This window comes from Callithrix jacchus, chromosome 2, assembly GCF_049354715.1.
Source record: "Callithrix jacchus isolate 240 chromosome 2, calJac240_pri, whole genome shotgun sequence".
Classification (NCBI taxonomy): Eukaryota; Metazoa; Chordata; class Mammalia; order Primates; family Cebidae; genus Callithrix; species Callithrix jacchus.
In genome coordinates, this window is record NC_133503.1 from 186,550,128 (window position 1) to 186,694,306 (window position 144,179).

At 35.9% G+C, this 144,179-nt stretch overlaps 1 long non-coding RNA gene, 1 other non-coding gene and 1 pseudogene across 8 annotated transcripts; 1 reads left to right on the top strand and 2 right to left on the bottom strand.

The window, feature by feature from the left end:
- Positions 1–52,116: 52,116 nt before the first annotated feature.
- On the bottom strand, positions 52,117–86,148 carry LOC118151586 (uncharacterized). 6 transcript variants are annotated; one of them, XR_004739976.3, is made up of 5 exons: positions 86,048–86,148; positions 85,627–85,674; positions 69,119–69,163; positions 59,810–59,882; positions 52,117–54,009 (listed from the first exon to the last, which is right to left on the bottom strand). It is a non-coding gene; the product is annotated as an uncharacterized LOC118151586 (long non-coding RNA). The 6 variants fall into 6 exon arrangements; XR_013532680.1 differs by having other exon boundaries at positions 68,129–69,163; XR_013532682.1 differs by lacking the exon at positions 52,117–54,009 and adding an exon at positions 54,304–54,626.
- Positions 86,149–86,741: 593 nt separating this feature from the next.
- On the top strand, positions 86,742–86,848 carry LOC118151788 (U6 spliceosomal RNA). The gene has a single exon (XR_004740197.2). It is a non-coding gene; the product is annotated as a U6 spliceosomal RNA (small nuclear RNA).
- Positions 86,849–87,533: 685 nt separating this feature from the next.
- On the bottom strand, positions 87,534–88,863 carry LOC100389134 (protein arginine N-methyltransferase 1 pseudogene; annotated as a pseudogene). Its single transcript, XR_013532678.1, has one exon. The product of XR_013532678.1 is annotated as a protein arginine N-methyltransferase 1 pseudogene (transcript).
- Between the last annotated feature and the right edge of the window lie 55,316 nt (positions 88,864–144,179).

A 144,179-nucleotide genomic window follows, 5' to 3' on the forward strand; every position in this document is an offset into this window, starting at 1 on the left:
CCATATTTCCAAGAATGCTTCTTCCAATTCCCTGACCATCCAGCCAAACCATTGGCTAAATCAATATATAATTGCACATCTGGCTATTTCTCCTTCCATGTAAAGTGCACAACTAGGTGCACTGCTTGAAGTTTTGCCCACCTTGCCTTTGATGGTTGAGTGCGGCCACTTGGCCCCTTCCACCTTGGGATCCAATTATTCTCAATGTATTTAGGTTTTGTAGTTGAGTGACTGTGGTTTCCACTTTTGGTCTGACATACAGAGAAGAGCAATTATATGGCTCTTCAAAGATACAAGTGATGCCCTCACAAATCTATTTCACAAGGCATTAGTCAAGGATATATCTTCCAGACTCTAGTTGGGATGAATAGGTCTAAAGTGACTAATCCACTCCATCATCCCAAACTCTCTAAGCCTTTAGATCCTTTCCTCTATATTGAACTAAAGGGGAACAGGCATTTCCAGCTCACTCATAGTGAACCATCTTTTAATCCATATTTCAGCTAACCATGAAATAAACTATTAGATCATTTTTAACTCCCCAAGTTGAAACATTAAATGCACAGTCTCCACTTAGTGGGCCCAAATCAATAAATTCAGCGTGATCCAACTCTGTTCCTTCTGCCATTACCCCACACCCTTAATATTCATTCTCATGCCTGTTCTCCAGATTTCTGTTCACAGAAATTAGAAAACTCAAACAGCTCTTTTCTGTGGTAGTGCACCTCCTCATGGGTCACACTTTCAACCTCACCTCCAGGGGCCCACAAGGACTTCAGTCTCATTATAGGTCTAGAAGCAAAAGGTGTGGGGATGCCCCCTGAGAAGAATCAACATTATCTTGCCTGGCAACTGCCTCAGGGGAGGCCCTCACTGTTGCATCAGGCAGCATAGGGTTTATCTCCTGAGACAAAGGTGGAAAAGCTGATGGGAGCATGGATTTGGGAGGGAATGTTGACACTACTGGGGATGAGAAACTGTTTCTCATGGCAAAAAAGGTTCAACAAAGTTTACAAACTCAGTGTCCCCAGCTTCATCAGGGTCCTCTCACACATCCCTAATCCAAATTGCAGGATCCCATTCTTTTTCAATTAAAGTCCTTACTTTAACAGTAGACACCTGGCGAAGCTGTGCAGACACATTTTGTTGCAGGTCAGCCACTCGCATGATGAGAGCTTATGTTTGTTTTTCTACAATTTCAGCTTTTTCTCTACAGGAGATAAGACTCTCACTCTGGTCAATCTTAGATTTGAGGCTCAGTATCTGCTTCTGAAGCCAGGAGTTAGAGTCTGAGTTCATTATTTTATTTCATCACTTTGCCTGGTGAACTTGGGAGCAACCAACCAGCTTCATTTTATTCCTTAGTTCTCCATATATAGTCAAAGGTATTACGAATAGTCACTAAACTCCTTGCCTTTCATGAGCAGTGAATCAGGAATGTCAAATGCATTTATTTTGTATAACTCTCTAAACAGTTCACACCAAGGACTATCAGTATTTTCTAAACAATCAGCAGTAGAGTCCTTAGCAATTTTGGGTCCAATCATATTAAACAGCCAACTCCAGAAACCCAAAAACAATGAAAGAACTCCATTCTTAATATTCTGTTCCTCTAGAACCACTTCTGGTACTGAAATTTGCATTAGTAATGGTTCCCTAGAGGGACAGAATTAATAGGGGCTATATATATATTCTATTATGTATTTATTGAATTTTATTAACTAGTATTAACTCACAAGATCTCAAGGTCCTACAATAGGCCATCTGCAAGCTGAGGAGCAAGGAAGCCAGTCTAAGTTCCAAAGCTGAAGGACTTGCAGTCTGATGTTTGAGGGCAGGAACCATTCAGCATAGGAGAAACATAGATATAGGCTGGGAGGCAAAGCCAGCCTAGCTTTTTCATGTTTTTCTGTCTCCTTTATATTCTGGCCATGCTGGCAGCTGATTAGATGGTGCCCAACCATATCAAGGGTGGGTCCGCCTTTCCCAGCCCACTGACTCAAATGTTAATCTGCTTCAGCAACACCCTCACATACACATACCCAGGATCAATACTTTGCATCTTTCAATCCAATCAAGTCGACAGTTAAGTTTTTTTCTTTTTTAAAAAATTTGAGATGGAGTGTCGCTCCGTCACCCATGCTGGAGTGTAGTGACTCAGTCTTGGCTCACTGCAACCTCTGCCTCCTGGGTTCTAGCAATTCTCCTGCCTCAGCCTCCGAGGCAGCTGAAATTATAAGCATGTGCCACACCTGAAATTATAAGCGTGTGCCACCATGCCTGGCTAATTTTTGCATTTTTGGTAGAGACAGGCTTTCACCATGCTGGCTAGGCTAGTCTCAAACTCTTGATCTCAAGTGATCCACCTGCCTCGGCCTCCCAAAGTGTTAGAATTACAGGCGTGAGCCACCATGCCCAGCATAGACTGTTAAAGGATACAAAATTACAGCTAGATAAGTCAAATAACCTTTAATGTTCTAGACCACTGTAGGATGACTATCGTGTATCATTTTTTTATCTTTTAAATATGTACTTTTTCTATGTTTAGATATATTTTGATACACAAATATTTACCATTATGTTACAGTCACACTTGGTATTTAGTACAGTAACACGCTATATAGATTTGTAGCTCAGGAGCTATAAGCTATACCATATAGCCTAAGTGTGTAGTAGGTTATACCATGTAGGTTTGGGTAAGTACACTTTATAGCATTTGCTCAATAATAAAATCACCTAATGAGACACTTCTCAGGACATATACCAAAGGTTAAGCAACACATGACTGTATAATCAAAATCACAGGTTTTTGTCTCTGCTAATTTAAAATGTTAATATTGAATTTTGTCCTTGACTCTACAAATGTCTCAACTATTTAGTTCCTTGTGAATTTGAATTCACCAAGAGTAGGCAGAAGAATTATATTCAAGTATAAACAAATTTGGACTCTCTTATGATAGAAATATTAATATAAAATTTAAACCGTCAAAAAAAAATCTTTAAAATATATCAGATTTCATATAGCATGTCGACAGTTTTCAAATGTGACAACCCATATGCTACTGAGGATGTGCTTCCACTGTAGTCTTTAAGGAAAAATATGAAGTGCGGGAGTTATATGTGCCAGCATCATTTAATGATAGCTTTTTGGGGATTGTCTCAACTATCAGAGAAGACTCAGCAACCTGAAGTTTATGGCAATTTCAGAGCTTTAGCTTGAGTTGGAGCAATTCTGACCTGGGAATAGGGAGCTAGATCTTACTGCTTACCAATAAATATGCCATAGTTAATGTTCCTTTGGCAATTCAGAGTTTGACAACCTAAGATCCAGGTATCATTTTTAGGAATATCTTATTATTGATCTCTATTATACCCAAATTATGCAAATGTAAAGATTTTCAAAGATTTTTCCCTAAATCACATGGATCCTATAACTCATTTGTAGAAGAAATGAGACATCTGAGGGGAACGAGCTTAGACCCATCAAGAGTCATTTCAGGGTGTTTACACTGGAGTCTTTTTTTTTTTTTTTTGCAGTTTTTACAGTTGTATTTAAACATAAAACGTGCACATAAGCTGCCTACTCATTTTCTTTGCTTTGCAGCCTGGCATTGGGGTTGGTGACTCTGATGGCCAGCTAGGAAGCTCTTTCCACAATGGCTTTGCGGTTCTTGGAGGAAACATTGTGAGCAATCTCAGCACAGTAAGATTTGTTGCACGTCAGCAGCACTTCCAGCTCCTTAACGTTTTAGACCAGGAACTTCCAGAAGCTACTGGGCAGCACGTGCTTTGTTTTCTTGTTGCTCCTGTAACCAGTGTTAGGCAGCAAGATCTGGCCCTTGAACTTTCTACGAACCCTGCTGTCAATACCTCTGGGTTTCTGCTCGTTATGCTTAATTTTGACATATTGGTCTAACGGGTGCCAGATGAACTTCTTGGTTTACTTTTTGATGATCTTGGGTTTCACAAGGGGTCTAAGGGAGGCCATAATGCTGAGGAGGAGATGGCTGCCACCTCCGTAGGCAACGCCCATACACTGGAGTCTTATTTGAAGGGGAATCTGGATGACAGCAGAGCTCTAGTCTAAGAAAACCGTTCTCATAAAGCACCTCTGAGATAGCTGCATGGCTTCTATCGACTTTTTGATGGCTTTTATTTGTCTGCTTAAAACAAAATTTTGCTGTAATAAAAATGAATCCATTAAAGGTTACCATTGGTGACATTTTAAGCTCAGGTGTTCAAGAACCACAACATCAGGCAAACTGAACTTGTTTCTTCAAGCCTCAGTTAAACACACACCAGTTATTTACAGGTGTTCTGGTAGAATGGTAGGACTTGAAATTTCTGAATTTAGTAGGCTACTCCTGCTTTGGAAAAATCTTGCTGTTATCAACTTGGTAATTTTTTCGGCTCCTTCAGAGTGTGCTCCAAATTCACCAGTTAGCCACGGCCTTCCTGATCATCATTTTAAATGGAAAACTTCCTCACTCTTTCAAAATTCTTGATTCTCACTTCTCTGCTTTAGTTTTTCCATTGTTCCTTAGCATCTATCATAAGTATAACTGCTAACTTAACATGTTCACTGTCTGTCTCTACAATGAAACTGAAAGCGCTAAAGGATTTTGGTAAGCTTTTTGTTTGTATGTTTGACTTTTATACTGAAAACAGAATAGCATTTGGCACATAATAAACAGTGAATCAATTTTTGTTACAGAAATCAATGATAATGCTCTTCTAATAAATAGAATTGCAAAAAGAAATGCTTATTGAAATTACAAATGCTGAAATAAGACATTTACATACAATTATTCTAGATATTTCTTTCATCTGCATTATATTTTAACAGTTCCTTGGCCAGGACATCATCAATATACTATAGGAAATATTTGCAAGGCAATTTGATATGTCTTAATTGCTTTTAAGCTCTTTAAGATATGGGCATTCTTACTAATATTTCTGGATCCTGGCATAGTATGTACATAGTGTGGAGTACAGAGTAGGGTTTAATGAGCATTTTTCTGATCTTATTGCAATGACTAACTTTCAGGTATTTTCCTTTCCATGAATATCAAAACCTGCATCTACATAGTCAGGAGATTGTAATCAGTTAATTCCTACAGCACTAATCTACCCAACATTGTTTGATATATCCAGCGGATTCTCCATGATATCTAAAAATCATTTATTATTGTGTCAGTGAGACTTACCTCAGGTTATTCCGTATATATATTTATTTTTGCAAGAGTAAATAAGACAGTGTTTTAGTGGGGCTCAACTGGGGTTTTTGATAACTTATAACTGTATATGAATATGTATTTATGTTTACTTACTGGGCAGTTATTTGATAATTTAAAATTTATGTATATAATACATGCATTATATATGGAATATATATTTATATATATATATATGTGTGTGTGTGTGTGTGTTCTTTAAAGTTGCATAGGCCAGGCACTGTGATTCATGTCTATAATCTCAGGGCTTTGGAAGGCCAAGGCAGGAGGATTGATCAAGGCTAGGAGATTGAGATGAGCCTTGAGATTGATCAAGGCTAGAAGTTTGAGACGGGCAACATACTGAGACCCCATCTCTACAAAAAACTTAAAAATTAGCTAGGCATAGTGGCATGAACCTGTAGTCCTAGCTACCTACCCACGGGGCTGAGGCAGGAAAATTGCTTGTACCCAGGAATTTGAGTCTACAGTGAGCTAGGATTGTGCCACTGCACTCCAACCTGAGCAACAGATAGAGACCCTGACTCTAAAAAATAATAAACAAATAAAAAGAAAGTTGCACAATGCCTATTCTATGGAATGGAAAACTTTTTTCTACTTCACAATGCTAAACATAAAATTTATATTTTGCCTCTTCTTACTGAGAATAGATATTTTAGAGCTTCCCATTAATGTTGATGTTTTATAGCATCTGCCTACACACTTTGCAGTTGTGTGTAAAACACAAATGGGATCAATTCATTTCTATACCCTTTATTAAGTACTAGCCTGGGGAAAGCACTCGGCTGGCTTGTCTAGTGATTGCTCGGTGACAAAGCGTTGAATCACTTCACTCCATCTTAAAGGAGCCATATTCATTCTCATAATTTGCCTCATTTGGTCCTGTCAAGTCAACTGTGCTACTTCTCAGGACTTCTTAACCCTCATAAAGACCAATTTTCTATTATTTAACCTCCTACGTCTCCTAACACAAAAATCATGCTACACCTTCAAATCGACTTTAATTACAACCACAGAATTATAATGTGTACTATTTCTCAATGTAAATCAAAATAGATTGCCCAATATTTTATTCAAAACTTTACTTTCACTATTTTATATTAATATTAATTTAACCAGAAAATGACAACATTCATGTGCTATTATCTCAAAAAGGGTAAGTTGTTGAATGCTACAACTAAAATGGAGTTCTGAGAGATTCATTGTTTGATTAAATCAGTCAAATCTTACCGTTGGACAGAGGAGACAATCGAAATTGCAACCTACTGTGATAAGCCCCAAAAAGTCTAAAGCATAAAATATTCAAAAAAAATACAAAGGACAGACACATTATCTGGATAGAAGAAAACACAGAGGGTCTCCAGATGCAAGTGAGGAGACACACTTTAACTGAATCCTGCAAGGTCAGCAGAAATTAGCTTGGTGAGAACACTTTACTCACAAGGAGAGTCTATTCAACGTTCAGAGATTAGAAACTGCCTGCCAAGGTTGCTTAGAGAACTGCAAAAAGTTCAGTGTGATTGCAGAAAATTATGTGGCTGGAGATGAATGGGAGATGCCTGCATGAAATATATGTAGTCAGAGATTTTGAGAAAAGTCTAATTATCAGTTACCCATATCGTCATGCCAAAGAGTTTGGATTTATTATGAAGGCCTTGGAAATACATGATACAATTAAAACTGAGTGACCCTTTCAATAAGCAAATGAACATAAAGATCTGAAGTGTCAGAAGGAAATCTGGGCATATGATAGATTTTCAGGAGTCATCAGCATATGGATGGCAAATGAGTCCATGGTACGTAGAAAAACATGGAAAAGGGCCAAGAGAACATTGCCAGCCCTTTAGAAATTTTAGGCCGAAGAGTCAAAGAAATGAAGAATACCATGAATGGCTGGGCGTGGTGGCTCATGCATGTAATTCCAGCACTTTGGGAGGCTGAGGCAGGTGGAGCACGAGGTCAAGAGATCAAGACCATCCTGGCCAACATGGTAAAATCCCGTTTCTACTAAAAATACATAAATTAGCTGTGTATGGTGGTGTGTGCCTTAACTACTCAGGAGGCTGAGGCAGGAGAATCACTTGAACCTGGGAAGTGAAAGTTGCAGTGAGCTGAGATCATGCCACTGCACTCCAGGCTGGCAATGAAGCAAGACTCTGCCTAAAAAAAAAAAAAAAAAAGCATGAATGAGGATTGTCAGAGAATGCAAGATACATTTCTAAAAGTGCTGCAGCAAGCAGTTCTCACTACATCCTTATTCTTTCTTTTCAACCAAACCTACCCTTTTGTTTAGGTGTCAAAATGGCACAAATTCTGAGTTTCCTCTCCTGGCTCCAGAAAATTATCTGGATTCACTGGGTGTCAGCCAGAATTTGTCATGCTGATTGAAGTTGTGAGACGTTGTCTGGAAGTGAGCCACAACCAAAGCTAGCTCTTCCAAGACCTGCTTGCTACAAAACATTTGCCCTTATAAAAATGGAGGGCTGCACAAAAGAAGAGTGTCACTGCTTCTGTCTTTCTGTTTTAGAGGCTCTTGTTTTAGGAGGCCAGCATCCATAGTCTTTCTGCAAGCAAAGGATGCACAAAGAAATTTTCTTAGTGTCTAGACCTTGTCAACAACTGAAGTCCATTCTACAGTATTCCTCCATTTATTTTTACATAACACAAGTAAATGCCTATGCTGTGTAAGCTCTATCAATGTGCATATATGTTCATTTCTGTATGTGTGTGTTTGTGTGTATGTGTGTGAGAGAGAGACAGAGAACTAGTTTCTAGCTTGAATCTTAATAAACTATCTGATGTAGGTGAAGTTCCTTAATGTCTTGATCTTACAAAGAAATAAAGTGGCCAGTCATGGTGGCTCATGCCTGTAATCCTAGTACTATGGGAGGCTGAGGCAGGTGGGTCACCTGAGGTCAGGAATTGGAGACCAGCCTGGCCAATATGGCGAAACTCATCTCTACTGAAAATACAGAAATTAGCTGGATATGGTGTCTCATGCCTTTAATCCCAGCTACTCAGGAGGTTGAGGCATGAGAATCACTTGAACCCAGGAAGCGGGGGTTCCAGTTAGCAAGGATTGCACCACACTGCATTGCAGCCTGGGAAACAGAGTGAGACTCTGTCTCAAAAAAAAAGAAAAGAAAGAAAATAATGGTTGAAATAAAACATAAAATCCAGGTGCATAATGACTGTTGGAGAAACACAATTAAAAACAAAATATTCTCCCCAATGGTAGCAGATGAAGACAACTGCTTTACTACTGAATAGGCATTAAACTAGATTACGATAAACATCACACGGGATCTGCTAAGAGATTATGTAGACAGAAGGAAATCTGCCCTTTTATGCAGCCAAGAAGATACAACCTACTATGTGCATGATTTTAAGGTAAGTGATAGCTCACCCTCAAGTAAGAGAATTTAAAGTACATCCTAGGTTTGCTTAGTAATTAGGGTGATCATCTGTGTTTAGTTGGCTTTAATGAGAGAAGAAACAAACTTCTCATATCTTTATGATGTCATACTTTTTTGCAACATAAAGCAACAATTAGGCTTCTGCACTCCTATAAAAACTGTGAGATTCAAAGGATGTGTCTTGTTTACATTTCAAAGATGTGGCTTCTAGGTTCTGGGAAAGATTCTCGGGTCATAAAGATGACAAAGGCCAATCTAGCTTTCAACAGAATTTATATGCATTTCTAAAAGAGGAGAAAGTTCTTGCAAGTACAAGTTTTCTAAAGCAAATGTTCAAGAAAAAGAAAGAATGGGAAATGCTTTCCTTTATTTTCTTTTTCTATTTTATCTTATTTTTTTGGAGTCAGAGTCTCGCTCTGTCACCCAGGCTGGAGTGCAGTGGCATGATCTCGGCTCACTGCAACTTCTGCTTCCCGTGTTCAAGCAATTCTTGTGCCTCAGCCTCCCAAGCAGCTGGGACTAAAGGCACGCACCACCACGCCTGGCTAATTTTAATTTTTGTATTTTTAGTAGAGATGGGGTTTTGCCATGTTGGCCAGGCTGGATTCAAGCTCCCAGACTCAAGTGATCTGCCTTGGTCTCCCAAAGTGGTGGGATTACAGCTGTGAACCACTGTGCCTGGCCTTCCCTTATTTTCAAAAGGGAGAATTAAGCATCTCATATTTTATTTATATTTGTTTTTCTATGAAGCAGCTTCAAGAAGACCAAAAATGAGGCCTGGATCTTAAACTTACTGAGCGTCAGGTCCTGATTCTACAAATATTTTTAAAATTTCTGTTCAAAAGGTAAGATATTTACAAATGCCTTTTGCTGTAAGAATTTGTCACTTGAACCAACGTGTTCCCATAGCATTTGCTTCATAAATGATTATACTCAGTAAATTTTATCGCAAATAGAATAGTAAATCTATTTTGCTGGGTATCATAGCTTATATGTCTTTGCAGCCCTAATGTCTTTCACAGTTCCTGATACAAGTAAAGTGATGAATAAACACTTACTCAACACAAATTTTTTGTGTCTATTTAAACAACAAGGAAAATGTCTTTTTTAGAAAGAAACAGAATTCTACCGAAAGCATTACTATAAGGTCCTTTAAACTAACTGCACCATGGGCTGTATTGTTCCTGCCTTAACTGATAACCCAGCCTTGTGACACTGGACCTTGTGACACACTCCACCCGCCAGCAACATTTCCCCTCGCTTACAAAAAACCACCCTGAACTGGAACTTCTCACTGCATACCCCAAATATATAAAACCAACTCCTATCCCATCGCCGTCTGCTGACTTACTTTTCAGACTCAGCCCACTCACACCTGGGTGATTAAACAGCCTTGTTGCTCATGCAAAGCCTGTTTAGTCTCTTCATTCAGAGCGCACCTACCAATTACTATTTATGTACAATTTCAGAAAGCCTAGATTAAACCTATCTAATATCAATTAAAAGGGTAATTTTTATTATAAGTTAATATGGATTCTTGACCTAAAATATTCAAATTTCTGTGTTAAAAATCTATCATGACTCTTTAGAAAGGAACAAGTAGCTTATTAACAAACTTCAATGTGCTTCTATTTGGAGCTTAGTATAAAAATGTTTTTGAAATTGTGTCTTTATTTAAAGTCTCAATGTTAATCATTTCGCCTGACGTGTTTATTGTTCAATAAGATCAGAGTCACATTAATTATTTCCCCTCACAGGAATGCACTTAAATAATTATACCAATCTTGTCATGGCTGCTGCTTTGAAGAACAAAGATGGTAGAAATATCTTACATTCTGGAATATTTATGTACTCTCATTTGTCATACTTATTTATGAGCCTGAATACATAGAAGAAGATTATACTAAGAAATTGAAGGGTATTTCAAATTACGACCACTATATATCTTTTCTTCCCATGAGGCTAATATTTCTATTATCTTCACTATGTCCTCATTAACTGAACTGAAAGTGACTTTTAGTTTGGTTCTAAATTAGTTGCCACAAACTGAGATATTTTATTTCAAAAAAATATTGTTATGTAGCTTTGAGATGTTTGGAAATGAAAGATTAATTTTCAGGCTTAAGACTATTCCAAAGATTGCTGAATGAAAATTAATATTATAACCCAACTTACTAGCTCAAATTTTTCAGTAAAAGTCATAGTCTTCCTACTAGTAAATTCCAGTTACTCTAAATGTAACTGAAGACAATTCACTTAATAACTTTCTTCTCCAGCTATTATGCTCAATTTCACTTTGTTCAAGGTGGGTCTTTACCCATGGTCTGCTTTGGAGAAAAAGTGATGTTTCTCTCCCATCTTTGTGATTAGTTAACGTCTTGTTTGGTTTGTTTTTAATATGAAGATTCACACAGATTACTAAGGCAACCTCCCATAAAGAATGGCATTGCATTTTTCTGAATAGTGTGGACCGGCAGATGTTGTGTATAAGTGTTTGCTGAGTCACCTGACTGAGGCTTTTCTTCTTAATCATATGTGAGGGGAACAAGACCAACAGTAAGATGTGTCATGAGATTCTCCTTCAAGTTCAGCTCTTCAGAGTCTGCTTCAGTGCACAAAGGCTTTACCTGAAGTCTCTTCATCTTCTTCAGACCAGCATATAGCAACTGAGCAGGGGAGGAGTATAAAGGGCAGTTCATCTGAGCCTGACATGGGGCACTGAGATAGGCAATACCAGCTTTAGAGCCATTCTGAGTAGCATGATGAAACCTCATACCATCCCATTCTGTCCTCTCTGAGACATGAATCATCCCTTTGCCCAGCACATATATAAGCATGTTGTTCACACTGCTATAATTAGTCACTTAGTAGCTGCCTTGGTTATCAGAATGACTATGGAGGCATCAAAGTGCTTGTGCTTAAGTAAACCTTATTTTACCTGACAATAATCCCAAATCTCAAGATGAATAACACTGGCATACTGTCGTAATTGTTTCATTGTATTGTTATTGTTATTGCTACTGTTCCTAATTTATAAGTTTTATGATAGATGTGTATATACAGGAAGAAACATACTATATAGGATATGGTACTACCTGCAATTCCATGCACCCATGGTTGTGCGGGGTCTTGGAATATATCCACCGAGGATAAGGGGGAACTACTATATTAATTAATGGGGCTGCTCCTCTTTGCATGCTTTATATTCCTCATGCTGACAGCTTCTGGGTGGGGTCAGTACATCATCTCATGGTCATGGGCCCACTTGCTTTTCTTTGCTATAAAGTAGGTCTTGGTCTAATGGAATAATAATGTGTTTTCATCCCAGTGGAACTAAAACTCTGCAAGTCCACATATAGCAATGTTTGCTATTGCCCTGCAAATAAGAACAGTATCCCCATGCTAAGAATGTATGTATGGGAGGTAAATATTGAGCACACATGGATATAAACATAGGAATAACAGACACTGCAGACTACTAGGAAAAGGGTGGAAAGAGGGCGATATGGGTGAAAAACTACCTACTGGGTGCTATGCTCACTACACAGGTCTAATATACCATGTAACAATCCTACTCATGTGCCCCTGTATCTAAAATAAAAGCTGATTTTTAAAAAAAAATTTCTGTAAATAATGGAGAGAAAATATCAGGGCTCATATTTTGGGAATCTTAGAAAAGAATTATATTAAAATTATATAAGAAGAAAGATAGGAATTATTATTGTAGTCTGTTTTGTGCTTCTACAAAAAAACAACAAACCTGAAATTGGGTAATTTATAAAGAACAGAATGTTTTTTCTCACAGTTCTGGGGGCAGAGAAGTTTAAGATCAAGGCACCAGCAAGTTTGGGGTCCGATAAGGACCCCATCTCTGCCTCCAAGATGTAACCTCCAGAGGGAAGGAACACTGTTCCCCACATGACAGAACAGAGGAGCTGAAACTCAGTTCTAAATGTCCTTTTAAATTTTTTATTTTACTTTATTATTATTATATTTATTTGTTTATTATACTTTGAGTTCTGGGGTATATGTACATAATGTGCAGGTTTGTTACATAATATACATATGCTATAGTGGTTTGCTGTACCCATCACCCCGTTACCTACTTTAGGTATTTCTCCTAATGCTATTCCTCATCAATCCTCCCACCCCTTGCTATCCCTCCCCTAGCCTCCCACCCCCTGACAGGCCCTGGTGTGTGATGTTCCTCTTTCTGTGTCCATGTCTTCTCATTGTTCAACACCCACTTATGAGTGAGAACATGCGGTGTTTGGTTTTCTGTTCTCTTGTCAGTTTGAATGGTTTCCAGCTTTATCCATGTCCCTGCAAAGTACGTGAACTCATCCTTTTTTAAGGCTGCATAGTATTACATGGTGCATATGTGACACATTTTCTTTATCTACTCTATCATTGATGGGCTGAATGCCCTTTTAAAAAGTGATTTAACCCACCCATGTGGGCAGATCCCTCCTCGCCTAATCATCTCATAAAGACCCCAATTCCCAATATCATTACACTGATATTACATTTCAACATTAAGTTTTCAGATAAATATTTAAACCATGGCCATTGTATATTTGAATTTTACCTTCAAAAACTGTTTACTTATACTATCATGTGGAACACCATACTTCTTTGAGTTTGCTTCTTTCTTTCTCTCTCTCTCTCTCCCTCTCTGGATGTTTCTTCTCAGTTTCTCTTCATTTAATTAATTCTGCCTGTTCTGTACATGTGTCTATGATTGATAAATCAATGAGTTCAAATTGCTGCTTATTTTCAATGCTTTTATATCTCATGTTCATGCCTTTAATTATTATTGACGGACTGATAATTCCCATGGGGTCTTTTGCCAGCTCAGATATCCCTAATCACAGCTGGGTTTATATATACACTGCTTATGAGACATCATTCAAATCATGCTGCTCAAAAGATAATCCAAGATCTTTTATTCTTAATTGCTTTGTGTGTGTATGGGTGTGTGTGTACATCTTTCTATATATGGCACTCTACAATTCACCCACACCCTAAGTCAGAGACAAGTTCATTGACATTGTCACAGGCCATAGTCCATCATGTCACAGCAGCTCTTAGTGAAATTGTACACTTTTGAGGTCTGAGCTCAGAATCTGAAGCCAGAATCATGCCTTTTTAAAGTAATGCATGATCTTGGGCAATTTGTGCAATCACTCTATGGCTTAATTCCCAAATCTACCAAATTGAAATTAAAGTAGAACTCAACACAAGCTGAACAAGCTGTGTCTCAACACAATCTCCTATTAGGGCAACATTCAAATAACAGAAAGATATTGAGATTATATAGCATTTTGTGCTGACTGGCCATGAATTTCAGAGGACACAATAAAAAGATTTGCTGAGTCAGAGGAATTGGAAGATAAGGCTGTCTGGACAGCCATATCGTGACAGACATAGCTGAGAACAAATAATTGTCTGGAATAGCACATGCAAATTCTTCCTTTGGGTGTAGTAAAGGGACTCCTTTATTCACATGCTGCTCCTGTCACAACTCTGCATAGATTCTTTTGACTTGACAAAAATGCCACAGATTCATTTTTATTTTAATGAAGCCCAGTGACAGGAGATCCACCAGTAAACTGGAGGTAGCAGGTAGCTATTGAAAGTCAAGACGTTTGTGAAATTATTAGAAAATGCTTCACTGAAACTTTCCATTACCCATCTCCTAGTATTCAATATCCACCCTCATCAAACTCCATTAGTAAATTTAATAATCACCTTCTACACAATCAAATTTTTATCATGTTGACTGTTAAGTGGGCCATACACCATGGCTCTAAATTTTCTATATTGTAAAATGCATTTTCTTCATTTATATTTCATACCATTCTACCGATTTTCCTAATTGGTGGAATTCAATGCTTCAATTTCTGATTAATTTCTCATATTACATAATCCTTGAGATAAAATATGTCCTTCACACTCAAATTGTTTCCAGTGCCATTAGTTAAATTTTTTTTTTCAGCGTGTATTTCAACTTTCCTTGTCAATCCATAAATCACTGTCCTTTCTTCTCATCACAATTGGTAAATATTTTATTCTGCAAACAGGATAGTCTAATTAATTTAGTAAATATAATCGTTGTATGTAGGAAATACATTCAGATTATAAAGATGTATTCAAGATGACATATAAAAAAAAACATTTTTTCCTTATCAATGGTATAACCAGTGTTGAAAAAAATGATGTTACCCAAAGACTATCCATATGTCATGCTGCTTAAAGTCACAGTTTCCAAGAACTTGCCAACAATATCAAGCAAGGACTTATTGTACTTAATATATAAGAAGTTTTTTTTAAAAAATACCAAAATGTCTCTTTCCTCTGCTGAACACTGAATGCATTCATTAAATACCCAGTTGCTCGATGAATGCATATTCTTTTTAAAAGCAAGCTGTCATAACCTATTATAAGAGTATAGCAATATTAGCAATATACTTTTATCTCCTTTGTTACAGATAAGGGAAGCAAGTTTTGAAACCAGGTTAGTAATTTTGAATTTAAATTCACAATTTAACTATTTTAAAATACTGAAATTTTATATAATTTTTTCAAAGGTCTTTAGTGTAACAAATTAGTGAGATGACATGGTAAAATGTGCCAATTAGCTTCCTACCATAGTTCACTTAAGTATTACCTGTATTTTAATAAAAAACCTTACTGATTTCTGGAAAGACCATTATCCTTAACAAACTAACACAAAAACAGAAAACCAATACCACATGTTCTCATTTTTAAGTGGGTGGTAAATGAGGACAACATATAGACAAATAGAGGGAAACAGCACACACGGAGTCCTTTCAGACAATGGAGAGTACGAGGAGGGAGAGGATCAGAAAACAATAACTAATGGGTACTAGGCTTAATATCTGGGTGATGAAACAATCCATAAAACAAGCCTCCATGACACTAGTTTACCTATGGAACAAACCTGGACATGTACCTCTAAACTTTAAATAAAAGTTAAAAAAAAAAAAACAAGAAAATAAGTTTAAAAGGAATATTATGTGGTTCTGAACACTTATTTCTGTTAATCAAATTTTCTTTGTTATCATATAATAATTTAGTACCACCCACTTGTACAACATTTAATGCATACATCAGGGTTTATAACCATTTTTAACAATTAAATAAACATGCTTTATTATACATTGGGCAGAGTTTTATATGTATGATTATAATGTAATAAATTGCATCATATATACATACATAAGATGCAATATATGAAATTGAAATAACCAGAGCTTTTCTGCCTGAATTAATTGTGGAGATCATGGTATCCTAGATCCTCAACTTCCAATTATATCTGTTTACCTCTCATTAGCCACCAGTGTAAAAGGAACAAAATTTATGAACCACTTGATGACTTTCTATTCTAGAGAATAGTGACTGCATTATTAAAATGCATATGCCATATCATTTGGAAGAATAACCTGGTATAGAAGACAATTTCCAATACTCAGATGAAAAGAAATGAAATGCTTGCCTATTGTTTCAAAAATCAGTGGTGATCTGTCGGCAATTCACTTAAACTCTTTTATGACAATGTAACCATACAACTATGAATGCATTATCAAGCAGAGTTCACATTATTTTCCGAATTGTCACTATATTATTTTATGAGACTCTATGTTTTGGATATCTAGTTTGTAGCTACCTGCTATACTAAATTGTGAGAAAGAAAATGACACCTAACATCCTGGACTGGTCTAAAGCTCACAGGTAGGGTTATGTGTTATTACAAGCTTGCTTGATGCTCACAGCTAGAGAACACTGTTCTCCCGGTGAACATAAACAATCTCACAGAGCATAACAGCATCAGATCATTCTGAGAAAATGATAAAGTGAGACAAAACAAGGTCACCATACACCACATGAAGTACCCAAACATGCCCCTCTCTCTGTTAAAATGAATTATGGCTGCTTCTTTACCTAGTCTACCCTTCCTGTAGATAAGATTTGTTGAGGTTCTCAATTACAAACTTGTCTGGCTTCCTGACAGCATCCAATCATGATGAAAGCCTGACTTCCTTGGACCCTCCCCTGAGTTACCCAACCAAAGCTCAAATCCTGTAATTGGTTTTTCTCTTCCTGAGAGAGGCACTATGGCTTTCTTTGCTGTCTGTTTTCTTTCACCCAAAGAGTCATAAATTCAACTTGTTCAACTATTGGTGTGTTCTTGGTGGCCTTTGTCTGGAGATCTTTGACAATTGAAATTTGTTCAATTTAAACAACCCAGATGCTTTGCAATGAATGCTATTTGAAATTGGTATTAGTGGTTATATAACTTCTGCTCCAGCACTCTAGGTATTTATTTCTAAAATTAATAATGTTCTGAAATGTTTATAATATTCTAAACTTACATGTATCTCTCTAAAGATTTTAAATTGTTATGTTTCATATTTGTTTTAGTAATGTATTTATGTGATAGTTATTATATACTTTAAATCATATCTTAATTGAGGTTTTCAACCATAGGCCACATTAATCATTTTAATAAGCCATGTAGATTATATCAATTCATTTTAATAAATAATGTGATTTAATAATTTAACCTTATAAGTATAAACCTAATTTTATTGATCTTGAAATGTTTAAAATGAGATTTTTTTTTGTCTTTTTCTTAAAGTTATTATAAATAAGAAATTATATTGTTTTAATTCTGAATGAGTATTTGGAAACTATTTCAATTTTGAGACAGTAAAATATGTTATTTTTGTGGTTGCATAATTATATTATACAGAATTAACTGACCATATAGTATAGTTTCTATCTAATATACTCCAGTATCTCTTTTACGCTAAGCATGTAAAGTGATAGAAAATATATTTTACTCACATTGACAGAATTACATTTGACAAATCTTCTCTTTGCTGATGTTTAACTGAAGATAACTGGTGCATCCCCAATAGAGGTCATTGATGTATTCTTAAAATTTAATCTATAATTCTTATCAAAAGATTGCAATATTTGCTTTCCTTAAATATTCAGTCTTGCAATTATTTAATCACATTAATAACAAGCATTTTCTAGGAATAATGGCATAAAGATTACAGAATTACTAGTTTTATAACTAAAACATATCTGAGATGTAAGTACTATATTAGGTCATATTTATTTCCTTTTGACCTGAAAATTTATTGAGTCTCCCTGAAGTTCTTATTTTAGATAAAAATGGGACAAAACAAAACAATGACAAGCAAATGCCATTCTAAAAAGTTTTTGAAGTGGTACAAAAATTACTCAGCTAGTAACTTACATCTTTGAGATTACATGATTATACACCCATGTTCATGGCAGCATTTTTCATAATGCAAGATGGTGGAAGAAGCCATGTGTCCATCCATGGATGAATGAAAAATAAAATGTGTTATAAATATACAACAGAACCTTTTAAGACTCAAAAGGGGAGGAAATTCTGATACATGCTATGACATAAATGAATTTTATGTGTATTATGCAAAGTAAATTAAGAGAGTCACGGAAAGACAAATATTGTGTGACTCCACTGATAGGGGGGTACCGAGAGTTGTCCATTTCATAGACATATAAACTAAAAAGGTGACCAGGTGCCCAGGGAAGGGAAGATTGGGTAGTTATGATGTAATGAGTATGGAGCTTCAATTTGTCAAGACGAAAAGAGTTAGGAAGATGATGCTGATGATGGTATAACATGTGAATGTATTTAATGCTACTTGACTGTATACCTAAAAATTGTTCAAATGGTAAATTTTGTGTTATATTTACTTTACCAAAATTTGAAACAAACAAAATCTTCTCACATATGTTCATAAAAATAAAAGCATAACTCAGCCAAGCTATTTAATAACTTTGATAAATCTACACAATTCTACACAGAACTACTATCTTTAGAGATTTGAAGAAAATAAAAATATCTCGCCCATTTTGCAACCTACCTTTAGTCATAGCCAAAAGCAAACTTCATATAATAGTTCCTACTCATATGGTTAAGAATTTTCATAAGAAAAGTTAGCATAAGACATTGTTGTAAACATTTTCAAAATATATCTTAGAAACTTGGGGGCATAAAAAATAAGATATTAAGATGAAAGGGAATTTTGGTATTATTCTATTCAAACATGCTGTACTTACAATGTTTGTTGACTATAGATGAAATATTGTAAGTCGGTGAAAATTTTTAACCTTCCTTGGTAGTCATCCATTCTATCTTTGGACCATTTCTAGGTTCATTTCCTAGAACATTATTTTATTGTCTTAAAATTTACCAACTAGTCATTAACTACATTTCTAAATTAACCAAATGGGATATCAAAAAGGAGTGACAATACATTTTATGTCTCTTGTTTGCACATACCTGTTTTATAATTTCCCTCTTATCCCTTTTGGCCAGTCAATCATGTCTATGTGTTTTAGACATTCCAAGATAATTATTGTAAATCATTTTGGCCATGCTTTTTTACTTTTCAGTGATTTTTTTTTGAGGCGGAGTCTTGCTGTGTCACTATGCCAGAGTGCAGTGCCACAATCTCAGCTAACTGCAACCTCAACCTCTGCCTCCTGGGTTCAAGCAATGCTTCTGCTTCAGCCTCCCCAGTAGCTGGGACTACAGGCATGTGCCACCATGCCCAGCTAATTTTTGTATATTTAGTAGAGACGGGGTTTCACCATGTTGGACAGGATGGTCAACATGTGATCTGCCTGCTTCGGCCTCCCAAAGCACTGGGATTACAGGTGTAATCTACCCGCCCAGCTTTTCAGTGATTTTACATATGTCATATCCCTGATCTGAAAGATTTACCCTCTCTTACTATTCCAGCTAACACTCTCCAAACTCTCTTTCAGAACCTATTGTTTACTTTATTTTTATCTTTGTCTTTTCATAAATTAGCATATTACACCAATATCATTCTTTATGCATACTTATCTTCACCATTGAATTTAAGGTTTCTTAATTTAGGGACTTGTTATATTCACTTTTGCAGTCTCACTTCTAAGCAACCTTTTAAGTAATCAAAGATCCCATTGAATAAATAAATCAGGCTAGTTCTGCACTCAGGAACTTCCAATTATTACATTTGCTGTCTCTGAAATATTACAGGTATTATTTTCTTCTTCCTTCTTTATCTATTCAGCAATTAACAAATACTTATTGGGTATCTGCTACATACTGAATAGGTATACAGCACAGGTATACTGAACAGGTGTACAGCAAAGATCCAGAAAAAAATATGTTGCCTGTCACATGGAAACTTTTTGCACTCAGTTAAACATACCATGTTCTCTTTATCCTAAAGCACTGTTATGAAATTTGATGCACTTAATAAACTTAATAAACAATCACATCTATGTACAGGTATATCCCATTTCATTGTGCTTTGCTTTACTGCCCTTTGTAGATACTACATTTTTTTTTTTAGAAATTGAAGGTTTGTGGCAACCCTGGTTCCAGCAAGGTATAAGCACCATTTTTCCAACATTATGACCTCACCTCATGTGTTTGTGGCATATTTTGCTAATTCTCACAGCACTTCCAACATTTTAATTATTATCATATATATTATGATTATTTGGCTTAGTGATCTTTGATGTTACTATTACAATTGTTCTTGTTTTTGATTTGTTACCACAAACCACAGCTGTATAAAATGACGAACTTAATCAGTAAAAGTTGTGTGTATTCTGACTGCTCTACCAAGTGGCCATTCTTCTGGCTCTCTCCCTCTCCTTAGGCCTCCACTTCCATGAGACACAAAAATAACAATTAATAATACTCTAAGTGTTCAAGTGAAAAGAAGAGTCACACAACTCTCATTTTAAATCAGAAGCTAGAAATGATTAAAGAGGAAGGTATATTGAAAGCCAAGATAACCTGAAAGCTAGGCCTTTCACATCAGTGAGCCAAGTTGTAACTACAAAGGAAACGTTCTTGGAGGAAATTAAAATTGTTACTCCAGTGAAAATACAAATGACAATAAATTAAAACAGTCTTATTGCTGATATAGATACATTTTTTGTGGTCTGGACAGAATATCAAACAAGCTGCAACATTACCTGAAGCCAAAGCCTAATACAGAACAAAGCCCTAAGTTGTCTCAATTGTTTGAAGGCTGATAGATATGAGGAAGCTGCAGAAGAAAAGTTTGAAGCTAGCAGAGGCTGGTTGGTGAGGTTTAAGGAAAGAAGTCATCTTAATGACATAAAACTGTAACACGATGTAGCAGCTGCAGGATGTTATCTAGAAAATCCAGCTAAGATAATTTATGAAGGCAGCCACACTAAACACTGGATTTTAGTGTAGATAAAATAGCTTTATATTGGAAGAAGATCCATCTTGGATATTCCTGATGTGTTAGTCCATTCCCACGCTGCTGTGAAGAAATACCCAAGATTGGGTAATTTATAAAGGAAAAGGTTTAATTGACTCATAGTTGTGCATGGCTGGGGAAGCCTCAAGAAATTTACATTCAGGGCATAAGAAAAAGGGGAAGCAAGGCATCTTTTATACAAGGCATCAAGAAAAAGAAGCGCAAAGTGAAGGGGGAAAAGCCCCTTATAAAACCATCAGCTCTCGTGAGAACTCACTCACTATGATAAGAACAGCATGGGACACCATGCCCATGATCTAATCACCTCTCCAGAGGTCCTTCCCCAACATGTGGGGATTACAATTCAAGATAATATTTGGGTGGGGAAACAGAGTCAGACCATATCACATACCTAGAAAGGAAGTCATGCTTGGCTTCAAAGATTCAAAGACAGTCTGACTCTATTGCTAATGACTAATGCAGCTGGTTGGTTACTTTAAGTTGAAGCCAATGCTCATTTCTGATTCCAAAAATCCTAGGGCCCTTAAGAATTATGCTAAATCGACTTTGCCTGTGTTCTATAAATAAAACAACAAATCCTGGATGACATCATATCTGTTTACAGAATGAGTTACTGAATATTTTAAGCCCAATATTGAGACCTACCTCTCAGAACAAAATATTCCTTTCAAAATGGTACTGCTGATTAACAATGCACCTGTCACTCAAGAGCTCTGATGGGAATGTACAAAATTAATGTTTTCATGCCTGCTAAAACAATAACCATTCTGCAGCCCCTGGATCAATAATTAATTTTGACTTTCAAGTTTTATGATTTTCAGAAATATATTTTGTAGGGCTATAGCTTCCATTGACAGTGATTCTTCCGGTGAATTGGGCAAAGTAAATTGAAAAATCTCTGTAATATGATCACCATTCTAGAAGCCGTTCAGAATATTCATGATTCATGGGAGGAGGTTAAAATATCAACATTAATAGGAGTTTATAAGAAGTTGATTTCAAACTGCATGGATGATTCTGAGGAGTTTAAAACTTCAGTAGAGGAAATAACTGCAGGTATGATGGAAATAGCAAGAGAAGTAGAATTATAAGTGGAGCCTGAAGATAGAACTAAATTGTTGCAATCTCATGACAAAACCAATGGATGAGAAGTTGCCTTACACATGAGCAAAAATTAAAAAGAGCAATATATTAAGGAATGTATCGAGTTGGAACTTACTCCTGGTGAAGATGCTGTGAACGTAGTTGAAATGACAAAAAGGACCTAGAATACGATATATTAGTTGATTAAGCAGCAGCAGGGTTTGAGTGGATGGACTATAATTTTGAAAGAAATTCTGCTGTGGATAAAGTGCTATTAAGCAGCATTGATTGAAATAGAGAAATTTTTCTTGAAAGAAAGAGTCAAAGAGGCAAACCTCATCATCTTGTTTTAAGAAATTGCTACTGCCATCTCAGCCTTCAACAACCACTACCCTAATCAGTCAGCAGACATCAATATGAAGTCAAGAGCCTCAATCAGCAAAAAAAAATGTATGACTCGCTGAAGGCTCAGATGATAGTTATTTTTAATTAAGTTATGTACATTGCTTTTTTAGACATAAGGTTTTATTCGTCGCACACTGTTGATGGTAAGGTTAACTCACTGGCATTATAACTTAAAGAAAATTTAAGGTCAATTTCATTCTGAGTGAAGTTGGAGGACTAACAGTCTTGGGAACACAGACCCAGTGCAAACCAAGCAAGTGTCCAGAGTAGACTATACAAGACACAGTCTTTATAGGTTTTTTCATGTAGAAGATGGGAGAAGGGGTAGTGAAACAAAGGTGACATTCTTACAGTTTTGATTGGTGCTCAGTGATGCAAGTACATTGAGATAAGCCAGTATGTGGTGAATGTATATAAGGTAAACAAGGTGTATTAGGGTCTGGAACGTGATGATTGATTCTATCCTGACTGGCTTTATCTGACAGACAAGGTTGTAATCAGTACACGTCAGTGAAATATTTGACAGACTTGAGCCATAGAGTTCTGCTTTAGTTCATAGGCCTCATTTCTATTACCCATAGGTCCAAACTGCAACCATCTCAGGTAACTTTAAACATTTTTCTTTCAGATTTTCTGTTTTCTGACAACACCATAAAGACTATGGTATAGTGTAAACACAGCTTTTATATAAACTGGGCAATGAAAAAAGTTCATGTTACTGGCTTTATTGCAATATTTGCATATTGTGGTTTTCTGGAACCAAACTTGCAATATCTTTGAAGTATGTCTGTAAATTGTTTGCAAAATACATCTTTTTTCCAAACACTAAAGTGAAAAAATACAAATTTCTTTTATATTTGGGGAAGTGCATTTTACATATATCGTAAGTGAAAATAATATCAGAATGATTGATATAAGAAAAGTAACCATGTGAACAAGGTCATAAAAAAAGTTAATTTTACATGTAAATTGAAAGAGAAATGGTTAATAAAGATAAATCACACATGTCATTTAGCTTCTATGTATCAAATTACTCAAGTCAAAATTCATATTTATATTAAATATATCACTAAGTATGCATAAAATTAAAGTACACAAAAGAGTGTCCTTGCTACTTTCTTATCTGTTGGTATAGGTCAGTTAACATTAGAATGATAAACATATATGACAATTTAGAGTCTAAACATGGAGATGTAAACAGAAGAGGTTATTATTACGCTAGGCTATAATTACTGTAGTAATTGTTTTAGCTGGAAGCATTTTTTTCTCATCATGATGGCGTTTTTGACAAAGCACCAGTAACAATGGTTCAATTAGCTATACAAAGTGTGAAAATGCATTTGTGTGGGAAAATGTGATATATAAATTGCATAGATTGCTCAGGAAGATATTAACAGAATTTTGAGATGTAATCATCTGGTGCTCAAACTGTTCAGTAAAGTTGTCTTACATGCTCTGGAGCAGAGCCATCACAGAACACTCTATCACTTTCAATTTAGACCATCAGCTTTGGTCCATTTATTGAGTGGTTAAATCAGAGCAATTGATTCTTCTGAATCTCTGCCAGTTATATCCCATATAGTTCATCCACACCATGTGCATTCAGCTGAGTGTTATTTTTGGACTACCATAGGAATTGTTCTACCATCAATAGACATAGTTTCAGAAAGAGGTTCATACTCAGGTCACAAGTGACCTTTTATTAAATTACAGACAGAATCCTATACTTAAAGCCCACTGACGTATGTAACACCTCATAATCCAACGTTATTTTCCATTCTTGTGTAACATCCCACAGAAGCATTATTGTGGATGTGAATAATATATTTTCAGTAATAAACATTTCATAGGTCCCTATCCTTTTATGACTCCTTATCTATTTAATAATTACTTCATTTTCTCTGTATTGCACAAGGGAACCACAAAGTTAATTATAATCTTTGCATCTTATTTAATTATCATGATAACCCATGGTATGTTTTACAAAAGGATTAAAAGCAGAGTTACATATGTAAAATATGATCTCTAAGAAAATTTAGATTGTATGTATTAGTAATTATTTTTCTGTTTGGAACTAGATAGTATTGGTTACAAAAAAATCATTCTTCAAAAAGTTCAAATAAGTTATTTTTAAAATTTTCGTTCCAATGACAGGATAGACATAACATAAATATGTATTGACCGTATCTATATATATATATATTTTTTTGAGATGGAGTTTTGCTCTTGTTACCCAGGCTGGAGTGCAATGGCGTGATCTCAGCTCACCGCAACCTCCGCCTCCTGGGTTCAGGCAATTCTCCTGCCTCAGCCTCCTGAGTAGCTGGGATTACAGGCACGTGCCACCATGCCCAGCTAAGTTTTTGTATTTTTAGTCGAGACGGGGTTTCACCATGTTGACCAGGATGGTCTCGATCTCTTCACCTCGTGATCCACCCGCCTCAGCCTCCCAAAGTGCTGAGATTACAGGCGTGAGCCACCGCGCCCAGCCATAAATATGGTTTTTTAAAAAGAAGATGAAAAGAATAGTAAATACTAAAGAAACTTATTTATTGCCTACCAACTGTTAGTCATTGGACTTAATACTTTATTTGCTTTTTGAATATTTTAGTTTAATAGTAAAATTTTGTATATATTTGAGTGTAGCAAACATGTATATATACACACATACTAATAATTATGTATGTAGCCAACATATATGTATATATACACACACATATTAATAATTAGTGAATGTCTATATAAAACCATCAACTATTTACATTTCGAATCCCCTGTCTTGTACTGCAATACTACTGTCGGGAGAGTATTCTCCATAAATATATTCATGTTTCTGAACTATTAGGGCTTTATGAACAAAGATTATACAAAGTCATTAACCAGGTCTAGCAAAAATACATTATCTGCATCATAACTACTGTGGGGTCACTTCATAGTAATTTTTAAATACTCTGCTGTTAATCATGTTGTTTTTTTTAGAAATTTGACTAGTAAATTAAGAGGGGTCATGAATCACTATTGCATCTTTTAGATCTACAATACTGATGTGATTTTTCTACCATAATCCTGGAATTAGAGAATTAAAGATACTGCTACCCTTCTCACCAGCTGATCACACATCTTTTGGTAAACAGAATGTTCTCTGGGTCCTACCATGAAATAAACTTCACTGACAGGATTTCTGGCCTGATTTAGTATCTCTATGCCATCATTCCCCTTTTTATTTTTTAAAATTTTGCTGACAAGAGATAATATTATAAATTAAAAGTGGGCTTTATGATAAATCCTGCAATTAGAAATAGAATTAATATTTGTGTAAAAGTTTGCCAATTATTTTTAGAACCCATATGAATGGAAACACTTGTTGAAACATAATTTATCAATCCTGACATAGACTATCTGAATAGATTTTACCTGCTAATATAATTTTTTAAAAATTCATTTCATCTCACAAAGAAAATTCCAGGAAAAATTGGCTAACTGGCATTTTTTCAAAAATATTTAGGAAAGAAATGATGAGTCTTCCAGATTATTTTAGAATGCAGAGAAAGAGGGTACATTTTTTATTCATTGTGTCAGGTAAAGATAAGCTTGATACCGGCATCTACAAGGGATAGTACAAGAAAGACAAGTACAGGCCAATCACTATCATGAAAATAGAAACATTCTCCATGAAATAGCAAATAAGATCTGCTTACAGATAAATCAAATAATACATGTGATTTATTTTGTAGGGCAAATTTTTCTATTGAATATCAGTATAACTAGTCACATTAAAAGAAAATGGAAAAAAATGACCATCCTCATCTTGTGAGATGAATTTTTAATATCGATAAAATAATTGAATATTTTATCAAATACAATAACTAGCTATGCATAATGAATGTCAGCAACACATAAGTAAAAGCTACTGTTTTTGTAAGAATATTTACCAAATTAAACACCTACTCTCTCATTCAATAGTGAAATATTGAATGCTTTCCCTGGAATATTATTATAGAGATAAGCACATGCACTATGTCAACTTGTACAAGTATTATACAAGTTCCTAGCTGGTATGATAGAAAAAAATAGATTAAAGGTTTTGAAGAAAAAAAATCAAACTGTCTTTTAGTCTCAGATGAAATTATTGTGTAAAAAAGGATGATTTCATGTCCTTTGCAAGGACATGGATGAAGCTGGAAACTATCATTCTGAGCAAACTGACACAAGAACAGAAAACCAAACACCACATGTTCTCACTCATAAGTGTGTGTTCAGCAATGAGAACACATGGATACAGGGAGGGGAATATCACATTCAGGGCCTGTCGGTGCTTGGGGGGCTAGGGGAGGGATAGCAGGGGGTGAGGGGATAGGGGAGGGATAACATTAGGAAAATACCTAATGTAGATGATGGGGTGATGGATGCAGCAAACCCCCATGGCATGTATACAGCTATGTAACAAACCTGGACATTCTGCACATGCACCCTGACTTAAAGTATAATTGAAAAAATGAAAAAAATCAAACTGGTTATTTAATAAATGAATGTAGTGAGTTCTCTAAAATAATGGTGGAAACCTAGGAACTGGCTGGGGTAATTTAAATGTCCTTTATTTTTAGGGATTAGGTTACATGAGGATATGCATTTGCCAAAACACATCACACTAGACTCTTAAATCTACATTTTATCATTTTCACATTATATGCAAATGAAAATACTTGGGAAAAAGTGATAAAGCAACTAAATGTAGATGATAATTTAAATTCTAATTCTAAAAACTGCTAAGTGATAGCATTACTTTAATGCAAGTAATAAGTATATAGCTCTCATTGTACTATTTATACAACATTTCTCTATGTTTTTCTTTTACTTACTATTAACTATTTAAAATTTTCACTTTAAAATAAAGTTACCTTATGTTATTTTCATATTGTGGCATAAAGCATCTATGAAAGAAAGGAGACCCATTTTCTACACAGATAACCAGAAATAAAAGACAGAACTCTCCCCATCCCAACAGCCATCTTCTCATAAAGTCACTCCTGGCAATGAAACAGAAGACTTTTATAGCTACCAGAACATTTCCTCTATCCCTTCATCATTATGTGTGAATTCCACAGGACACCAGAATGTCCATTTCTACTCCATTATTATCTTTGCACGGCTTTTCCTTATTTACCATCTTAGAGGAGCAGGAGGTGTGTAGCCAAGACTTAAGCCATACTCTGGCAGTGTGAATGGAAATCCAGCTGCAGCGACTCCACTCTGTGTCCGGGCTCAGATTTGAACCAATTCCTGTTCTTATTCCTTCCCCAATTCCCTTTTTGTTTTTTTAAGCCAGGTCTTCACTGCTCAAGGAAGGTTTGAGAGGAGTTTAAAATCTCTCAATGCTGTGTTTACTGTTATATTTCAAAAAGAGTATGCTTCCCTTTGTCTCCAATATTTTTCTGTAAAAATGAATTTTTTTAATTGCATTTTAGGTTTTGGGGTACATGTGAAGAACATGCAAGATTGTTGCATAGGTACACACATGGCAGTGTGATTTGCTGCCTTCCTCCCCATCACCTATATCTTGCTTTTCTCCCTATGCTGTCACTCCCCAACTCCCCAACTACTGCTGTCCCTCCCCTATTTCCCCAAGACAGACCCCAGTGTGTGATGCTTTCCTCCCTGTGTCCATGTGTTCTCATTTTTCAATACCCGCCTATGAGTGAGAACATGCGGTATTTCATTTTCTGTTCTTGTGTCAGTTTGCTGAGAATGATGGTTTCCAGGTTCATCCATGTCCCTACAAAGGACACGAACTCATTGTTTTTTATCCCTGCATAGTATTCCATAGTGCATATGTGTCACATTTTCCCTATCATCGATGGGCATTTGGGTTGGTTCCAGGTCTTTGTTATTGTAAACAGTGCTGCTTTGAACATTTGAATGCATGTGTCCTTAGAGTAGAATGATTTATAATCCTTTGGATATATACCCAGTAATGGGATTGCTGAGTCAAATGGAATTTCTATTTCTAGGTCCTGAGGAATCGCCACACTGTCTTCCACAATGGTTCAACTAATTTACACTCCCACCAACAGTGTAAAAGTGTTCCTATTTCTTCACATCCTCTCCAGCATCTGCTGTCTACAGATTTTTTAATGATTACCATTCTAACTGGTGTGAGATGGTATCTCAATGTAGTTTTGATTTGCATTTCTGTAATGACCAGTGATGATGAGCATTTTTTCATATGTTTGTTGGTCTCATGTATGTCTTCTTTTGTAAAGTGTCTGTTCATATCCTTCACCCACTTTTGAATGGGCTTGTTTTTTTCTTGTAAATCTGTTTTAGTTCTTTGTAGATTCTGGATATTAGCCCTTTGTCAGATGGGTAGAATGCAAAAATTTTTTCCCATTCTGTTGGTTGCCGATTCACTCTAATGACTGTTTCTTTTAGAAAGGAAGATTATTGAGGACTTTATTATTGTGCCTCCTTTTAAATAATTACTGAAGAAAAATAAAAATAGTAATTATACCTAGATTAATTATATTGGTTAGTATTTATGTAACATTATGTATGCACCATTTCGATGGGCTAAACTCTATTAATTTAATTCATGGATGAAGTAATCAAGGTGCAGAAGTTTATTTTATTTCCCAAGGTCACAAAGAATGGGAATTTTTGGACTGGAGCAGATTCAGAGACTTCTGACACTGTAACCAGATCTAAATGTAATACTCTAAGTTCTTCTAGTTTAGTGTATGTTATCAATTAAGAAAGCATTCATTAATTTTTATCTTATGAGGTAATGGATATTAAATTTTGTTAAAGGAAAGTCTTTTTAGCAGCTATAGAGATGATCATATTATTTATCTCTTTTTATATCAATTAATATGGTGAATTATGTTAATGGATTTTTAAATGAGAGAAAGAGAGAGAGAATTAATGTAAGGGTCTTTGAACAGAATACTACTTCCCAATAAATGTGAAAGAAATTATAAAATAGAAAATAGTCATTTTAAATTCTGAATGAAATAATTAACTTTGACAAGGATCTTCAATCAACCCATGCCAAAATAATTGTGGGGAAAGGTTGTGAGGAAAGGAGGTCTAGATGTCCAGAGATTCATACCAATTATTACCTGTTCCCCCACATCTTTTTTTTTTTTCACTTCAGACCAGTGCTCTTTAATTCTCCCTGAACTGCTGGAGAGCATTTATTTTATGTATTTGTTTTTTCCAACTTTATTTTAGTTTCAAGTGTACATGTGCAGGTTTGTTACATGGATAAATTACATGCTGTTGAGGCTTGCATCACCCATATAGTAACTAATACTTCTTATTAATCAAGGGAAAGGGATACCTTGGTAATGGAATGTTTTCACAGAAAACACCTGAATCAAGTAGTTTATTTTGGGAATATGACAGTATTTTCCTATTTAACCATGAAATAGATATTAAAAACACAACGTCTACTTCATTCTTGCAAAAAACAAAACAAAACATCAAGTGGAATTAAAACAATTATTAGAATACTAATAGTGGAAGATACTAGTAAACAATTTACCCAGATTACTCAAATATGTCAACAATTTAAAACAAAAACAGGCATGGATTAAGGAGACTAAAGCAGCGTAAAACATCAGTACCATATATGATTTTTAATTGGTCTCCAGATTTGAAAGAAAGCTATGACGGATATTTTGGGTGCAATTAGGAAAATGTGATTATGTACCATATATTAGGTAACATTATAATACCATATCAGTGATAAATATTTGGGATATAGTAATGGTGTATTGCCACTGTTCTTAGGAGATGCCTGCTGAAGTATCTGGGGATAGGAGTCTTGATGACTGCAACTTAATTTTAAACATGCAGAGAGAGAGAGAAAGAGACAGAGAGAGAGAGAGAGAGAGAGACAGAGAGAGACAGAAAGAAGCTGGCCGACTCTTTAAGCTTCCATATCTTGGGCAATAGTACAGTACAGAACACATCTGAAATTAGTGAGTTATGCAAAAATTGACTGAAAATGTAGTAAACACTTAAATGTAAGACATGAAACTGAAACTAATAGGAGAAAACATACAGGAAAGTCTTCTTGACATCAGTCAATAGGTTTATGAATAGATGCTAAACATCACTTGACATCAGCCACTAGGTTTATGAATAGATGCTAAACATCACTAATCATTAGGGAAATGCAAATCAAAAACCACAATAAGATGTCATTTACTCCAGTTAGAATGGCTATTAAAAAGACAAAAGATAACAAGTGTTGCCGTGATGTGGAGAGCCCTTACACATTGTTAGTGGAATGTCAAGTAGTACAGTTGTTATGGTGTGGAGGTTCCTGAAAAAGTTAAAAACAGAATGACTGTATAATCCAGCAATCCTACTACTGTGTACATATTGGAAGAAAATGAAGTCAGTGTGCTGAAGGGAGATCGACACCTCCGTGTCTACTACAGCATTATTCTTCCAAACCAAGATATGACATCAAGGTCAGTATCCAGAAACAAATATATAAAGAAGATATGGCATATGCCCACAATTGAATGCTGTTTATCAAAAAAAAAAAAAAAAAGAAAAAGAAATTCTGTCATTTGTGACACAATGGATGAATCTAGGGAATGTTATGTTAAGTGAAATAAGCCAGGCACAAATACCTCATGATCTCTCTCATATGTAAAATCTTAAAAGCTGATTTCATAGAAGTATAGAGTAGAATGTTGCTTAGCAGAGGCTGGAAGGAGAAGGGCAAGTGATGACAGAGGTTGGTCAACGGATACAAAGTTACAGTTAGGAGGAATAAGCTCTAGTGTTCTGTTGCACAGAAAGGTGCCTGTTTAGTTAATAATAGTGTATTGTATATTTCAAAATAGCCACAAAAAGAACTTTGAAGGCACAGTGGCTCATACCTGTAATCCCAGCACTTTGGGAGGCCAAGGTGGGTAGATCACGAGGTCAAGGTATCGAGACCTTCCTGCCTAACATGGTGAAACCCCATTTCTACTAAAAATACAAAAATTAGCCAGATGTGGTGGCACATGCCTCTGGTCCCAGCTACTCAGGAGCTGAGGGGGAACAATCACTTGAAGCCAGGAGGCGGAGGTTGCAGTGAGACGAGATTGCGCCGCTGCACTCCAGCCTGGCACCAGAGCAAGCCTCCATCTCAAAAAACAAAAAAAAAGAGAAATGTTAAATCAAAACAGCACACTGTACCCCATAACTATGCACAGATAACCTGTAATCCCAGCACTTTGGGAGGCCAAGGTGGGCAGATCACGAGGTCAAGGTATCGAGACCTTCCTGCCTAACATGGTGAAACCCCATTTCTACTAAAAATACAAAAATTAGCCAGATGTGGTGGCACATGCCTCTGGTCCCAGCTACTCAGGAGCTGAGGGGGAACAATCACTTGAAGCCAGGAGGCGGAGGTTGCAGTGAGACGAGATTGCGCCGCTGCACTCCAGCCTGGCACCAGAGCAAGCCTCCATCTCAAAAAACAAAAAAAAAGAGAAATGTTAAATCAAAACAGCACACTGTACCCCATAACTATGCACAGATATTCTATGTCAATTAAAAATAAGATAAAACTTAAAATAATTAAGGAGTTATCTGACATTCTATGTTCAAAGGTGTTACTCGCAATCTGGGTTTGCGATCTGAAACTCCTTAGTTACAGAAAAGTATCTGTCATGATTGTACATGAATCTATCTAGATTTGTGTCAGAAGAATTGAATATTTACAAAAACAGAGATATAGGAAGCACTGAATTATAGAATGAGAGCTACCTAGATTTGTGCATTATTTTCTTTTTTAAACATTGATTTTAGGTTCAGGGGTACAAGTGTAGGGTTTTTTTTTTCCTTTTCTTTTCTATTTTTTGACAGTCTTGCTCTGTTGCCAGGCTGGAGTACAGTGGTGCGATGTCAGCTCACTGCAACTTCTGACTCCCTGGTTCAAGCAATTCTTCTGCCTCAGCCTCCCGAGTGGCTGGGATTACAGGCACGCACCACCACAGCCAGATAATTTTTGTATTTTTAGTAGAGATGGGCTTTCACCATGTTCGCCAAAATGGTCTTCCATCTCCTGACCTCATGATCCGTCTATCTTGACTTCCAAAGTGCTGGGATTACAGGTGTGAGCCATTGTGCCCAGCCAGGTTTTTTTTAAATGTGCAATTTGAGTGTTGTGGGGGTTTGGTGTACATATCATTTTGTCAGCCAGGTCATAATCATTACACCTGATAGGTAGTTTCTCACTTTTCACCCTTCTCCCAGCCTCATCCTCAAGTAGGTCTCCATGACTATTGTTCCCTTCTTTGTGTCCATATGTATTCAAAGTTTAGCTCTCACTCATAAGTGAGAATATGCAGTATTTAGTTTTCTGTTCCTGTTTTAGTTTGCTTAAGATAATGGCCTCCAGCTCTGTCCATGTTGCACAAAGAACATAATCTTATTCTTTTTTATAGCTGCATAGTATTCTATTATATATATGTAACACATTTTTTTATTCAGCCTACGGTTGATGGGCATCAAGGTTGAGTCTATGTCTTTGCTATTGTGATTAGTGCTGCAATGAACAGACACATGCATGTATCTTTATGAGAGAACAATTTATTTTCCTTTGGGTATATACCTAATAATGGGATTGTTGGGATGAATGGTAATTCTATTTCAAGTTCTTTAAAATATCACCAAACTGCTTTCCACAGTGGCTGAACTAATTTACATTCCAATCAGCAGTGTATAAACATTTTTTTCTCCACAACCTTGACAGTAACTGTTATTTTTTGACACTTTAATAGTAGCCATTCTGAATGGTGTGAGATGGTATCTCACTGTGATTGGATTGCATTTCTCTAATGATTAGTATGTTGAGCATTTTTTCATATGCTTGTTAGCCACACGTATGCCTTTTTTTGATAAGTGTCTGTTCATGTACTTTGCCCACTTTTTAATGGGGTTGTTTGGTATTTTCTTGTAAAGTTGTTTAAGTTCTTTATAGATGCTATTTTACCTTTGTCAGATGCATAGTTTGCAAACTTTTCTTTGCATTCTTTAGGTTTTCTGTTTACTCAGTCAATAGTTTCTTTTGCTGTATGTATGGAAGCTCTTAAGGTTAATTGGGTCCCATTTTTCAATTCCTGTTTTTGTTGTAATGGCTTTTGGCATCTTCATCATGAAATGTTTGCCAGGTCTTATGGCCAGAATGGTAATTTCCTAGGTTGTCTTCCAGAGTTTCACGGTAGTCTTGTAGTATAGTTTGAAGTCATGTAATGTGAGGATGCCTCCAGCTTTGTTCTTTGTGCTTAGTGCATCAGTGTTCTTTGGCTACTCAACAAATTGCTACAAGCTTGAAAGTTTGAAAAAACACAAGTTTATTCTCACAGCTTCCAATAACAAAGAGCTCAGATATGGGTTAGCTTAGTCCTTCCTTTGAGGTCCCACCAGGCTGAAATTGATGTATTGGGCTAGGGTGTAATTTCCCTTTGGGTCCAGGGTTCTTTTCCAAGCTCCTGTGGCTCTTGACAGATTTACTTCTTTGCATGCAGCTTCGGAATTTCTAGAAGCTGTGTCTTCATAATCAGTAGCAAATTGACTTCAGGTAGGTGCCCTTACCCTTTAAAGACTTGCCTGATTAGGTCAGACTCACCCAGATAATGTCCAGTTTGATAAAATTAAAGTCAACTGCTTAGTAAGGAGCTGAAGAGTGATATTCCATTATATTCATAAGTGCTTTCTGTCCTCAAAGAGAGGATACTATATAGAGAATACACATCAGGAATAAAAATTTCACAGGACCAGTTTGAAATTTTGCCTATCCCAACAGTCACTGAAAAAACCATAGCTCAAATAGTTATTCTGACAATAGTATTTGCTCTTGGAGAAGTCACCTAAATAGTTTCTTAGATTGTGTGTTTAAATACATTTAGTTCTAACATGGAAACATAAAGATCAGGCTCCAAATATTTGTTTCCCATGAAAACCATATGGTATGTTTACATGCTCTGGGACTTCCTGTTTATTCTTAGAAAGGACCATATCTAAATGAAGTAGAGACTTGTCCCCACATTCTTGGAGTTAGCAATGTGGAATAACAGTTTTTTAGATATAAAGACATTTAGAAAATGTAACTTTTCAATGTCATTCTTAATAATGAGAACAGCTCCATGCTTATAAATATTTTTCTATATTATAAACTGATAAAGTTTGCATGTGCATCCCTGTTCAAATCTCATGTTGAATAGTAATCCCATGTTGGAGTTGGGGTCTCCTGGGAGGTAATTGATTGGATCACGCAGGTGGCTTCTCATGAATAGTTTAGCACCGTCCTCTTGGTGCTGTCCTCACGATAGTGAGTCCTGGACAGATCTGGTTGATTAAAAGTAAGTAGCACCCCCACCCCCTTGTTCTCTTGCTACTGCTTTCACATGTGGTATGAAACCTCAGCTTGGCCGCCCACCATGACTGTAAGCTTCCAGAGGCCTCCCCAGAAGCAGATGTCACTGTGGTTCCTGTACAGCCTGCAGAACCATGGCTTAAGGAAATAATATATACAGTGATCCATTTCCAAAACAAAGTGCCTTAAATCGGCTTAGATCAGCAAACTGCAAAAGAACCAGAATGTATTAGACCCTTGGTTGGATAGCCAATGCCTGCTTGTCAGCCTTCCCTTCTTCACTCCCCCTCCACTTTTAGTTGCCCTTGCCTGAACCAAAAAGTTGTCTAAAATAAAAGTTTACTAGCCTGCAAAACAGCTTGTTTTGTCTGTTCTTATCTGCCTGTCCAGCAGCTTAGGTGATAAGTCGAATACTTAAAAAGCCCCCGAGCTAACTAGGATTGCAATGCATTGTGCACTGCAACAAAATGCAGCAAGACAACCCTAAAAGGAACAACTAAAGCCACTACCCAGCAACCAACAGGTGACATCTGGGAAGACTGTGACCCCACAGTACTCAGGCTATGAGGAGCCTGGAGAGAATTTGTGCACTAGCGGTAAATTGCTTGTTAAAACTGTGCCTGCCCATCAGACATCGAACCTTGCAAGACTGTCATTAAGTCTCACTTTTGCTATTTTCCGGGTCTCTGAGTCCATTCTTTGGGTTTGGATAAGTGAGTTTGTTTCTCACATGGGGCAATTAAACCTCTTCTTTATAAATTACCCAGTCACAGGTAATTTATATGAGTTAGATGTGGGTTAGCTTAGTACTTTGAGGCCCCACCAGGCTGAAATTGATGTGTCAGGCTAGGGTACAATTTCACTTTGGGTTCGGGGTTCTTTTATATTATATATTACTATTATAGTAAGTAATAGATAATGCTAATTGTTATTATGATGAAATAATAATGGCTGGGGACAGTGGCTCACACCTGAAATCCCAGCACTTTGAAAGGCTGAGGCAGGTGGATCATTTGATAGTGATGTAAGAATGGCCTAATACACAAGCCATTGGAATACTGCATGATCCCTTGTGATTACTCTACATTGTGCCTTTCCACCCTGTTGTGGAGAGATCTTTCCAACTCTCTCCTGTAACCCATTTTAAGTGTGCTATTTGTTTTATAGAGGAGTTCTAACTGAAACAGAGCATTGAACTCCTAGAAAGTCTCACAAAAATAAGAAATAATCTAGTGATAAACTTATAGTACAATTTTATCCATTAACCAGAATATTTTTTAAAAATCTAACAGCACGTGAGTCAAAAGTAAATTTGAAGAATTATGCAGATTAAATACTGAAAAATCCCAGGTAGAATGGAACATGAGAATGAGACTCCCATGTCTGAAGCAAAGTTTGCATAGGAACTAGTTGAATCTCCAAACTCAACCTTTGTGTTTAGGTGTCAGCATACTTGAAGTTAAGTTTGCAAGCTCTCACTGCTCCTACGCACCCTCTCACTTTTATGAAGTAGGTGGCTATAAACGTTTTCATAAGGGATCTGAGATGTCCCAGAAAAATGCATTTCAACTACTTCCAATGGGATTTCTTGAAAAAAATAAATATTCTGGCATTTCATTCACCTGGCAACTGTTCAGTGATGTCCAGAATTCAGAAAACTACATATACACACACACTCACACAAACACACATACAATGTTGTCAGTTGACTCTTTATAGCTTGAATTTAGGAGTTAAAGTCAGAGATGTCAGTTATTTGAAGAAAGGCTTTAATATTGGAGAGAACAAAACAAATAAATGAAAAGGCCTAGGAGAGAATGGCGGTTTGGAGGTAACAGACAATGAACAAAAATCAAAGAACATTTTTAAAGAGAAAGCAAGTAATGTTCTTAGCAAGTTAGGAGAAACATAACCAAACAACCAGAAAAATAAATAAAGGAAAATAGATATTTTAAAAACATGTATTAAATGTTCTTATAATATGAAAGATTAAATTGAGAAAATGTTTCGAGTAGTAAAAATTAAAAAATATAAAATATTAGAAAAATATTTTAGTAGGTTATATTCCAGAATGTTTTAATATCCAAATAATGGAAGCTGTGATGTTGGAAATCAGAGAAGACCATGAAGAAAATATTTTGATAGAAAAAATACAAGAACAAATTCAATATTTAAAAACAATATTTTAAATTAAAAGTTTACCCTATTTACCATATTCAAGAAATAAAAGGACAGTTAGTTCAAAGCATCATTAATGTTTCTAAACAATAAAAATATAGGTCCTGTGATCTTCTTATGTGGGGGAAAAAATAAAAGATTTTATATAACAAATCAAGAATCAGCAAGGAATCAGACTATGAACAGCAAAATACAAGTCAGGGAAAAAAATCAGAAATACCTTCAAACACCCGAGAAAAGAGATTTATGATCTAGAATGCTATATTTAAAGTAAATTATCTATCCAATATGAGTTTAGAAAAATTTACTGTGTTAAATACTGATTTTCAAAATCTTATTTCCCCATTCTAAAAAAAAATATCTTGGAAGAAACAAAAAAAGACGCGGAGGCCGGGTGCGGTGGCTCACTCCTGTAATCCCAGAACTTTGGGAGGCCGAGGTAGGTGGTTCATCTGAGGTCGTGAATTCGAAATCAGCCTGACCAACATGGAGAAACCCGATCTCTACTAAAACTACAAAATTAACCGGGCATAGTGGCACAGGCCTGTAATCTCAGCTACCCGGGAGGCTGAGGCGGGGGAATTGCTTAAACTTGGAAGGCGAAGGTTAGTGATAAGCCAAGATTGCACCATTGCACTCCAACCCGGACAACAGTGAAACTCCAGCTCAAAAATAAAACAAAAAGACACAGTATTCTGGAAATTAAAAAAAAAAAAAAAAAAAACTTTGAAAATAGAAGTAATGAGAGTCCTCATATGTAGAGAGACTAGTCCAGGAGTTAAATCTATATGAAAATAAATGGAGCTAATGGAATATCCAGACCTTTTAAACTCTTAGGAAACATCTAAGTAATTCTATTACTTATCTGTTGCAATATTTAAAGGAATTTAAAAATAAGAACATAATAACAGTAAAAGGAGGATATTATAAACTCCAGGAAAAAAAATTTAAGTTGAATAATAAAGAAAACTTCCTGGACTAGCTATTCAAAATATATACATATTCACAATATGCAATATTAATTACTGGTTTAATAAAAAATACTAATAGAATAAGACAAAAAATGCAGGAAGAATATTAAATAAGTAACTCTTCATTCACCATTAATATTATAGTAAGTAATAGACAATGCTAATTGTTATGATGATGAAATAATAATGGCCTGGGACAGTGGCTCACACCTGAAATCTCGGCCCTTTGGAAGGCTGAGGCAGGTGGATCATTTTAGGTCAGGAGTTTGAAAGCAGCCTGGCCAACATGGTGAATTCCTGTCTCTACTAAAAACACAAAAAATTAGCTGGACATGATGGCACTCACCTGTAATCCCAGCTACTTGGGATGCTGAGGCAGGAGAATCACTTGAACTAGGGAGGCAGAGACTGCAGTGAATAGCGATCACGCCACTACACTCCAGCCTGGGCAACAGAGTGAGACTCTGCCTCAAAAAAAAAAAAAGGAAAAGGAAAAAAAAGGAAATGAAGAAATAATAATAAAGCAAGTATTTATAAAAATGAAGTGAATACCAAAAGGAAATAGAAAAAGGTAAAAGTGATTACCAAAGAAGCAGGGCTGGGCAGCAGAATGTGATCACTTACGACGTGGCTACTTTTATAGCTTTTGAATACCCTTTATTGTTTACTATTACGTGTATTTATCAGTTTGATTAAAAATTAAGAAAAGATACTGTGTTCTGGATAAAAATTAGAAAGAAAAGTATTTTTAAAAGGCTGTTATTAATATTTTAAGGAATATAAATTTTTTTATTCAATAACAAGCACCAAATTCCTGCTATATACTTGCTATCATGCTAAGCTATGTAGACAGAAAGATGAATAAGTCAAAGAATAAATTAGACTCCTGTTCGCCTCAAAGATAATCCTTTTCTTAATTGTAGTTTCCTTATTTTATATTCATCTGTTGTTTCTCTTACTTCAGGATCTGTGGCTCTCCACTAAGACAAAATATTATCATAAAACAATGTAAACTTCACACATGACAACGAGCAACTCCCATCTTAACTTCAGTATATTTTTGTAGATTTGAAAGGTGGTAGAGGCTGGGCGTGGTGGCTCATGCCTGTAAGTCCAGCACTTTGGGAGGGCATGGTGGTGGATCACTAAAGACCAGGAGTTCAAGACCAACCTGGCCAACATGGTAAAACCCTGTCTCTGCTAAAAAATACAAAAATTAGCCCAGGGTGGTGGTGCGTGACTGTAGTCCCAGATGCTCAAGAGGCTGAGACAGGAGAATTGCTTAAACCTGGGATGCAGGGAATGCAGTAATCCCTGTCCAAAAAAAAAAAAAGAAAAGAAAGATCATAGATATTAATTAGTTTAGCAGGCTGACATTAAAAAGTAAAACTATGGCTAAGACAACTAAAATGGCAAGATCAGATATACATAGCCAGTTTATCACTGAGAACTCTTTTGTGTCTATAGTAGAAATTATGTATTTATTTAGTATGTGTATATAATTCTCATTAGCATGACCATAAGAACATGATGAGTAAACGTGCTTGTAAATGAGGTATCAAATTAGTGCCTACATTTGAAATATAAAATTGTTTTTAACATTCTCAAGGAAAGTAGACATTTAAATATCCTGACAATGATATTATTTTTAAAACTTTCATTATCATGTGCCATTGCTTTAAGAGGTTTAGGAGATCCATTTCATTTATGACATTAAAATAGAACAAATAAGGACAAAAAATCCTACTTGACATTTCTTGCAAATGTTTTAAGCTGGGACTCCATGTTTGGATTCCCTTTCATGAACACTCCCTTCATGGAAGCTCTTTTTCTCTATCCTGGATTTTCCCTCTGGAGTCCCCTTCCACACTCTCTCATGAAAGCCTGTCTTCCCCTCCTAAACTCCACCTCTCTCTATTCCCTTCCACTCAGTGTGGAAGCTGCTTTCTTCTCCTGGACTGCATCTTTCTGGATTCTCTCACTCAGTGTGAGAGGTAACTGTTTCTTTCTCTCTCTTGCTCCTGCTTCTCTCTCTTTAAATAAATCACTTTCTACAAAAATATATATATATATATATTTTAAGCTTAGAATTCAGTCAAGGTGTTAATAATCAATTTATTTTAATATAACTTTTTCATTTTCCATACAAAAATATTTCAAATATTCCTTCAAATATTAAAAGTGTAAGTGTAATATATTTTTTTAAATACTGTTTAAAAATTTTATTTATATTGTTAGAATATAAAGAACAACATTTTGAAATATTATATACATAGGACCCATTTAGCTCAAACTCTAAGCGCTTTGAACACCTCTTGCTTTGTATGCAATAAAAGACATTTTAATGAATCTATGGCAACATACAAGCCAAGGAGTGATATTGATGGTAATACAAAATAAGATATACTTGATTTTATGATGAACCTTAAACAGTCCAAAATATTTTTATTTAAAAGAAAAGCATTGAGTTGAAACAATTTAGTATTCAGTCCAAAACAAGATTTTAGAAACTTATGGCTCAAGATTTCTAATGTACTTAGAACAATTTTGATATGTGAAATAATAATCAACAATACAGTTACCAAACCAAACCCACTTTCATAGCTGAAATAAAGCTATGTGCTGTTGTATACCTTAACTGATATTTTTAAATTACATAATTTATGAGAGTTACTTCCTTAAAATTCCCTCTCACTTTCTGTCCTTTCTCCGTTTTGTCATTCGTGATGCTGTTTTTAACTTTTAAGTGCCTAACCTAACTTCCTATACTTGTGTTGGCTTTAGGATGTGCATAAATAAATTTTGTACAGAGACGTCATTGTATCATTTTAAATTATGGAAAGCTATTCAGTTAGTTATATTTTTAAAAGGAGATGAGAAATAAGACACTTTCTGAATCTACAATGTATTCTTATTTCTGATGTTACTGTCTTTATTCTATTCTGTTAATCATAGTATAGTCTCTCTCTGAAGTCTAAGATACTCGAGGATCAGTTTTATGCTGTAATTTATATGCTATCATACTGAAATACTCTAAAGTGGTAAGCACACCACAAACACACAATGGATAATTGTAGTTTCAATGGTCTCTGAAGTTGGTTTGGATTTTAACACAGCTCTATCATCTACTGTGCCACTTAAGGTAGTTCTTAATAGCTCCAAGTCTTGGTATAACCCTCTGTAAATGATAAAAATAAAATCAAGAGCATTATAACATTAAGGCTATTGTGAGAATTAAAATAAAATTTAGTATAAAGGTAAAATACTAAAACAGTATTTAACTTGTATAGGTGCTGTCTAAATATGTGGGTGCAATCTTATTATTCTTACTAGATTAAAATTAGCAACAAAAACTGAAAATCAAATAGAAGATATTATTTTACAACACTTTTTTTTCAGTTACCTTACATACTCTGAACATGTAACACCCGCTCTAATTCTGTAAAATCTAGAGGATTTAATTTGAGCTACAGTATTAAAAATCACTTAAATAATGATCCTCATCCCCAGCAGAAACTATTTCATGTTTAATCAGGTATGTGTTTTGGATTTTATCTATGTCTGAGAAAGCAGAGACATGGGCATCAGTGTGCTTTGCCTTTTTTCTTTGTGTTTTATTTACTTATATTTTTTCTCATTGAAACATCCTAATTCAAACTTGTCAGTTTTTATTAATACTTATTTGTAAAATGTATTGTAATTTCTACCCCTAATACATACACACATTAAAAATGTGAGGCTTAGATTAAAATTGGATGTTTGTACCGAAACACATCATATACTTCCCAAACTTCTTTACAACATATATGCTAATTAGAATAAATATGAATATTAAAATGTTATTGAAATAAAGACAGTAAACTTTTTCCCTTCATTTACTCTTTCCTACTTATGTGTCAGAGAAAATTCTCGAACATTGGGTCATATTTTACAGAAAGAAGGACGTTCTCCTGGAGTACTAATGAAGGACATGAAGGCTCTTTCAATTGGCTCTGATTTTTACTTCACCATATTGCCACTTCCCCTCAATGCTGCCGCAAAGCCCTAATCTTTTCTCCTCCATTGAGTCCCCTTGGTCATTGCTGGGCTGGCTTGAGTCACCTGTAGGAAGCAAGCATTCTAATCTTCACTAGGGACACTGGCTTGCCAAGCTTTTTAAACACCATCTTTTTCTTCCAGGCTCCTTCCGTTCCACCTCTACTTAAACATACTCATGTGTCACAATTCTTTACCTGCCAAATAGACCCTTTTGTGTGGAAAACATGGGCAGAGAATTAGATGACCAAGTTTGGGAAGTCTGTAGTCTGATAATCTATAATCTCCAATGTTGCTCTCAGCAAAGTGTCATGCACACTCAAATAGGCTACATTACCACGGACTATCATGGTCTCTTTATTTTTTTCTCTGTAGCCTTGATTCTTATGTCAGCTGAGCCAAGCTGTAATCACATACGTCACTGACAAGAAAAGCGAAGCTGGTTGGAGGTAACTAGTCATACCTGTTGCTACAGCTTGATGCATTTCCTCCACAATTCACGTGCTACCAATATTATGGTTTTAAGAGGCGGGGCCTTTCAGAGGTGATAAGTCCATGAGGGCTTGGTCCCTACCTCATGAAAGTGATTGAGTGCCCTCATAAAATGGCTTGGCAGAGGGAATTCCTTCCTTTTTGCCTTTCCACCTTTTGTCCTATGAGGACACAGTGCTCCTCCCCTCTACAGGAATTAATGTTAAGGCACCATTTTGTAGTAAGCAAACAACAAACCTGCTGGCACATTGATCCTACACCACTTGGTCTCCAGAACTATGAGAAATAAATTCTTGTTCTTCCTAAATTACCAAATTTGTGGTATGTTGTTACAGCAACACAAATGGACATAGAGGCTAAATTTCCTTGTGTCTATCTTCTATATAGACCATGTATTATCTTTGTCTTCTTAAAGTATGCAAGGGAGGAATGGATGAATGCAACTGGGCTCTTCTAATTACTGGGAGATAAATTGTATCACTCCACATGTCTACTTTCCAAAATGCTGCTCATCTCTTACAGGATAATGTTATATTATGCTAACATCACAAGTCTTTCCAAGAATCACCTGTGAAAAATGCTACATTCTTTCTTTCTTCTCATACACCCAATTGTGTTATAGTAATTATGATATCACTTATATGGTATCTTAATAATCAATGAAATCAACTTGATAATTATTGTAATAAAACTAATACATTTAGCAGAAAGGACTATTTTTACATACAAGGAATACAATTTTCTTTTCACTGACTGATGCTTCTATTTAAATACATTTATTCCGTTCCAATTTATTCTACAGTCAAAAGACTAAGATTAGTCAAAGACAAATTTTGCCATCTCAGAGATGTATTCAAACATTTCCAAACCTCCTTTTTCCTTAATGACCAAAACTCCAGTTTCAATTTGGCATCTGAAGTGCCTAAACATAGCGTGTATTATTCCGTAAAGCCCTTGCTCATGGCAGTCTAGAAATCTTTAATGATGACAGATGATGAAGGCATGAGAACCACAGGGGAAACAGAGTGGCCTTTGCATTTCTTCTGTTAAGTCCATTTGCCTCTAAAGTTATAGCAATAATGCCATTCAAAAATTAGCTTGAACACAGCCTTTAACATGGCTGATGTGTGATCCCCAACCACAACCTACCTCCTGACATTGCTTGATAATTGCTAAAACTCCACTTCATAGGTTACAGAAGCTGCATAAATTTAAGATGCCATTTCTTAATTATAAAGCAAGTTTTAGGTCAAATGTAGTTAATAGCTTCACCTTTCAAGATGACTTTTTTCTCTCATAGACTGAGTAACACAGCTGACCTTATTCATATAATAAAATGCCATCCTGTCACACAAGCTTGCAAACATTCCAAAACAAGCTCATTAGCAAATAATAATGCCAAAAGAGTAACTTTTTAAATGTCAATAAATATATTTTACATCCTTCTGATAATCTGTGAAAAGTAAGCAGATAAGTAATTATCAGTGCTATGCCTTTCTCTGGAGACAAAGTTTTAAAAAAAACTCTGTGAAATTTAAAAGTTATATTTAAAACATAAAGCACATCAATAAATCTTTTTCTCCCAGTATGAAAGATTTTTAATGAGATTCTAAACCTTACGTGACCTATTTACACAAAACTCAACTGCTAGATAATGAGAATGAGAAGGTGATAAAAATTTCAGTAACATAACCTCTAATTTAAATCTTAAGTATGCCTTCAAAATACCTCAGAAATACTTCTACTCAAGTCTACATGCACGCACGCACACATGCACGCACGCACACACACATCATTCAAGACAGGAATGTTGAATTTAAAAAATCACCATTGTTAAAATGTGATCTATTTTATGGATCATTGACCTTGAAATGCTGCATTTTGGCTACATGATATGGTTTGGCGTGTCCCCATCCAAATCTTATTTTGAATTATAGCTCCCATAATTCCCATGTATTGTGGGAGGGATCCAGTGGGAGATAATTGATTCATGGGGGTGGTTTCCTCATACTGTTCCTGTGGTAGTGAATAAGTCTCATGAGACGTGATGGTTTTATAAGGAAAAACCCCATTTGCTTGGTTGTCATTCTCTCTTGTCTGCCACCATGTAAAACATGTCTTTTACCTTCTGCCATGACCGCGAGGCTTCCCCAGCCACAAGGAATTTGAGTCCATTAAATCTCTTTTTCTTTATTAATTACCCAGTCTTTGGTATGTCTTTATCAGCAGCGTGAGAACAGACTAACACACTATGTTAATAAGGAAGTGCTATAGTTTAGTAAGGTTCAGTTTAGTTCAACAAGTTTCCTAAATATCAAAATTGAATTAAACATGGTTCTAGGCTGTGGATAAATATAAATTGCTCTTTAAAAAAATTGCAAAAATAAACTGTCAAATATAATTGTAAAATAGTATAAAGAAGTGACTATTTGAAGTCTTCATAAATGAGGCAATATTTTAACAATACTTGAGAATTATTTGAAATTTATTATGTAGGGATTGAGATTAAAGAATGTATTCCATGAAGAAGGAACTGCATTGTATAGAAAGGAGGCATGGAATAACATACCTTTGAAGAAAAACAAGTAGTCCCTCTTAAGGCTGTAAATTTCAAGGATTTAATCATTCTAGACAAAGATAATGACAAATGACCATTATTTTCAGATGTATTAATGGCCATAAATGTTTTCTTAGGATTTTGTAGAGTGAGAAAAATAAATTATTGTAGTGTGGAGCATCATACCTATGAAGACTATAGTAAACATTGGGTATAATTGCCAAATAATACACAATTATGTATTTCATCGATTTTTAACATAGTTTTATAAATCTTTAAAAAATATGGAATAGGAACAGCTCTGGAGTGTAGTTCTCAACAAGAGCAACACAGAAGGTGAGTGATCTCTGCAATTCCAATTGAGGTACCAGGTTCATCTCAATAGGACTGGTTGGACAGTGGGTGTAGTGCCCCACTGGAGCACTGCCTCACCTGGGAAGTGAAATATGCTGGAGGAACCCCCCTCCTATCCAACAGAGGCCATTGGGGACTTTTCTGGCCATTCTGGAACTCTGGTTCAGATACTGCACTTCTCCCACGGTCTTTACAGCCCACAAACTAGATTATCCCCGAGCTGACAAGCACCTTGGGTTTCCAGCACAATTCTGGGTGGCCATTTCAGCTGGTGCCACAGGTTTCCAGAACAAATCTGGGCAGCCATTTTAACTGGTGCTTGGAATGCCTGCAAGACAGAACCACCCATTCCCCTGAAAAAAAAGGGCTGAAGGCAGGGAGCCAAGTGATCTGACTTGGCGGGTCCACCCCCACAAAGACCAACAAACTAAAAGCCATGGGCTTTGGACTTTCACAGCCAGCACAGCAATTTGAGCTTGACCTGGAATGATCGAGCTTGGTGGGTATAAGAACGTCCACCATTACTGAGGCAGTTCACAATTACTGAGGCAGTTTGCCATTACCGAGGGAGTCTGGAACTACCGAGGCAGTCTACCATTACTGAGGCAGTTCTGACCTTACCTGTGTAAACAAAATCACAAGAAAGTTCACACAGCAGCTAGGTGCAGCACACAGCAGCTCAGCAATGCCTCTGCAGGTAGACTGTGACTAGACTACCACTTTGCTGGGCAGGGAATCTCTGAAAAAAGGCAGCAGCACATCAGGGACTTAAAAACAAAGCCCCACCTTCCCAGAACAGAGCATCTGGGAAAAGAGGTGCTTGTGAGTTCAGCTGCAGCAAACTTAAATGTTCCTGTTTAGCAGCTCTGAAGGGAGCAAAGGAGTGCCCAGCACAGCATTTGAGGTCTATTAAGGGACAGACTGCCTCCTCAAAAGGCTCCCTGACCCCCGTATATTCAAAGAGACACCTCATACAGGAGAGTTCTGGCTGACACCTGGAACATATCCTTCTGGAACAAAGCTACCAGAGGAAAGAACAGGCAGCAATCCTTGCTGTTATGCAGCCACCATGGGTTATTACCATGAAAGCAAGGTCTGGAGTTGACCTCCAGAACTCATGCAGCACAGGGACCTGACTGTTAGAAGGAAAACTAAGGAACAGAAGAAATAGTTGCAACATCAACAGAAAGGATGTCCACCCAGACACCCCATCCAAAAGTCACTAACTTCAAACACCAAAGGTAGACAATTCCACAAAGATGGGAAGAAACCAGTGCAAAAAGGAAAAAGTCAACAAAAACCAGAAAGCCTCTCCTCCTCCAAGGGATCACAACTCCTCACCAGCAAGGGAACAAAACTGGATGGAGAATGAGTGTCACAAATGGACAGAAGCAAGCTTCAGAAGGTGGGTAATTACAAACTTCTCTGAGGTAAAGGAACATTTTCCAACCCAAAGCAAAGACACTAAGAACCTTGAAAAAAGGTTAGATGAAATGATAACTAGAATAACTAGCTTAAAGAAGAACATAAACAATTTGATGGAGCTGAAAAACATAGCACGAGAACTTTGTGAAGCAGACACAAGTTTCAATAGCTGAATTGATCAAGCAGAAGAAAGGATATCAGAGAATGAAGAAAACTCAATGAAATAAAACGAGAAGGCAAGATTAAAGAAAACAGAGTGAAAAGAAATGAACAAAGCCTATAAGAAATATGGGATGATGCAAAGACCTCATCTACGTTTGATCAGTGTACCTGAATGTGATGGGGAGAATGAATCCAATCTTAAAAACACTCTTCAGGATACTATATAGGAGAATTTCCCCAACCTCAAAAGGAAGGCCAACATTCAAATCCAGGAAACCCAGACAACACCACATAGATATTCCTCAAGAAGAGCAACCCCAAGGAACATAATCGTCAGATTCACCAGGGTTGAACTGAAGGAAAATATGCTAAGGGCAGCCAGAAAGTAAGGTCAGGTTACCCACAAAGGGAAGCCCATCAGACTCATAGCAGATTTCTTAGCAGAAACCCTATAAGCCAGAGAGGCTGGGGTCAATATTCAACATCATTAAAGAAAATAACTTAGAGCCCAGAATTTCATATCCAGACAAACTAAGCTTCATAAGTGATGGAGAAATAAAATTCTATACAGACAGGTAATTGCTGAGAGATTTCATCACCACCAGGACTGCCTTACAAGAGCCCCTGAAGGAAACACCAAACATGGAAAGAAAACCAGTACCAGCCGCTGCAAACACATACCAAATTATAAACACCATTGACACAATTAAGACACTGCATTAACTAATGGGCAAAACAATGAGCTAGTATCAAATGACAGGATCAAACTCACACACAACAATATTAACCTTAAATGTAAACAGGCTAAATGCCCCAATCAAAAGACACAGACTGACAAACTGGATAGTTAAGATCAATCTGTGTGCTGTAGTCAGGAAACCCATCTCATGTGCAAAGACACACATAGACTGAAAGTAAAGGGATGAAAAAATATTTACCAAAGGAATGGAGAGCAAAACAAAGCAGGGGTTGCAATCATAGTCTCCTGTAAAATGGACTTTAAACCAACAAAGATCAAAAGAGACAAAAGCATTACATAATGGTGAAAGGATCAATGCAACAAGAAGAGATACCTATCCTAAATATATACATGCCCAATACAGGAGCAGCCAGATACATAGAGCAAGTTGTTAATGACCTACAAAAAGATGTATACTCCCACACAATAATAGTGGGAGACTTTATTACTCCACTGTCAATATTAGACAGATCAATGAGACAGAAAATTAACAAGGATATCCAGGACTTGAATACAGATCAGGACCAAGAGGATCCTAATAGACATCTACAGAACTCTTCACCCCAAATCCACAGAATATACATTCTTCTCAGCACCACATCGCACTTACTCTAAAATTGACCACATAATTGGAAGTAAAATCATTTCTCAGCAAATGCAAAAAGATGGAAATCATAACAACCAGTGTCTCAAACCACAGTGCAACCAAATTAAAGCTCAGGATTAACAAACCCACTCAAAACCACACAACTATATGAAACTGAACAACCTGCTCCTGAATGACTACTGGATAAATAATGAAATAAAGGCAGAAATAAAGAAGTTATTTGAAACCAAAGAGAATGAAGACACAATGTACCAGAATCTCTGGAACGCGTTTAAAGCAGTGTCTAGATGGAAATTTATAGCATTAAATGCCCACAGGAGAAGCAAGTAAAGATCTAAAATTGATACCCTAATTAAAAGAGCTAGTGGAGCAAGACCAAACTAACTCAAAAGCTATCAGAAGACAAGAAATGACTATGATCAGAGCAGAACTGAAGGAGATAGAGACACAAAAAAACCCTTCAAAAAATCAATAAATCCAAGAGCTTGTTTTTTGAAAAGATCAACAAAATAAATAGACCATTAGCCAGACTAATAAAAAAGAAAACAGAGAATATTCAAATAGATGCAATAAAATATAATAAAGGGGATATCACCATCAATCCCACAGAAATACAAACAACCATCAGAGATTACTACAACTTTATGCACATAAACCAGTAAATCCAGAAGAAATGGATAGATTCCTGGACACTTACACTCTCCCAGGACTAAACCAGAAAAAAGTTGAATCTCTGAATAGACCAATAACAAGGGCTGAAGTTGAGGCAGGAATCAATAGCCTATCAACCAAAAAAAGTCCAGGTCCAGACAGGTTCACAGCTGAAGTCTACCAGATGTACAAAGAAGAGCTGGTAACACTACTTTTGAAACTATTCCAAACAATACAAAAAGAGGGAATCCTCCCAAATCATTTTATGAGACCAACATCATCCTGATACCAAAATCTGGCAGAGACACAACTGCAAAAGAAAGTTTCAGGCCAGTATCCATGACGAACATTGATGCAAAAATCTTCAATAAATTTCTGGTAAACCAAATGCAACAGCACATCAAAACACTTATCCATCACAATCAAGTAGGCTTCATCCTGGGGATGCAAGGCTAGTTCAACATACACAAATCTATAAACGTAATCCATTGCATAAGCAGAATAAAAGACAAAAACCACATGATTATCTCAACAGATGCAGAGAAGGCCTTCGACAAAATACAACAGCCCTTTATGCTAAAAACTCTCAATAAACCAGGTATTGATGAAATGTATCTCATAACAGTAAAAGCTATTTACAACAAACCCACAGCCAATATCATATTGGATGAACAAAAATTGGAAGCATTCCCTCAGAAAACTGGTACTAGACAAGGGTGCCCTCTCGCATCACTCCTATTCAACACAGTATTGGAATTTCTAGCCAGAGCAATCAGGCAAGAAAAAGAAATAAAGGGTTTTCAATTATGAAAAAAGGAAGTCAAATTGCCTCTATTTGCAGATAACATGATTGTATATTTAGAAGACCCCATCGTCTCAGCTTAAAATCTCCTTAAGATGATAAGCAACTTCAGAAAATCTCAGGATACAAAAATCAATGAGCAGAAATCACAAACGTTCCTTTAGACCAATAACAAACAGAGAGTCAAATCATGAGCAAACTCCCATTCACAACTGCTACAAAAAGAATAAAATACCTAGGAATACAACTAACAAAGGATGTGAAGGATTTCTCCAAGGAGAACTACAAACCACTGCTCAAGGAAATAAGAGAGGACACAAACAGATGGAAAAACATTCCATGCTCATGGTTAGGAAGTATCAATATTGTGAAAATGGTCATACTGCTCAATGTAATTTATAGATTCAATGCTATGACATCAAGCTACCATTGACTTTCTTCACAGAACTGGAAAAAATCTTAAACTTCATATGGAACCAAAAGAAAGCCCACATTGCTAAGACAATCCTGAGCAAAAGGAACAAAGCTGGAGGCATCACACTACCTGACATCAAACTATACTATTAGGCTACAGTAATCAAAATAGCATGGTACTGGTACCAAAACAGAGATATAAATCAGTGGAACAGAATAGAAGCCTTGGAAGTAATGCCACACACCTACAACCATCTGATCTTTGACAAACCTGACAGAAACAAGCAATGGAGAGAAGATTTCTTGTTTAATAAATGGTGTTGGGAAAACTGGCTAGTCATGGGCAGAAAGGAGAAACTGGATCACTTCCTTACATCTTATACAAAATGTAACTCCAGATGGATTAAAGATTGAAACATAAGATGTAATATCATAAAAACTCTAGAAGGAAACTTAGGCAATACCATTCAGGACATAGGCATGGGCAAGGACTTCATGACTAAAACACCAAAAGCAATGACAATGAAAGCCAAAATAGACAAATGAGATCTAATTAAACTTAACAGCTTCTGCACTGCAAAAGAAACAATCATTAGAGTGAACTGGCAACCAACAGAATGGAAAAAAACTTTTGCAAGCTACCCATCTGAGAAAGGGCTAAAATTCAGAATCTACAAAGAACTAAAACAAATATACAAGAAAAAAACAAACGACCCCATCAAAAAGTGGGCAAAGGGTATAAACAGACTTTTAAAAAGAAGACATTTATGTGACCAACAAACATGAAAAAATGCTCATCATCACTGGTCATTAGAAAAATGCAAACAGATGGAAACACATTGAGACACCATCTCATGCCAATTAGAATGGTGATCATTAAAAAATGTGGAGACAACAGATGCTGGAGAGGATGAAGAGAAATAGGAATGCTTATTGGTGGGAGTGTAAATTAGTTCAACATTGTGGAAGACAGTGCGGTAATTTGTCAAGGATCTAGAAATACAAATATCATTTGACCCTGGAATCCCATTACTGAGTATATACCCAAAGGATTTTAAATCGTTCTATTATAAAGACACATACACATGTATGTTCATTGGGGCACTGTTTACAACAGGAAAGAGTTGGAACCAACCCAAATGCCCATCAATGATAGACTGGATAAAGAAAATGTGGCACATATACACTATGCAGCCATAAAAATACCTGGGGTGTGTTGGTGGGTGGTGGGTTAGGGGAGGGATAGCAGGGGGTGGGGAGATTGGGGAGGGATAACATTAGGAGAAATACCTAATGTAGGTGATGGGAGGATGGCGGCAGCAAACCACCATGGCATGCGTACACCTATGTAACAATCCTGCAAGATCTGCACATGTACCTCAGAACTTAAAGTAAAATTAAAAAAAAAATGCATCAAATGTTTGAATGTCTGCTGTGAGGCATACTTCAAATTATTTTAATTCTATAAATGATTACCCTAAGATTAATGATCTGTATAAAGTATCTAAATTGGAACGCTATAGGAGAAGAACAAAGCCATAAGGTAATAGTAATTCTATTGGGCTCTAGCAGCTGAAATAAAATCACATAAAGCAGATTTGGATGGTTATCATCCACATAAAATCCCTTAAGTGACTTCTCCCCCTCTCACCCTTTCTTTAAGCAACTTCCTCACACCATGTGGCCTAGGTGTCCTAGACATGTTAAGATATCCTAAGAGAATTGAAGAGTAAAACATATTTACAAATGACAAATCATTTGATGTTTTATTACATGAAATGAAAAACTAAAGCACAATCTGTGAAATCTAACAAGCTATGCATTGTGTAAGAATATGTCTTTTAAAAAAATTTTTTATCATTGGAACATTTATAAAAGAAATGATACAGACATAAATGCCATCCATGCAATCAGTTTAAGAAAAATTTTATAAAAATTTTCTTATTGTCTCATAAGTTTGTTAGACTTTATAAATACATACATGCTAATTAATGGCAATAGGCTATATTGCTGTTTTCCTTCATTTTCTACTATTCTTGAACCCATAAAGTAACTACTAGGGTCTTATCTGTTCAAAGTATCTCATTGTGAAAATAAAATCAGATCCTTATATAGTTCATTTGGTTGCAAAGTTAATTCTTTTATAAATAACCTAGTACAGGATAAATCTGTCAATCCACAGCTTTCATTAAATAATTTAAAGATTCATTTACCAATGCAAAAAACAAAGATCTTTTTAAGGAACAAAAGGTTATGTAAAGAACAAAATCAATTTTCCAATAAACATGTTAAGATCACAGTGAGGAAAGAAAAAATATTAAAATTATTTGTCAATGAAAATCTGGTATTCACTACATCTTTCTGTCAATATGAATGTCTCAGCATCAGTTTTGTTGGCTCACAAACAATATATTCATGCAATTTCACAGGATGTGGCACACAAATTAACTTTTATTTTTACCAATGAAGAAAAAACAGAAGTCTAATATATAAAAAATAAATTTGTACTAAGAAAACTCTGGTAATTCATTTTTAAAATATGTATTAATTTCTTTGTTGGAAGCACATTTTTTTCTGTAATAATATTTCTTATTCATTTCCTAAAACTACTTTTGCTAAAAAAAATTAAACCAAATATTAGTGTTCCTTACACTTATATTGTTATTGGAATCTCAATGAATAGTTTCCTCTGCTTTACTACTGAATAATTTTATGTGTGATTCACACTGATTGCAAACACTTTTCTTTTAATTATATACCCAAATAATGTTTTCTTAATTATTGCTGAGCTGAAATATTTAAATATTATTTAGGAAGTACTACTAGGGAATGATACCTTCAATTAAGATATGAGATATACAGCCAATTTTATTTCAGGTAGAACTTATGGAAAGCCTGCTCCTACTATATGTATTGTAATATGCCATAAGCATTTGTATCTCTGCTATTCAAAATGTATCAGAGAAAAATCTAAAAATGTTATTGCCTAAGTTTCCATGATTAAGTATTGGTCATATAAAAATTCAAAGTAAGGTTTTCTCACTTTCATTTTCCTGTTTTGACTTTTCCTAATAACAACAAATTTGTCAGTTAAACTGTCTCTAAGGTTGAAGACATGATTGTTGAGCTATCACAATATAGAATAATGTACCGAAATAAAGAAATTGCTCGGTGAGGCAATTCAAACTTAAAGGGCAGCAACAAACTAAAATTTCTCTTTAATTCAATTATATATTAAAAAGTAAAAACATAATGGGAAATAGTAAACATAGCAGCATGCTTTAGAAAGGCAATTGCATTTATAATCCATGGGGAGCATATAGCTGCCATCTGAGGATCTTAAGATTTCATACGGGAGGCTATCAAAGGTAACCTAGGTATCAATGTGTTTTCTATGTTCTTTTAACTTGTGTTAAACAAAACAATCTAAAGATTGAGACATTAAAATGAAATGTAAATTATTAAACCTTTTGGAAAATGTATTGTGATTTTTTTTCTGATCCTCATTTAGCCGTTAAATTATTTTTACGTACTAAAATCATCTGTAAAAACAGAAATTAGACTTATTTTGAAAATGTATTAGAGTAATTAAAATAATCATGGAAGAGTTTGATTGGTTATAATATACTTTACATAAGATTTATAAAAGCCGATACTTTTTACCAACTACATACTCTGAGTAATGTCTTGCTCTGAATAATAATAGTGAACAACAAATATAAATATTAATATATAGCTCATACCTTCACAGACTTCAGTATCTATAGAAAGAGATGAGAAAAATATATATCAAGTATCAAGAATGGAATATTATACTGTATAAATATTTTTGACTTTATAGTTGAATAGTTCAGAAGACTGAATGATTAATTTGTCATAATTTGAAAATAAAAGAGCATACTTAAAACTACATGTAAGCTTTTTTTTAGAAAATATGGGTCAGAAACAAGAAAGAACACATGTTCTATTTGCATGTCAAATGTAGTATCATTATGACTTTTACAATATTATATATATCATATAAATATATATAAAATCAAAGGGTTTATGTTTCATGTCATTTTATTTTTATTCTGCCCTATCAACTTTTAAATCTTATTTGAGAAACATTTTGTTTGGAAGTAATAACAAGTTTATTGAAAGCAAAACCGAAGATTTATATCTTCTCATACTGAAGAAAAAAGGCAATTTTTATCTAGCTCATCATCTTTATAGAATTTAGATATCCCTTCTTTCAATCCTTAAAAATATTATGAGATATATTTTTATAAATACATATTGGTCACAAGTAGTTTCTTGATGATAAACATGAGATCCTGGTATGCTCTAATATTTCTTTCGGTACTCAGTTGAAATGTTTGATTTTTTAAGATGCTCTCTAGAAAAAAAATTACAGAATGCCTTTAGAATATAAATGATTAAAAGTTCTTGAAAGGAGACATGCTTATATTTATTATGTTGTTTGAACTTTCAACTTTTTTTATTAAAAATCTTTACAGCTCAAATTTTGCTAGTGCATCACTAGAAAAATAAAGATTTTAAATTTAAAAAAAAAAGCTTTAGAGTTCAAAAACAAAAGGAAATATAAAATGACCGCCAAAGGTAACACAATGAACAAAATATAATTGTTGGCAAATTAACATAAGTGGATGAGATGACCTTGCCTGTTATAGTGGTGCTTGTGTCCATGTATTTATACCAGTAGCATTATGATATGCAAAAAATATAACAGTTTACCAGAACCATTACTGAATATATGGTGTCATAGCTTTTTATTAAATGTGTCTCTATGGTAAATGGTCAGGCAGCTTAATACATTTGTAGTCCAATCTGAATATGAAATATGGAAGACAGATCTATTCCAACTATATTTTTATAATGCATTTACTGTATATGCAAAACTCTATTAGTATTGTTTAAGTTCAATGGGTACAGAAGAAATTAATGAAACAATATAGGATTCACGTTTTAATAGTTATTTTCATAGGAAACACTAATTATATTTGAATAAAAGCAAAAATTAAAATTTTTAGCCACATATCTGAAGCTGGCACTCATAAAAGCGTTTCAGTTTTCATGAAATAATAAGAACAAGAAATGTTCTACCTGAGAGAGCCAAGATATAAGACTACCTTGGATTTGATTCTCTGCTTCATCAAAAATTTGAGGACTTCATAAATACATTTGGAATATCCCTTTCAAGGTTGTGATATTGAACAACCAGAGAATTCTTTTCCTTCAAATAATTTTCTATTCCTACTGGTGAAGAGAGCTCCCAACAGAAATTAGACGAAGACAAATGCCCTTAGAAACAAGAATAATTGAGGAGAGAAAGATCTCAGCAAGTGTGAAAATCTCTAAAAAAGAAAAAAGCAATAAGCTGAAAGAAATCCATTCCTTGAGAAAATGAATAAAAAATTGACATCAGAGAAACATCAAGTGAATATGCTCTAGGGAACTTGCTTGGAAAAAAAAATAAAAAGAAATAAATTCAGTTGAAGAAAACATTTTGGAAAACAATAGATATGAAACTAAATAACTTATTTCACTTCTTGTTTCACTACAAAGAGTAACCTCTGATCTTCAAGTCCAAAGAATTAAATGTTTTATACATTCTGAATTGAGAGCTATTATTTCCCAGCAGGGGTTCTGTTTTCAAATGTTTCTCTTACTAAAAAAAAAGAAAAAAAAAAAAAGAAGATATCTATAAAATAATAGATACTACTGTAATTTGCCTACAGCTTGGCTAAACATTGAGGATGTTTGTTCTTTGTTGTATGCTGGATCTTTCTCTCATCTTTATCACTAACTTAAGGTTTTCCCCAAGAGAAGATTTTTTTTTTTAATAAAACATAAAATGATAATTTTGTTTTTCCAAAATGTAAGCTTTTAACTGTGTGCTATATTTATAATTCTCTAGGATGTTGGAAAATTATCAGGATGTTTCCTTAATGTTTATAAGTTTCTAGAATATTGGGAAATTGTCAGGACATTTAATATATAACATAAATTTGAAATTTGAAATGTACTATAAATTAACAGTTGATTCTATTTATTGAAAAATTTTCATCTGAAAGATTTGTATATAATTATCTTAGATAAATTATCTCACTTTTTAATTACAGTAATGTGATCATTATTCACATTTTATAGAAATGGAAGCTGAATTTAGAAATACATCTATAACAAAGTTAATACTGATATAATGACAAGTAAATAAAGTTATATATAAATGTATGTGTATATAAAAATAAAATGTTTTTAGTCACAAGAAGAAGCACAGTCTAGGAAAAACTAAAACTGCAAAAAAAAATTAAATAATTTCAAAATAAAATTTGTTCCTCTGCTCTGTGTTCTGCTTCTTCTTCTAGGACTGGCTAATAACCTGTCATTGTCAGAGGCATGTGAACCAAAGCAACTCCATCTTGAATAGGGGCTGGGTAAAATGAGGCTGAGATCTACTGGACTGCATTTCCAGACAGTTAAGGCTTTCTTAGTCATAGGATGAAATAGGAGGTTGGCACAAGATACAGGTCATAAAGACCTTGCTAATAAAACTGGCTGCAGTAAATAAGCCGGCTAAAACCCATCAAAACCAAGATGGTGACCTTAGTGACCTCTGGTTGTCCTCATTGCTACACTCCCACCAGCTCCGTGAGAGTTTACGAATGCCATGGCAACATGTAGAAATTACCCTGTATCATCTAAAAAGGGGAGACAATAATAATCCACCCTGTGATTAGCATATAATCAAATAACCATAAAAACGGGCAACCAGCAGTCCTTGGGGCAGCTCTGTCTATGGAGTAGCCATGCTTTATTCCTTTACATTCCTAATAAACTTGCTTTCACTTTACAGACTTGTCTTGAATTCTTGCATAAGACATAAGAGCCCTTGCTTGGAATCTGGAATGGGACGTCTTTTGGTAACGTCATGACTAGAGAAAGTTGTCAATGTTCTCGAAATTTTACATGGCAAATTTTAAACATAAAAGCAACTCAATACACTTCTGGCTTTACATACAAGATATTTGTTTTATTCTAGTACTGCACAGGAGTCTTGGAAAGTAGACTAAAAGCCTGGCCTAAAATTAGGCAAAATCCCCCACAGTCCCAGAGTGCTTAGTAAACAATTCCTGCCTTAAGCATGCTTCCATTCTCCTCAATGACATAGCTACAAAATTTGGAAGCCATCTGAAACATTGGGCTAAAGCGTTTGGCTGGAAACGGTAACATGCCAGTAAAATTGGCCATGCTTAAAGGGCTACAATGATAGAAAGGCAACAGGCTTCTCATTGTAACATAAGAAATATAATTTAGAACAGGTTCAGGACAACTATTAAATATCAATATCTGGATGGAAAGACATAATCAGTCCTTCCTTCTATTTACTTGACAAAATAATGGGAAACACTTCTTGTAGATCATAACATCACGAGGAGGCATCTGTCATTCTATTATACATAGTATCTGGCATACATGAAAAAATTATATGTACAAAGAGGAGAAAATATATGACCAACATGAAGAGACAAGCTAGATAATAGTTAATAGAAAATACAGATATTAGACTTATTAGCAAAGAAATTAAATACAAAATTGTTCATTGTGCTCCAGAAAATATTAAAAATGGACTTTACAGAAAAAAACGACAGAGTTTCAAAAGAGAATTGCAATCTCAAAAAATGAATCCCGAACTGAAATATAAAATATCTGAAATTATGAAAGATCAGTGAGTTCAACATTTCAGATATCCCAGAACACAGAACATTGGAACTTGAAGAGGGAGTAATAGGAAATACTCAAAGGGAAGCACAAAGAAAAAGAAAAGAGAAGAACAGAGTGAGAACCATGCAAGATGTGTTGAGAAGTTCTAGCATACATATACACGGAATTCCAGAAATAAGAGATGGCATGGGGCAAAAATAAAATGTAAAATAATAATGATTGAGAATTCTACATAACAACGGAAAGACAACAATCCACAAAAACAAGAAATCCCGCAGATAAACACAACAGAGAAACGCCAACCAAGATAAACACGTGGAGCCGTATCTATATGCAGGAAATCTAACTAGACCAAGTAAAACTGCTGACTGCCAAAGGAAAAAAAGACAAAGAAAACCTTAAAACTAGACCGAGAACTTGTTTCAACGTAGGATGTGGGAAGAAATGACACCTTGGCTCTGAGAATAACCTATCAAACATACCCCACAACGAGCCTGAGGATGCAGAGAATACTAAATAATGTAAATGTTAAGAGTAAGGAGAGAATCCAAAAGAAGGCTCATGTCTGCTTTCATCCCTGGCTGAGCAGCTCATGGAGGCGGCAGAAGTCAAAGGAGATAAGAAGGAACCAGCCAAACTCCCAATGCATTTTTAATGACCAACTGAGTCTGACATGAAGCTGTAGAATCCCAAAGATCCACAGAAGTAAAATGTGCACAACTTGCCAACTCTTGGCCTTCACTGCTTAGTCTAATGGAAGTTCGTGGCCAAACTGAGACCATAAACTGATATAAGGCTGCTGAGGCGTGGCCTGCATATCCTGCTGAGGACTAACTCAGGACTGCAAAACTAGGAGAAACCTGGAGAGAGTACCTAAGGCTGGAGCAGAAGTAGATCTGAAGGAGAGCCACACTGTGGCACAGATGGACAGGCATGAAGAGGGCTGAGGGCAGCGAGGAAATGCTAAGAAAAGCCTTCAGAGGAACTCTGGACACAGCTCTCTGAGACTGAGAAAAGCAAACAATAAAACATGCTACTAAAATAATAAAAGAAATACATTTCTCAAAAAATTATATTGCATCCAATTGATAGAAGAATAGTTTAGTGTCTATCTAGTATCTAGTAATTAAATTCAGTACTAAAAAGCTTCTAGCAAAAAAAAAAAAAAATCAAAGCACTGATGACATCATTACTAAAGAAAAATAAAGCTACTGACTTCTTTTCAAGGCCATATAGTCTTAATTCAAAAACCTTATAAGCGCATTCAAGAGAGCAAAGTTTTAGACCATTCTTTCTCAGAAAGATTAAAAAGAATGCAAAATATAAACAAATGGAACCTTGATATATATGAAAAAGCCAATATATCATAGCCAAGTGGTATTTATTTTATTTTTTAAAGTTTTATTCCATTCTTGTTTAAAAATAATCAAAATAATTACTACATTTAGTAATATTGAGGCCACCATAAATTTAAGCATGTCACACGACTTGAGTAGATATGCAGAATACAAATGTTACACAAAGGACTTTGATTCTGAACACTTTTTAATATAAATATGTACAGAACAAATTTATATGATAACTTTAATATGTGTTAAGATAGAGCATTGAATTAAAAAAAGTGTATAATTAAAAATATATTTAGCAAAATATATCTCCTACACACAATAAATGAATGAATGAATGAATGAAGAAAATAAATAAATGCAACTATCACAAACATCATTCTCTAAGCTAAACTACTAGCAGTTTAAGCCTATAAATGGACACAAGGCAAGTGTAAAAATAAAAAGATACAAGAATCATTTGCAAATAAAATAATAATATACCTACCATTCCATCTGGATTAATCTGTTTTAGCAAAATCTCTGCATTCAAGGTAAATAGATAAAATCAATTTTCTTATCTGCCAGCAGAAAACAAATAGAAATAAAATGTAATAAAAAGTATTTATAACAGAATTAAGAAGACCCTGCAAACAAAAATAATTAGAACTCTACCCCTAAAATGAAATTCTGTCATTAAAAAAAAGAAAGACTAAAATAGATTGAGGAATATAATTTATTCGTGAATTGACTATTACAAACATTTCCATTTTACATAAATTCATCTATAAAATTGATCAAGCAAAATTTCATTAAGTTAACAGTTTTATTGTCATTATTATAAGTTCAATGACCCAAATATACTGAATATGATTAAAGCATAAATCTGGAGGACTTATAATACTAATTGACGTATTGTAAAGTCAGATTACTATTACAGTATAATAGTGCAATTATATATTGACCAATGGCAAAGAACAGAGTATATGAAGAAAACAATGCTATAAAGTCATATCCTGAAACACAATAAAGATAGCACATTCTTCCTAATAAATGATGCCAAGTTAGCTTGATATCCAGTACTTCTTTTCCTTAGTGATGGACTACATGAGGAAGGAATTTGAAGGGAGCAATGGTACCGTAGTCATGTAAGACACACACACACAAAAAAACAAAAACTGAACTTACCTAAAGCCTTTTTACATATTTATACAATATACTGGTTTCAAGATTTGTTCCTCTATGATAGATCATCCATACTTTATGCAGGATGACCCTTTGGAATATAATTTTTGTACAATTATTTATTCCTTGCCTGTAGACTTCTGTGGTTAGAAAAAAATCACTACATTTTAAATTTCAAATCTCATTCTTAAAGCATCGAGAGAAAAGATATCTGCTTAGGATATCTTATTTGTGTAATATAGTAAAATTTAATACAATAAAGTGTTATTCAAAAATATTACACATATCTGAGGTTCTTATACTCAAATACCTGTTTAGATGTTTCACTTTCATAATGTGTGCAAGAATTGTTACATGTGATTTTACTAATTTATAATTTACTAAGGATTTAATTTACTAAATGTAATTTACTAATATTATAATTTTGCTATTGTATTAAATTTTACTGTCTATCATCTGCAGTGGCCTGAGGTAGAAATCTACCTCAAAGCTCCATCGCTTTTAATTTTGAATTGGAATGGGCTATTGAGTTGACAAAATATTGTTAACCAAATCAAAGAGAAACTTAAGGAGAAAGTTAGCCTAAGCACTGACTTTAGACAAAGTTTCTAAGACTCCTTTGTTCTTTTCCCTTCTGGTCATTTTCTAGTGTCTCAGAATCCTCAGACCCTTCCAACTTTACTTATGAACAGATGCAACATCACAAGTAGAGATGTTCCAGACAGCTGAGATAATGCATCAGTAAGCAGTGTGCTACCTAGAATCAGCATCAAATTTCTATGACTGAGTGATCAGAAAGTTCTAAAAGCATTTTTTAGTTTTACAAATCATGACTTCATAGTTTATAATTAAATTACCTTAATATTTTATTCTTAAATTACTCATTTATGTATAACTTAATTACATGTTTACAAATATTGAAAGAGTATTGCTATTTTTAAAGAGGTAGTGATCAAATTACATTAGAAACAACTAAGGAGTTTGCCATCTTTGATAAATTATCAATTCAATCACTTCTAGAGAATGATTTTCTCACTTTTTATAATCAATTTTTGAATATGACATTTTAAAGTGAAACCTCAGTTATTTTATCATAAATCCCTAAAAGTAATCTATTTAGTAAATATAAATTAATTTTAAAAATATTTCTAGTGCTACATAGATGACAAGAAAGGAAAGGGCTCTACAGGAAATAAAGATAACATAAAAGTTCTAACAATCAACATTTCAAAATATATATTGATAAAATTGCCTGAAACCTATATGAAAGTGATCAGGTACAACACTGTAAGATACCTCTCCACCCATAGATTCTCTGTTTTTCTCTTTCCCTCCCTTTCTCTGACTCTGACATACACACACACACCCACATGCATGCACACGCATGCGCACGTGCACACACGCACACACACACACACTTACACATTAGTCTGTTGACAACTTTAACATTTTATTTAAAAAATCCCCAATGAACTATTTTCTGGGGCCCTGTAACCCACGTTAGAACCAAGCAAAGAAATACAAAAACACAACGGAAGTTTAACATATATTATCACTGATACAATCAAATGTATAATAATACGAAAGAAAACTTTCCAAAACTGATAGAAACTCAGGTGCCTTTGAAAAACTTGAAAAGAAATGAATTCCCTTACGGGAGAGGCTTTGATTTTGAAAGCACCTGAAAATCCCTTGACACATAGAAGGCACAGGATAAATATTTATAGAAAAATATTAATGAGTAAATGAATAAATGAGCAAATGAAAAATTGAATAAAAGCATACAAAAATGAAGTTTGAAATGTTAGCCAACTATATTTCATATGTAACAATTTTTGCAAACATTATGAAAGCAAAACATCTAAACAGGTATTTCAGTATAAGAACCTAAGATAAGAGTAATATTTTTCAATGATTAGTTCATTGTATTAAATTTTACTATGGAGAAACACTTTTATTCTTCTAGATCAATTTATTGCATATTTTAGAAGTCTTTCATGAATGTTTATCTTTCCACAGTTTCTATTGTTAGGAATAATTTGATTTATCTTGCTTTAAAAATAACTTCTTAATTATGTCATTTACTTGCTGCCTTTATTATGATAACCTGTAAACACTCAGTGACAAAATATCTGATTAACATATGTATCTATGAAAGTGATTAAAGAAGAAAAGTCAATTGGTAACATGAGCAGTCTGGTATGTAGACAGTAATAAAGCTATATAGAAATGGAACAAACTTGCTCATCCTTAGAGTATAATTGCATAGTGTTATATAAAGCTACCTCTTTGAAATACAAACTAGGATAGCAATTTTTGTTTGTGCTAAAAATACAATAAAAAGCTGAGTAGACCTCAACGTTCGATGTCTATAATTTCCCCTCAGATCAAAAGTATATTCCAGGCACATGGTACAAGCCGTTGATAGATCTATCATTCTGGGTTCTGGAGGACAGTGGCCCTCTTCTCACAGCTCCACTAGGCTATACTATATTAGTCTGTTTTCCATACTGCTGTAAAGAACTGCACAAGACTGGGTAATTTATAAAGAAAATAGCTTTAATTGACTCAGTTTAGCATGGCTTAGGAGGCCTCAGGAAACTTAAAATCATGGTGGAAGGTGAAGGAGAAGCAAGGCACCAGGAAGAAATGCCAAGCAAAGGGAGAAGAGCTCATTATAAAACCACCAGATCTCGTGAGAACTCACTCACTATCATAAGAACAGCATGGGGGAACCACCCTTCTGATTCAATTACCTCCACATGGTCTCTCCCTTGACACATGAGGATTATGAGTATTGTGGGGATTACAATTCAAGATGAGATTTTGTGTGGGAACACAGCAAAATCACATCAGGCCGCACTGGTGAAACATGAGAGAAAGGAGGAATAATTCAAGGGAATTAAATAACCTGGATCACTTCCTGCCAGGTCACTTAAACACTTAAAAACAGTTTTTTGAATGCAACTTCCTCACCTTGTCTAGGAGTAGCTAAGGCCACCCATTGTTACTAAACTAAGGGTACTCTGTTACCACTTCCCAATTTTCTAAAAGCCTACCCATTCACCTGTACACAGCCAATTTATCCACTCACCACAAATTACCTATCTTGAGTGTTCATACTTCTGCTGGAAGTCTGACTGACAAGATAACACTTTCATATGTGTTCTTATACGTGGAAGTCAGCAGATGACTTTCAAGGCCTTATACTACAATTAAGGAACTTTAATCATACTAGCAGAAATTTTATGAAATATTCAGTGCGTGCTCTTCGATTAGTTTCCAACTTTCAATATAGTCATGAATACATATATTACATAATTCCTCTTTAAAGATTAAATGGTGATCAATCAATAGTAGTTCAATTGATATGGTTGTTATTCATAAAAATGGAGCTGCCTTTCTATATATACTAGTTTTCTTTAAAGCACAACTTAAACATTCCATTTGGGTTTCTTCATGAGTGACAATTTCTATTTAAGAGACAAACTAGATTCGTAATCTGATACTACATAAAAACTTATCTTAAATTTAATTCCTTAAAACGACAACAAGAATTTAGTATTTGCTTATGAATTTGCAATTTAAGATGTTTAGTGGTGTGGTTGTTCCTTTTGTTTTTTTTTTTTTTTTTTTTTTGAGATGGAGTTTCGCTCTTGTTATGCAGGCTGGAGTGCAATGGCGCGATCTCGGCTCACCGCAACCTCCGCCTCCTGGGTTCAGCCAATTCTCCTGCCTCAGCCTCCTGAGTAGCTAGAATTACAGGCACATGCCACCATGCCCAGAAAATTTTTTGTATTTTTAGTAGAGATGGGGTTTCACCATGTTGACCAGGATGGTCTCGATCTCCTGACCTCGTGATCCACCCGCCTCAGCCTCCCAAAGTGCTGGGATTACAGGCTTGATAGTGTGGTTGTTCTAAAGCTGGACTGGCCTGAGCTCACTCATGGTCCTGTATTTATTTGATTGGAACTCTTCTGGGACTACACAGTCTAAAATGTCAACCATATTTCAAGAATGTTGATTCTGGCTGCCAGTTGACCCTCCCTCTATCTTCCTCTCTACATGAAATGTCTAATCATTTTCCCTTTGTGAGAAACTACTCTGAAATATATGATTATGACTTACTGATATTTCCCCTTTCTTAAAGATTTTAATTACTAGTTACAGATATATGAATATTACTACTACAGAAATGCACTTATTGGGAAATTTTGGGGATGTGCTATTTGTATTTTACATAAATTAGATCTTTTCTGTTCATCTACATATTCAAGATCATGGAGTATGATATAAAGTGATAAGAATGACCAGAAGAAATGGAAATATTTTGTAGTAATTTTAAAAATGGAAACCTAAATATAAAACATTATTTAACCTACAGGATGTATAGAGAAAAGTTTCTATTTTATTTCATGTTACTGTAAATTCATATTATAACAACAAAAATAATAATTTTGTTAGGAATTTCCTGTATTAATCTAAACAACAATTAGATGAGTACTAATATATTAAAATTCTAAAAGTTTGAAAAATTTGGGTCCACTGTATTCCATCATTGGCTGAATACTCAACTACAAAGATATAAGAGTAAGCCCAACGGTCAGGTATAAGAAGAAAGGCAAATATAGCCAAATAATTCAGCCACAGCTCTGCCCACATACTACATGAGAAATAGGTCTCACAGACTTAGCAAAGGCAAGTTATTAAACAAACAGGAAACAATAGTTTTCAGGGAGAAAAAATTAGTAGAATCCAGAATTTCTACCACAAAATATTAGATATGTCCAGTGCTCAACCTGAAATTTTTAAATGTACAAAGAAAAAATAAAGTGCGACCCGTGTTCGGGAAAATATCACATTAAATACAATTGCCTCTGAGTTTCCGCATGGGTTGGATTCAGCAGATAATGACTGTGAAGCCACTATTATAAATATATTAAAAAGCCAAAGAAACCATGCTTAAATAATTAAAATTTGACAACAATAAATTTACACAGAGGAATTCTCAATAGGGAGAGGAAAACTATGAAAAGCACTAAATAGAATTTCCAGAGTTGAAGAAAAAAAATAATTAAAACTAGAAGTTTACTATACATGCACAACAATAGACTTGAGGTACCAGACTAAAGAATTGTTCAATTTAAAATAAGTTATTTGATCTGAAGAATAAAGAGAGAAACTCAGTGAAAAATTAACTGAGTCTCACAGATCTATGAGACCATTTTGAGCGTACCTACATATGTTTAATGATGATCCCAGGAGACAAGAGAGATAGAGAGGGAAGAAAAGTTACTGGAAGATGTAACCATCAAAACTTTGCCATTTGATGAAAACCATTGATCTACAGATTCAAAAAAAAAAATTCAAACCTCAAGTAGGAAACATAGAAAGAGATGCATAACTAAACCATTATAGTCAAGTTATTGAGAGTCAAAGCCAAAGACAAAACATTGAAAGCAGAAAGAGAATAGCAGCTCATTACAGGCTAGGGAAGGAGGCTGGGGGAAGGGAGCATTATGTTTAACAGCTGACATTTCTGTGAAGCAGCATGGCCAGAGGCAGTGTTGTAGCATAAATAACATATTCAAAATAATCTGTTAACCTATAATCAATATTCAGATAAATTTTTCTTCAAAAAGGAAGGTGAAATAAAGTCATTTTTCATATTCACAAGCAGTATATGAGTATTTCAATTTCTTTATATTTTCACCAAATATTACCGGTGGGTTATAAAAAATGATACAACCAATCTGAGAAAGTAGTACATCCTTAAAAATTAAACATAACCCTACCCTATACCAACAATTCTACTTCTAGAATTCTACCCATGAGAAATAAAAACATACATTCACCAAAATATATGTATGCAAATGTTTATAACAGTATTCTTCAAAATAGCCCCAAACTGGAAATAATCCATGCATCCATCAGCTTGTAAGTCCATAAACAAAATATTGCAATATCCCTACAGTAGAATACGGTATTAGTCAATATTAAAAACGAACAAAGTGCATGTCATAATATGGAAGAACCTCAAAAATGTAATGTACAACAGATGAAAACAGATACAAATGACCAAATTATAGAATTTTACTTAAATGAAATGTTCAGCAAAAGCAAATTTTTAGAGAAAGAAAGTAGATTACTAGTTGGCTAGAGCAGGGAGTAACTGAAAACAGGGATAATGGAACTTTTTGCACTTATGGATATGTTCTAAAACTGGATTGTGGGGGGATGACTGTAGAATTCTATAAATTTACAAAATTATATATATATATAAAGAATTTATAAAAATAAATTGTACACTTAAAATGGATGAATTTATAGTAAATAAATTTTATAAAATTTATTACAGATATCATTATTAATTAGAAAGGAAGTTATATTAACCTTTTAAAAAGAAACTATAATATTGCTATGATATAAAACTATATTTGGGAATATATTCATTTACTTCACATGGACAGTCATGACTGTTTTTGTTTTTGTTTTTGAGACGGAGTTTCGCTCTTGTGACCCAGGCTGGAGTGCAATGGCACGATCTCGGCTCACTGCAACCTCCGCCTCCTGGGTTCAGGCAATTCTCCTGCCTCAGCCTCCTGAATAGCTGGGATTACAGGCACACGCCACCGTGCCCAGCTAATTTTTGTAGTTTTTAGTAGAGACGGGGTTTCACCATGTTGACCAGGATGGTCTTGATCTGCCGACCTCGTGATCCACCCGCCTCGGCCTCCCAAAGTGCTGGGACTACAGGCTTGAGCCACCACACCCGGCCCATGACTGGTTTTTGACGATGACACCCTCAACAAATCTTATGTGACCAAATATTTCTCTATATCACTATAGCAGAGAGCTTGGAAATAGAAAAGTTTCACAAGCTGTAATGAAATCTGAAAGAAAGATGTATTCTGTAATTCAACCTACTAGGATAATTGTAGATAAGCTATTATTAAATATTCTTATATTTTGAATAAACCTAAATGGTCATTACTAGAAATTCAGTACTATATATGTGTATGTTATTTTCAACTCAAGAATTTACAGATAAATAAGATAATTTTATTTGGATATTTATAATAATTTACATCAAAAAGGCAATAGATTATTCAGTGAGTCAAAAATGAAACTAATTAAAAGGAGTATGTGATTTCATATCCATTCACACAATTTATAAAGGGGGACAAAGCAGGAAATAACTGTTTTTCTAACATAGCAGTCTTAAAACAGAATAATGAGAGCACAAGTACACGTATTTTTTTTTTACTTTAAATGATATTTTAGAGTATATTTGTCTATGCTAGCAATTGCCAGATTTCTCAGTGCCTCCTTATCATGGAACAGAACAAATGGAAAAACAGTAACTTAGGCTATACTCTCATTCAAAAATAAGTACCATTCAATCAGGGCTACATCTGTATACAAACAAAGAAATTTCAAATAAAATAATTTAAAATATGGTCTCCTTTCTAGAATGGCTTCTGGCTTGGTTTGAATTGCTGAATGAAGAATTATAGCTCCTAACTTTCCCAGCATATGTAGAATTGACTTTTTGGTGCATATTTAAATTTGCAAGCTTTCAAATTGGGGCTCATAAATAAGAAAACTATGGTCAAAATAAGAAACATGACACAGTCCTTACTTTCCTCATTCTTTCTTTTGTTCTAAACTCAAGGAATTTCAAGCAAAAGGTTCTCAGGATTAGTTTTCTCTAAAGCAATTATGGTAGAGCTGATAAAACTAGGCCGTTCTTCAAATCATCTTAGATACACGGCATCTCAGGAGCCTCTGCTTGCTCCTCAAAGGGAGTGGGAACAAAACAAATACACGAAAAATTAGTAAACAGAGTCAAACATCTGTGAGAATTCTCAGAGTGTCCAAAATAATCCCTAATCAATAATAGCTGTGGTTTAACACAAATACATCTTGTGTTGTGCTACTTCTAGTAGGAACAAAAAGTATTTATAGATTCACTATTTTTCCCCTCAATTCTTTTCAGAATACAAAACAGACTAAGGAAAATTATTTTTAAATCATCTTCTCTTTTAATATTGAGACTTTTTTGTCTTTCGTTGAATAAAACCTTGTGTTAAGTACTTACCTGGACCAATAATTCTGTCTTATATTTCTTCAACAAAAGAAATTTAATATAAAATACCTTATGGCATGACTTGGCCAACATTTCAGTAAGACTCCCTATTTAAATAAAATATATCCATGTAGATCATAAATGGTATGTGGCATATCTGAGAAAGTGATAATATTTTAGAGTTATATTATCACATAATATTCATCTCCATAGAACAAATAACTTTAAAGAGAACAGGATAACAGAGCATTTAAAAGCTAAATGATTCATGTCTTGATCAATTAGTTGTGGATGTAAAAACAAATAAAAGCATCTCACATGTTAATATAAATAGTGTTATGGACTGAATGTCTGTGTCCTCTCAAAATTCATATATTAAAATACTCCCAATATGATGGTTTGGGGAGATGATTAGGTCATGAACATGGAACCCTCACGAATGGAATTTGTGCCCTAATAGGAAGAAACATGAGAGAAATTTTTCATTAGGAGGCAGGAGGATACAACGCGAAGGCCATTTTCAGACTAGAAAGAAGACCTCACCTGACAACAAATCTACAGGTGCCTCCATCTTGAACTTCCCAGGCTCTAAAACAGAGAGAAATATTTGTTCGTTATTTAAGCCACCCAGTTTGTGATATTTTATTATAGCATCTCCAGCTAAGACAAATAGTGATATCCTTAATCTGTATAGAATAAAAATCTAGTTTGACGGAAATATATAGTAAATCAAATATGGGGATACATATTTATTTGTTCAACAATTACTTTTTCTACTAAGTACCTGCAACTGCTCAAAAGCTTAGGAATAGAATTCTGGTGAAAGAGAGAAAAAATGTCAGCCATTAAGAGAGTGAAGTCAAAAAGGAAATAGGAATAAAGCCTAATACACGTCAGAAAGCAGAATGCAAGGTACTATGAAAATCACAGAGCACTTCCTAATATGGTAGATGAGGTGATGAAAGACTTTCTAGAGGAAGTTACATTTAGGTTAAGACCTGATGATATGTAGAAATTTGCCAGGAAAATTTATGACAGAGATGGAATGAACAGGATGAGTATTCACTAGATAGTATAAAATCATCTTAGAAAGTCCAGAAAAGAAGTTTCTTGATACATAAAATTAAGTCTGTTACTGGTGTCCTAAAGATATGACAAGAGGCAAACACGGGGCAGGTAGAAAATGTTCCTGAAATATCTGTTGGAAAATTTTGACTTCATATTGAGGAAAATGGAAAGTTAGTGATGAAATTTAAGCAAAACAATGACAAGAACATATCTCGGTTTTCTTTCAGAAAGATGATTCTGAACACACTGAATAACGAATTCTGGCCATCATTTCAATACTCCTACTTAGCCTTGACTTAACCATGACAATGTCTTCCTAACTTGTCTTCCCATATCAATTCTTGACCTTACAATATATTTTTCATACAGAAGCTGATCATGAGACATCAAATCTGTTTGTCCTATGTCATTTCTCTGCCTAAAATTCTCCAAGGTCTTTGCATCTCAATATTATTAAAATCTAAAGCTTTTTTCAAATCCCTATTAGTTCAGAAACAATCTGCTTCTCAGTTAACTCTTTGATGTTATGTCTTTCCTCCCTCTCTCTGGCTCATTTCCCTTTAACTATACTAGTTCCCTTGCTGTTTTTTTTTTCTTCTTTTTTTTTTAATCACAAGTCTATCATCTAGACCTTTGCACTTGCATTCCATACCTTATACCTCCTGCCTTCCCTTCCACATATAATTATTCCTACATGTAAGTCAATTTTCTGCTCAAATGTTATCTTTTGCAGGCCTTTTCTGAACACGATCTATAAAATATTATTCCAACCATTCATTATTTCCTGTCCCACATTTTAAAGCATTTATTGTCACCTAAAATAATAGACCTATCAATTCATCAGAATGTGAGTTCCAGAAAAAGAAAAGTATATTTTCACTGTTAAATCAATGTCACTTAGATGTGTTTCTGGCCCATTTTAAGTGCTTAATTATTATTTATGAATCAAATTAATGTTGAATAAACTTGTCTGCTAAATTATTTGCACCTTTCTTTTTTCACTTTACTCATTAAAATAATCCAATTCTAAATGCAACTAACTCATCACACCCTCTGCAGCTACCACAAGGAGCTGGATTATGTCAAATCAAGTTTCCCAACAGAATTATTTAATTATTCTAGACATTCAAAGCACCTAACCAGAAATGTGCCTTTCTGATATATTCACTCTTTGTTTCATTTCAATTGTATGCATAATTATGCACAACGTCTCCAAATCCCAAATTCTTTAATATCAGCTTCTGGCCAGTCCTCCTACTTTCATTTAGAAAACGTAAACTTCACTTAAAGATGTTTCATCTTCTGACTATTCATCCATATCTTAAATCAGTCTACAATCTTGTCCTCCCATTACAATATAGAAGCTCCTTTCACTCTTAAATAATCTGAAATTTTCCACCAGTGTTTTAAGTTTCTTTGCTTCCTGTCTTATTAAAAACCAACTAGAATTTATGCCATTTCATTTCTTCACTTGGATGTTCAACCATTCTTTCTCAAGTAAATCATTCTTGATAACTTAATTTTTTTTCCATTAAAACCAAGCCCAGAATCTCTCTCACTCAATTCTTCAAATACCTCTATATAAAGTCTCAAACTCTCCTTTCCACCACACCCTACTTCAAACATTGTTTTTCCCCATTTGTCTCAACCCATTTAATCCTGAAACCTGGTCTTATCATTTAACATTCTTTGAAGGAAACAATAAGTTAGTTTTCTAAATCTATTTTTCAACTTATTATATTTGATATTTTAGCAACACTTGACACTATTAATTGCTCCAATTAAGAAACTGTCAATTCAGTTGGCTCCTCTAACACGTCCTTTTTCTATATATTTTCTCTCACACTCTCCTTGTTCTTCTTAGTCTACTTTTCAGACCCGTTATTTCTTTTATCACCCTAATGAGCTCTTTTGAACATCATATTTATCTTCTCCTCACTATTGGTTGCAAGAACTAATAGTTAAACTAACCATAAATCACCAAACGTTTTAGGAAAACTGAAACCAATAATGAAAGATAAAAAACTCAAAATAAGAACTAATGCCTTAGGTTAAATGTTAACAAAGCAAGTAGAAAATTACTAATATTATATTAATAATGATTTTTAAAACTTATAGATATTACATAAAAGACATCTGTAATACCTAAAAATTTGACTGAAATATAAATATTAAAACATAAGTGGGATTAATAAAAAAGCAACAAACTATAAAAGCAGGTTAGAGTATGTGGATGAATATACATTTCCCAAGTACAGATCTAAACTTTATGGAGTTTTAAAGAATAAAAAAATGTTGAGACATGAAGTTGATCGTGTAGTTTTAAATATATATGCAATGGGAATTAAATTGTAAGAGAGAAAATGATAGAAGTGGGAAAAATGTAAGGTGGAAAGAGATAGAGATTAGATGAATAAATAAATAGAATAAAAATTGTTCAGAATTGTAGAATAGTATCAGTCTTCCTATTAAAATGTCCACTTCAGTATTAACTTACATTGGTTCATGCTATGGTGAAATTTCGTAACACAAAAAACAATAAGGAGGTCCTAAAATCTTCCAAAAACTAAACAAGCAAACAAATAATTTTAGCTAACTCAGTTTTTAAAAGGCCATAAAGATAGGAAAAACACAGAATGACAGCTAAGAAGCTAGGAGTTGATACACAAGGGTATATTGGGTGCTGCTGAGGTTTAAGATACAAATAATGAATGGTCAACTAGCATTCCTACATTTTTTTAAGAGGAGGGAATTCTACAGTACCCAAGGGACTTCAGTTCTTTCCACTGTTACTAGCACTTTCTGTTACGTGTTAAGTAACAACACAGGTCACACTTCATAACCATATTTCTGGATTTACATAAAAAATTAAAATTACATTCACTATGACTTTTTCTTGTGGAAAAGGTTAAACAGTTCTTAACAGTTTTTCTTCATCCAAAGAAATGTGATTTCGATTTCTAAAGGGCAAGTGATAGCTACATACAAATTTTAATGCAACTATTTAAAAGTAAACATGGTTACATTTTGAGGGGACTCAAAAATTTTATGGGACAATTGAATTCAAAGAAAAACTTTATTTCTCAATATAAGTTCCATCATGTTCAAGGCACTTTTCTAAGCAATGATATCAGCTATTCAGTCCATCTTTAAAGAACTGAGACTCCTGGGAATTTAATGCATGTTAATGCATCTTTTTCATATTATTAACTGAACGAAAATGAGTGTCCTTATAGATTTTTTATTATTACAAAGCAATAAGAAACATGAAAAGTCAAATCAAGACTGTAAGATGAATGCCTAATGATTTCCCATTGAAACTTTTTCCAAATTATTTTTGTTTGATGAGAAGAATGAGCAGGACATTGTTGTGCTGGAGAAGGACTCTCTACTGAAGCTTTTTCAGGTGTTTTTCTTCTGAAGCTTTAGCATTCTCAAAATATTCTCATTATTAGCAGATGCTATTGTTTTTTGGTCCTCTAGAAAGTTAACAAGTAAATTTCCTTGAGCATTCCCAAAACTGTTCCCACCACCTTTGCTGATGACCAGCCTACTTTTGCTTATGACTGGACCACTACCACTTTCATCTCTTTACAGCCATTGGTTTGGCTGTGCTTTGTCTTTAAGATTATACTGGTAAAGCCATGTTTCATCTGCTGCTAAAATTCTTCAAAGATGCTTTAGGATCTTGATCCTACATGTTTAAAATTTCCATTGAAAACTCGGCTCTTATACGTAGCTGATCTGGGTGCAACAATTTTGGCACCTATCAAGTGAAAAGTTTGCTCAACTTTGATTTTTCAGTCAGAAAGATGTAAGCTGAACCAATTGAGATATCTATAATGTTGGCTATTGGTTCTGCTCTTAATCATAATAATAGGCTTGCCAATTAGGGCCAAACATGATTTTTTTTCCTTGAAAATTGATTTAACTTGTATGCCACTGCAAGATTCATCTTCAATGTTGTTTCATCACTTAAAATGAATTATTCATTTGCAAACTGATAATTCCTTTGTGTCATTATCCCCATAAACTTTTCGTAGAGCATCAGCAATTACGTCATTCTTCTACCCAAGCTTCACCATAAATTTGAAGTTTGTTCTTACCTCAGTTTTAGCACAATTCTAGTTGCTCTAATAGAGGCTCCTTTCAAACTGATGTCTCATTCTTCTCGGTGCCTTCAACTGGATGCTGTTTAGACGTTGTGAAAAGCTAGCATATATGTATTTTTCTCCAAAAAGTTGAAATTTATGCATAGTTTTTATCGTAATATACATTTCCATAAACTTTTTGTAAACTCTTGATTTCCACAACTGACAAACACAAATTCTAAATCAATATGAATGATTAAACATATAAAGTAGATGCAATATAATGAACCTTTCATGGCATCCAAAACCAAGGCTGCTCTTCAGAGAAATACACGAAAATTAAACCATGAAGAAATATCAGTAATTATTCTAAGTAAAGTTCACAGTAAGACTTTGGAAATATAAGGCCTAAAATTTACTATGAGAAAAAATAAAATATATATATATGTGTGTGTGTGTATATATATATGTATATATATATATGTATATATATGTGTGTGTATATATATATGTGTATATATATATGTGTGTATATATATATGTGTGTATATATGTGTGTGTATATATATGTGTGTGTATATATATGTGTGTATATATATACGTATATATATATGTGTATATATATACGTATATATATATGTGTATATGTGTGTATATATGTATATATATATGTATACATGTATATATATATATATATTTCTTCTTGTATGTATCAGAAAAGAACCAAATGTGAAAATGAATTAACTGAGGAATTAAATAATGTAAAAAATACACTTTCTGAAAAAATAACCAAGTATAATTTCTAATGCACATAACATGTGTTAGTTCAAAAGAAAAACAAGCAGGCATAAAATTAAGAAACCCTAATTCTTGTACTTTTAATTTTTTTATAAATTTAATTTTTATTTTAGATATTGGGTTTATATGATCAGGTTGGTTACACGGGTATATTGGGTGATGCTGAGGTTTGAGATACAAATAATCTTGTCACCCAAAAAGTGAGCACAGTACCCAATAGGTCATTTTTCAAAGGCTAGCATCCCCACCCCCTCTAGTAGTTTCTAGTGTTTATTACATCTTTATGTCAATAAATAATAAATGTTTAGTTCCTACTTGTAAGTGAGAACATGTGGTATTTGGTTTTCTGTTTATTCATCAAGTTGCTTAGAATAATGGCCTTCGGTTGCATCCATTTTGCTGTAAAGGATATGACTTAATTTGTTTTTATAGCCGTGTAGTATTCTATGGTGTATATGTACAACATTTTCTTAATCCAATCCACCATTCATTGTCACCTAGGTTGATTCCATGTCTCTCTAAGAACATATGAGTGCCTGTGTCCTTTTTGTACAACAATTTATTTTTCTTTGGATATATACTCTATAATGAGATTGTGGGGTCAGATAGCAGTTTTGTTTTAAATTTTTTGAGAAATTTCCAAACTGCTTCCACAGTGGCTGAACTAGTTTACATTTGCACCAACAGTATATAAGTGTTCTCTTTTCTTCACAGCTTCACCAGCATCTGTTTTGTTTTGTTTTGTTTTTTTAATCTTTTTAATAATAACCATTCTGACTGGTCTGAGACAGTATCTCATTTTGGTTTTGATTTGCATTTCTATGATGATTAGTGGTGTTAAGCATTTTTTCATGTTTGATGGTCAGTTGTATGTGTTCTTTTGTGGAGTGTCTGCTCATGTCCTTTGCTCAGTTTTTAATAGAATTATTTGATTTTTGCTCATTGAGTTTTTATAGATTCTGGATACTAGACCTTTCTGAGATGCATAGTTTGCAAATATTTTCTCCCATTTTGTGGGTTGCCTATTTACTCTGTGACAGTTTATTTTGTTGTTCAAATGTTCTTTTAGTTTAATTAGCTCTCACTTGTTAATTTTTGTTTTTGTTGCAATTGCTTTTCAGGACTTAGTCATAAATGTTTTGCCAAGGCCAATGTCCAGAAACTTCATTCTTTTAAAAGGCCAATATTAAACATAAACTCATAAAGATACAGAAATAACAAAAACTCAAATAAATAACCTCAACTAGAAAAGGGTAGAGAAAAAGAGATGGTAAGTAAAAATATTATGTAAATGATTTATATCAGTATTTCTCAAACAAATGTGACAATAGTGAGGAAACATTTATATGAATATACTATATTATAACCTATATAAAGTAAGTTAGAAACTATTTTTAAAATGCATCTTATATTCTTTGGAGCTTTAATTATACTACAAAACTCTGTGAGATTTTGTTTTGGCAGGTTCTAAGCTATTTATTCATCAACTTGATCTTCCTGAAACTTGCTGATAACCCTTCCAAGGGCTAGTCTAGACTAGCTTCTACACTACATTTATGTTGGCTCCACTCTCAAGAAATAATTCTCCTAGGGTCACTACTATGCTTGACGTGAACTTACTCTCATCAAAATCAGAATGGCTCCTTGACCTGTCTGGCAACTTTTCAGCTTACAGATCCCAGTGGTCACTTTGCAGTGTTTTACCCTTAGGTATATAGCTGGGTTACTCAGCTAAAGACTTGAGGAGACCAGTATGTAAACTTCCGGACTTCTTTCTCTAAACAACTTCTGAGACTCTGTCCTGTAAAATCCAGGCAACTTAGCTTCCACCTAATACATTATCTTTTTTCTTGACTCTGTCAGGGTTCCTTTCTATGCTTTGAGTAACACTACATTGTGATCTGAAAAGTGCGTCCAGGTCAAAAACTAGAAAACTATAGAGCTTACTCAGTTGTGCGCTGAAGACCACTCAGAACTTTCTCAATATCTGATTGTATGTACCACATTATTTTCAGAAACATAAATTAGAAACATATTCAATCATTATATGAGTATTTGTAACACACGAAAACTGCAAATGCTAAAGATCAAGGTATGCTTGATGTTTTGATGTTTGGTTCTTGTTTGTGTGTGTGTGTGTGTGTGCACGCGCGTGTGTGTGTGTGTGTGTGTAAACCACTTGTTTCACCAGCAAACCACTGTGCTAATTTTATTTATTTCTATTATCTGAGGAATTGGTGTTCAGCTCCACTTGATTTCTAATAAGTTTTTCTTCATATATCTTGTCCAGTTTGCTAATTGTTTATGGCACTAAGGCAAATTTGGCAGCACTTTCTTTGTGACAGCTAGGCAAAATTTTAGAGTTAAATCAATTCTTAGTCTTCTTAAATTAGTCAAGTTCACTAGTCAAAAAACAAACATTAAATATATTCAAGATGATATGTATGCATTCATCCTAAAGGAAAAGGTGTCTGTGAATTCTACTTTCTTAATTTAAACATATTCACTTTTTTAATGAAATGACTTTTTTTAGCTACCAATGTTATATATCTAATATCCATATACATATGTATGTTCATATATGTACACATACATCCATATATACTTTTTTATTATTAAGCTGTTTAGTTTTTAGCATTTCAAAAATATATGCAATCACTTGAACACTAGATCTTTGCAAACTTGTATTGATTTCATAGATTTCATTTGTAAGTACTTAATTAGCTAACTCATTTTTTGGATATTTTTTATATTCGTAATTCATTTTTATCATATTGCCATTGTCTCAATGATTGAAGTATTTTTAAATTGTTTATAAGTAAACAATTATACATATGTGACATATAGAAACTGACATATAAAAACAATACAAGAGTATTGATATCATTGAATTTCAAATAAGTTATTTTGGTACAGGTGATACTTATGTGTAAAGTTTATTCACATTACATTTATAAACATTTATGTTTCTTTATCTGGAATTAACTACCAATTTCTATTGGCAATTATCTTTTGAGCCATTTTGACTTTCTTGTAAGTTTTTTATTTTTGAAAAGAAAGGTTTTCCACTTTTATAGTCATCTTTGACATTTGGCACAGACAGTTATTACGATTGGTTGATTATGATTATCTTAGAAAACTAACACATGTAGAAAACCAAGGGAAAAGTAGAAATGTAGAATAAAATAACTATTCACCTATAATACCTCCAGGGGAATACAGCAATTATTGGCATTGTGACATACATATTCCAGTATATTTCTAGAATCCTCAAGTTTTATTATGTACTCTGTTGATCTGAGTAAAACATTATAAAATATTTATTCCACAGATGGACATGGGCTTAAAAGTAATTTTTAAATTACTATTTTTAATGAGAAATATGTTGTTTTATTTTTGCTTTAAAAATGCTTAGTTTTCCATAAACACCAAATAACTTAGTTTTAAAACATGAATACAAAAGCAAATTGAAAAACAGCGTGGCAGAACTATATTGTTCCATTGAAATGAGAGTTAGAGTAAAAATAGGCTTATTGGAACCATCTGGAACAAATTAAATTGTAAAGGAAATAAGGAATAAATTTATTACTGTTCAAACTGAAAAATAAATCTTAATTGTATTCTTTTCTCATTCTATGTTAACCATATGGTTTATAATTAATTTTCCCTTCTAGGAAAGAGCATGATTGTATACATAATACACACTTCTGAACATATTTTCAGAGAAATGAAGATCTCTCTTTTGACTTTCTTCTGTTAATATATACTTATAACCTAGTCACTGTTAATTGACTTCAAAAAAATCTAAAATAAATTATTCAGCAAATTGTATTACTTTGTACAAAGAATCATTATTTAAGAATATTCAAATATTTTCATAAAATACCATTTTGCAAAAGCTATTTAATTAAATAAAACCTTACATTTTATTTGTAAAGTCATAGAAATTCCCCAGTAGTGAAAAGATGGAGAGATAGAAAAGAGATATAGAGTTAGATAATGACAATGATAATATAGCAATCACAATTTCAGAAACAAATGGAAAGAAAAAGGAGATAAAATAAAGGTTAAAAAAGAAGTTTCAGAGGTGAAGGGGGTACTGGAATGCAGGTATTATATTAATGTCTGTTTTCTCTCTTTCCCTACCTTTATCATGAATGAGTGGCTCTTGTTCATTCTTGTTAGCATATTAAGAACATTCATAACCGCTCCCTGGTATGCTGAAGTGTGCCTTATAGCAAAGCGTATCCTTGATACTTGGAACATTATAATTCTTATAAGATATTACTCAATATTTGTATTTAAGGACAGTGACTACTATAAAAGTAATTCAATGGAATATGGTCATTGCTGCCAATTTCTCTCAGCATACGTGAAATATGGAATATTCAACTCAATATTTATAAACATAATCAAATCATATTGAGTATCAAGTGAGCAATTTCAGATAGAATATTGTTTTTTAATCTCATGCTTCAAAATCTACCAGTCTATACAAAACCCTGAATGAAGAAGGTCATCTGTCAGACCTTAGTTTGTGGTAACTATTTGAGGTGGTGGTTGTTTTTCCTTCTTATTTTTGAGAAGTAGTCTTGCTCTGTTTGCCACTTAATGCTTTCAAATAAGTCTCTATTCCGCTCTGTGCTGTTTTTTTTTCTAATATGTTACAGTCATGAGGAAAATGATAGTTAAATTCTTTCTATTTAATTACTACTGTACAGTTACTTTCAGTTTAGGGTAAAAACCGATATAAATTTTCAATATGTTGTAGTACATACATATACCCATGCAAGCTCACACAACAAGTGTGCATTCATGCATTACCATATTTCGAAATGTCTAATTATATCAGCACAAGCTTTTTAAAAATAAAATACATAATTTTCGATCTTTTAAATAATGATTTCCCTAACCATCAACAATTATGGTGCTAGATATTTTAAAAGCAACCCTTTCATATTATTTGAAATATTTCAGAGTTTACAGTTTCTATTTCTATTTGCAATTATGACAGTGTAAAAACAGACAAGCTCATAACTCTTGCATAAACGTGAAATTAAAAGTATATATAACTGCATTTAATTGAATTTCATATGCTTAATCTTAACTGAAAAACAGATGCAAAATTTAAATTTAACATGAATCACTTTATGTTATTTTGCCTCTAGGTCATTTAGCATGTGTGTTTCTCAAAGTAAATGGCTTAGTGGCAACTAATGAAACACTGCAATTATGTAAAAGTTTACATCTTCAGATTCTCCTATCATATTACGGTTTTCTTGATTTTATTTTTTTTTCTGCTAATCATATTGGTGATAGCAGTGATGATGAAAATGCCCATGGTGATTCTGCACACATTCCAGTGTAACAGCAGCACAATAAAATATCTGCATGAGCTTTTATGTCTTGCCAAAAGAGCCATACTAGAGATTGTTTAGAACCATGAAAAGAAAATAATGGAAGACACAGTGGAGAAGAGGTGGAGCAAGATGATGGAATAAAAAAAAACACACAACAATTCTCCTCTCCACAGGAACACCAAGTTCAACAACTATCTACACACACACACACACACACACACACATCTTCATAAGAATCAATAATAAAGTGAGCACTCACAGTACCTGGTTTTGACTTCATATTGTTGAAAGAGGCACTGATGATGGGAGAAAAGACAGTCTTCAACTGTCGATGCTACCCCTTCCCCAGCATCCCACAGCGGCCTCATGCTGCAGAGAAATCTGTGTACTTGGGAGGAGGTGAGTCTAGCAATTTTAAGATTTTGCATTGAATTCAGGGGTTCCATGTCATAGTGGAAAGTGAGCTGAACTCAGCTGATATCTGCCCACAGACAGAGCATTCAGACCAGCCCCAGACAGAGGGGAATTTCATATCCCAGTGGTCAGAACTTGAGTTCCAGTAAGACTTGCAAATGCGAACTGAAGTACCCTGGGGCTGTAAATAAACTGGAAGGGCAGTCTAGTACACAAGGACTGCAAGTCCTAGAGCTGAACTGGGCTCAGAGCTAGTGGACTTGGAGGGCATGCAAACTACTGAGACACCAGCCAGGGAGGCTAAAAAGTGTTTCAACCACCTCTCCCCAACCCCACACAGCTCATGGCTTCAAAAGAGACCCCATTCTTTCTCTTGAGGAAATGACAGGAAATAATAAAGAGGATTTTTGTCTTTCATCTTGGATGTTTATTCAGCCACAGTAGCACAGGGCATCAGTCAGAGTTGTGAGGCCCCAATTCCATGTGCCAGTTCCCAGATGACAATTCTAGATACACTGAAGACCAGAAGGAAACCCTCTACCTTGGAGAGAAGTACCCAGTCCTAGCAAAATCCATCACTTGCTGACTAAAAAACCCTTGGGACCTGAATAACCAGCAGTGATACTGAGGTAGTACAACATGGGCCTTGGAACATGGGCCTTGAAGCCATCTGTGATGGCTTCAGGTGAGACCCAGCACATTCTCACTTGTGATGGCTGTGGTAAGACTCCTCTTTCAGAAAACCAGAGTGACAAGTAAAGTGGACTTCATCTTGAACCTCAGATACCAGCTTGGCCACAGTAGAGTATCAAGTAGGCTCTTGAAGTCTCTGATTACAGGCCTTGGCTATGGGACAGCATTTCTGGACCTTCCCTGAACCAGAAGAGAACACACTGCCCTGAAGGTGAGTCCCAGGCCTGGCAGCATTCATCACAAGCTGCCTGAAGAGCCTTTGGGCCTTAAGTGAACATCAGTGGTAGCCTGGCAGTACTCCCTGCGGGCCTCTGGTGGTGCTGGCCATGTGGTGAGGCTCTTTTGCCTGTGGAAAGGGGAGGGAAGAGTAGGAAAGACTGTGTCTCATGGTTCGAGGGCCAGCTTAGTCACAGTGGAATGAAACACCAGCTAGGTTTCTAAGGTTGTTGGCTGCAGTCCCGAGCTCTTAGAAGGCATCTCTGGACCTGCGTGGGACCAGGGGAACTCACTGCCCTGAAAGAAATGACTTAAGGCTGGCTGGCTTTGCTTCCTACTGATAGTAGAGACCTAAAGGCTTGAAAAAACATAAGCAGTAGCCAGGTAATGGCTACAGCAGACCTTGGGAGAGATCCAGTGCTTTGCTGGCTTCAAGTCTGACCCAATGCAGTTTTAGGGGTGGTGGCCACAGGAGTACTTTTGTCACTCAATCCCCAGCACCAGCTGGCTCATCACAGAGAGCGAAATTTGTTTGGGAGAAAGTAAGGAAAGAAAATGAGATTACGTTTCCAGTAATCTGGTGAATTTTTCCAGATCATATCTAAGACTCAAAGTGGTACCTCTAAGAGTCTTCAAGAACTGCAGCATTACTGGATTTGGGGTGCCCTATTACTATAAGCATATCTAGATTACAATACCCAAGTCTTTTTTTAATACTTGGAAAGCATTCCCAAGAAGTGTGAGTACAAAGAATCCCAGACAGAGAAGACTACAATAAGTGCCCGAGCACCAACAATCATCAACTGGCATCAAGACCATTAAGGAAAACATGTTGTAATCAAAGAAATTAAATAAAGCACCAAGGACCAATCTTGGAGAAACAGAGATCTGTAATTTTTTAGACAGAGAATTCAATATAGCTGTATTGAGGAAACTCAAAGAGAGTCAAGATAACATGAAGAAGGAATTCACAATTCTATTTGATAAATTTAACAAAAAGATTAAAATAATTTTTAAAATTAAGCAGAAATTCTCGAGTTGAAAAAGACGACTTACATATTAAATAACTCATGATAGTCTCCTAATAGCAGAATCAGTCAAGCAGAAAAAAATGGAACTGAAGGTCATGATGTCAAGCGAAATAAGCAAGGCACAGAAAGACAAACTTCATATGTTCTCATTTATTTGTGGGAGCTAAAAATAAAAACAATTGAACTCATGGAGACATAGAGTAGAAAGATGATTGCCAGAGGCTGGGAAGGCAAGCAGTGGGTTGGAGGGAAGTGGAGATGTCTAATAGGTATAAAAAATAATTAGAAAGGATGAATAACACCTACTATTGCTAACACAACAGGGTGACTATAGTCAAAAAATGAAAACTGTACATTTTAAAACAACTAAAAGAGTATAATTGAATTGTTTATAGCACAAAGGATAAACACTTAAGGTGACAGATACCAATTTCCATGATATGCTTAGTACACAAGGCATGCCTGTATCAAAACACCTCATGGTGGCACGTGCCTACAGTCTCAGCTTACTCGGGAGGCTGAGGCAGGAGAATTGCTTGAATCCAGGAGGTGGAGGTTGCGGTGAGCCGAGATTGTGCCATTGCACTCCAGCCTGGGTAACAAAAGCAAAACTCCATCTCAAAAAAAAAAAAAAAACCTCATAGAACCCACAAATGTATATACCTACTCTGTACCCCCAAAAATGAAAAATTAGAAAAAAATAATTTTAAAAATAACAATGGGGAAAAGAATTCCTGGAAAGGCACAGCTTTTTGTGGAGATAAAAAGGGACATATATACATATACTGATTCCCCTATTTCTTTTTAATAAATTTTGCTAGTGTGAATCAATTAAAAACTCGTTATTTATTTTTTAAAAACAATTTAAACTTCCCTTATTTGATTCCATGTAATTGTGGACATGATGCTTCCTGGTATGCATGTGTATTTTGTCAGAAGAGTTACCAACATTTAAAAAATATTTCAAAATCAGAGGGAAACAAATCTGAAAGTTGTCAATGCATCCTATATTATGTTATTCAAATGTGATGCTTATTTTTTCAAGTATTTTCAAAGGACTCATAATAATTTTTCTTTTTTTTTTTTTTTTTTTGAGATGCAGTCTCACTCTGTCACACAGGCTGGAGTGCAGTGGCATGATCCTGGCTCACTGCAATCTCGGTCTCCCAGGTTCCAGCAATTCTCCTGTCTCAGCCTTCCAAGTAGCTGGGACTACAGGCACAAGCCACCATTCCCAGCTAGTTTTTGTATTTTTAGTAGAGACGGGGTTTCACCATATTAGTCAGGCTGGTCTCGAACTCCTGATATCAAATGATCCACCCAATGTCAGCATCCCAAAGTGCTGGGATAACAGGCATGAGCCACTGTGCCCAGCAACACAATGATTTCTTATTAGATTGATATGTTTCCATCTGATTCTCAGGAGACCCAGTGAGATGTTACAAAGATCAAACCGTCTTTGGAAATAATGTTACTCCAACAATGAAAGGCGGACACCAATAATAAAAATCAGTTGAGTTATTTAGTATGTTGCTTACTTCATTTAGTTTCATGTCCTTTCTTCACTTGCCCTTCTCTGCATCTTTCTCATTGGGAGCAAATTAAACCATAGTTTTGTGACAAGCATCCCTGCAAAACCTCTTACCAACCTCAAACCACATGGCCCTTGACAATTTTCTTCTACATTAAATATTTCAGTGCCCAGCAATGAACAAAGGAATTTGTATACTGAATAGGTTATAAACAAACACAAATTTAACTTTACAAAACATAACTACAAAGTGGGATGGGGAAGTGTGCATAAAACAGAGCTTTGACCTCATCAGTTGTGACACTTAAGTTCATGGTCCTTACACTGTAAGACCTCTTCTGAGAATAGCAATCCCTTCTGCAGTCTTTCACTATCAATTGTAGACATTACCCACCACATTAGGAAAAGAAAAAGGAAAACTTTCTACACTCTCATGAAAACCTGTCCTTTTCCTATGAATACTGAAATTTGTATGCCAAGAATTATTTATCAACTACATATATCTATATTAAAATTGCACTTAAGAAATACAAATTCAGTGGAAGCATAAACTTAAACAGAACTTTGCTGCTCTTGGCAAGAGATGTGTGTATTAATTGGCTAATTTTCAGCACATAGATGAAAACCTATGAAAATGAAATCAGCATGGAAGCTTCTGATATTATAGACGGTCATTAAAGATTCAGTGGACATTTTGAATATCGCTACCCAAAGTGTGTTCCAGACCAGCAGCTTTGACAGGATCTGGCAGCTTGTTTGAAATGCAAACTGTGAGGTAACTATCCAGGACTACTGAATCAGGATACACAATTGGACAAGATTCCCCCGGTGTTTCTTAGGAATATAAAAGTTCAAAACTCAGATTAAGAGGATGAACCAGATGTTCTGTCCCAGAGAGAACAGGGAGTTATTTGCAGGAAATGTGAGCCTTTTGATATAAAGCTCAGAAAGCATATATGGATCAAGAGGTTAATTTATTTCAGGGAGCAGAAGCATACAAATGATAGTAAGAAGTGCATGTGATATAGAGAACTCTTAATTACTTGGGTAGTAAATATTTTGAAACAAAAATTTATAAATTACAAAAATTGAGTGTAATTAATGCAATATTTCATTTTAGATTTAACACATTTTGAAAAATAAATATTGCATTTGAAGTCAACTATTCAGGTAAAATATCAGGCCAGTCAACTAGAGATAAGCTAAGAAAAGAGAGAAAAAGCCAGAAATAAACAAATAAGCACATAGAAGTAGATATAAAATGATACTTTTTTTCCAATTATAGGCTATCTTCATATGTATTTCCTGAATTAACGAATGCCCCTTTTACTGCTACTATTTGTTGGACTCCCATCATTGTCCACATGGATTATTCCATTAGCCTGTTAGGTGTTCTCCCAACTCCCTATCCTACCTTCACTGCACCCCTTGTCTCCATGGAGGCCAGAGTGATTTTTAAAAAACTTAATCAGGTATGACACTTTCCCATTTAACACTCTCTGATAGTGCTTTAAACACATTCATTAACAGTATTGATAGCTAATAATTCTCATTACATTTAACATTGCTACCAATGACAGCTAATGTGTCTATAACGTTTACCGTGTGTCATGCAGAGTTTTAAGTAGGTGTTAACTAATGAATACTTACAAGCACTCTTTCTCCGAATATGATGGTTAATATCAGGAGTACACAAGAAAAAAATGGCAGTGCTGTTCATTAAACAGCCAGGACAGAGCTAGAATTAAAACAAAGAAATTTAACACAAAGGGTAATTAAACTTGTGTTACTATAAAGGAATAACCAAGGTTGAGTAATTAGTAAAGAAAGGCAGTTTGTTTTAACTCACCATTCTGCATAGTGCCAGTGTCTGAATTTGGTGAGGGCCTCAGGAAGCCTACAGTTATGGAAGGAGGCAAAGGGGAATCAGATGTGCCACATGTCTTCTAAACAACCAGTTGTCTTGCCACAGTAAGTAAGACACTTACTCACTACTACAAATCCAGCACCAAGCCATTTACGAAGGATCTGCCCCCAGGTCCCAAAAACTTCGCACCAGGTCCCACCTCCAAAATTCAAGCCTCTATTATGGGTTCGAACTTGAGACCGTGCCAACAAACAACACGAGGCGGTGTGGAGCAATGTGCTGTTGTAGTGAGTACCAGGTTGCAAACGAGCTGAGGCCCAAAAGGGCGTCGGCCCAAAAGGGCGTCAGCTCTAAGTGAGGACAGGGCAAGGGTTTTATAGTCTCCTACAAACAGCAAGCGTACCAGTCTGATGTAAGTGCTACGTGGTAGACAGGGGCTCGCGCTCATGCTCTCCGTTCTCCTCGGGCTCTCGCTCTCTCTTCTTCAGGGGGTACGTGTCTTCCGGCCAGCTCTCTTCCGGCTTCCGCTATTCAGCTGGGGCACGCTGCTGGCGCAAGTGGCGTTCCGTCTTCGGACTGGGCCTGGGAAGGCAGAAATTATTCATCTTCCTAAGCTTTCAGGCCTCGGGGAGAATCTTTCACAAAATAGCAGGGGAAGACATTTCAACATAACATTTAGAGGAAACAGATACTCAAAATATATCACCCTTCTGTGTGCATTTTTATTTATGCCGATAGGGACTTTTATGACCTCTCGCTGACAACTTCTCCCACCTAGATCTTAGCATTCTGTGCTTGATTAACTTTGGTCGGTACAATTGAGACTTATTTCTCTTCATGGAACATGACAGACAAACAAGTACTTACCTCCCGCTTCAGGTAAGTTCTTTCCCAGGTATTTTCAGAGCTTGTTTACTTGCTGGTCGCCTCTTCAGAGAAGCTCTTTGTCCACCTAGTTTAAAAGAGCATCCCTTATAAATCACTATATTTTCATCATGCTTTGTTTTTCATTAGAGTACTGATCAGTATGCATGCAGCATTAAAATGTGAAGTGTTTACTGGTATAATACATGTTTCTACAATAAAATTAGTCTCTAGTGCTCGCTTCGGCAGCACATATACTAAAATTGGAACGATACAGAGAAGATTAGCATGGCCCCTGCGCATGGATGACACGCAAATTCGTGAAGCGTTCCATATTAAAAAAAAAAAAAAAAAAAAAAAAAAAAAAAAAAAAATTAGTCTATAAAGGATGGGAACAAAGGAAGATGTTGTATGAGCCATAGGAGTAGCCCCACAAAACTCATGCACGTTCAGCCGAACATTTCCAGTCTGATGAAACAGAGAACTTGAATTCTCAGGTTGCACTGACAGCGAGAAAGAACGGATGCCGAACCTACTATTTATAAGCAGTGGTTAGAAAATGACGGTCTGGATTAAATCTTCAATTTGCCTCAAATCTTTTTATTGTCTAACTTAATACATGGTGCTCGAGTCTCATCATATAAATACAGATACTCATTTTTGACACTATGGCATTCAACAAGCATTAGTTTGTTAAAGATTAATTGCACTGTGGAATCTGAAAACATATTAACAGAATTTTCAGAAAATAATTTAATGTCTTGCATTTTTAGTGGATGTTTAATCTGTACCTAATTTTGTATTATCAGGTTCTTGGTTATTTGGAAACAACCAAATAGCACAATTCGCTGAGCTATACAAATCTTCTAAATGTTGATGTATTTCAGTAAATAATATTTTTTAAACTCAAAATTATTTTCTCCACTGATTTGATCGGCAAATCCTTCAAGTTTGAAAAGTGTCAAGCACATGATGGCAAATGTAAGTTTTGTAAAAGTCTAATTTTTTTAACTTGAAAACTCAAATTTGTTTTTTGTTTTTTGTTTTTTTTCCCAGCTGAGGATTTATTGGAGTAAATGCAACCATATAAAAACATAAGTTATGAAAAACACAGTCACGATGTGCCCTCCCCATACCCCCGGCCCAGGCCCCTAAAACCCTCTTCTTCGGGAGGGAGAGGAAAGGGGAGCCCCAAAACCGCCTAGGAATGCTCAGCCCCTGGGCCCTTATAGGGCGGGGAGAGTCGGTCCTCAGCGCATCCGGTAGTCCCTGGAGCAGGACAGCTCGCACAGCTGGCCCTTGAAGTCCAAGTCGATGGTGAAGTCCAGGTCCCGATTGTTCTTGGCGTTGGGCCGCATGCCGATGGTGCCGAAGATCTCCTCACCTGTCTTCACGGTCAGGTAGTCCCCCATGTAGAACACCATTTGCTTCCAGTGCATGTACGGGGACTCTGGGCTGGTGGAGAAGCCGGTCCTCTTGTGGCAGCGTGTGAACTCGATGTTGAAGTAGGCCACCAGGGAGTGCAGGGAGTCATTCCGCTTCACTTGCAGGCAGAACAGCGAAGTGAAGGTCAGGTCTTCCACCTTGACAGTGTAGATGTCCACCTCCTTTATGAGGCAGGCGTTGGTGACCAGCTGTTTTGGGTCCACCACGTCCACTAGGGGCTCTTGATGGCCACATCTTTGATGCAAGACATATCGAAGCCATACACATTCTCCCACCAGTGGATCTTGTAGTCTTTGTACTGCCGGTCCTCGATGGCCGTCACGTACAGTGTAGCTCGGCCTGGGAAGATGAGGCCATCGGGCGCCAGCCACTTGTTTCGGGGGTAGAGCACGGTGTTGAGCATGGACTCGTAAAAGAGGCAGTAGCCCATCCACTCGCTGATGATGATATCCACCTTCTCCACCGGGAGCTCCAACTCCTCCACCTTCACCTTGATGATAGTCACCACGTGGTCTAACTTGTTAGCTTTGACGATCTTCACCGCATAATTAGAGATACTGGAACACTCGATCCCTATAACCTTTCAGGCCCCGGCCTTGGTGGCAAACATGCAGAGGATACCAGTGTCCGAGCCCATGTCCAGCACCACTTTGTCCTTGAAGAGGTGCCGATTGTGAAACATGGAGTTGCGGTAGGTGAGGGTGCGCACCTCATCCGTCAGCATCTCCTCGTGGATGCCGAAGTGGGCGTAGGAATCAAAGTAGTAATCTTTGAATGTCATGTCCTCAGCATTGGGCTTCTCGCTGCTTTCGGGCTGGCCATAGGACCCCTCCATGATGCAGTTCGCGTCCTCGGCTGCTGCCATCTTCACCCGCACCTACTCCTCCTCCGGCTGCCAAGACCCCCCCCTTTCAACAAAAGACTTAACTATGGTAAATATATATGCACCCAACATAGGAGCACTGATTCATAAAGCAACGAGAATACTTCCATACAATAATAGTGGAAAACTTCAATACTCCACTGACAGTATCAGACAGATCATTGAGGCAGAAAATTACCAATGATATTTCAGTATCTGAATTCAATATTGAACCAATAGATCTGATAGACCTTTACAGAACTCTGTAGCCAAAAACAGAATATACACTCTTCTTATTGCCACATGGCACACACTCTAAAATTGGCCACACAATAAAAAAAAAGAAAACTCAAATTTTATCATTGACTACAAACACTTGTTTTCCTACAGGTGACATGTTCACTTCATCTGTTTTCAAGAAACTATAACCAAATGCAGAAATCCAACATAGTTTATCTGTCAAGTCATTCTTTCAAATAAAAAGAGGGTTCCACTTTTTTAAAAGTGGCTATTTTAATTTGTAGTCCAAAAAAAATCACAGAAGCATTTTCTCTTTGAGAGACTGTTGTACTTTGGTATGCAGCAAAGTGCCTTATGAATACATTTCATTTCATCACTCAATGTACTAAAAATGTATCCAAATGTTGAGGGTTTTGCTGCTTTTTTTTTTCTGCTACCTGAAAGAAATGCCTAATTGAAACTGGCATTTTTTCCAGCAAATGCAAAGACAGTATCAGCCCTGTAAGTCATATTAAGGCACAGTAGTATGTGTAGTAGTTTCACCTACAATTGCTTTTATACCATTAGTCCAAATATCAGTACAATAAAAAAGACCAAAAATAAGTCTTAGCATTATTTTGAAAGTAATTTTACACACAAACTACCCGATCATTCTTGGAGTTTCACAAGCATCTATGGACAACACTTTGAAGACTACAACTCTACACTAGTCAAGTGAGAAGCAACTCCTTGTACACCAAATCTATGACTACTCTTGAGGTACTCAACTGTAGTTCACTGAGATTGCATTTTAGGAACTTTTAATAAGGATGTTCAAATAAGCATGTAGAATGAAAGTAATCAAATAATACATGTTTTAAAGTCTTGGAGAAACAACAAAAATTAACAATTATCTAGAGCCCAAGGAACACAATATCTGAAGCAATGGTTAAACGCCAATATCTATCAAGTAAGCTGAAATATACACCATTGACACTCTTTCTTGGGAGTGTCACAGGGTGATAGTTACTGTGAATAATTTCACTTTGAGTCAAGAACAATCTTCTTAAGGGAAGTTTTTCTAATACAGTAAACAAAGTGAACTGAAATAATTAAGTGACATTTTTCTTCCACAAATAGAAAACAAAATATTGGTCCAAAACTGAATACTGACTTTCATAAAGCCCATAGGATAGTTGGATGTTATTTTTTTTTGTTATAATGACTAAATGTGGTGAAGTTATATAAATAAAAATTCTGTTAATGAAGGCTGACGACACTTGCTATAAAATATTTTTCATTAAATTATCATTATTCTCTATAAACTTCAGTTCAACTAATTGTTTTCCTTTTGATTGCACTTTTAAGTTGTGCATTAATTAGTTTCCTATTAAATCCAGAGTACACATTACAGATATAGAGATTGTTGACAACAGAAAACTTAGTTTTAGATTAGATATATTTAAATAGATACAGTGTGTATGCCTTAGCTTGCGTTCAAAATAGTAACATCACCTTTTGCTCACATTCAATAAACTATGATCTCTGAATAATTAGTTTTCCCTCTTCATTAAAATTAATTTTTAATTGTACAGGCAGTAAAATAACACCATTCTTTTTAATAAGGATTTTCTTCAAGATAACCAAACTTCCGCATTGACCATGACCTCACAATCTGACTAGATGAAACAATTACTATTTACAGTGTATCTTTGAGACAACGTCTATGTGTCTACAAACATAAGTATATCCATAAAAACATAGAACTTAGATTTGATTTCATTTTGTAAATATTACACATTTTATTATTAGAACATTGTCAATACTGAACAACTGGCTTTGGAAATATATTCACATTGTTACACACACATACATATAGAAAATTAATAATATTGGTCACTTTTTTGCAACTGCATTGTATTCCATAGCATGAAAGATGATTTAGGTACTGTCTTATTAAGGTTGCTTCAAATGTATCATTATTATCATTATCACTGTCATTGTGTGCTTTATATTTTGTTGAAGATTGAAGACTTATTTTTCTCTTGAAGATTCCATGAAGCAAAGTTACTGGAAGGTAGATATGTAGGGAATATACTCTTAAAGGTTTTACTTATTTATTTATTTATTTTTATTTTATTTTTGGTGGGGTGGGGACAGTGCCTCACCCTGTGGCCCAGGCTGGAGTACAGGGGTGCAATCTCTGCTCACTGCAACCTCCACTTCCAGGGTTCAAGAAATTCTTGTGCCTCAGCCTCCCAAATAGCTGGGACCAAAGACATGCACTGCCATGCCCAGCTAATTTTTGTAGTTAGTAGAGTCTAGGTTTCACCATGTTGGCCAGGCTGGTCTCGAACTCCTGGCCTCAAATGATCAGCCCACCCTGGTCTCCCAAAGTGCTGAGATTACAGGCATGAGCCACTGCGCACATTTGACCTACCCTTAAAATTTTGATAAATTATGTTGATTATCTCACAAATATGTAATTTTTCTATTTGCTTAATAATGTATGATGTTATTCCACATTTAAACCTATTATTTTGTTTGATTTAAAACAGATGCTACATAACAATACCATTTTAACATTTCATTGTTACTTGCCCAATTTATTGATTGAAAATATTCTGTTTACTGTGTCATTAACTCTTCATGTACATGGAGATCAGGGTTGCTGTGAAGAGAAACCCACAACTTGGAAAGAGAAGTGATTGGTCAAATTGTGCAGTGGGGTATGTCACCAAGAGAGAAGAGCTGAAGGAAATACACTACAACACTAGGGTCAAAGGGCATAACTACTACTATGAAATATTTCAAATTCTATTTTGCAACATGTTTTCAACATTCAAAATCCTGAGCAGTTTCATCAGATTAGCTGAACATGTGCCTTAGCTTTGAGTCCACAGAAAAATAAAGGATCTGGTTTCTGTGTACTGAAACCCTCTCACCAAACACTTGTTATCACCAACAGGTTATTCTTGCAATGTAGGAAGCAGGTTAGACATTGGCTAGCTCTAAAAGATAACAGATTACTCACTTGTTTTTACTGTCCACATTTATGTATAATGTTGTCGTTTTCAAAACCCATGCCAAATAGCTTATAATCTTAATTTTAATAAAATAACTCCAGTTTATCTTTAAACATCAAATTGTACGTAAACCAAAGTTATTATTAAAACATGTGATCTTCATTCTTCTGTTCATAATATTATACACGTCAACTGAGAATGGATGCTCTCACGACAAACAAACTGGTACCACAGCATTTTGCCTTTTGTCTTGGAAATCTCCAATGTTTATAAGACTATGGCAAATGAAACAGAAACTCCACTGTGAGAAATGTAGAAAAAATACTCTAATTTATTCAGGTTGTCGAAAGCTATTTGCATTTTCATAATAGTCATGCAAAAGAGAAGGAGAGCAGCCTTGAAGAAATTTCAGTGTTGTGAGCCCAATGTCAGAAAAGAACAAGAGTAACATTACTGATTCTACCCCATTGATTAAGTGTATAAATAGAAGACAAGCCTATGTTGAGATTCACAGACAAAAGCTACAGAAAATGTTCTTGTCTTTGAGGCAATTGAAAAGAAGAAAGTCTTTGCATTGTGAAAACCAGATAGATCAAAACCAAGCCACTCTGGCATTATGTCTTCCCTGGAAATTCCTTACAAATAATTGAACTAGTAAAACCCAAATTATTCTGTAAGAGCAACAAACAGTTCTAGAAAACATCTTTTGCCAAGGAGCAGATTAAAATGTTGAACAAGTACTTCACATAAGAGGATGAAACTAAATTTATCTTTTGGTGCAGACCAGCAAAAATGCAAGAATATATCCTACCAGATGTTTAATAGGGATCTCAAAAGTAATCTTGCTAAAACGGAATACCTGATTCTGTTTGTTTTTAAAGATGCTTTTCCCCATTCTTCTCACAATTGCCATTGATACTGTATTTTGATGAAATAATAATTCCTAGTGTCACTCTTGATCCATTCTTTTTCTTTAGCAAGCCCCAAGAACTCTAGCTCTGTAAATTATTTAAAATTCTAAAAAATGTAAAGATTCATAATTGTCAGCAAAATATTATGCATATTGAACATGTATGTATTTTTAAATAGAATTTTCACTAGAGAGTCATTTTTTAGCACAAAGAATTTAAGGGTGCTGTACTTAACATCAAAGTATATTTTGTGGGCCAGGCGTGGTGGCTCATGCCTGTAATCCCAGCACTTTGGGAGGCTGAGACAGGTGGATCATCTGAGGTCAGGAGTTCAAGACCAGACTGGCCAACATGGTGAAATCCCATTGTTACCAAAAAAAAAAAAAAAAAAAAAAAAAATAGACACAGTGGAGGGTGCCTGTAATCCCAACTACTCAGGAGGCTGAATCAAGTGAATTGCTTGAATCTGGGAGGCAGAGGTTTCAATAAGCCAAGATGGCACTATTACACTCTTGACTGGGTGACAGCAAGGTTTCATGTCAAGAAATTATCTATCTATCTGTCTATCTATCTATCTATCTATCTATCATCTATCATCTATCTAGTGGGAGTGAGATGTCCTGGCATCACTGAGAAAAATGATATATAAATAAACACAGTATGTATAATTAGACATTAAGCCAAGATAACTTCTCCAGTATTTTGTGCACTTTTGGACCTGACAATAATTGGAAATATATCATTTCATTGTGGATGTGCACATAAACTTTCATTACGTAACACAACCAGAATCAACCAGGGAAGAATGCTGTATTCTGGGCCTGGACAGCATCATAGCTTCTATTTTCCTGAACTTGAACAAATATGTAAAGGTTGATTGTTCTCAAGAGCATAAGGAAATGAAATTAGCTGCATTCATTTTAAGGCATTGGTGCATTTATTGCTTAATAGCCAATATTAAGCCTAATCCAAGAATACTCAAAAAACCGAATTTAAAAAAAAAAAAGAAAATTTAGTTTATATATTTAGCACCAAAAGATGTAGTACTTTTTGAGTAGAAATACACATTGAATACAAGTAAATAGAAGTTTATTTTCCATATAATTGGGTATTATTAAACAATTTTGCCATTTAGATTGTGGTGGTAGGTTTATCAGAGACATGTACACACGTATCTTATTTGAATAATCATTCTCTTTCATATTAAATGGCATGGTATGTCTCATATGGCTATTAACTTGAAACAATTCAATTAAATAAGTTAAAAAACACAGAAAGTCTATAGAAAATTAGCAGAAGTATATTATTATTATTTTGAGGCAGAGTCTCACTCTGTTGCCCTGGCTGGAGTGCAGTGGCACTATCTCCACTCACTACAACCTCCACCTCCCAGGCTCAGGTGATTCTTGTGCCTTAGCCCCCCAAGGAGGTGACCACAGGTGTGCACCATCACAACTGGCTTTTTTTTTTTTTTTTTTGTATTTGTAGTAGAGACAGGGTTTTGCCTTGTTGCCTAGGCTGGTCTCTAACTCCTGAGCTCAGGCAGTCCACTCACCTCAGCCTCCCAAAGTTCTAGGATTATGGGCATGTGCCACTGCACCTGGCCAGAAGCATATTTTTAATAGTTGTCATATGTTTTGTTCTTCTACAGCTAGTGAAAAATGCATATTTCTGTGATGTAAATAATTATTTTGCCATGAAATATTGTATTTCTCAAGAACATGTTGAGCACAATGAAAAGAGAATTAAAAAATGTTCAGGAATATTCATTATTTATGGAGGAATATCAATTGTATGTTGCATGAATCAGAATATAAAAGCAGCATTTTCCAGAGTATACTGAATAATCCAACAGCCTCCACAACTTATTAAATTGAATTCAGTACAAAATGAAGAATGATAATCAGCAGTTCTAGAAACATTTACTATCAGAAAAATAGTTAATATAGTGCTACTAAAAATAGTTAACATAGTGAAAAGATACCCTAAGAAAATATTTATCTTCTTTCCCTGAATTTGAAAACTGATTCTCGTCCATGTTACTGGATCAAAGTATGCTGCAAATTTGAGTCTCAAATTTTACTCTCGTTCTGAATCTCCTGAATCACTTCACAAAAGACTGGTTTCCTGAAGATCCATTCTACGTAACGTTGCCAGAGAAAATACAAGACGGTCAGTTAAATTTAAATTTTAGACAAAAGCAAAATAATATTCCAAAATAAAAGAATCATCAAGGCTTCCTGAAAGATACTAACAGTATTTATTGTTCTTCTGAAAATAACATTAACTCGGTGTCTGTTAAAAAAAACAGATTTTTATTTGTTAAATCTGGCAGTCTTAAGAACATGCTTATAATTGATCAGTATTTGTGTGGATATTTTCTTATGGATATAATACAATCTCTACTACATTCCTAATTACAGTAGCTCATGTTTTTAATGTGTAGCTCTTCTTCCAAGTTGCTTTCACAGATTCAGCCATTCAAGGAAGAAGATGTTAAGTTTTCTTCCTGTTGTAACTCTGTGGATGTGCTAAAGAATGTTTAAAAATAAGAGAGACAGACTATCCTCACAAAATAGACGTGCTTGGCCTGTGAGATTATTGGTCCCATAAGTTGTCAGAGATATTATGAAACAATCTGTCATGAAAAGGGAAACTCAGAAAATATTAAAATTTAAAAATAAATGGAAAGCTGGCAGAGTTCTGGTGTTTCAGAGGAAAAAATATTTATCAAAATAAGCCTTATGTTTAAATTGTATTTGAAGAAAACTAGGTAGAGAGAAAATAAAGCTTTTAAATTTCCATATATGTCTAAAACAAGTATCTAATATTTTACTTCTTATCAGGAGTTTTCTACTACCTAATTTATTCACTCATTGATTAACATTTATGAAGCAGCTGCAGTATTTCAGATGGGAATAAAAGAAAAACAGTATTGAAGACTCAGTTCCCAAGGTTAATTTTTTCTTTGGCACAGTGAGTTTGGGATCCTGGGATTCTACTTTGCTTTCACATTTTGTAAATTCTTTCTCCTCTAATTCGAGATGTAAATATTGGGGAAAAATATTTTTGACAGTTTTACAGCACAAGGATCTCTTTCACAAGAATCTGAGAGCCATAACTTTGAAATGTTACCATCAAAAATACCCACATCTCTGTTTCTATGAGAGGGTAGAAGTCTATCTTCCTGGGCACCTTGCTCTGAGTTATACAGACACTTCCTATCATGAAGATAAGAAAAAGTTCTCTTCTCCTTTGGGTAAAGCCAATACACATCGTCTATGCTCTTTCAAACCCCATCTCTTAAAAATACTCCCGCTTCTTGTTTCATGGAAAGTGAGCTCAAACTGAGTTCTGGCCTCTCAGCCCTCTTATAGGAGCCTTATGCAGAGAGTTCTTTCACTGTTTAACTTTGTCTTGTTCAACTTTTCCTTTGATAGTTTATTCAAAAGAGTCCCAGAACATGATATAAACAAATAGCACACCGATAAGAAATAAGACATAAGTGAACGCCTCATAAGTCAGAATGTGAAAATAAGAAATTCTTCTACCATACCTGGAAAGAAAGAGATTTGAAGTAGCTGAAAATAATTTGAAAAACATTATTCAATTATGTTGTGGTTAAAAATATAGAAAGTTGCTGGTGCTGCGCTTTCATTGGAACCTGGGTAGAAATGTGTTTCATCGAGTATCTGTGTCGCCATGTAGTGAAATGGAAGTGAACTGCATTTACACAAGTGGTATAAAATAGTTACACACTCACAGACACATAGTATTACTCTCACAGAGTCTACCTTGTTTGCCTTATCAGAAGAGATATTTTCAAAGGTTCTTCTTCCTCTCAAGTAGTCCAAGTTGGGACCAGAGAGCCAATACATCTGCTAATGATTCATCACTGAATGGGGCAAGGAAACCATTAACTCAGATGCAGGTTGAAAGCCAAAATCTCGGAAAAGAAGGGGAAGCAATATTGCTGAGTCTCAGAAATTAGCGATGTCAGCAAACAATGGAATTGAGCCTAATCTTGAGGGAGGGTGACATGGTTTGGCTTTGTGTCTCCACCCAAATCGCATGTCAAATTGTGAGGCCTATGTGTTGGAGGAGGGACTTGGTGGGAGGTTATTGATCATGGAGGTGAATTTCCCCCTTGCTGTTCTTGTCATAGTGAGTGAGTTCTCATGAGATCAGGTTGTTCAAAAAAATGTGTGGCATTTCACCCTTCTCTTTCTCTCTCATGCTGCCATGTGAAGACGTGTTTGCTTTCCCTTCAGCCTTCTGCCATGATTGTAAGTTTTCTGAGGCCTTCCATTCATACTTCCTTTACAGGCTGTGGAACGGTGAGTCAGCTCAACCTCTTTTCTTCATAAATTACCCAGTCTCAGGTAGATTGCTTACAACAGTGTGGAAAAAAAGCTAACACAGAAAATTGGTACTGGGAGTGGGGCATTTCTATAAAGATACCTACAAAGGTGGAAGTGACTTTGGAAATGGATAATGGGCAGAGGTTGGAACAGTTTGGAAGGATCAGAGGCAGACAGAAAGATGAGGAAAAGTTTGGAACTTCCTAGAGACTTGTGGAATGGTTTAGACCGAAATGCTCATAGTGATATGAACAATGAAGTTCAGGCTGAGGTGGTCTCAGATGGTGATGAGGAATTTATTGGGAACTAGAGTAGAAGTCACTTTTGTTACACTTTAACAAAGACACTAGTGACATTGTTCCCTTTCTCTATGGATCTGTTGAAATTTGAACTTGTGAGAGAGGATGTAGGGTGTCTGGCCAAGAAGTTTCTAAGCTGTAAAACATTCAAGAGAAGGCCTGTTTTCGTCTAAATGCCTAGCTCATTTGCATAAACAAAGAAATGAACTGAAACTAGAACTTAATATTTAAACAGAAGCAGAACATAAAAGTTAGGAATGTTTGCAGCTCCACCTTGTGGTAAAAAAGAAAAACCCATTTTCTGGGGAGGACTTCAAGGCTGCAGAAATTTGCATAAATAAAGAAGAGCTGAAGGTTAATAGCCAAAACAACAGGGAAAATGCTGCTTGTGCATTTCAAAGACCTTCACTACAGCCCTTCCCATCACAGGCTTGGCAGCATAGGAAGGAAAAAAACAGTTTTGTAGGCAGAGTCCAGAGCCCCAGTGCTCTGTGCAGCTTTGAGACATGGTGTCCTGTGTCCCAGATGCTCTAGTTCCAGCCATCGCTAAAAGGGGCCAAGGTACAGCTTGGGTTGTTGCTTCAGAGGATGCAAGCCCCAAGTTATGGTGGCTTGCACGTGGTGTTTGGATTGTGGGTGTGCAGAAGGTAAAAGTTGAGGTTTGCAAGCCTCTGCTTAAATTTCAGACGATATATGGAAATGCCTAGATGTCAAGGCAGAAGTTTGCTGCAGAGGCATAGACATGCCTTCCAAGACATGGAGAATCTCTATTAGGATATCGTGGAGAGAAAAGGTGGGGTTGGAGCCTCCATGTAGAATCCCCACTGGGGCACTGCCTAGTGGAGCTGTAGGAAGACAGCCACTATCCTCCAGACTCCAGAATGGTATATAAACCTACAGCTTGCACCATTCACCTAGAAAAGCCACAGACACTCAATGTCAGCTCATAAAAGCAGCAGCTGGAGCTGTACCCTGCAGAGCTAGAAAGGCCAAGCTACCAAAGGCCTTGGGAGCCCACCCCTTGTATCCATATGGCTTGAATTTCAGACACGTAGTCAAAGAAGAGTACTGGGAGCTTTAAGATGTAATGACTGCCCTGCTGGTTTTCAGCCTTGCATGGAGCTTGTAGCCCCTTGGTTTTGGCCAATTTCTGCCTTTTGGAATGGAAGCATTTACCCAGTGCTTATACACCTGTTGTATCTTGGAAGTAACTTACTTGTTTTTGATTTTATAGGCTCATAGGTGGTAGGATTTGCCTTGTCTCACATGACACTTTGGACTTGGACCTTTTTTTCCCCATTTGGTTTTTATTTCCTTTTTAAAAAATTTATTTTACTTTAAGTTCTGGGGTACATGTGCAGATCATGCAGGATTTTTACATGGGTATACATATGCCAGGGTGTTTTGCTACATCCAACTCCCCATCATCTACATTAGGTATTTCTCCTAATGTTAGCCTTCCCCTATTCCCTCCACCCCCTGCTATCCCTCTCTTAGCTCTCCCACCCCCCCAAAATACCCCAGTATGTGATATTCCCCTCCCTGTGTCCATGTGTTCTCACTGTTCGACACCCACTTGTGAGTGAGAACATGTGGTGTTTGGTTTTCTGTTCTTGTGTCAGTTTGCTGAGAATGATGATTTTCAGATTCATCCATGTCCCTGTAAAGAACATGAACTCATCCTTCTTTATGGCTGAGTAATATTCCATGGTGTATATGTGCTACATTTTCTTTATCCAGTCTATCATTGATGGGCATTTGGGTTGGTTCCACATCTTTGTTATTGTAAACAGTGCCACAGTGAACATACGTGTACATGTGTCCTTACAAAAGATTAATTTCTAATCCTTTGTGTATATACCCAGTAATGGGATTGCCGGGTCAAATGGTATTTCTATTTCTAGATCCCTGAGGAATTGCCACACTGTCTTCCACAATGGTTGAACTAATTGACACTCCCACCAACAATGTAAAAGCATTCTTATTTCTCCACATCCTCTCCAGCATCTGTGGTCTCCAGATTTTTTAATGATCACTATTCTATCTGGGGTGAGATGATATCTCAATGTGGTTTTGATTTGCATTTCTCTAATAACTAGTGATGATGAGCATTTTTTCATATGTTTGTTGGCCACATAAATGTCCTCTTTTGAAAAGTATCTGTTCATATATTTTGCCCACTTTTTGATGGGGTTGTCTTTTTCTTGTAAATTTTTTTTAGTTTTTGTAAATTCTGGATGTTAGCCCTTTGTCAGATGAGTAGCTTGCAAAAGTTTTTTCCCATTCTGTTGGTTGCCGGTTCACTCTCATGATTGTTTCTTTTACTGTGCAGAAGCTCTTAAGTTTAATTAGATCCCATTTGTCTATTTTGACTTTTGTTGCCATTTCTTTGGTCTTTTAGTCATAAACTGCTTGCCTATGCCTATGTCCTGAATGGTATTGCCAAGGTTTTCTTCTGGGTTTATATGATATTAGGTCTTATGCTTAAATCTTTAATCCATTCGGAGTTAATTTTTGTATAAGGTGTAAGGAAGGGATGCAGATTCAGCTTTCTGCACATAACTAGCCAGTTTTCCCAACAACATTTATTAAACAGGGAATCCTTTCCTTGTGGCATGTTTTTGTCAGGTTTGTCAAAGATCAGATGGTTATAGATATGTGGTGTTAGTTCTGAGGTCTCTGTTCTGTTCCGTTGATCTATATCTCTGTTTGGTACCAGTACCGTGCTGTTTTAATTACTGTAACCTTGTAGTATAGTTTAAAGTCAGGTAGCATGATGCCTCCAGCTTTGTTCTTTTTGCTTAGGATTGTCTTGGCTATGAGGGCTCTTTTTTGTTTCCATATTAAGTTTAAGGTGGTGTCTTCCAGTTCTGTGAAGGTCAATGGTAGTTTGACGGAGATAGCATTGAATCTATAAACTACTTTGGGTAGTATTGCCATTTTCACCATATTGATTCTTCCTAACCATGAGCATGGAATGTTTTTCCATCTGTTTGTGTCCACTCTTATTTCCTTGAGCAGTGGTTTGTAGTTCTCCTTGAAGAGGTCCTTCCTGTTCTTTGTTAGTTGTATTACTAGTTATTTTATTCTCTTTGTAGCAATTGTGAATGAGAATTCACTCATGATTTGCTCTCTCTTTGTCTGTTATTGGTGTACAGGAATGCTTGTGATTTTTGCACATTGATTTTGTATCCTGAGACTTTGCTGAACTTGCTTATCATCTTAAGGAGATTTAGGGCTGAGATGATGGGGTCATAGGTAAATAGTGAAAGAACAACAATCTATCTGTCTGCTTTCTCTGCTTTAATACAATTTAGACTACTACTAATGCTTTAGCAAAATAAGATTGAAGCTCAAGCCCTTCAATTATTGAAAGAAGTGGCACTGAAGTTGAATCCCAATTATTGGTGTTATGCAGGTAAAGAGAGTGTCATAACCACATTTGCATGTAATTTTCCAATTATGCCTGAGATCTGGAGAATAGACAGGAGGTTTTCAAAATGGAAGACAAGAAGCCCAGAGCTAAAAGGCCAATTAATAGGATATGTTTGAAATATTTTATGTGGGGAAAGAGAACACTGCTGAAAAAATATAGCAAGACACGTGAAAATCTGCTGTCAATTACTGATAATTATGAGACTCAATATCTGATTTTATTGAGCTCGGCATATGAATATATGGTTTCCAGGAAAGAGTCAAAATAAGTCAAAGAATGATGTATTGGTTTCCAGTATGAGCAACTCATAGAAACAGAGTTACTGTGTGAGGTAAGTAATGATGGAGAAAGTTTTAATCACACTTATATTTAAAAACCAGCAAGGTATTAAAGTACAGCTATGCATCTGGGCATTTGGATATATGACTATGCATTTTTACATTTTAATTGGAAATATAAATATTGCTGTTGTTGAAGCCTGAAAATAAATCATTACCCAAAACTTTACAATGAAAAAAAAGAAAGATGATTAAGTTTATGCTAATATTTAAGGTCAGAAAAGAGGAGCTAGTATAAAAAGTACCAGAGAAAGAACAGAGACTTAAGAAGAAAGGCTGCACAGTATGATAAAAGCCAAGGAGAGCATTGCATCGAGAGTAGAGTAGCCAGGCAGGTCTATTTTCTTGACTTTACTTTCAGAAAGTCAAGCAGGATAAAATCTAATTTCTAAAAAAATTAACTTTAAAACCGAAGTCCATTAACTTTAAATGTGAAGAATTTACTTCATATGTTGGACTTTTAAGATAATGAACTTTAAACTTCTGATGATAAACGTTATTCTCAAATTATAGGTTGAGAAGTTGCATCGCATATTGTATAGTACAAACAACTTGCAAAGTTGCTTTACCCTAATTCTTTAGCTCCTTTCATTCAGATATGCTGTCTTCTTCTCGGGGGCAAAGTATTTTCAATATGTGGGAGAACAAAATTTCAATCTTCCACAGCATGAATGTCCCCTAAAAAGGAACTCTTTAGTCAAAGAATTTCATTGACCCAGGCTAATATAAGGCCATGGTACCTATAACCATATGATGGAGACCTTGTGTATTTTTAAAATGAAGATTATGGGAAACAATATACTCCATTGCCTTACATTTTTGCTAGGATCCAATAATGCCATAGTTAGAAGAAACATGGAAACACCCACATCTCTTCTAATTATCTCAAGATTTTTGTCATGCTTCTCTAACTCAAGTTAGGCACAATAATTCAAGATTCATTAAAATATAAAATATAAAGCTATAGAATTGGCACATTGAAGTAAGAATGTTAAGAATGTTTAAATGTTTCTTCAAGATAGCAGTTAATGAATCCTAGCTATGCCTCAAATCCCCAGAGAATTTCTGTAGATCTAGGCATGCCAGGTAATCATGTATTTCAGTGCACTCCCACTAAAATAAACTAATAAAAAGTAGATAAAATAAACTAAAAGCCATAGAATCTCAGGCATTGATAAATTAGCAGTACGGTGTCTACTAGCTGCAGGTGTTTTTTGAGTATCAGAAATGTGGCTAGTCTCAATTGAGAACTATTGCAATGGTAAAATATTGGATTTCAGAGAATAAAGTAATGCTTTTAATAGACTGAATATGAACTTTATGGTTAAATTACAATAAATTTGCATATAAGATAAACTGTATTATTAATATTGCTATCATGTAATTCTTTTTACTTTGTAAATATGAATAGTGGAAAATTTACATATGTGGCTCACATATATTGGACATTGTGCCTAAAGCATCATCTTACCAGTCTTATTAATTTACATAGTTTTAGTCCTTCTAAAAAAAATTAGAAACCCTAAAGCAATCTTATCACTTTAGTATCACTGAGAAAATTGGAAAATCATCTAATTAACTAGAGGACCTTAACAGAAAACAAATAATAACAAGGCTATTTTGAAAACCACTGCCCATATTTCAGAAAGAATAATGAAGAACGAGACTGTATAAGGAACGAATTAGAACATTGGTAACTGCCAGATGTAGCTAGTATGATCCTATGGCTTTAGACTCTATCCCTTGACTTAATCAAATAAGTGTTCTTATTGTGTTTATAACTATTTTTTAAAGCCTAACATGGGAAGCAAAGTCTAATTTGTAGAGATTAAGCCAGAAATTTTTGTTTCAAATAACTAAATGTATGTATGTATGCAGTTAAGAAACAGAGAGAATTAAAAGAATTAAACCTCTTTTTCTTTCATAAATTATCCAGTCTCAGGTGGTTCTTTATAGCAGTGTGAGAATAAACTAATACACAGGGAAACAGTGAAATAACATCAATCTATCTCTCTGCTTTCTCTGGACAGAATACATAATACAACTTACGCTACTACTAAGGCTTTAGCAAAATAAGATTGAAGCCCAAGCCCTTCAATTATTGAAAGAAGTGGCACTGAAGTTGAATCCCAACTATTGGTGCTATGCAGGTAAAGAGAGTGTCATAACCACATTTGCATGTAATTTTCCAATTATGCCTGAATTCCGGAGAATAGACAGGAGGTTTTCAAAATGGAAGACAAGAAGCCCAGAAGTAAAAAGCCAATTAATAAGGTGTGTTTGAAGTATTTTACATGGAGAAAGAGAACACTGCTGAAAAAATATAGCAAGATAGGTGAAAAATCTGATGTCAATAACTGATAATTATGAGGCTCAATATCTGATTTTATTGAGCTTGGCATATGAATATATGGTTTCCAGGAAAGAGTCAATATATGGTTTTCAGGCTCAGTCATCATTTATTATGACAGGCACCCATCCACTATAAGCCAGGTGGTCTTCATGTTTATTTCATTTAATTTTTAATTAAACAAAACTTCTGATAATAAATGTTATTCTTCTCAAATTATAGGTTGAGAAGTTGTGACACATATTGTATAGTGCAAACAACTCATGAAGTTGCTCTATTCTAATTCTCTGGCCCTTTCCATTCAGATATGCTGTCTTCCTCTTGGGTGCAAAATATTTTCAATATTTGGGAGAATAAAATTTCATCCTTCTATAACATGAATGTTCCCTGGAGAAGAATCAAATTTAAATTCAGAAAAAAAAATGATTATATCAAAGGTAGAGCATACATATAATCAGGCTTCACTTGCCCAACACTGAAAGTGGTAGAGTACTACTTCAAAATTACTCTTTATCTCACAACATAAATAAATATATTATACCTTGCAAATTAAAATTTTTAAAGGTGTGTATTTGTGGCTGACTCTCATAAATAACCCTGGCAACAAGGAGACTTAGATTTTAATTTTCTAGTTAAAGAAAGTGAACATACGTGGCACATGACTTCTAAAAGACCAGAATCATTGTCTTATTTTCTTTCCCTAGGTTCAACTTGTGCTAATAATTATTCTACTTTAATTTTTAAAATATATTCCTTTATTAAATAAATAATGTAACAGTTTTACAAAAATGAAAATGTTTGTATAAAAAGAGATTAAAGATAGGCAAGTATTTAAAATTTGCATTTGTGAAATTTAGGTGCCTTAATAAGTTTGATATTGAATTTATGATACACTTGAGAGACACATATGACTATATAACTCTTCATCATTTACAGAACATTATCACATAATTTTATTAAATTTGATGCACATAAATTACCCTTACCAATTATGCAAAGTTGCTTCTATAAATGCCTACATAGAACGATATAATGGGATTTGAGGTGTACTTGTTATTAATAAATATTTATTCTGTCTTAATTTACAACTGGTGACCTTTTTCCACTAAGAAAATTTCTAGTGATGTGATATATGCATTCACTTTTGCATGTATTCACTCTAGAATCAGCAAGTTCATTTAAGTTGTTTAAGGCGATTGAAGGGAAAGTGAATATGGCTTGAGTTTCAGACTATGCTAGACTTCCTGTTAGTCAGTCTTATCAAATTCACTGTGAAGAGTCTCATCAAATTCTTTGCAGGATGCCACATAATTTCCAAGGTCATTCATGCTTTTACAGGGCAAGCTACCTGATAACAGACCAGTCAAATATGTGAAAATAAAAACAAGGAAAAAACGCTATGAAAGGTGCTTTAGAGGCAAGTCATTGATCCCAAATGAAAAACATTTTCTATATATAAAAGCAAGCACATTGATTCAATGAATTCTCTGGTGAGTAGTAAAGTTGTTTAATCACGCTAATTAGGCACCACTTGATGACATTCATTTTTTATCACCATCACAAGCACTGTCATAAGCAAAGTTTTCTACAGCTCATTAATGAATATCTGTGTCATCACATCTTAGGAACTTTATTATTACCTTGTATTATTTAGGTTTAATGATGCCTTGCTCCTACTTAAAAAAGATCATTCAAGAATACATATGCTGAAAGCTAAAATGTTTTCAATCAGTTATTAGCATCTCACAATTTATTTTTTTCTGTTCCAAAAGAACATTTGGATTTACCAAGTAGTAACTCTATAAAATTTTGTTTTTCTTTCTTGAGTGTTCCCCTTAGTCCTACAATTTAAGTATCATTCTATTACTGATGACTTCTTAATGATGATCATTTAATGTTTATATTATCTATTAGTGGTATAGACAATCTAATATACATAAGATTCACCTGGAGAAATTTTCATAAATACACTCAGATGCCTTGTTTAATATGGATAAAAGCATGGCTGGAGGGTATTTGTGTTTCTTAAAAATTCCAAATATGAGTAACCTTCCATAGAATATATGACCTACCATCTTATCTGTCTTGGTTGGTGAATTTAGTTATTCTACAAGAACTCATTTCATGTCTACTGTGTTCTATGTGCTTAAGGTATTTCAAACATCTGCCCTCAGGGAACATACATTCTCAGGATAAATAAAACGTAATAGACTAATAACATAAAATACTGAAAAAATGGGATTCTCTTAAGAAAATCTAGATCTCTTTACAATGTAAAGATCCAAGATGGCTGATTGCTAACAGCTCGGGATTGTAGCTCCCAGTGAAAGCACAGAGAATGAGAGGATGCCACACTTTCAGATGAATTTTTGTCGCTCACAGACCAGAAGATTCCCAGTGGAGGAGACCCACGGGTCGCCAGCATGACTCTTGTGGTCGGCGCAGCAGTTTTGCCAGCGCCTCAGTGAGGCAGCTCTTCCTGCAGAGCAAACGGGACTGGTTCCCCTTCTGACCAATGTTTGGAGCTCCAGGAAGGCAGAGCTGCTTATGACAGACTCAAGAAGGAAGCCACACCGAGATTCCCAGGCAGAAGAGCACCATCAGTCTTATCGCTGCTGTTTTGGCCGGCACAGTGGGTTGCTCAGATTCTAGCACTGGGAATCAATAAACTGGATGTCCACTCAGAAACCTAATTAGAATGGCAGTAATTGTAAAGATGACAGATGGATAAATTTATAACAAAGGGAAGAAACCGGCCTAAAAAGGCTGAGAATACCCAAAATCAGAAACCCCCCTTCCTCTACAGCGGATTACGGTTTCTCATCAGCAACGGAATAAGGCCTGATGGAGAAGGACTGTGTCCCATTAACAGAAGTAGGCTTCAGAAGGTGGATGATAGGAAACTTCTGGGAGTTAAAAGAACTTGTTCTAACCCATTGTAAAGAAACTAAGAACTTTGAAAAAAAGTTTAACGAAATGGTAACAAGAATAGAAAATATAGAGAGGAATATAAATGAACTAATGGAGTTGAAAAACACAACCTGAGAACTTAGTGAAATATGCACAAGTTTGAATAGCCTAATTGATCAAGCAGAAAAAAGGATATCAGAGGTCGAAGACCTACTTAATGAAATAAAATGAGAAGACAAGAATAGAGAAAAAAGGATAAAAAGGAATGAGCAAAGTCTCCAAGAAATATGGGACTATGTGAAAAGACCTAATTTACGTTTGATAGGTGTACCTGAATGTGACGGAGAGAATGAATCCAAGCTGGAAAATACTCTTTAGGATATTATTTAGGAAAACTTTCCCAATCTAGCAAAGCAGGACAATATTCAACCCCTGGTAATACAGAGAACATCACAAAGATATTCCTCAAGAAGTGCAACCCCAAGGCACATAATCGTTAGATTCACCAGGATTGAAACAAAGGAGAAAATACTAAGGGCAGCCAGAGAGAAAGGTCAGGTTACCCACAAAGGGAAGCCTATTAGACTTACAGCAGATCTCTCAGCAGAAACCCTACAAGCCAGAAGAGAGTGGGGGCTGATATTCAACGGCCTTAAAGAACAGAACTTTCAGCCCAGAATTTCATATCCTGCCAAACTAAGCTTCACAATTGAAGGAAAAATAAAATCTTTTATGAACAAGCAAGTACTCAGAGATTTTATTACCACCAGGCCTGCTTTACAAGAGCTTCTGAAAGAAGCATTATACATAGAAAGGAACAACCATTATTAACCTTTCTAAAAATATACCAAAAAGTAAAGAGCATCAACATAAAGAATTTACATCAATGAATGATAAAATAGCCAGTTAACATCAAATGGCAGTAACCCTAAATTTTTTTTTTTTTTTTTTTGAGACGGAGTTTTGCTCATTACCCAGGCTGGAGTGCAATGGGGCGATCTTGGCTCACCGCAACCTCCAGCTCCTGGGTTCAGGAAATTCTCCTGCCTCAGCCTCCTGAGTAGCTGGGATTACAGGCATGCGCCACTATGCCCAGCTAATTTTTTTTTGTATTTTTAGTAGAGACAGGGTTTCACTATGTTGACCAGGATGGTCTCAATCTGTTGAACTTGTGATCCACCCACCTCGGCCTCCCAAAGTGCTGGGATTACAGGCTTGAGCCACCGCACCTGGCCCAGTAACCCTAAATTTAAGTCAACTAAATCCCCCAATCCAAAGATATAGCCAAAACCTAACAATATGCTACATCCAGACCCATTTCACATCCAAAGATACACAAAGACTCAAAACAAAGGGATGGAGAAAGATTTACCAACCAAATGGAGAGCAAAAGTAAATAAATAAATAAAAAGGAGTTACAATTCTCACATCTGATAAAATAGATTTCAAAGCAACAAAAATATAGTGGTAAAAGGATCAATACAGCAATAAGAGCTAACGATCCTAAGACCCAGATGCATAAGACCCATAAAGAGATTTAGACTCCATGAGAGAGAAAATTAATAAGGACATCCAGGACTTGAACTCAGATCCGGAACAAGTACACTTAATAAATATTTATAGAGCTCTCCACTTTAAATACACAAAATATACATTCTCCACCTTAAATACACAAAATATTGATCGGCCATTATTAATACCCATTTTTAGAATAAAGCAGTATTCCCTTTCTCTCTCCCTCTTTTTCTTCCTCTTTCTTCCTCTCCTTCACCCCTTTTCTTTTTTTCTTTCCTTCTCTCCTTTCAAAAAAAAAAAAAGAGAAAATCTATAGCATTAAAAAAATTGAAATTCACAAAACATTCAGTGACACAGCCACACCACATACATGTATGTATATATGGACTTGTCCACAAACATGTCCACATACACATTCATGTCCATGTAAACATCCATATTATTTGTAAATCTATATCTTTATCTCTGTCGGTTTTACCTGTATTGTACCTATATCTACATATAACTGCCAAATCCCCATACTTACTTTCAAAATGCAATTAGTTACATATTGTTAAGATTATTTTTGGCATAAATCTCATGCCAAATGATGTATAAATACATCATTTATTTATACACGAATAAATGTATATTAAATTTATATTTATTATGATGTATTTATACTGCTCTTGATTTTTCAGTCTTAAACATCAATTACTTGCCTCTTGTAATGATAGTTGATGATTAAGCTCATAAGTCACCTCTAGCTCTCTGTTCACAGTTGATAGATATAATTCAGTATATATACAAATATTATATATTAATTTAGCTCATTGTAGACATATATTGAGTATAAGATGCATACATGTGAGTATATATACACATATAAACACATACACTCAGTATATATACACATATACTAAGCTAAATCAATAAACTATGACAGTAAACATTAATGCAGAATCAAATAGTATATCATGAGTGCATGTTATTTTTCATAACTTTGCATCTTTTAATGGAGTTCAGTTAATGAAAGCATATATTTTCTTCTCACAAATTTGTATAACTCTCTAAATTTTTCATGTGACTTTTATCATTATTAATGTTCTTTTAAGCTTCTTTTCTCTATCCTCCTGTCTACTGAAAAGAACAAAATATCAGTTTCTCAGGTCTGTGCTGCTGTGTGGCTGGACTCCTGCTTCTAACTTGGACTTTTCTGATTTGTACAAATTGTTTTTTGGATTCCATGGTTTTTTTTTTTTTTCTGTTTACTGTCTGGTTTTACCTGGTGTATATTATTATGCAAAATTTTAAGAATTTGTATATTAGAAGTAAATTTGTGATCTTATTCATGACTGAAAAACCTCTTTATTCTGTCATCACACTAGCTTTTTTGAGTTTTGCTGTAATTTAAATTCTAGGTTGAAAATATTCTTAAGGTATTGCACCTTAGTGTTTTGGTATTGAATATTGCTGATAAGAATAGTAGCATCCGTCTGTTCGAAGACAAATCCTTCTTAGTGTCTCATGTATGTATTGCAAATAGAGGCGCTAGCCACCCTGGTTCCAAGCTACTTCAAGGATATTTTTAGAGTAAACATCTATAGAATATAGAAATAATGTCTCCTTCTGGAACAGTGGATATGCATATGCCCATTATAAAAGAGTCCTTTTCCCAAAGCAGTTCACTGTTGACATGATTGTGTATTTAGAAGACCTTGTCATCTCAGCCCAACATCTCCTTAAACTGATAAGCAACTTCAGCAAAGTCTCAGGATACAAAATCAATGTGCAAAAATCACAAGTATTCCTATACACCAATAACAGAGAGCCAAATCATGAGTAAACTCCCATTCACAAATGCCACAAAGAGAATAAAATATCTAGGAATACAACTAACAAGGTATACGAAGGATCTTTTCAAGGAGAACTGTAAACTGCGCTTGTCACCTTTTAAATGAAACGTATCAAAGCACCCTATTTAAAATGCAAACTGCCTTCTATCTTGTCAAATGCAAACCCTTTTCATTTCCACTCTCTAACATTGTTTCCACTCTGTAACATTCTGTGTAGTTTACTGATTTAGTGTATCTATTTTTTTTTTTTTTTTTTTTTTTTTTTTTTTTTTTTGAGACAGACTTTCACTCCTGTTGGCCAGGCTGGAGCGCAATGGCCTGATCTTGGCTCACCACAAACTCCACCTCCCGAGTTCAAGCAGTTCTCCTGCCTCAGCCTCCTGAGTAGCTGGGATTATGGGCATGTGCTACCACACCCAGCTAATTTTGTATTTTTGGTAGAGACAGGTTTCTCCATGTTGGACAGGCTGATCTCAAACTCCTGACTTCAGGTGATCCACCCACCTCAGCCTTCCAAAGTGCTGGGATTACAGGTATGAGCCACCATACTTGGCATAGTGTATCTATTGTTCATTGTCTGGCTACTCACACTACGATATAAGCTTTCTGAGGTTAAGAGTCATTGTGGTTCATCAAGAATATTCAGTGAATAAATGAAAAGCCAATGAGATATTTGCATCTCTCCTCTGAGTCTTAAATGTCCTCTCACATTTTCTGTGTTCTGTTCCATAATTATCTCATGATTTGGGCATTTAGTTCATTACATTAGTAATCAGACATAGCTCCTCTGCTAGCACTTTGGTATTACTGTTTGTTTCACTGTTAAATAGTCAAAATTACGTCATTAGGCCCGCTAGCCCACTGAACGTTTATTTTTCATTGCAGCTTTTTTATTGAGTTATAGATGTGGTATGCTTTCAATTGTCTTTGTTTATATTAATTATATTTTATGTTGTATATTTTGCTTTCCATATCACCTCTTTATTTCTCTGGATTTTATTTTGTCCTGATTGTTGTGGATTTTCTTTTCTCCTATTTAAAGTTTCTTAAAAATTGTTAATTTGAGTTATCAGCTCATATTCAGTGATGAGAAGTAAGTGAGCAAGGTTAGCAACCAAGAAAAATGTTTGTAGCCCTTCTAAGCATTCAGTTTTCATAATCAGTGAATATGATTCTGTTGACAGCAGGCAAAGGGGAGAATGCGTAGTCAGGTAGGGTGTGCACATTGCTACTCTCTATTTGAGAATGTCCCTCATCACAGGGTGATTATAAGACTCCTTGAATACTAGGCCATTCTGTTGGCAAAATTATATTTGTTTACTTTGGAGATAAAAAGAGCCAACTGCTCAAAGTTTAAGCAAGTACTTAATAGATGCTCAATAAATATCTGATGAATTAATTATCAATGCACTAATACCCCAAGTATGAGTTGCCTAGAACAGCTATTTCTATATTGTTTTTCTCTGGATAACCCTGAGCAATACAGAGAAAACTCATTGATATAACACCTTCACGGCCCTATAGTACTGTTACAGAGTTCTGTGAAACTGATGGTTTGGCTGTTTCAAAAAAGGAGCCTCTTACTAGTTATTATCATTGGAACCACTGTCTCTCTAGGGCGAAATCAGTTCATGCAGGTCTGACTTTTCACCATGTGAAAGGGTTTTTTATTTTTTGATGATTATATAGAAAGGCATAAAAGAAAACCAACGGACATAAACCGAAACAGTTTTTGTCTTGTTAGGGATCTACTTAGCCATTTCATAAATTATATTAAGAACAATGAAACTTATTGAAATATTAAATTTTCAAATGAACTGTTTAATCATTCAAGTTATTAGGCAAAATCAATGGGAAAATGTTTTAGGCAAAAAACTTTGATTCCATTTTGGTTTTGTTGTTGTTTTTGTCATGGAAAATTCTACCCTGCTGTAATTTTAAAATTCCTTACCTCTCTTTGTTTTTATGTTACAACTGCTATTTCATTTGCTGAGTAACTGCTATTTCATTGATGGCTTACAGCCTCAGAAGCAGGGTCGTTACCATCTGCTTTAGCTTTCTAGAACTGTTGTATCAAAGCACTACAAACTGAGTGGCTTAAACAACAGAAATTTATAGTCTCGCAGACATAGAGACTAGATGTCCAGACCTGAGGTTTTGACTGTGTTGCTTCTTTCTGAGACTATGAGATGACAATCTGTTCCAGGCCTCTCTTCTTGGCTTATAGAGGACTATCTTCTCCCTGTGTTCCTTCACATCTTTTTCTTTATACATGTCCACCTCTGTGTCAAAATTTGTCCTTTATATAAGGACACCAATTCTTATGTGAGGATGTTGGATTAGGGCTCACCCTAATCCTCTCATCTTAATCAATTATGTCTTCAAAGATGTTAAGAGAGAGAGAGAGACGGCGATCGAGAACAACCTACACTTTATATACAGATCTCTATAGGAAAAGAGATCTGTATACATAGAGAGATCTCTATGGATACAGACATAGAGATCTGTCTATCTATCATCTATCTATCTATCTATCTATCTATCTATCTATCTATCTAATGATAGAGATCTTCCTTTGAAACCCTAAAATACTCAGTCATTGAAAAAAAATTCTTGTGCGGTATAGACAACTTTTGGAGTAAAACATGTCTGTCTCCATGTAGTCATAGGGAAGGGGGAATTTCTACTCTACAGGATATAGATGTCTGCTCTCTTTCCTCTCTTTGAAAGAAGGGGTGGCTTATCTGATTCATGAGTGTGGCAGTAGAGCCTTCATTTCCCTTTGAGTGTCTTACCAGAGCAAGGATTTGCTGAGTGAACTGCTGGCTGCCTAGTGATCAACTCCCTGACTTCACAGCAGTCAACTGTAAAGAAACCACGAGGGAGGGATATTCTGACTTTTCTTGACATGTCTCTGCTTTGCCCCCTGACAATCACCAAAGACGAAAAAGCCACTTACATCATCAGTGAGTTCAAGAGAAAGAACAAAAACAAGCTCAGCCCATTCTGGCATTCTTTTAAATGTTTCTACCTGCAGATAATGTATTTTTGTTTTTGTTTTTTATTTGTTCTCAGCCATGTGGTGGTATGGTAAAGGGCAGTATTTGCCCCACAGAAGTGGCCTATATATGTCTTGCTTTTTTTCTTAATGACTAACTGGGTATGTTAATTCTGGGTGAAGTGACAGAAAACTCTTTGTGATTGCCTCCTGAAGCTATATATTCCCATCCAGGCTCTATCAGTAGTAGAGTTAATATTTTGCTTGCAACCTTTCTGACTTCTGTGACTTATTCTCTCAGTTGGTTCTGTACACCAGAGGGGAAGAAAAGGTACAATTTTGATCAAACTGATCCTAGTACCAAGAATATAACAAGTTAGTATTTTTTATTTTTATTGAGTTTGCTCTGCTTCCCATATAATAAATATTAATCAGTCTAGCCTCTTACTCAGTACTTGTCAGAGCAGACATGATTTTTTCTTTTTTAATCACTTCCTACTGTACAATCCGTGACTTAAACTCAGTTCCATGTAACTTCAATTGCACTTTATGATCTGCTCTTTGCATCCTCTGCATGAGAAACTCATTTGCCTCCCTTTCTTTGGTTAGAGACCAATTACTACCTGAGTGCCACCAGGAAGGAAGATTCCCCTCTTAAGAAGAAAATATGCCCTGTAAGATGCTCAAGAAAAACTGATCATTATGAGAAGTGAATGCACTACTGTGTCACTCTTCTGATAAAGAGTTAAAATATGTATTAGAATCACAACAGTTGCAAGAGATTCTACAACAAAGGAACAAATTCAATGTTTAATCTAGCAGCTTCCAAATATTCTTCACAGCAGGAGACTTTGTTTATATGTTTTTGTTTTTGTTTTTGTTTTGCTGTTCTTCTATCACAGCATCATCTCCCCCTCAGGGATTTTGCTCTGACTGTGGTCCTGGGCCTTGCTTCATTATCCACTGTAGTAACTATCAGATGATTTACATTATATGTCTGATTATCTTTTTTTTTTTTTTTTTTTTGATACGGAGTTTCGCTCTTGTTACCCAGGCTGGAGTGCAATGGCGCGATCTCGGCTCACCACAACCTCCGCCTCCTGGGTTCAGGCAATTCTCCTGCCTCAGCCTCCCGAGTATCTGGGATTACAGGCACGTGCCACCACGCCCAGCTAATTTTTTTGTATTTTTAGTAGAGACGGGGTTTCACCATGTTGACCAGGATGGTCTTGATCTCTTGACCTCGTGATCCACCCGCCTTAGCCTGATTATCTTTTTAAATTTAGCACTGTTCCTCACTATACTGTGAACTGCACAAGAGCAGAACTTTGTGCATTGAGTTTTTCTACTTTATTGCCAATATTTTCCAACATACCTTTCAATAGCAAACATTGAAACAAAGGAATAAATCTCAAAAGAATTAGTTTTTTTGTGCCATTGCACTCCAGCCTGGTGCCTGGTGACGGAGTGAGACTCTGTCTCAAAAAAAAAAAAAGAATTACTTTTCTTTTTTTATGGAGTATTCATTATCCAATGTTTTCCTTTTTTATTTTTATGTTTCAAATACTAGTACATTATATCTGATTAAGATTATTTAAATCTGTATTTCAGCATTTCAGACTCAAGGTTAACAGAGAAAAGTCTTAAGTTTGAAAAATTATTTTATTTCCTATGTCTCCTTCCAAACTAACATAAAGGATGCACATGTATCATAATTTAATATGATAAAAATCTGAAGCTACATAAGAATCTGCCTTGTATATAATTTTATTAACTAAAAACATTTTTGGTCATTTATTTCTGTTGACAGTATTTCAAAATAAAGTTGATTTTGTATTTTTGTTTGTTTTACTTTTTTTCTTTGCCAGTATTAGTATTTTAGAAAGTTCTAACAGAAACTTCACCCATTTTATTTCATGACCTTGCCAAATTTTCATCCTGGCAGAAAAAAAAATTTCCTTATTAGATTTCTAACTAGTGGTATTAATATATTAAATGGTAGTCTTTAAATCAGGACTGCAATGACCAAGCTGCCTGGACATGTTGTGAGGTCTGGCTCTACTGAAATAGTCATCCCATCATGGTTTGCTTGTACAAGCTACATACCAGAACCTTAAATGGCTTTCAGCTGGTCAATCAACAGCCCTTCTTCTTTGTAAAATATCTCACTTTGTATCTGAGCATAACTCCTTTTATTGAAGTGTAAACAGCCCTCATTTCTTTGGTTAGGATTCTGGTGTTGATCTATAATATTACAGGTTATGATAGAGTTTCTCTAGATAAGACTGTGCTTGTACTAATAATAAAACTTTGCTTTTCCTGTCTACCTATTGGTAAATGCAAATCTTGCTAGGCTTTTCTTGCTGTGTATTTAATAATCCTTACTTTACAGATCTTGCTTTTCACAAAAGCACTGAAATAGAGATATATTGCAGGCTGTTGCCAAAGTAAATGCCACTCTATTTAAGGCAATAAACAAAACCATATTCTTCCAGCATTTTCTATGAAACTGCTTTTGTACATAAATCTGTTTTCTATGTTTTTATCCATATAAATTCCAAACCTTCAAGTCATTGCAGGAGGGCAATTTGGATATAGAGAAAGAATGTACTTGCTACGTTAATTTTCTTCACAGAAATTTCTTTTATCTCATCTGGATACATTCTCTTTTATTGTTCACAATTTTCTTCCATTGTCAATTTTGTTCAATTACAAAAATAAATGAAGAAAAGTAAATATTGAAATATGTTAGGGTTCAAGGGTTCAGGGGAGCCCTCAGCTTCCTTGAGATGATGTTTCTCCAGGTTCTTGATCTATTGCTCTCTCGAGAATCAGAAAGGAGACTATGGCACAGTGAGCTCGTGAAATAAATACCAGATCCCAAAAGTGCTGCAGAAAAGTGATTTATTTAAGCAGTGACAGAAAAAGGAGGAGAGAGAAGGAAACAGCTAGCTCTCACACTGAATGAGAAAGAAAAGCAGCTCTCACACTAAGTGAGAAGGGTTCCCAGACAGAGAAAACCAGAGAAGGAAAACTCCCCTCACACTGAGGGAGAGAATCCAGAAAGATGGAATCCAGGAGAGAAAAGACAGCTTCCACACTGAGTGGAAGGGGGGCCCAGAGGGGAAATCCAGAGGGGGAAAGAGAGCTCCCACCATGTGGGAGGGGATTCAAGAGAGCTGGAAATCCGGTGTGGGTGAAGGAGCAGGGGAATTTATCCTGGGAGAAATTCCCACCTCCCCAAGTTCCTCTGGCCAATGAAAGGAGTTCCTTTAAATTTCTGCTGGGGTGACTTTAGTCTCTTCCCCTACTGGTGAAATTTAAACCTAAACAGTTAAATCTCCTGAATGGAGAAAGATGGGAGGGGGGCATGGTGCTAGGAAGTTCTTGCCCTTAAAACTATGCCCCCTTGTGGACCCGGAAAGAGAACATGTTTCTTCAGTGTTCTCAGAGTAGAAAGTTTGTTGGCTTTCATTTATCCCCTCACGAAGGAGAATCAGTTTGTAAATTAACTTCCGGGGAAACACTATGTGCTTTGAGCAAGATGAATCAATTTGATTTTAAAGTGAAATAGTAAAGCCTTGATAAATAGTCTGCAAGACACACTCTTAATTTGAATAACTTGAGATAGAAATTTGGCAGCAGTAAAGGTTAATTCCAGAGTAACTTTTTCAATTACTCTCCTGTAAATTGGTCACTAAAATGCTTTTAGATTATTCATTTCAGAAATATGCTCTGATGCACATTCATAAGAGCCTCTTTTCCTCTATGATCTAACTTCTATTGCCAACACTTGCAATAAATGGTCTAGTATGAGGTCATATAATACAGTTTGGTGTCTACAAAGAATTCTTGTTTTATACTGTGTCACAAAAGAAAAATGTATAAATTGGAGAATTTCAATTCATATGATTTGTAAGAAATTAGCCCTGCTTACCAGAGGAAGCTTGCAATATATTTGTAGATATGATAAATGCTAATTACACAGTACCAACATTTTCACAAAGTATTAACTCAAAGACTAAGAAAAACTTTATTTCCCATAAGTTGTGAGTTTGGTGGAGATGGGTCATATTGGTCCTCCAGGAAGCTGACATTGGAATGGAGTTGAGTCAGCACAGTTTATTGGAGGATAATGTGAGTGAGAGATTAAAAGGAGAAGTCAAAGAGTTGGGAAGGGAAATCCTTCAGATCATGGTGCAGATGTGACACATGAGGAAGGCTGAAGATAGAATGAGCATCTACAACAGCGGTCCATAATGTAGAGCTGACAACGTCAACCCAATGAGTAACTTGAGAATGAAGGTCGCCTATCAGACATGTCCTGCATTGGAGAGAAACAGCATGTCTGTAGTAGAGTTGCAAAGGTCATTTATTGGCTTGGGCTAACTGAGAAGAACATAGCCTCATCTCAAAAGCTAAGGAATCTTATGAAGGCACTGAGTCTTGATGTTAACTAACTACGTTACTTTAAGGAAGCCCCAAGGAGTGCATCTCCATGGTTGCTACAGTTCCACTCCTATGTCATGTGAATAAACTTCTACATACACATGGAGACAGCATTTCCTCTAGAGTTCTAATGGGTGCCTCTAGAAAATGAAGAGGGAGATTAATAGAATACATTTAATCCCAATTGCTGTAATTGTTCTTAGTGTCACAACTGGAACTTATTATTTCCATTGGCACTATCCATTCTTAGCCCCAATTGCTGTAATTGTCCTTGGTGCCACAACTGGTACCCATTATTTCCCTTGGAACTATCCATTCTAAATTTGTTGGCTTTGGCTTGTCACCTTTATGGGATCCTCTGGCTTCTTGGTGGTAAGTCTCAAACATTCCAGTTAGAGAATTTAGACTCTGATAAACATACCTTCTCAGGCTATTTGTGCTGCACTTCTCCATTCATAGTCACAGCCTGGTAATGAAATAACAAGAAGAACCAGAATGATGACCTCAGTCCCACATATTTTATTCTTTGCTCCCATGGTGTTACAGCAGCCCTACCTCCTCCATCTGATTAGGATCAATTATTCATACTCAAAGAAGGCTATTCTCCTTGCTTGGTTCCCTGAACATAAGGAGTTCAAAGTGCCCAACTGGCAATACGAGTTTGTAGGGAATGTGACTTTGCTATGTTCTTTAGCAAGAGTGCACAACAGTTAGGGTTCAGACCCTCTAGCCTCGAAGAGTCCTTATTTACAGACATGGGAATTACAGCAAGTAGGGCCACTTTTGCTACCAACCACTGGTTTGTACACTTCTGTGTTCTTTCTGCACAATACATACACACACACACACACACACACACACACACACACACCTCACCATATATAGGCTCTGATTCAGTGTTGAGGCAATCCTGGAGAATGGCATCTCACCTTCACAGAGTATTGTCTCCGCTTTGCCTTCAGGTGACTCTAACACTATTAATCCAGCTGCATTTGAATGGAGCATTATGGTCTAGAACCATTGGATTCCATTGTTATGGGCTCATACCTGTATCTCCTTTACTGTATAGTGTGTTTTTTGGTTAGATACTATTTTGTGTGGGATTTCATATCTGGATTACTCACTCAATAACCCTGAATGTTGAGGGAGGATGATGATACATGGGCAGTAAAGGCAAATTTATACTCGGAAGAATTGTTTACTCTATTGAAGACAACTTAATGGTCCTTCAGGTAAAGAAGAACTCTAACATGGTTTGGTAAACTCTTCAGGGAACAGCAACATAATGAGGGCTCAACATTGGTCTTTGCTGTGGGTAGGATAAAGATACAGAAGAAGTAACAGGTGGATGTTCCTGACATTTGCAGCCCATGTTGTTGGGCCCGTGTGTACCCTCCATCTCCCACTGCGGTCCCTCTGTTCATGTGCCCATTATGCTATTTCCAGAAATAAAGCTGTTCCAATCAGGTGAAGATGGAGAAAGGGCAGTATCAATTGACATTATTTTGTCTTCTTGGTTGTCCAAGGCTTCTTCCAAAAATGGATTATTTCTGGTGGGAGTTAACATGTGTACATATATAGTTATACTTTTTGCTTTTACCATATAGCCATATACCTGGTACTATTCAATAACTGTCTTTCATGTTTCATTTCCTTTTCTTTTAGGCACTGGTGCAGTTACCACATCATTTGCTACTGCTCATGTCTGATATATACACATATTAGACTTCCTGATATAACCCTCATATTATGATGTAACACAGTTTTCTGTGTTCTGTCTTGATTCAGTTTTGATGCACTAGCAAAAGGCCAATAAGTTGCCTTTTTTGAGTGGCTAAGTCTACACTTCAACCATTTCCCTCAATGGGTCACCAAACTGTGGGCCACTATGTATCAGCCCTAATACTTCCAGCAGAATCAGATACCAGACAACCAGGGACAGCCTCTATACTCCAGATGCTACTTAAATGATTTGCATTAGCCAATTCTAGACATACTTTTCCTGCCTTGTCATTTTGTTCTTGCAGAAGCCATATTCAAGTATTACTCAGAGGCCTCTTCCCCCTTGTTGTTTGAAGGAACTGTGAATATAACAAACCTGTAAACTTTTTTAGTTCTCTGTCTTGATCTGTACCTGGCCTCATACATAACCTAAGGTAATATAGTTAAATGCATGAAGGAAATGTCAACGCAATGTTCTCCTAGGTCTTGATGATTCAGATATTTTGGGCTCTATGTTATGACAGAGGAAATGATAGTTAATAGACCCCTGGGTTAAACCAAATATATATATTTATACACACAAACACACACACACACAGACTATATATAATATATATAGGACTAACATATATAACAAAATATATATTAGTCCAAATCATGGAAATAAGAAAACTTCCTGATTGTTTCTCCATAGTAGACTTATATTTGTCAAATTAGTGATCACATACTATATAGCTGGAAACATATTTATCCATTCAATTATATTTATTATGACATCTATGATTGAAATCATCACACGGTTGAAACTATGGTATTCTATGGCCATTGTCCAGGATCCCTTACAGTTAAGGCCACATTAATGGGTTAAACAGAGATATGACAGGAATTACTGCTATGCCTCATTTAGATCTTTAAAGTAGCCAACATTCCTCCATCTTTTGCCCCTCTAGAGATGCAATACTGGATTTGATTTACTTTCAAGATGAAGATGGGGGTAGTGTTGGAAACTTGGCCTTCCCTACTCTTCTAAAAGCCCTTAATATAAAGATCAAGTGCTCAGCAGAGGTATAATCTAAGTGCCAAGTACTTTAACTTAAATGGTACATTCAGGGCCTGGAGGATAGAACAAGGTGGATCCTCAGACCGGTGGCTCAGTGTGAAAGCAAACCTTAGCCATAACTCCTGTATTGGGCCATCATTGTACTGCTACAGAGAAATACCTGAGACTGGGTCATTTTTAAATAAAAGAGGTTTAATTAGCTCCTGGTTCTGTAGACTGTACAGAAACCGTGGTGCTCAAAAAACAGGAGCAGAGTTGGAGAGTAGGTGCCACACACTTTTAAATGACCAGATGTCATGTGAACTCAGAATGAGAACTCACTTATTACCAAGGTGATGGCTCAAGCCATTCATGAGGGATCCACCCTGAGGATCCAGTTATCTCCATGTGCATCACTAGGGATTACATTTCAACATGAGATTTGAGTAGGGATGAATCTCCAAACTATATTAACTCCGATAATTACTTGTTTCCTGTATGCCCCTAGTTGAATAAGGAAGCCATTGAGGGAATGTGTTCTCTTTCTGGGTCCACAAGGGACCCATAGTTTCAAGGGCAAGAAATTCCCAGTGCGGTGCTCACCTCCCATGTCTCTCCATCCAAGAGATTTAACGGTTTCTGTTTTAATTTACATGCATGTGGGAAGAATCAAAAAGTCATTCACTCCAGCGGAAGTTCAAAGGAACTCTTATCATTGGCCAGGGGACTTGGAGAGGGAGGGAATTCCTCCGAGGTTAAAAGTCCCCTTCTTCCACACCCCTTTGGATTTCATACTTGGGTCCCCTTCCACACTCCTTACGTGGAAGCTGTGGATTCCATACTTGGGTCCCCTTCCACACTCCTTATGTGGAAGCTGTGGATTCCATCCTTGGGTCCCCTTCCACACTCCTTTCATGGAAGCTGTGGATTCCATACTTGGGTCCCCTTCCACACTCCTTACGTGGAAGCTGTGGATTCCATACTTGGGTCCCCTTCCACACTCCTTATGTGGAAGCTGTGGATTCCATACTTGGGTCCCCTTCCACACTCCTTATGTGGAAGCTGTGGATTCCATCCTTGGGTCCCCTTCCACACTCCTTTCATGGAAGCTGTGGATTCCATACTTGGGTCCCCTTCCACACTCCTTACGTGGAAGCTGTGGATTCCATACTTGGGTCCCCTTCCACACTCCTTATGTGGAAGCTGTGGATTCCATACTTGGGTCCCCTTCCACACTCCTTACGTGGAAGCTGTGGATTCCATACTTGGTTCCCCTTCCACACTCCTTTCATGGAAGCTGTTTTTCATCTCTGGGATTTCACTTCTGGAGTCCCCTTCCACTCTCTCCTGGAAGCTTGTCTTCCCCTCCTAAACTCCATCTCTCTTGAAGCTGCTTTCCTCTCCTGGATTCCAATTTTCTGGATTCTCTCACTCAGTGTGAGAGGAGTTTTCCTTCTCTGGTTTTCCCCTCTGGGAACCCTTGTCACTCAGTGTGAGAGTGGCTTTTCTTTCTCTCACTCAGTGTGAGAGCTAGCTGTTTCTCTCTCCTCCTCCTTTTTCTCTCTTTGCCTAAATAAACCACGACTGCAAAAACTTTTTGGGTTCAGTATTTACCTTGTGAGGGCACTGAGCTGTGGTCTCCTCTCCCATACTTGGGTGAATGAAAGACAGAGAGCCTGGAAAAACATCCTCTCAGGGGAGCTGAATGCTCCCCTACACTCCAAAACCTGGCAACACCATGACAATGCTTCAGGTCTTCAAGTATCAAGGCTCACTCATACTTGTGTATTCAATTTATCTTGATATTTCTAGTATCTCTATTACCTAATGTATCAGCTATGTAAACAGCTGAAGGTGGCTTTGGGGAAGGGCTGGGGGAATTCATTTTCTGTTTATTGTGATGTTGCTGAATCCTTCCACTTAGGAACCTAGACACTCTAATCAGTGCATTCTGGATCTGAAATTGACTTGGTTTTGGAAACTGAATATAAGATTATGACTCCATGGGAGTGGCTAGCCTTAGCTTCCGATTCATCCACTTTTTCTTTCTTTTCATTATATACATTCAGCAGAACATTGCTGGCTTCATGTATTTTGTTCTCAGGCATGCTTTTTTCTGTTAAACATCTTATCAAGTTTCTATGTGTCAATCGCAGCTTGAATACCACTCTGACTTTGCCACTTCTTATTGTAATTGTGATCAGCCTCCCAGATTTGGGTCATTAAGAGTGGTCACAGGGCTTCTATTCCTTTGATATGCCATTATCCCCATGGCAATCAACATGCCAAGCTCTATGGCAGATTCTCCTGTACTAACCCCTGGCCAAGACTTCCCAGTGATGTCAGTGTCTCTCCCACAGGAACGTTCCCAATAACCTTCATGAATGATGTATCTTCTGAGCCTCCTTACAACGTAATCTTCTGATGTTCTTTTGGCATCACATAATCCATCCATTCCAGCATGGCCGCTTTCCTGAACTTTGATATCTCTTCTTTCACTGTCTGTCACATCAATTCAGGCATTTCAACTTTGTTCAGCATGAAAAGTTTGCTTTCTCTAGGCTTCTATGAGATATCCCTTGAGGTCCTTGCCAAAATGTTAAATTCCAAATCCTGAGACAATATACTGTGAATAAAATGTTGCTTATCCAGTTTTATGTTCTGTTCCTTTTGACAAACCCAGTGGCTAAGTTTTGCAGGTCCATTAATTTAAAGTTCTTTCTTCTTTATTAGTCCTGGCATGGTGTCAATTTGGTTATGCTGTGGCTTAACCCTAATTATTAAACTATTGGCTGTGGAAAACATAAGGATAGAGTTCCACATTCTCTTTCTGCACAAAAGGATTGCTAGGTTATAATGGGAGATGTGTGAAACCTCTGTAGAGTGTGTAAGTTCAGAGTAGTCTGCCGAGCTAAAATTTTCAAGGATTCAGATATCTCTATTCTCTATGTCAGGGTCCCAGGCTTTTCTCACCAGGGTTCAACTTTGGCATAACAGATCTACTTCAGTTGAACTACGAGTTATTTTGAAATTGGATAAATCTAAATATAATATGCCATTCTTCCTTCTCCTCCTGGGTAATAAAAGTTCCACTTAATGTACCAAAAAAAGCCTCTGGTCCTCACACTTTGTTTTGAATTGCTTGTCTACTGTCCTAAGCTTCCATTATTACTCTGTTGGATATCAATAAAACAATAACAACCAACAAATAGAAATATCCTTTGTTTGCATTGCACTTCTGTACTTCTTGAATGCTTGCATCATTGTGCTGGTGAGTACAGTCACATCTAAATTACTATTTTCCCAAGCCATCACTATCACAATATTTAACAGTAGAACTGCCATTCTCTTCCAGACACTATCTATATTTAGCATGCCTCTTGGGATTGGATATCTATTACTGACAATGCAATGAGATATATAGTCCCCAAACCCTATCTTACCACACCTGCTTTCTCAACTACTACTGATATATTTCAGTTATGTCCTCTGGGAATCTGATTCTGTCGGAAGCTCATTGAGAATAACACCTGTGGTAAATAGAAGAGAAGGAAGCAAAATCAGTCAAGGATAGCTTCCGGACCTCAGAGAACACTGGATCCATGAGAAAGGAAAGCAAGGAGAAAGAAGAATTGAACAAGAATGATAAGCCAAAATTTTTATCTGACAATGTCTTGGCCACCATAACAGGAAGATAGAGTGCAATGATAATCTGTTATGTAAGTCATATTTAGGGTAGATATGGCCTGGCCCTGATATCTCTGCCACTGTCTATTCTTGGAGGGCAGCTGATCAAGAAGAGAATGGAGTCAGCTTCTAAGTAAAGATAGATGTTCCAGGTGACACATCTGGAAGCTACTAGCTATCTGAACTTCTTGCATAGCAACAGCTATTACATTATTGAAGAGAGATCCAAACAGAATACCCTTGTGGCTGCCTGAAGATGTGAGGAAAAGAATATGGAATTAATAAGGGGAATGACATTTTGAAATAAATTATTAGAACAACACTGGTATGGTTTGGGCCTGTGTCTCTGCCCATATATCATGTCAAATTATAATCCTCAGTGTCTGAAGAGGGGCCTGGTGGGAGGTGACTGGATCAAGGAGCACATTTCTCCCTTGGTGTTCTTGTGATAGGGAGTGAGTTCTCATGAGATCGGGTTGTTCAAAAGAGTGTAGCATCTGTCACTTCCTTCTCTTCCTCCTGATTCAGCCATGTAAGATGTGCCTGATTCTGTCATGATTGAAAGTTTTCTGAGGCCTTCTCAGCCATATTTCCTGTACAGCCTGCAAAACTATGAACCAATTAAACCTTTTTTCTATCTAAATTGCCTGCTAGTTCTTTAGAGCAGTGCAAGAATGGACTAATACAGTGAGTCAGTTATGACAAGTTATGGTTGTTTAACAGAACATGGTACCTCCTTCCTCTCTCTTTCTGTGCAGCTCTGGCCATAAAATATTTGCTTGCTTCCCCTTCACCTTCTACCATGTAAGTTTCCTGAGGCCTCCCAAGCCATGCTTCCTGTACACCCCATAAAACTGTGAGCCAAGTAAATGTAATTTCTTTATAAATTGACCAATTTCAGTTATTCCTTTATAGCAGTATGACAATGGGCTAATACAGAAAATTGGAACCGAGGAATGGGGCATTGCTGTAAAGATACTTGAAAATGTGAAAACAGCTTTGGAAATTGGTAAAAAGCTGTGATTAGAGTAGTTTTGAAGACTGAGAAGAAAGTGGGAGGATGAGAGAAAGTCTGGAATGTCCTAGAAACTTGTCAAATAGCTTTGATCAAAATGCTGGTAGTGAGATGCACAGATGGTGAGACTGATGCAGCCTCAGATGGAGATAAGGAACTTATTGGGAACTAGAGCACAGGTCACTTTTGTTATGCATTAGCAAAGAACCTGATGGTATGTGTCCCTGCTTTAGTGATCTGTGGAACTTGGAACTTGAAAGAGATGATTTATAATTTTAGCAGAAGATATTTCTAAGCAGCAAAGCATTCAAGATGATACCTGGCTGCTTCTAAAAGCCTATGCTCAGATGTGTGAACACAGAAATGACCTGTAATGGGGACTTATATTTAAAAGAGAAGCAGAGCATAAAGGTTTGAAAAATTTATGGTTTGGCCATGTGGTAGAAAAGAAAAACCCATTTTTAGGGGAGGAATTCAAGCAAGCTGAAGAGATTTGCATATCTAAAAGGAAGAGGAGTACTAATAACCAAGACAATGGAGAAGAGGCCCTAAAGGCATTTCAGGAAGTTTCATGGCAGCCACTCCCACTACAGACCAGGAGACCTAGCAGTAAAAAAAGGTGTTGTGGGCCAGTCCCATGGCCCCATGCACAGCCTCAGGACACTGCTCCCTGAATCCTGGTAGCTGTAGTTCCAGGTATGGCTCAGTGGGCTCCAGGTACTCAGGCTACTGCTTCAGAGGGTGCAAGACATAAAACTTCATGGCTTTCATGTGGTGTTAAACTTCTAGGTGTGCAGAGTACAAAAGCTGAGTCTTGGGAGTCTCCACCTAGATTTCAGAAGATGTATGGAAAAGCTTGGATGTCCACTCATGAAGAACCTGTACTAGGACAGTGCAGAGGGAAAACGTGGGGTTGGAGCCCACACACAGAATTCCCACTGGGATACTGTCTAATAGAGCCATGAGGAGAGGGCCACTATTCTCCAGGCCCCAGGAAGGTAAATCCACCAACAGCTTGCATCATATACCTTGAAAAGCCACAGACACTTATCATCAGCCCTTGAGAACAGCCACTGGGGTTGATCCCTGCAGAGCCAAAGGGGCAGAGCTGTCCAAGGCTTGAGGAGACCACCTCCTGCATCAGTGTGGCCTGAATGTGACACTTGGAGTCAAAGGAGATTATTTTGGAGCTTTAAGTTTTAATGTCATCCCTTCTGGGTTTCAGACTTGAACAAGGCATGTGTCCTCTTTCTTTTGGCTGATTTCTCCCTTTGAAATGGTAGTATTTACCAATGCCTATCCCACGAATGTATCTTGAAAGTACCTAACTTGTTTTTTATTTTATAGGCTCATGGGCAGAAGAGTCTAGCCTTGTCTCATGAGATTTTGGACCTCAGGCATTTGAGTTAATGCCAGAATGATGTGACATGGTAAAATCCCCATAAAACTGCTTACCTCAACCATACCTCTGCTTTCTGTTGAAACTGCTGTCTGTAACCCTGATGTGACAGGCAAGCGGTCCAAACCCATGCCATTTTGGCCTCTGTGACTTGTAATAAGTAACTAAGGTCTGTAATTTCCACCCTACCCTGGCAATGTGTAAACTAATGCTTATCTTGACTTCTGTGAACCACTTAAGTAAAAATTGGAATGTCCAAAGTCCCCTAGCCTTCAGAATGTCCAAAGCCCCTCACTCTCACCTCCACCCAGGAGGTGGTTTACAGAATGTCCAAAGTCCACTGGCCCCCACCCCTGCCTAGTAGGTGGTTTACGGACATAAAAGGTCTTGACACCCTCCTTTCGGGGCCACGGGTTGGAGAAATGTGAGTCCTCCATGGCCACCAGCAGTAAAGACTCTGCAATTTGACATAATTTTGTATTGGTGTTGACTTTCTATGCTTGCTCTGGTACAACATTGAGATAAGTTTTAGGAAGACAATTGGGGAAGACTAATTGTATTTTGAAATAAGAGAAGGATGTGAAATTTGGGAGGGGAAAAGGACAGAATGATTTGGTTTGGGTCTGTGTCCCTGACCAAACATAATGTCAAATTGTAATCCCCAATGTTGAAAGTGGGACCTAGTATGTAGTGACTGTATCATAAGGGTAAGTCTCCCTTTGGTGTTGCTTCTTGTGATAGTGAGTTATTGCTAGGTCTGGTTGTTTAAAAGTGTGTGGCACCTCTCCTGTCTTTTTTTTTTTTTTTTTTGAGACAGAGTTACGCTCTTGTCACCCAGGCTGGAGTGCAATGGTGCGATCCCGGCTCACCCCAACCTCCGCCTCCTGGGTTCAGGCAATTCTCCTGCCTCAGCCTCCTGAGTAGCGGGGATTACAGGCAAGTGCCACCATGCCCAGCTAATTTTCTGTATTTTTAGTAGAGACGGGGTTTCACCATGTTGACCGAGATAGTCTTAATCTGTTGAACTCATGATCCACCTGCCTTGGCCTTCCAAAGTGCTGGGATTACAGGCTTGAGCCACTGTGCCCAGCCCCTCTCCTGTCTTTTAATCCTTTTCTTGTCATGTAAGACATTCCTGCTTCCCCTTCACCTCTGCCATAATTTTACATTTCCTAAGGCCTCCCCAGCTGTGCTTTCTGTAGAACCTGTGAAACAGTGATCCAAATAAACCTCTTTTCTTTGTAAATTAACAAGACTCAGGTATCTCTTTATAGCAGCGCAAGAATGGACTGATACAAATATCATTTATAATAGTGATAAGAATAAAATAAATACTTGGTAATAAACTTAACCATGGAAGTGAAAGACCTGCACAATGAAATCCACAAGATATTGATTAAAGAAAAAAACAAAGACAAAACTAAAAATGGAAAAGTGTCTCATGTTCATGAATTGGAAGAATCACTATTGTTAAATTACTACCCAAAGCAATCTACAGACTTAATGTGAAATTTATCAAAATTGTAATGACATTTTCACAGAAATCATGCCAAACAATCAAAATTAGTATGAAATCACAAAAGACTATCTATAACCAACATAATTTTGGGGAAAAGACCACATAAAAACTCATAACCATGTAATGTAATGGATGTGTTAACTAATGTGATTGCAATAATAACTTCATGATGTATCAAGTTATATTTCAAATTTGTATGTTATACATCTTATACATACAATTTTTATATACCAGTTATGCCTGAATAAAGCCAGAAAATAAATAAATACGTTTCAAAAAATTATTAAAGCAATTCTTCTTGCCATTGTTTTCAGAAAGTGAATACTTGAAGATCAAAAAATTGAGTTATGTTAGCTAACATATGAAGGGTAATTTGTTTACTCTAAATTTTTCAAAATACACTATTTTCCATTCTCCTGAGTATGATATCAGATTTTAATTATAAATACCATATCACTGAAAAATTATTACAATTTGTCTAATTAATCATACACTTGTGAAATATATAAATCCCAGTATCAAGTGGCTGGTAGAATTTTATCTATTTTAATGTATCCCAATGAAATTGCCTCCCTTTATCTATCATTCCATACATTCTACTTCTACATTGACTCCAGAACATTGGATAATATAGCACATTTGGATTTGCCCTAATACAATGTTTCTGTAAGGTTTCTAAGCTTGAAGAATCTCAAGTCTAAAGACTTTGGTGTAGAGGGATGCCCTGTCATACCAACTGTCCCAGCTGAGTCCAGCGTCCAGCAGATCTGGCCTCTGTCTGTAGAAGCACGAGTGAGACCTAGTGATTCCAGGCAATTTCAGGAGTACCAATACAGCATTTCACAGAATTGTGAGAAAGAATACTGTTTTAAACTACATTAAGGTTGTTGTGCTGCTTTGTTATGCAACAATGGATAAAGGATGCAAGGTTTTCTCAATATCACTGAGGCTATATACATCAATTATCTTTACAAAGACCAAAACTGGAATGTCAGTTTTTTAAAGTAACAGATATTAACTGAGGAAAAAACATGCCTCAACCTATGTTTACCTAAATTCAGATTCTAAATTATTCTCAGAAAAGTATACTTGTAAATGTCAAAGTAGGTTCACTTTTATCTTCTTGTAGAATATAAACATCTAATCTGTACTTATAAAAATGCTTTTTAAAAACATTTTATGGCAGTAAATTAACATGTTTCTGACATGTCATTTATAGTATAATTACAGTGAACATATTTAGAATACTCTTTAGAAAGTCAATCATGAATAAATTACGTAAATATGAACAAAATGTATTGATGTTAAAAACTATACTCAGAAAAAATATATTCTATAACAAATTTTGATTTTACTGTATGTTTTGTTTTAACTGTTTCACTTATTTATTAAATGCCTCATATTTGCCAGTCCCTAAACCCTACATTTAAAATATAAAGTTGAATAAGAAATGTCCTCAACACATAAAGAGCCTGCAGATATGTAAGATAACAGTGATAATATAAGGTTGTTACATGAATGATAAAGAATGAGTTTCACAGGAAAAAGATATTAAAATGAGATTTAAAGATAAATTGGCTGATCTCTCAAGGAGCTGGAAGAATCGTAGAATGGAGAATGAAAGTTTGAGAATATGGTATGCTTGGGAAAATATTTTGAAATCTCACAAGAAAGTTCAATAATATTAATTGTTTAATAACAAATCATGTTATGTTAACAGTTACATTTTTTGATCTATGTTTTATTCCTATGGCAGCTGCACTGATGGTTGGGTGACTGGATTGAGTTACTATAACAAGGATAGACCCATTTTTCATATTAACACTAGTTCCTTGAGGGGAAATTAAATGAGATAATGACTGTGAAACAATTTGGAACTGTGTAAAGTACCATAAAAATTGAATATTTGAATTTCTATTCATTTCCTTCATTTTGTTAAGCTCATAAGAGCTTAAACATACATGATAAACACAATTTGGAAAATTGTGTTAACTATATCTTGACATTTAAACCATCACTGTTGATTTTATAAGTGTAAGTTGGCTAGAAAGTCCTTATTCATTGAATGTTGCAGTAATCTAAAGGTGAAGCTAATAAAAAGAAAACTCATTTATGCAGCTCCATTTTCTCCTTCACCAAATCTCAATGTTACAGCTATTACAAGCAGAAAATAAATCATTCTTAAACATAACTTTTTACAGTTATTTTTTTCAGGCTTTCAATATGATATGCTTGTTATTCAGAGCAAAATCATTTGCTACATGAATGTGATAGACAATGTGACTTACAGTTTTTAAAAATGGAAGAAGCAGAAATAAAAACATAGTTGCTTCAAATCAATTTGAAAATAAATCATATTTGTAATTCGGCTTTTAGCAAGCAGGTTTGTTCCAAATATGTTTAACTGATTTTAAAATGATGATACCGTTATATCCGAAAAGTATAATCTAAATATCCACTTAAATTTCTGAGCATTAGGTATGACATTGATCTGAATATCTGACTCCAGCTTTTATACTGCCTCTAAAAGGATATAATATACCTAGTCATATTTTTTTCTGCATAGACCTTTGAAATGAGCGCTAAATATGAAGTTCAGTCAAACAACAAATGGCGCTGTCATTTATGTTTGCCTCAGGGGTCTACTGCCATTCCAGAGACTCTGAATCCTCTTTGTTTCTTAAAAAAAAAAAAAAAAAGGAAGAAGAAGAAAACTTCAGGTAACCTTGATTTAATCTACTTAACTCAGCAAAAAACAATAAAGAAATTCATTCTCACCTGCCAGCAATTATTTCTCAAATTCCCACTACAATAAGAAGGATTATAAACATTAAATGATCCCCTAGGAGTGTTCAGCTAGAGCACTTTGGAACGTAGAAGATCGATCTGATCTAGTTCTTTCACACTCCATTATAAACTTTGTCAGTGTAGTTCTAAAAATATATAGGAATGAATACATTTTAACCTTTCCAGGAGCTTCACTGTAGATATGCCCACCACTGTGCTAGATCCAGCGCGTTATTTTTATTCCTTTTGCATCCATAATTTCTTTCTATACTAATTACACTCCACAGATCAGACTAAACGATAGCCCAGAACTCGAGAAAACCAGAAGAATGTAATTGATCCATATCATTTAATGTATGCAAACAGTTCTATTTCAGCTAAATTCTGACTTTACCAGTGTTTCACACTGTTTGAAATATCCATTTCATTTTATTCTTCCCGGTTTGTGTTACCAAAAGGTTCAATTGAATTGCAAACATATTATAAGAAGAAATATATAAAATTATTGTCTATTAGCAACCCAACCTGAATTTGCTTAATAAGACGTTGTAGAGAATAAAGAAGTGTAGGAAATAATTGCAAATTTACATTAGTACATACATGTATACCAATACTAAATAGCAACTAAAAGAGAGAAAGATGGAGCAATTTCCAAAAAATATTCTGATACATTTCAATAGGAATTTCAATACTATTAGATATCAATTGTCAAGAGTTGGCTGTCTTTATTTTGATGAAATGTTTTTACCCTGAATTGTAGTTTGGGTGATAGTAAGTATGAAGTGTAAATTTCTGATTTATACTTGTTTGAATTTGAGTGAAGTTTGCTTGTTTTATTTTTCCTTCATAGAGTCATTTTTTCTTTGAGAGGTCCCTGTTGGAAACAGTGCACAGTTGGACTTCCTGTAAGGATATACTTTGATGATCTGAGAGTTAGCCTGTTTTACTCTGTTATTACAGTTGAAATTCTTGCCGAGTTTTCTGTAATAGTTTCTTTTTAATATGTTATAAATTGCTAATATGTTGATTTTGTAATGGAGTACTAAGAGAAAGAAAAAAAGGAGTGTTGAATGTCTTGGCTATAGAGTTTACTTTCAGTCTAGGACATATTATCAGAAATATAGGTTATTTTAAAAAACCATTCCTGGCAATGTAAATTTGACTCCCACATTTTTAACGTATTTTAATTGTTGAGATACAATAACAGTACATTTACAGAAATCTGATAATAATCAGGAAAACAAGAAATCATCTATTTGCTAAAATTTATGGTAGAAAGTTTACCTAATGTTTCTTTGCCTATATATATAACTGTAGTTTTTTGAGTCTGAGTCTCACTCTGTCACCCAGGTTGGAGTGCAGTGGCACAATCTCATCTCACTGCAACCTCTGCCTTCTGGGTTCAAGCGATTATCTTGCCTCAGGCTCCTGAGTAGCTGGGATTAAAGATGCCAGCCACCATGCCTGGCCAAAAAAAAAAAAAAAAAAATTATTTTTAGGAGAGTCGGGTTTCACCATGTTAGTCGGGCTGGTCTCAAACTCCCGACCTTAAGTGATCCACCCACTTCAGTCTCCCTAAGTGCTGGGAGTACAGGCATGAGCCACTGTGCCTGGCCCCTTTGCACATTTTGTCACATTTAATTGAGTTACAATGTTGCTTTAAGCAAACTGATTTCTGGAACCAAAGAAAGAGTCACAGAGCCCCCATTGCTACTCACGGTCTATTCTAAGGTATGAAGGACTATGTGCAGAAGACAGCGTGAAAGTAAAATAAAATTTTCTGCATTATGAGTAAACATCTAGAAAAATAAAATTGCTGAGATATAGGCTGAACCATCAAAAAACGTTCATCATGAACCATTTGGAATATAAAAGAGGAAAATTTAAAACATAGTCTCTGATATCATTCACTAAATAATTTCAGATAGCTGAATTATTTATCTATTACCACTTTTCAATTTACATTGTGAATTAAACTGTATGTAAAATGGTTATTTTACCAAAGTATTTGTGAAATTTAAACAGGCGACTGTGCATTGTGTATAAAAGTGTTCCCTAATTTATAATATATACTGATTAGTTAGAAGTTATTTCTATCTGATTATTACGAAAAGTATCAGTGTGCTAACACCAGAAATAACCCAGACTATTATTCCATTAATATAAACTATTGTTTCGATAGTAATAAAGAGATATTCATTGTTCAAAAGTTTAAGTCTCATCTTTTAAAACACAAAACACATGAAATGTGTTGTTTTTAAATATATATTCTACCTTTCATATTATGCCCCATGCAGATATATGGGAAATTCACCATTAGTTTCTGATTCTTTATATTATAGTTTGTGTTAAGAACACATTAAGAACAACTACAAATTTAGTTTGATTAAGATGTAAAAGAATATAGGAAAATGTCTCTAAATGAGCAAATTATGCCAAACAAATGTAAGAATAAAGCAGTGTTCAAATACACTTGACAATAATTAATTTATTTGAAATATCAACCTATCCATATTTTTAAGAAGTGAAATGAATGACATTTAATGTTCATGTTAGTAATTGCTCAAATTATGCAGCTAGAACACTTTCTATAGAAAAAGAACTGTATTCTTTCTCAAACAGAAGAAAATTATTGCTAATATCCAATAATATTTTTATATCCACTCATAGTTTTCTAAATACAACTATTCTAAAGTTTTATTTACAACTACTCTAAGAACTAAGTTTTAGAAGTTAAGCTTAGTTGGTTTAGAACTGTTTTCTTTGAAAGTATTCTGAAGTTTTATTTTATATATGTTATGTATATGCACATCTAAGAATTTTTAGGCTAATTCTCTTTAGGTGGATATCAATAAATGTGGGAAATTTTCTCTGAGAAACTAATATATGCTTAATGAAAATAAAAACTCAGGAATAACAGGATCATTAAGGATTATTGATTGGACTATTAATAATTAGGAAGGATTACTAAGAAGACTTTTGAGAAATATCATATTCTGAGACCACATGTATAATTCTCATATTTCTCTCTTACTAGGTTGGTGCAAAAGTTATCGCAGTTTTTGCCATTAAAAACTTTTAATTAAAAACTCTGATTCATTTGGTGTGGTACCAAGATTATATTTCATTTGTTTTTCACGGGAAGTACTTGTTGAGAAGGGATATATACCACTCCCCCACCCCTCCAATTTTTGAAGACATTAGTATTGAATAAAAGACCCTACAGAATGTTAAACAACTAAATTGTTTCATCTGTTTTAATGGCAAAAGCTTTTAATGGGAAAAACTGTGATAACTTTTGCACTGACCTAGTAGCAACAGAAATGACCAACAATATAGATGTGAACAGACAGAAATAGAGAAAGAAGGAAGGAAGGGAGGAAGGGAGGGAAAGAGGGAAGGAAGGGAAAAGGAAGGAGGGAGGAGAGAGGGAGGGAGGGAGGGAGGAACTTGGCTATGTAGTTGAAACTAGGGAGAGTAATGCCCAGAGCCTTAGACTGAGATGGTGAGGTGCAGTCTGTACATTAGACAGTCTGATAAAGTGCTAAGGATAAATGTCACAGTTCTCAGTCCCATGTAAGTGGAGTAGTGCCACATGGGGTCAGAGGAGGAAAATATGAAAGAACTAGCCCATTCCCCTGGGTTCTTGGAGGAGACCAAGCCATGGGATCTTCAGGAATCACTGAATGAACTGATAGTGGGTTAGCCTTTTTAAACATATATAATCTTGCTTCTAAAATCATAATAATGCACTCACACTTTATTCAAAAATACCTTTGTGGGACTGCAGCTTCTGTGTGTAGATTTTCTTGACACAATAACAGACTTCACTTTCTTGACCCACTGGCAGTTAAAACAAAACATGTCAGTCCTCACCACATTGACACTTGAAGACGATGGCAGGCTGAAAAAAGGCAAATATAGAAAGCTGGTTTCTAGCACTGAGTTGTTTGTTTTGGTTTGGTTTTAACTCTGAGGCAATAATTTATAAGAACTAAATTTTCCAAATCCCTCGGAATCTCAGCCAAGATGCTTTGACCTTTAACTGGAAATACATGTTTGCATAATCCAGCCATCTAATGTATTTTTACATTGTCTGTGGCATAGTTTATTTCAAACATCTTTCAGTATGAACAATTTTACATAAGTGTGCATAAGTGGACTCTAATATACAGAGGACGGTTTACTCTTTGAAGCAACCCAATCAGCAGTGCGTGCTCCAAACCTTGCCACTTAGGCACTTCAAATACTATTACTGAAATTTCCATCATGATGTTTGTTAATTAGTATGAGAGGTGTTAGGGAAATTTACAGAAATAAATGGCATTCGAATCTGTGGTTTGGTAGAAAGCTCATGCATGAACGAAGGAAAAATATCAGTCCAGATCAGTAACTAATATTTTTGAATTTTCACTTCAAATTCAGAGCTCTGTTGGTTTATGAGTCCTCTGTCTTCTGATTCAGCTGGCATGGCACCGAGATTATATTGCAGTTGCTTTTCATGGGAAGTACTTGTTGAGAATGGATATATACCACTCCTCCACCTGCCTCCAGTTTTTGAAGACATCAATATTGAATAAAAGATTCTAAAGAATGTTAAACAACCAAGTTGTCTAAAGTCTGTTTGCATGCACATCCAAGAAGAGATTTGTTTCTATCCCTAACTAGTTGAGCAAATAAGGAGAGCAAGTGGTAACTAAACCAGACTGTTCTGTGTTTTTCTTAGGAATTATACACTGGACACATTCACATATACATCTATACACACACACACACACACACACACACACACACACCCTTCAGAAGATATCTGGGGAAATATTCTGAAACATAAAAGACAAAACACAAAGCATAGCACAGACAAAATAGATAAAGAGCATAATAAATTACCAAAATAACTGTTAAATTAACTAATGTAAATTATATCTATCTATCTCTCTCATTTGCTACGCACTTTCTCATTGAACAGGAATTCTGAATTAAGAGATTAACCAACATTTCTAAAATAAGTAAAGTGGAAAATACTGGCAACATTAAAGTAAGATTATTGCAATATGTTTTTCTTTCAAATGGCTTCACCAGTGTTAAGAGATCCAAATCTCATGGCATGAGGTGTGAGCTCGTATCCCATGATTCAATCCACCCAGCTTTAGCCACGGTAATTGGTTCAGAGAAGAACGAAACTGTAAAGCGTAGGCTACAACAAGCATTGCATCTGTTCCTTCAGGAACTAGCAGTGCAATGCCTGCTTTCATTTCTTGGATGCCCTAAGCTCCATGGACATGAGCCTAGAACCATTTGTGTTTATGGATTCAATCTCATTTGAGCAGCTGGTCTAAGAGATTCGAGCCAAAAGGCAGAGAGAAACACATACAAAAGAAAGAGAAAGTCTCAACAATATCCAAATTTTATGAACCCCCCAAAGCCAGTTCTATTCTTTCTACAATTCAATAGCAGAAATTTATGCAGGTCCCAACATTCCTTCTGTTAGTGTATGGGGGTTCTGTTATTCGGGAACTTCACCCAGATAAATGGGAAGAGGGGCTGTGACAAGCCATAAAATGGGAAAAAAATGGTTGAGTCACAGTGGCTGGGAAACAGGACTGTCTCTCCCTCTGAAGCTGAGCTAGTGTTATGTGTTAAATTGTATTCCCCCCAAGAATTTATATCCTTCACTTACTCAATCAGGAATTGAGAAGCCAAAGACTGTCAACCACAATAGGGCAATTTTCCCGGGTCTAATGTAAGGGATCAGATTTTCAAAGTTAAAGTTTACACATCAGAAGTCCTAACCCCTAAGACCTCATAATGTAAGCTTATTTGAAAATGAGGTTATTGCAGATGTAATATTTACTTAGCATAAGTCCTAAGGATGGACTCTCATGCAGTATTACTGGCACCCTCATAAGAACAGAGGATTTGGACACATATGTACATAGAGTGAAGACTATCTGAAAAAATAGAGGAAGATGACTATCTCCAAGCCATGGAGAGAGGACAGGAGCAGAGCCTTCCTCCACAGACATTAGAAGAATGATGGCACCTTGATTTTAAACATCTAGCCTCCAGACCCATGATGTAATACATTCTTACTGTTTATGCCATCTAGTCTGTGGTACTTTGTGAAGGCAGTCCCAGAAAACTAACACAAACAATTTAGGTTCTGAGGCAGAAACCAGGTGTTAAAATACTCCTGTAGTATCCCAGTATTTGGACGTTGCATACACTGAGACTTTTTTTTTCTTTGAGACAGAGTTTCACTCTTGTTGCCCAGGCTGGAGTGCAATGACACCACTTTGGCTCACTGCAACTTGTGCCTTCCAGGTTCAAGTGAATCTCCTGCCTCCATCTCCCAAGTAGCTGAGATTACAGGTGCCTGCCACCATGCCCAGCTAATTTTTTGTATTTTCAATAGAGATGGGGTTTCACCATGTTGGCCAGGCTGGTCTTGAACTGCTGACCTCAGGCAATCCACCTACCTCAGCCTCTCAGAGTGCTGGGATTACAGGCATGAGCCACTGCGCCCGGCCATGCTTAGACTTTCTGAAAGACTGAAATTGCAAGAGGTTATTTCACTTCTTTCTACTTTACGTAAAAGGGCTGCAAAATTATTTATTTTAAATAAAATAGGTCCTATCTAGAAGGAAAAATACAAAGCAAGACAGATCTCAACATTGTTGAAGGAGGACATTTTGGCTTGTAATATCCTGAGCCAAGGAAAAAAGGCTAGTTAATAACTAGAACAGAATCCACAAATACTGGGTTAGTTTTGATTAGAAGTTGTTGATTTTAGAGGTTTTTCCACAACTGCTTGTTAGCTAGTGAAGTTGACATTCAGTCAACTGACAATTTAAAGTTCTTAGACTGCCAGAGAAAAATCTTAAAATTTTTCAGCAGTTGAGGAAATTCCCAGTCTCCTTCACCCACTTAATCAGGAATTGGGAAGCCAAAGACTATTAACACTAATAGGGCAATTTTCCCAGAGCTAATGTAAGAGATCAGATTTTCTTTTTTTCATATATATATATATATATATACATATATATATATATATATATATCACACGTGCGTGCGCGCACACACACACACATATATGGGATATATATGTATCTGGGATATACATTGTGTGTGTGTGTGTGTGTGTGTGTGTATTGCACTTTAGGTTCTGGGATACATGTGCTGAACATGCAGGATTGTTGCATAGGTACCTACATGGCAATGTGGTTTACTGCCTCCATCCACCTATCACCTATAACTGGCGTTTCTCCCCATGCTACACTTTCTCAACCTCCCTACCACCCGCTGTCTCTCACCTATTCCCGCTCCAACAGACCCTAGTGTGTGATGTGTGTAATGGTCCCCTCCCTGTGTCCATGTGTTCTCATTGTTCAACACCTGCCTATGAGTGAGAACATGCAGTATTTGATTTTCTGTTCTTGTGTCAGTTTGCTGAGAATGATGGTTTCCAGATTCATCCATGTACCTACAAAGGATACAAAGTCATCATTTTTTAGTTTACTTGTACAAATAAAAAATCAGAACTGGAATAGTTGTTTTGCTTGCTTGTTTGTTTGCTTGATTTTTGAGGCAGGGGCCTCACTATGTTGCCCAGGCTGGTCTTGAACTCCTGACCTCAAGTGGTCCTAAGCTGCAGCCTCCTGGTCAGTTGGGATTACAGGCATAAGCCACCATGCCCAGCCAGGTACCATCTGAATAATTTCAAGTATTCAAGTAATGAAGAGGCTCAAATTAAGAAAAGAGAGATCTAGGACACTGTGTGTGGTTTCCCAGGTTTCCCAGAAACTGCATGCATAATCCTTGGCGTAGAGTGTGTCTGATATGATAAAGGTATGTGGGCCGTTCACCTAGCAGAAAACATTTGTGTTATAAAGTTATTTTATACCCAGATACTCACTTAAGTTTTGTTAAAACCACCTTTGCAAAGATAATGACAGTGTGAGAAATCTACCATGGCTGGCCTCACAGTCTGGCTCTCTTCATTCATTCATAGGTGTAGGTCAAGCTAACCATAGCAGGAATGTATTTATATTTTAACTTTGAAGCAAGAATGGTAATAGTTCCTCCCTAAAACTGATCCCCTCCTTGCTTGGAGACTGCAGTTGCCTTTGTTAAGACTAATGAAAGGCCCCAATATTAGAATTATGGGAGAGGACTGAATTCTGCTAAAATATAGGCATAGTTTCTATAATCCCTTACTGCTCAGGAGTAATGCAGTCAGAGGTTACATTGATAACTTTGCCAATTTTCTGTATAGGCAGCGATGCTAGTATAGAACTTAAGACTGGTCTTTTGAGATGTATTTCAGACCTGTGCTTGTGACTCATCACTGGTCCTGCAACCCCTCCCCTATGGCTAATTCAGTGCATGACGACTGTTTCCCACACCACTACAATTGCATCCTCAACCAACCAGCAGCACCCATTTTCTAGTCCCCTGCTTACCAAATTATCCTTGAAAAACCTTAACCTCTGACCCTTCAGGGAGATTGATTTGAGTAATAACTCTGTCTCCTGTGGTTGGCCTCATGTTAATTAAAATCTTTCTTTACCACAATCTTATGGTCTCAGTGAATCGGTTTTGTCTGTGCAGCAGACTGAAAGAACTCACTGGGCAAGTAGTGTGATTATAGAGATAAACTTGGCCTGACAGAAAAGAATACAGGTGATATAGCACCCTGGACCTGAATGTGAATAAAATAGCAGGATTTGACTTCAAGTTTTCTTCTTTCTGTGTGTTTTGAGCTGCGTATGCAATGATTGCTTAGTATCAGACAGAAAAAAGTTTTGGAGAAAAATTTGGAATTGTGCGTATTTTAGGGTCTGTGTGTATGTGTACTGGCAGTCAAAAAGCAGAAAATTATAGTTCTTCTTGGCATATACCTGCCCATCTTCTCACATTTTTCCAACATAAATATAAGAGAGGACACATGCTAGTGACCAAATTTCAACACAATTGAATTCCCAACTTTATAGGGCATGTGTCAAAGTCAGGGCGTTGACTGACAGGAAATGGGATCCGGAAACTTGAAATGGGTACATACTGGCAGATCCCAGTGAAGCTGGAGATATTAAATTCTGATTGTCTTCTTTGCTAGAAGCAGCCCTTCCATGTCTACCTGAAGATGATGGCCCTCCTTTTTCTAAGGCATTTATAATGGCTTTCCTTGGGGTATTTTTTCCTGCAAGGCCCTGCTGATTCTCTTTGGAGCTTATCTCCATCTTCCTCCACTCTTTGCTTCTAGACCTATAAATAGACTCAACTTTCAACAGGACCCAAAGAGTAAAACACAAAGGATAACACATTAAAAGGTCATTGCATATCAAAAGAAAACAAAGCTGCATGTCATTTGCAATTTATACACATACAAATTTGAGGAGTACATATAGGACTGGGTATTTAAAATGTGGGATTATAATTATAGAAATGTAAAAGGAAATCAGGCCAAAATTATTGATGCAGGCCTCCAAAGCAGAGATTCTGAAGGTTTAGTTAGTTAACAGAAATATGGATCCAAAGGTGGCAAATATTAAATGAAGCTGAAATGTCAAAACTGCTTCAGTGCACTATTACTGAAAGGTGTCCAAAGGCTTTGGAATATTACAATTCTAGAGAGCATTTATCACATAAGTATAAAGTATTGCAGAAATCAGTGCTACCTTCTCACTCACCCTGGGGGCGTTCCACAGGGTACAATCCAATTTCACCATAACTACAAGGAACATATTTGTGAGGGATGGCCCAGCATCCTTGAAGAGGTCTGTGGATTTAGTTCTCAGTAGGTCAGATATTATGAGAAAAATCTTGCCATCAGACTAGGTCCCTAAATCTAATGGGTGTAATAGAAATCCAGAGATGTAAGGCCCAAGTGGTGTCATTTAATTACCAAAGAAAATATGGGTGTGGTACCATAATAGTGGAACCAAAGCAGCAATTAGAATAGCCTGACTCTCAGATACCTGTGGTATTGGCTAGTTAAATATGATGTTCTGAAGAGTAACGGGCAGACAGTTCACTAAACTAGTATTTCACCTGAATAAGTGGAAGAGTTTTAGGTCAAGAGAACACATGTCTAAACTGAATCATGGAAACAGTCACATCCTTTCAGTGAATTCCCAGTCTTGAGCCAGACCTTTTAAATGTCGAGAAGGCTGGATTTCCTTGATGAAGGATCCTGCCACACTGCCAAAATTGTTTTAAATCTTTTTCCTGATGTTAACCAAAAGGACCTGTGGTCATGTATCAGAGTGACCATGCACTGAGAAAATGTACATTCTCAAACTTTTCCTGATTACTAGGCACTGGCTTTGACATGACTCCACTTCTTGGCAATCTGAAACGTCATTGGGGATCAATCACAATAAGAAAACGGAAGATTTTAGAAACGTAAAGCGACTGATGAATGTTTAGCTCAGGTCAATTTCAGAGTTGGTCCAGTAAGTCCCTAAACCTAGGCTGTGGTTATTTCCCCACACTCAGAATGCAAATTGCAATAGACATTGTCATCAATTTGCAGGGTCCTCACAATGGCTCCAAGGCCTGTGAGGTGAGAAATATTAAAGTAGGAAACAGCAAGTGGAAGCCACTATAACTGGCTTAGCGTACAAAAATGGTAAACAGAAAGCGTAACACATCCCTGAAAGTACTGCAGAAATTAGTGCTATAATCAACAATCTCGAAGGTGCAAGAGTGCTGATTCCCACACATTCCCATTCAACTCACCTAGATAGCCTGTTTGGAAAACAGGTGTATATTAGAGAAGAACAGAGAAATATTCTAAAATTAATCTCCAATTGCAGCTCCAATTGCAGCTTTTTCACGTGTTTAGGTTGCTTGAAAAAATTAACACATTCTCTAGTACCTAGTATATGAGTATGGATCTGGCAAGTGCCTTTTCTTCATATCTTTTAATAAAGAATATGGGAAGCAATTTGTTTTCAAATACCAAGGCCAGGAATTCATCTTTTTTTTTCACAAACTTGTATCAATTTTCCAGCCCTATGTAATAATTTTGTCCAAAAAGAACTTGATCACCATTTTCTTCCACAAGATATCACACAGGTCTATTGCGCTGATGATATTAGCAGATTACACATGGTGAGCAGAAAGTGGCAGGGATTGTACATATATTTGCAAAATATTTGTGTCTCCAAGGTTCGGAGATAACTCTCACTAAAAATTTAGTGTCTTTCAACTTTGGTGACATTTCTAGTGTTCCAGTGGTTTGGTTGGTGTGTGTGGAAAATGTCCAGATATCTCTCCTAACACAAAGAATAAGTTGTTTTATCTGGCCCCTCCTACCACAGGAAAAAAAAAAGATGTCTAGTGGACCTGCTTGTATTTAGCAGGCAATGTATCCAGCATTTGGCTGTGCTACTCTAGCTCACTCAATGAGGGACACCACAGGGTGTTAATCTTGTCTTGAGTGGGGCCCAGAACAAGAGAAAAGCCTGCAAAAAGTCCAGGGTTCCCTTAAAGTTTGTGCTGCCACTTGGATCATATGATCCAAGAGATCCAATGTTTCTGAAGTATTAGTGGCAGATGGGGATTCTGTTTAGAGACTTTGGTAGGCCCTTTTATGGGAATCACAGTGCATAGCCTTAGGATTTTAGAAGAATGACTTGTCATTCTCTGCCAATAATTGCTCCCCTTCTGCTTGTTAGTGGAACTCAGCAGAGACTGAAAGTTTTATTATGAACACCAAGTTGCCATGCAGCCTGAGTTGCCCATGCTGAAGCAGGTATTGTCTAATCCACTAACTGATAAATGCGGGCATAGAAGGCACTACTTTGTTATCACAGGAAAGTAGATTATACATGATTGGGCTCAAGTGTGTCATGAATACATAAGCAAGTAATGTAAAGTGGCACAAATGATCATGGCCACTACTCCTACTGCATTCTATTTTCTCTCCTAGACCATTATGGCCTCATGGGGAGTTCTTTATGACCAGCTGACTGAGAAAGTGAAAACTAGTGCCTGATTCATGGGTGGTTCTGCATGGCACACAGGCACCATGGAAATTGTGTGGACGGTTGTAGCATAACAGATCTTTTCTGGGACATTCCTGAAGGATAGTGGTGGACAAAACTTTTTCCAGTGGCAGAATTTCAAGCAATACACCTGGGTTTTACTTTTGCCCATAAGAAGAAATTGGCAGAAGTAAGAATATAATATGATTTATAATATGAATGGCTTGGTGGGATGTTCAGGGATTTGAAGGAACACAATTGGCTGTTGAAGAGAATGAGATCTAGGAAAAATGCAATGGGGAAACCTCCCTGAATGGACAGAGGGTTTGAAGACAGCTGACCCATGCTAATAATCACCAAAGGCAACCTTAGCAGAAAATTATTTTAATATTCAACTCAATAATAATGACCTGTCATTACCCCAGTCAGCCTCTTTCTCTAGCCACTCTCCTTTCATCGCCCAGTGGTCCCATGAAGGAATTGAGTCTGGTGGCAGGGACAGAGGTCACGCACAGGGTCAACAACATGGACTTATACTCACTAAGGCTGACTTTGCTACAGCCACTGCTTGTGTTCATTCTGCTATCAGAAGACACCAACACTGAGTTTTTCACATGGCATTATTCACTGGACTGGTTGGCCTTGTGGCATGTTGATTACATTAGACCATTTCCACCATAGAAAGGGTAGTTCTCTGTTCTTAGTGGAATGCACATTATTGATATCAGTTTATTTTTTATGAATGCAATGCCTCAGCCAATATAACCATCCATGGATTAACAAAATGTCCTATACATTGTTATGGTATTTGAAATAACATTGCTTTTGATCAATAAATTCACCTTATAATAAATGAAGTGCAGCAATGTGTTACTGATGGTACTTTTGTCATTTTCTGCAACATCCTGAAGCAACTGGATTTGAAAGAAAAATGAAACAGCCTTTTGAAAACTCAGTAATAGCACCAGTTAAGTGGCTGCACATGGCAGGGCTAGGTAATGTCTTCCATGATGCTGTATAGTTTTTAAATCGGTGTTAAATATATGGTGCTGTTTTCCCCATAGCAAGAAATTGTGAGTCCAGGAATCAAGGGGTGGCTAGTCATTTACTCACAAAATGTGTGCTTACACTAGGAGACACAACAGTGATTCCACTGAATTGGAAGTTAGCACAGCTAGCTGGCTGCTGTGGGCTCCTTATGCATTTGAATGAATAGCAAGGAAGAGTGTGATTATACTGATTGGGGTGACTGCTTCTAATTACCAAGGGGAAATTGGGTTGCAATGGAGGCAAAACGGAAGTAAGAAAGAATAGGGCTGGAATATAGGAAATCCCTTAGAACATCTCTGTACTATCACGTTCTATGTTTAAGATAACCCAATTTATGCAGGACAGCTAATATAGCCCAGACACCCCAGGAATGAAGGTTTGGGTCACCACTCCAGGCAAAGAATCACAAGCAGCTGAGGTACTTGATGAGTGCAAAGGGAATAGAGAATGCATGGTGGACACTTGTTCTTAAGTGAAGTTTCATTTCTTATATTTTAAAATGCACTTC